The following is a 141,918-nucleotide window of genomic DNA, read 5'->3' as shown; positions in this document are numbered from 1 at the left end:
TTTAAAAAAAGAATGGGGAAGAGGGAAAGGATAGTGATTGGAGGGACAAAAAGGGCTTCTGGGATGCTAGTTTTGTTCTATTTCTTGAGGTAGGAGGTATTTCCTGGGTATGTCAATTTTTTGATGTTTTATCAAGCTATACATTTATAATTTCTGCATTTTGTATCTATGTTATACCTCAATTACAATTTTATTAATGAAAAATATGTATGTACAACAATGTTAATCATTGCATTGTCAATAATGTTATTGGATTAACCAGTTATGGCATTAGTTAAATACATTGTGGTACATCCATGAAATAAAATACTTTGTTGTCATTTAAAATAATTTCTATGGGCGGGGCGCCTGGGTGGCTCAGTCGGTTGAGCATACGACTTCGCTCAGGTCATGATCTCGTGGTTTGTGAGTTTAAGCCCCGCATTGGGCTCTGTGCTGACAGCTCAAAGCCTGGAGCCTGCTTCAGATTCCCTCCCTCTCTCCACCCCACCCCTGCTTGTGCTCTGTCTCTCTCTGTCTTTCAAAAATGAATAAACATAAAAAAAAAAAAAGAAAGAAATTTTAAAAAATAATAATAATTTCTATGGGCGTGCCTGAATGGCTCAGTCAGTTAAGCATCCAACTCTTGATTTTGGCTCAGGTCATGGTCTCATGGTTCGTGCGTTCAAGCCCCGAGTCCTGCTCTGTGCTAACAGTGTAGAGCCTGCTTGGGATTCTCATTCTCTCCTTCTCTCTGCCCCTCCTGCTCTCTCTCTCCCTCAAAAATAAATAAACTTTAAAAAATCTTTAAAAAATTAATAAAATAATGTCTATGGAAAACTTTCAGAACATTTTGCCAAGTGGAAAAAGCAGGTTACAGAAAAAGTATATTAAGTACATATCTATTTATTTATATTTTATTTTTTTATTAAAAAAATTTTTTTTCAACGTTTTTATTTATTTTTGGGACAGAGAGAGACAGAGCATGAACGGGGGAGGGGCAGAGAGAGAGGGAGACACAGAATCGGAAACAGACTCCAGGCTCTGAGCCATCAGCCCAGAGCCTGACGCGGGGCTCGAACTCCTGGACCGCGAGATCGTGACCTGGCTGAAGTCGGACGCTTAACCGACTGTGCCACCCAGGCGCCCCTTTATCTATTTATTTTTTAAAAAAACGTATGTGTATGTGTTTCTGGTGTGTGTGTGTGTGTGTGTGTGTGTGTGTGTGTGTATGCTCTCACATAAACCAGATCCTGGAAGGATTCACTCCAAAATATTAATCAGTTGTTTCTGAGTGGTATTATAGGTTGTTTTTTTTAACTTTCTGAATTCTTTGACTTTTCTACAATAAACATGTTCTACTTATGTTTTAAAAATGCTTTTTTAAAAAAGAAAAAATCTATTCAGAGCTTTGTTTGCATTTCATTAAATATTCTTTTATACATTCCCTGATTCTATCAAAGTAATCTTTTATTCTCCCCATGGTATCTGAATCAGGCAGAATGGCAAAATCAATCTGCTATGTAAAACATTAAACTAAAAATCTGAAACGGCTTTGGTTAGAGCCTTCCTGTTGTGTGGTCCTGTTTCTCCCACCTAATCTTTCTGAACTCGATATTCTCTTCCTCCATGTACTGCTGAAACTTGGATTTAAAATTGTTCTGTTTCTCCATATATTTTCTCGGTGCTTGGATTTTTGCTTTTATTTTTCTGTCTACTAAAGACACAGCCACAAAATCTCCAGACATAAACCAAGGTAGGTGGCCTATTTTTAAAAGGTAACAATAGGGGTGCCTGCATGGCTCAATCAGTTAAGCATCCGACTTCAGCTCAGGTCATGATCTCATGGTTTGTGAGTTCAAGCCCCACCCCAGGCTCTGTGCTGACAGCTCAGAGCCTGGAGCCTGCTTCGGATTCTGTGTCTCCCTCTCTCTCTCTACCCCTCCCCCACTCATGCTCTGTCTCTCTCTCTCAAAGATAAATAAACATTAAAAAAAATTTTTTTAAGGAAACAATAATCATACTAGACCTCATATATGAAGTACCTACTATTTGTCAGACACAGTGCTGAATGCTTAACATTAATGAATCAATGACTCCTCACAACCCTAAGAAGTGGGTGTCTTTATATCTGTTTTACAGACAAAGAAACTGAAGCTCAAAAACGTTAGGTAACTTGGCCAAGGTCACCTGTTTAGCAAGGGGCAAAGCCAAGATCCAAAAGGGTAAGGGGCCATGGAGAAGGGCTGACCTGTAAAACTATCCAGGATAGAGACTCATATAGTGAGGACCTTGGCTGTACAAATCTTTTGCACCTACCTGATAGTCCCTTCCCATGGAAATCCAACATTGGGACAATGAGGCTAAAAATGTCAGGAATGAATCATGGGGAGAATCTGGAATCTCCAGGAGTCTTTGGTTGTCTTTGACACCAGAGGCCTCACTCCACATCAAAGGCCTCTTTTTTTGTAAGTGTGCCCACCTCTTGGTTGGACAGAATGAGACCTTGAAAACTCTGCGTTGAACTACCAGATCTCCCCCTCCCCCCCGCTCTGTGTTGGTCCAGAGGAAGCATTTAGCAGGCAGTGAGGGCTGCCTGAAATAATACGACTATTGAGATGTCAGTTTAAATGACTGCATTGGGCTATCATCCAGAGTAGCAAGGACATTGAAGATCCTGACCAGTAAGTACCAGGAACTTTCCAAGACTTTGCTGAAACATTTAGGCACCATGGCAGAGTCATCCAAATATGAGTTGGAAGTACCCTCAGAGATGTAACCACATATTAACTGGTTACTGTAATTGGAAAGCTAGAAGTCAGAGGCCTAAGGTAATGGTTCTCAAACTCGAGCTTGCACCAGAAGCATCTGGAGAACTTGTTAGAACACAGTTTGCTGAACTCCATCCCCACAGTTTCTGATTCAGTAGGTCTGAGGTGGGACCCAGTGTTGTGCATTTTAAATAAGTTCCCAGCTTATACCAAGGCAGCCAGTCCAGGACCTCGCTCTGAGAACCATTGGCCTAAGGAATTAGTACAATAGTCACAGCTGTATGGATTTCTTAGACTGTACTGGCAGCCCTTTCCTTCATGGCCACAGTGAAGAGGGAGATTTTAGGAGTGCTAAACTGGTTCAGACAGGGCAGAGGAAAGCCAGGACAGTTCCACCAGGAGGTGGACATCATGGGAGCCACCTTACAGTCTGTCCACCACACAGAGTAGGTGATTGCTATTCCGTTCCATCTTCCTGATGTCCAACAGATAACTACTGATCAAACACACACACACACACACACACACACATTTACCAAGGATAAATGCTAATTTCTTAGAAATAGCACAGTCTGAATTTATATTGCAGAAGGAAAAATTTTTCCATACTGCCTCATACATTTAATGACAGCCATTTGCTTGAGAGTACCTGAAATTACACAGAACAGTGTGAGTTTCCCTTATTCATCTTACTCCCTCAATCTTTCCTCACTCCCTGCAAACTGCTGGTGTTCTGGGCCCAGGATTGGGGCCCATTATTAAACTATACGCCTCCTCCTAACCACTGATTAGCTACACAAAGAACTGTCTTTGGACTTGCCCTTTCTCTTAACCTTCAACCAAATCAAATTATTAGCCAAAGCCTATCTTCCCTCTCTCTCTGACAGTGCAAGAGGGTGAGAGAGTGCGTTTTCTCTTCACATTACATAACCAATTTCTTCTTGATTGACGTTTTAAATAATTTTTGTTTCCTTTACTAAATCTGTACCCTGTTCTGTGATAAGTGTTTTGCTATTTCAATCCATCTCAAACTGGTTTTGAAGTAGGTTAACTGTTAGGAAACAATTCAAAATAAATAAACATCTAGATGCATAACTTCCTGTGTCTTACATGCTTATAGACTGGGTAAGAACTACAGTGAGGTCATGAAGGGGATGATCAATAGTAAGAATCACTATATTCAGTCTCAGTGTGGTTAAGAAGTGCTGCAATGGGTTACTAGAGCGGACACACTGAAAGGATAAGAGGCAGTAGTCAAAGAAAGGGGTGCTTGAAATCGAGATATTGGAGGGACACAGAAGCCAACAATAACTGGTATTTAGACATTTGTACTTCAACCTGCCATTGGTTACTGACCTTGATCATTCTTGTAACAAAGGAAGTTTCCCAAGGCCTGCTCAGTTCACGTTTGATTTTACTGATTACCAGTCCTCTTTATGGATACTCTGGTGACTAAAGCAAATGTTCTCTAGGATGGGCGCTTCAAAGGAAAATGTCTTCGAAGAAAGTGTTCCTGGGTGATCTGTAGGTCTCTCCAGCTAACCTTTCCAAGAGGGGAGAATTTGAATGCAAGCCTTATGGTCATGCAGTTACTTTTCTACTATAGCATAATGCAACTCCCAACTTCCCACGCATCGGCTCTGTAGTGGTGCGGGCACTGAAAATGTTTAGAACCATTATCATATTTTCATAGGCACCTCTCCTTGGGTCCATTGGACAATTCAGGAGAAAGTGCCTGGTGGAAAATTAGAGCTCTAATTACGGATTGGCCTGCTGAGATAATGTTTGTAGGCACACTTTTCCATGCTTAAATCAGAGGCACTCTGTGGAAAGGATATATTTCTGTTCTTGCCTCTTTGAAAGTGCCTTTTCTGTCTGTAAATTATCTGTCCCAAGAGATTCTCTGTGAGTTCAGTAAAATTGTATCATGAGGAGTTGTTGTGTTTTTTTTATCTGAAAATTACTCAGCTTAAGAGAACATAAAAGTGAAGTCGTGTTAGTAATTGTAATCACGCTAAGGAAGTTTGCATTTCTTCAGCAAGCGTAGGCACAGCAGGTAAGAGCCACTGGAAACAAGATTTTTCCAAAACTGCTCCTCTTACTGCTGAACGTCCATTAGTTTTGAGATCACTACAGTCTGGATTCATTTATCCCATAATTTCTTTGAAAGCAATGATTTATTTTTATAAAAATGAATTAATGTTCCTTATTTCTAAATCCAATATGTAAAAGCAACAAATCACCCTAAATTGCACACATTTGGTGAACACCATTTGATGCATTTCTATGCATATATGCAGGTTTCATATTTAATTCACAGGCCATACAATTCAATTCACCCTTTCAAAGTGTACACATTGTTATTTTTAGTATTTTGACAGAATTGTGCACTCATCACCGCTATCTAATTTGAGAACATTTTCATCACCCCAAAAAGAAACCTAATACCCATTAGCAGTCACTGCCCATTTCCTTCCACCTCCACCCCCTGGAAACCATAAATCTACTTTCTGTCTCTATGGATTTGCCTCTTCTGGACATATATACATGGAATCAATTGTTAGATTCTTACACCACCACTTACTAGCTATGAGACCTTGGCCAAATTACTTGGTTTATCTGAACCTTAGTTTCTCCATCTGCAAAATGGGATTATACTGCCTACTTTAAAGACTTGTAAGGATTACTTGAAATAACACATATATATTGAGCACTGGGTGAAGTATAGAATTGTTGAACCCCTATATTGTACACCTGGAACTAATATAACACTGTATGTTAAGTGTACTTAAAATAAAAACTTTAAAAAAAAAGGACTTGTATAGGACTTACCTTATGGTATTTGCCCTTTAAACATGATATCCCTTCCCTGAGACTGGAATAGCTAGTAAGTTCAACTCTCGAGCCAAACCTATTTTTAAAGAATTCTCAAGAACAATTTTATTTGCTACAAATGGATTTCAAGGTCTTTAATAGGAGCTTATGTATTTTTAGTCATCAAGTACATCAAAAGCAAACAAGTACAATAAGTTTTAAAAGTAGAATTCAAGAGGGGCACCTGGGTGGCTTAGTCAGTTAAGTGTCCGACTTCAGCTCAGGTCATGATCTCACACTCCATGAGTTCAAGCCCTGCATCAGGCTCTGTGCTGACAGCTCAGAGCCTGGAGTCTGTTTTGGATTCTGTGTCTCCCTCTCTCTGCCCCTCCCCTGCTCGTGCTCTGCCTCAATCTGTCTCAAAAATAAAAAATAAAAATAAAAATAAAGAATTCAAGATTGATGATAAGACTTTATCAAGTCTTTTTTTTCAGATTTATTGAGGTATATTTGACAAAATTTTAACATATTTAAAGTGTGAATCCAAGTTTTAAAATTTGAACATTTTTGTGTCATATTGTTCATTGGGTTATGCGTATTTGGGCAAAATTTTCTTGATTGCAATGTAACACGAGGAGCCATTCAATTAGATCAACTGATTATGTAGTTCTACCCAGATACCATTCCTAGACAAAAAACTAGCTATACCAAAAAATTATCAAAAGATAAATCACAATATTAGAAACTATTTAAACTGTGATGATCCAACTATAATTGCTGAATGGGCAGAGAGTGAAACATCAATGTACTCATAAAGACATGAGTTCCTGTATACACTCTACAGGAACTGGTCTGCAACATCCTGGACCTCAGATGCAGAATTAATCATTTTCATCACTTCATGTCTATTTGCTTGTCCAGACAAGGCTTTTCTCTAGTTTGTTCTTTTTTTTTGTCTTCATTCCCCAAAGCCTATCTATCCCCTACACCCCAGACACACACACATAGAGGCAATTATTCTAATGAATTTGTATTATATCCTTTATATATATATAGGAATATACATACATATCATACATATATGTATTATAGCACATGCATAACATGTTTAATATATACATATATAACATATATATGTCTCGCAAAACATGTATTTTTTTGCGTGTTTTAAAAATTATTACTGGGGCGCCTGGGTGGCGCAGTCGGTTAAGCGTCCGACTTCAGCCAGGTCACGATCTCGCGGTCCGTGAGTTCGAGCCCCGCGTCGGGCTCTGGGCTGATGGCTCAGAGCCTGGAGCCTGTTTCCGATGCTGTGTCTCCCTCTCTCTCTGCCCCTCCCCCGTTCATGCTCTGTCTCTCTCTGTCCCAAAAATAAATAAACGTTGAAAAAAAAATTTAAAAAATAAAAATTATTACTATTATGCTTTAGACCTTGTCCTATTTCTCATGTTTTATCATATTTCTCAATATTACTCAGCATATTGATAACTAATAATAATAATATTTGTATTGCTTGGGCACATCTAGTTTCTTGCTTCTATATGCTACATAGTCTTCCCTGGAATTTATCCAGTGCATTTTACTATATACAATCCCCAGAGATCAACACGTAGATTGCCCCCCTAATCCCTGCAAAGAGCATTGAAATCTTATTCTTGTCAAGGAATTTATTTCATCAGATAGAAAGATTGCTACTCAACTTTCTTTTTGTTCATATCTTTTTCTATTGTTTAATGTTCAACCTATGATTTTACTTTGCTTTCAGTGTGTCTAATGTACTTACACATTGTTGGATCTTGTTTTATTTTGTTTTTTTATCCTAGTTGAGAGCTTCTAGATTTTATCTTTTATTTTTTTTATTTATTTGGGGGGGTAAGAGTGGGGGAGAGGGGCTGAGGGAGAGGGAGAGAGAGAGAGAGAGAGAGAGAGAGAATCCCAAGTAGGCTCCACACTCAGCAGACAGCCAGATGCAGGGCTTGATCCCACAACCCTGGGATCATGACCTGAGCTGACATCAAGAGTCGTGTGTTCAAGTGACTGAGCCACCCAGGTGACCCAAGAGCTTCTAGATTTTAATTGATAAATTTTACTCATTTATATTTATTGAACTTTCTGGGACTTTTCTTATATTTTCTTTTTAAACATTTTTTTCTTTATTTTTTATTTAATTACCTTGTATTTTCTTTGTACTACATTTTTATCCTTTGCTCATTTCTAATGGAGGGATAAAATTTAATGCTTTTTTTTGTTATATGATTACCCTTAAGTTTGATATATTTATTTACCCCTATTTATTTAACTTATTAACATATTATCTTCCAAATAAAACAATGACTTTAACATACTCCTTAAAAAAAAAAAGTTTATTTGTTTTTGAGAGAAAGAGAGCACACAAGTCAAGGAGGGGCAGAGAGAGAGGGAGACAGAGGATCCAAAGCAGGCTCTGCATTGACAGCAGACAGCCCAACGTGGGGCTCAAACTCAGAAACTGTGAGATCATGACCTGAGCCAAAGTCAGACACTTTACCAACTGAGCCACAAGGTGCCCTGGCTTTAACATACTTTTATGTCCCTTAGGACCATGACCAATTTGATATTGTCCAGAAAATTTGTTCCAGGTTGTTATAGATATACTTTTTCTCTTTTTTTCCTTTGGTCATTTAGGTTTCAGACAAAGATAACACTTGCTAAGTTATTTAACTGCCCTTGTATGTCCCATATACCTGGTAGCATTCTCTTGGTTTATTTCTCTTATTTTAAAACTTCTCCTAAGGGGCGCCTGGGTGGCGCAGTCGGTTAAGCGTCCGACTTCAGCCAGGTCACGATCTCGCGGTCCATGAGTTCGAGCCCCACGTCGGGCTCTGGGCTGATGGCTCAGAGCCTGGAGCCTGTTTCCGATTCTGTGTCTCCCTCTCTCTCTGCCCCTCCCCCGTTCATGCTCTGTCTCTCTCTGTCCCAAAAATAAATAATAAATGTTGAAAAAAAATTAAAAAAAAAAAAAAAAACTTCTCCTAAGAGCATTTCCAGTGCTCTTTATGTGTAACCTCTAAGGCCTTTTGTGCCAGAGAATATCTTATTATAGTCTCACACTTAGATTATAACATGGATCCATAAAAAATTCTGGAATTGAAGTTCTTTTTATTTAATACTCTAAAATTATTATCCCATTGACTTGGATCCGCTTTTTCTGTGGGAAAAAATGATGTCAATATTATTCTTCTTCCTTTGTAGCTCATTTACTCTGGAGATTCTTTGTCTTTACTTTTTTATGTTTATTTATTTATGGGGGGGGGCAGGAAGAGAGGGAGAGAGAGAATCCCAACCAGGTTTGGAGCCTGATGCGGGAGGGTTGATCTCACAAACCCTGAGATCATGACCTGAGCTGAAATCATGTGATCATGAACTGAAATCAAGAGTCAGATGCTTAACCGATTGAGCCACCCAGGCACCCCTGGATATCGTTTGTCTTTAATGTTTTGGGGAAGATTTTAGAATTTTGTCTTTTTCTTTGATGTTCTTATATTTCACTATAAAGTGTACAAATGTGATTTTGATTTTCTCACCTACCAGCTTGATATATAATAAAACTTTTCAATCCCAGGAACTTTATCATCATTATTATTTCAAACATAACTTAACAATAATTTTATTCTTCTATGGGGCTCCTGGGCGGGTCAGTTGGTTGGGCGTCCGACTTCGGCCCAGGTCATGATCTCACGGTTCGTGGTTTCGAGCCTCATGTTGGGCTCTGTGCTGAACAGCTCAGAGCCTGGAGCCTGCTTTTTTTTTTTTTTTTTTTTTTTTAATTTTTTTATTTTTTTAAACGTTTATTTATTTTTGGGACAGAGAGAGACAGAGCATGAACGGGGGAGGGGCAGAGAGAGAGGGAGACACAGAATCGGAAACAGGCTCCAGGCTCTGAGCCATCAGCCCAGAGCCTGACGCGGGGCTCGAACTCACGGACCGCGAGATCGTGACCTGGCTGAAGTCGGACGCTTAACCGACTGCGCCACCCAGGCGCCCCGCCTGGAGCCTGCTTTGAATTCTGTGTCTCCCTCTCTCTCTGCCCCTTCCCTACTCACTCTCTGTCTCTCAAAAATAAATAAACATTGAAAAAATTAAAAAAAAAACAATGATTTTATTCTTCTCTTATTCTGGGACTCCCGCTATCTGGATGTTAACATTTCTACTTCAATGCTTCATATCTTTTTAGCTTGCATTTTATGTGTTACATTTTCTGCTACCTCCTGGGAGTTTTTAATGTGATCTTCTGACTCACTAATTTGTTCTTTGGGTGAATCCATCTATTTTAATATATAATATACACATATAAAATCCAACTATAAATTATATACATTATATCCCATCTGTTATATCAACTATGCTTTTATAGTTTTTTCATTGTATTCTTTTTAATGAATCTTCTTTCTTTATTCATATTATTAAATAATCTCTTCTATTTTTCTTAGTCTTTCTTTCCCCATCTCTTCTCCCTCTCTCCTTGAAAATAATAACTTCATTGCCATCAAAAAATAATTACTTCACTGCAACTTTATAAGTGCTCTAGGATACTGAAGAGAGAATCACAAAAACCTCCAGGAAAATAAACGTGACATTTTATTCCAAGCCAAACTGTCACCCAAATCCATAGCCAACAGATAAGCAGCTTTGAACATAAAATATTTCTGAGAGTTCCTGTGAGTTCAAATGGAGGATTCTATTAGAAGATAAATTTAGGTCTACCTGAAGAATTGGCAAGAGAGTATTGGATGTATGTTACTGTGGACCAGGACGGGACACATGCAGCGACTATGGTGGAAGAACAGATTAGAAATGATCTAGAAATGATATAACTGACAAAACTTCAGAGGGGAAGGGGGCACAAAGATAGGATAAGGTATAAACACATTGTGGCATAAATGTGTTTCTTCATCTTTAATAGCTTGGACTACATAGCTGCCAAATCAAGTGAAAGAAGTATACTTAATAATACCAAGGTTAGGGGTGCCCTAGCGGCTCAGTCGGTTAAAAGTCTGACTCTTGGTTTCAGCTCAGGCCATGATCTCACGGTTTGTGAGTTTGAGCCCCTTGTCGAGCTCTGCGTTGACACTGAGGAACAGGCTTAGGATTCTCTCTCTCACTCTCTTTCTGCCCTTCCCTCCCTCTCTCTCTCCTAAAGTAAATAAATAAACCGTTTTCAAAAAAAGTACAAAGTTTAACTCTAAGAAAATGAAAGTATCAATTAAAATTAAGTGGGGGTAAAGGAAAGGGGAAAGAAGTAGAAATATTCCAATTTTACCATTGCTCGTAGTGGAAAATTAATAGACTCTACCTAAAGAAATACAAGATTAAGATAGTTACATAAATATAAAAAAAGACAAGAAATAACAAGTGTTAGTCTGGATATGGAGAAAAAGAAACCCTTTTGTGTTGTCGGTGGCAATGTAAACCGATATAATCATTACGGAAAACAGTATGAGAGACAGAGCGTGAGCAGGGGAGGGCAGAGAGAGAGGGAGACACAGAATCTGAAGCAGGCTCCAAGCTCTCAGTTATCAGCACAGAGCCCAATGCGGGGCTCAAACTCATAAACTGTGAACTGTGAGATCATGACCTGAGCCCAAGTCGGAGGCTTAACCGACTGAGCTACCCAGGTCCCCCAGTGCAAAAATATTTTAAAGCTAAAAAACAGTAAAAAAACAAAATATTACAGGGGCGTTCGTGGGTTTGAGCCCCACATTGGGCTCTGTGCTGACAACTCAGAGCCTGGAGCTTGCTTGGGATTCTGTGTCTCCCTCTCTCTCTGCCCCTCCTTCCCGCCCCTCTCTTTCAAAAATAAATAAACATTAAAAAATTATTAAAAAACAAAAACAAAATATTATAAAAACAGAGCTAAAGCCTCCTATTAATTAATGTAAATGAGCCAGATTTCAATTTTAAGACAAAAAGACTTTCAGATTGGCTCACAAAACAAAAGCCAACTGTGTTATAGTCTCGAGACAAACCTAAAACAAATTAGCACTGTTATACTTCCTCCAATTTCCTGACTTTTTAGTAGATGCTATTTTATTTTCCATTGTGAAGGTTTATAACATAGACATTTCATTCTATAACCTGAGTTTCTTTAGTGTTTATTCCTAGCTCTATGTTTAAATTGGTATTGCAAATAACACTTCCAAACATCATTTCTAGTTCTTTATTTTGATTCTCTTCTTGATTCTATTTCTATCATTAAAATATTTTTTTCAAGAAAGGCTTATATAACAACAGCAACAACAACAACAAAAATGACAGCAGTACAAAACATTTTAACATTGGTTCAGCCCTCACTATGTGCTGAGAACTGTGCCCAGGTACTTTACATTATCTCGTTTAGTCCTCAAAACAACCCTGTCTTGAAACTATTATTATCTCTATTTTATGGTTACTCACTCCTTAAACACAGTAATTTTGCTCTCTTCTAGCTTCTGTATCTAAAATTGCTGATCAGTCACCCCTCCCCCCCGCATTTAAATTTTACCTTCAAGAATGTAGAAGGTTTGGGACACCTGGGGGGCTCAGTCAGTTAAGCGTCTGACTTTGGCTCAGGTCATGATCTCGCGGTTTGTGGAGTCAAGCCCCACGTCAGGCTCCGTGCTGACAGCTCAGAGCCTGGAGCCTGCTTCGAATTCTGTATCTCTCTCTCTCTCTCTCTCTCTCTCTCTCTCTCTCTCTTTCTCTCTCTCTCTCTGCTCCTCCCCTGCTCATGCTCGGTCTGTCTTTCTCTCAAAGAATAAATAATAAGACATTAAAAAAATTTTTAAAAAGAATGTAGAAGGCTATTATACAAAGGGCAATGTCTTCATCTGAACTTAGCCAACAAAAGGTCCCACCATCCTTAGAGGGCAGTGGGAGATTAAAGATAATAGCAATTTTTTTTCATAACAGCAAAATTTTGTTCTAGCACATTTGAGAGTTGCACCAAATAAGCCCTGAAAAATTGACTTTAGAGACCCTCCATTTACTGAAGCATGAAAGAGGGCTGAAAGGAAGGTGTTTTCTTTCATGGGTAGGATATAAGTGTAGCGAAAGGAAGATCATACCAGAACTTTAAAGTACTCGAGTCTGTGTGAGCCATGAACAAGGAATGCTTTATCTGAAGTCACAATTCTGAAGGCAAATGCTGAAAACATATTGCTTTACAAATTATCGGTAATTGGAATCATCCCCCAATCCTGGAGCTTACATACTTCCCGAGTTGTGGTAGTAAAGAAAAAGGCACAAAATTCATTTGTATGGATTATCATATTTTTAACTGTGTCTTTCTCTACTGCTCCCGGGGTATATGAAGAGTGAATCATTACTTCTCCTTTTACTTTTCTTTAAAATACTAGTTACGGCAAAGTTCTTCCTCCTACTCATTCCCGCCTCTCACTATTGTAAGTGGGTGTGGAGGTGGTAGTTAAATTTATCATTCACTCCATAGGTCAAAGAATACTGGAATTATGATAGACTAGATGAGGAATGGCCAATCTCCAAGATTAACGATTCTAAAATGAAAACAGCAGAGAATAAGAACAATGGATTTGGGAGCCACAAGCTCGGGTTCAAATGCCATACAACCTATGCGCCCCTGTGAGGATGAACTGAGTAAATACATCTAAAGTACTCAGAAAAATGCCTGCCACACAGTAGGTGCTAAAGAAAAAACATAATGGTCCCAAGCTTTTATCTCAAGGGGCTGAAGATGACTTTATATTGGTTCCTGGGAAGCATTTCGTGTTTTCCAATTAGTGGCATGGAGCAGACCCTCAAATATAAGCACTCAATATATAAGACTGCCTCCAACATTCACAGGTGTCCTTGAAACATTGGTTTTCTTCTTAGTGATGAGGCACCAGGCGAAACAACTTGCCTTTCATTCTGGATAGAGTATCCCAACATACCCCAGATCTTTTCACACTCCATCCATCCAAGAATTTCTGTAAAATGGCAGACTCCTGTATTTCACAGGACAACCTCTTTGCTTTGCTCCCTTCCCATGAAATTTCACAAAGTACCCTATGTACTTGTGGCTTTTAGTTCTCCAGAGCCTTTGGTATGATGCCACCATTCTTGCAAAGTAGCATGCTGTCCTTTGGAATGGAGATAGAGTCAGGGACACTGCAGAGTTCCGGAGCCCCATTTGGTGGTGGGGGCTCCCAGGCTCTGTTCCTGATTCATCAGTCACCTGACTTACTAGCCTCTGGTTTAGTTTTTTTCTGTTTATGAAGTTGCTCAAGGCTGGTTTGTGGAAGGGGCCAGGAAAAAGGTGGGGAAAAGACCCAGAATGGGATATCCAGTGGTGGCAAAGAATGACAAAAGTCTTGGGTGACAGGTGCAGCACAATCAGGGTCCACGCTGTACATAAAACCCGGCGTTCCCGGAAGACTGGATCTGCTTATATTCAGTTTTAAAAAATGGCAATGGGGGTGGGGGTGGTAAGGAACAAGCAAACAGACTAGAAACAAAACAATCTTATTCCCTTTTTTATGCAGCTTCTGGAACCCACTTAAGTGGTAAGACATCCTATTCCAAGGAAGAGAAATGCTTTTCATTACTTGGCAATAAGCTGGATTGGCGATTTATTAGCATCTATTTCAACATCGCAGGCATCTCATGTAATGAGAGGAGAGGTTGATCAACATTTATGGAAAAACATTTAGGAACTTCCATAAATTTGTATTTCCTGTACAGAGCACTGACAATCCGGAGATGTAATGACGATTTTGAAATCTGGGTTTAGGAATTCCTTTGAAATCGGTCCAGGCTTGTCAGTGCCTTTGAAAAGCATATGGCTAAAGGCAGCAATGATAATAAGAACCCAAGGAGGCACAGCTCAATCACTCGGTTGCTTTTTCCCCCCCAGCTGCCTTTGCAATCCGTCCATTATATGCTCTCCGGGCCATTGGCAGGAAATCTGTAAATGTCAATGTGAGGAGTTTCTGGTGCATTATTATAGCAGGCAACATTATTGTTTTTTTCTCCTTTAAAAAATATTTTGGCAAGATACCTGAGACTCTGGAATGGGCCGCCAAATCACAGTAGGATTCCAGATGGTTGAGATTCCGGCTCCTGATGCCCTGATGTCTCCCCCTCCCTCCCCTCTTAGATATTTTCATTTGTGTTCTCCTCAGAGATAAATATTTTTATGTCAAGCAGCCTCAATAGTGGTCATTATTGAACATTTCTGGGTTAACCTGGAGGTGAATGAGTTCAATCATGTACACTCGTGAGGTTCAGCCTTCATCTCTCCCCTTTCCAGGCTCCTCTTGCCCCTTTCAGCAGCCTCCCCCACTCTCTCTCCCACTGAGGTGTCCTGTGAGGACCTGACCTACTAATGCTCCCTCTTTCTTCCCCCATTTATCTGGCTGGCCCCTAATATGTGCTCAAGCATTGGCAGAGTGATGTGTGAGCTTCTTTGTGATCCTGCCCTGACCTCTACAGTGTGGGTGACTGCCCTTCTCGAGGCTTGTGTGGCAAACCATGCTGTGCTCCATTGCAGGAATAGAATGTAGTGATCACTCATGGAGGCTTCAGTCAGACTTGGTGCAGCTCCGGGCTCTGCCTCTTGCTCTGTGTGACCTTGGGCCAGGCACTTAACCTCTCTAAGCCTCAGTCCCCTCATCTGAAAACTAATAATACTAAAATTATCTTAGATTGGCTGTTGGAAGGACTAAAGATAAAACTTGTAACATGGTTGGGATAACACCTGTACACAGTAATTGTTCTGTGGACATTTAGCCACTGTCATTACTATTCTGACAGAACTTTATTTCAACCATTGGGTGGATGTCTGACTCCCATTCTGGATGGTAAGCTCCTTGAAAGCAGGGACTACAGCTTTGACATCTCTGACTCCCAGTTCCTAACTCAGTAGGTATTAATACATCCTGCTCAAAGGGTATTTGTATGTTTCAGTGAGGCTGTTGGAAGGACTGTGCCCTAAACAAAAGGTATGACTTAAATCAGGGATACCTCAGTTATATGGAAGGCAGGGATATTTCCACTACTTTGCTCCTATGTCCGTTTTTGCCCCCAAGGAAGGAAATACCACATTATTAGTCCTTTCTGAGAGTGTACGAGTTGCTCAAAGCCTAGGACATTCCTGAGCCATGTTTCACTGGTGGACAAAACTTGCAACAGGTGAGAGTTTGAGTTCCATTCTTTTACTCCCTGCCTCCAAGCAGTGAGCAGAGCAGGCTTGGCTGTCCTTCTGGTCAATCCCCCTGTCCTATATTCTCTACCCTGACCTGTGGGAGGGAGGGGTGTGTGTAGACTCTGCAGTGTAGACTCTCAGTTATCCTCACTTCAGAAGAGACAGTATAGGAAGCACCACCCAGGCTTTCAGAACTAAGCCACACACTCCAGCCCAGAGAAGCCCTGCTTTTGGTAGGTGACTTCTACTTGTGCACTATTAATAATGTGATGCTCTATTAACATAGATGCCCACCTCTATGTATAGCTGAGAGAACCCCAAAATAGATAAGGGACACATGGTATAATCCAGACACCAAAATCCCACCCCAAATTGAAATAGGGGATGTGTGGGACAGAACTTGTTACGCTCATGAGAATTTTAAGAGTACATGACCCCTCCCAGGGACTACAGAAAGGATGGCAACACTAATCCAGGTACTTCTGAGACATTCAGAGAAAGTTTTGAGATGGGCCAGAGCAGGGGAGTTTTGCATGTAACTATCCTTCTGTTCCGATTAAATCATTTATGATGAGCCTATGTGGCTTCGACAGTAAAAAGGAGGTGATTGAAAGAAAGGAGGCATTTTCTGGTTGGGCAGCAGTGAATAGGAGCCAGCACAGGGAAATCACCTCTTCTCTCCTTCTGAGTTGTACTTCAAAAGTCCTTCCTTCCACATTCTGCTTCTTTCTTTGAATCACACTACCTTCTCTCCCAAAACCCTCTCCGTTTGTAAATAAATAGCCCTTGACTGGAAGTCAAGTGCCTGGACTCTTGCCCAGCTCTGCTCCTAATTCACCAGCCAGGGGGCCTTGAATCATTAACTTCTTTCAGAGTCAATTTCTCATCTGGAAATCAGATATAAATACTTAGCTCTCTGGGCGCCTGGGTGGCTCAGTCAGTTAAGCATCTGACTTTTGATGATTTCAGCTCAGGTCATGATCTCACGTTTCTCACATTGGGCTCTGTGCTGACAGCATGGAGCCTGCTCGGGATTCTCTCTCACCCTCTCTCTCTACTGCTCCCCTGCTCACTCGCTCTCTCTCTTAAATTAAATAAACATATTTAAAAAAATACTTAGCTCTTAGGAGACTGTCAGGTCATCAGTGTAAGCCTTAATCAATTTGACTGTTGTCCTTATAAAAAGGGAAAATTTGAACAGACACATGTACAGAGGTAAGACAATATGAAGAGACACAGGGAGAACACAGCCACCTACAAGCCAAGGGATGCCTAAGGCTACCAGAAGCGAGGAGAGACACCTGGACAGATTCTTCCCTACTTCCTTCAGAAGGAGCATGGCCCTGCTGACAACTTGTTTTCAGACTCTGGCTTTTGTTATGGCAGCTCTAGGATGCTAATACAGCATTAAATGTCCTCAAGATTTGCCACTGTGGCCGGGTGTTCTGTTACTGCCAAACACATTGCTAATTGATACACACGAGCTACATATACATTAGTGTAATTTACTGCTGTATAAGAAAAAAAAACTCCCAAAACTTGCAACTTAAAACAACAACAAAAAAACATTTATCTCATACAGTTTCTATGGATCAAGAATTCAGGCTCTGGTGAAAATTTCATGAGGTTAAAGTCAAGATGTTGGCCTGAAAGCCTGATTGAGGTTAGAGGATCCACTTCCCTCTAGAACATCATCATTGATTTGACTCCACTCTAGGGACTCCCAGTCCATTGTCTTTTGGTTCCATCTTCTAGATCCTCCTTGAAGACAGGATACAACTGGCCCAACCTGGGCCAGGTCTCCTCCTCTAGACTTAATCAGTCTTAGTTGAAAAGCCCGAAGTCCTTCTTCTTCTGGCCCCCTTCTTCTCATCTTTTCTACTCTTCTGCTCACACTTACCCGGCCCCCCCCCCATCCATGCCCTCACCATACCCCAGGCTTCAGACTCTGGGTTCCATTGTGACAGAGGCCCTGGTGGTCATTATCTTAGAGAATATGTTGTCTTGCCGGCCAGTGGAGCCTTGTTATAGAACCTGAAGTGTAAATAACTTTAGGTCTTGCAGATTCTTCAGAGTAAAATACTTACAAGACAAACAGACCTTTGTTCTACCAATTCCTATCACCTCCTACAAGTCATTTTGATTCTAAGGACCCACTCCCCAACAAGGGTAAAGATGTACTAAGGGGGTTCCACAGCACATATCACTCTTTTTATCCCCAAGTCTGGGCGAGTGTCTTATGACTCCGACTTGCTATCTATAACTGGGAAACACAGGTACAAACTCTTCTGGGAGGAGGGACTAATGGCAGCATGTGTCACTCCATGAAGCAATCTCTAAATTGTGAGCCTAGAAGGAGAATGTCACTCAGCAGCCATTCTGCCCCATGGCAAAGGCTGAGGGAAAAACACTAATCAGTATTGGAGAGGAAGTGGGTCGGGAGTGTGGGGTGGGGATCTCTTAGTCAGCTGCCCTGATCCTATCCTAGAAGAAAGAATTTCTGGAATGTGACAAAGGAAGTTATATCCAAATTGGTGGGTGATGGCTTCAAGATGAATAATATCTCAGCTATATTTGAGCTCCTCTCAAACATAGAAAATTATGCTGCAAGAAATAGCATTTAATCTGAGCTTTAGTCCCTGCCAAGTGAGGCCATTTAAGGATTTTTTAAAAAATGTTAAGCCCGCCAGAGCAGATTTGTCCTATCAGTGACAATGAGGGCAGAGGAGAAAGTGAAATAACACGATGGGCTTCTAACGCCAAACCTGATTTGGGGACAGCATGGAAAGCCACCTTGGGTGTGGCAAGATGAGGAGGTGAGGCAGAGGACCACATAATTAGATTTGGGTTATTGCCAAGGGCCTCGTTTTATTTGAGTTCTGAGTTTGTGGGTGTTTATGACACTACTAAAAGCAACTAAATAAAAGTAAGTTATAAATGAGGATGAGGAATGGGATGGAAGAGTCACTAAGCCCTCAGCAACTCCGTGTCCCTATCTTTCAAATGGGATTGTCTTTCATGCCTAGAAAATACTAGACTTACAAAAGAGTAAATATCTCCATAATGCCATCATGTGTTGGGCATGGAGATTATAAATGTCTCCCTGCTATCCCTGCAAATCCGGGAGGTCTCAGTTTGGGACAGGCACTTCCTCAATTATAAAATAGCAATATAACAGAGAAACCTTCAGCTTCCTCAACTCTATTGATCCAATTCGTACAAATATCCCTTTAAAATCTTTTTTGTTTTTAAGATTTTATTTTTTAAGTAATCCCTGTACCCAACGTGGGGCTCAAACCCTCAACCCTGAGATCAAGAGTTGCACGCTCCACTGACTGAGCCAGCCAGGTGCCCTCCCTTTAAAGTCTTCAAAAATGTTTACACATATGTAGTTGCCACGGTATGAGTTTAAGTGATGATCAAAGTGAGGTGAATCTGGAACTCCCATGAGCTTGCAATTTAGGAATGATTGGGAAAGACTGGACCCCAGTTATCAAATAAATACACAAAGAAGTTCACTTTCATTTGGTTCAAGCAAAAAACAAAACAAAACACAAACAGGTAAAGGACATTTAATGGGTGGTGAGTAAACTGTGGAGCCAGACATAATCTGTACCCCACTGGCAGGTCATCCGGACAGACGTGGATTGTGTCTGATGTGCACCGAGCCCCAGACTGGGTGCTGAAATGGCTGCAAAGTGAATAAGTGTCAGTGCCTGCCCTCAAGGAGATTGAGTCTCATAGGGGAGACAGATGTCTACGCCAATAGCTATTTTATGCAAAAACACAAAATCTGACTTAGACATCAAAAAAGGCAGGGGAAAGGGGTGGGCCAAGAACATAGATTAGAAACGGAGGATTTGAATACTTTGAGAATTTGTATCACCTTGTGCTGGGGCCTTGAGGAAGAGCCAGGCAGAGTGTCACTGGAGAAGTCGCTGAGTGACCCGCTTAGAGAAGACACAGGGACCCTGTAGGCTTGAAGGCTTAGGAAGGGTGGGTGAGAAGGAGCAAGGACAAGGGGCATGAGGAAGGGCAGACTCTACATCTGAGTCACACTCCTGGACTTTCCAGAAAGATGAAGCTCACGTGGCCAAAGTGATAGAAAGACCGGGCATGGACGCTCAGTCAGATGCTCCTAAGGAGAAAAGGAAAGGCTGCAGCAGCCCTGGGACCCGCCACCTGGGGAGGCTGTGTCTGGAGAGGCAGGTCTGGTGTAGGCAGGAGATTCTCTGGTTTGAGAACCAAATCGGGGGCTGGGTCGGGAAACCGTAGGAAGGCGCTGCACGGGATGTGAGAAAGTATAGACAGTAGCGTGCGGTGCTTAGGGACAAAGATCTGGAACCCAACTTTTGCATTCACGTCCCAGATTTCCCACTTCCTATCTCTCTGATCTTGGATGAAAATGCAAACTCTGTTCCTCAGATTGCTCATCTTTAAAGTGTGCAGAGTAAAATCACCCACCGCTTAGAACTGTGATGGGCAGGAAATGAGCTGACAAGTATAAAAGAATAGCACACAGCTGGTAGTCATCGGTGTTAGCTAGGATTATTCCCTAGTCATTTGATGTGAGTGCCCAGCCTATCTTCTCTATCCCCACTGATATTTTCAAAAATCCATTCCATTTTTTTTAAAGTGTTTTTGTTTGTTTTATTTTGAGAGAGCACATGAGGAGGGAAGGGGCAGAGAGAGGGGGTGGAGAGAGAATCCCAAGCAGGCTCCACGCTGACAGTGTGGAGCCCCATGTGGGGCTAGAACTCACGAAACTGTGAGATCATGACCTGAGCCGGAACCAAGAGTCAGACACTTAACTGAGTGAGCCATCTGGGCGCCTCCAAAAATCCATTCCATTTTAATTCAGGGTCAAGTCATTCGATTGTCAATATGCGGACTCCTGGGATGCCATGGTGGCTCAGTTAAGTGTCTGACTATTGATTTTGGCTCAGGTCATGATCTCACAGTCATGGGATCAAGCTCTGCATTGGGCCCCATGTTGACAGTGTGAAACTTGCTTGGGATTCTCTCTCTCAACCTCTCTCTCTGCCCCTCCTCCAATTGTGTGTGCATGCTCTCTCTCTCTCAAAATAAATAAATAAACATCAAAAAAGAGTGGACTCCTGAGGCCAGTGGACTGGGGCTCAGGCTCTCCATGGATCCATTACTGCTTCTTCGTTCTACATCAAAGATGAAGCACACCGCAGGACAGACCCATGGTGGGGGGGGCGGTCAGCTATTGGAAAGCAGGTGCTACGTTGGTCACGAGAGGTCCTGTAGGAAAAGCAGGAGTGGGCAGGGACCTTATCGCCCCATTGAACAATCACTTTGGACCCCACCACTCCCACCATTCTTAAATTCTCTAAAATAGGAAGAGTCATGAAATACGTTCAATCACAGGTTTGAGTCCCTCTTCTTTCCACCCACCTTCCCATCTCCTCTAGCCCCTCCCTCAAAGCTGACATTCCAAAGAAGAGAGTCTTGACACTCCTACTGCTCTGGAGAAGGCTTGGCCTCTGATAACACAAGAGACACGTGGCTCTTCTTGAAGGCAGCAGACCCACCAGGCAGCTCGGGAGCTCCGAGGCGAAGGGGCTGGCAGCAGGCAGTGCACAGCCTATATATGGAGCTGCCAGGGAAGTGACTGTTTCCAGGGTGAACTGACACAGCCGTTCAGGAAACGAGCAACTCAGAACTTAGCAACGTAATTGAAGCCTGCCAGGCTCACCTCTCACACCTCCACCCCCAGCTCCTGCTCTGCGTGGTGCTGCTTTGGAGGATTTGCTGCCGGCACCCAATAGCTGGGTGAATTCTGCTCACATGTGTTTCCCAAACAGCCCTGGGGGAAGCCTGGGTCTTGCACAGGGGTGGGACTTGGGGGCTCAACAAGAGGGCGTCCATGGTGGAAGTAAAAGCCGCCAAGCGAAGACAGGGACATAAGAGCAGAAGGAGACAGCACAAAGGCACTGTCCAGGGAAGGGAATCGACCCAGATTGTCCCATTTAGAAATGGAAAATGTGTGCTTGGGGTGATGACTGGTTCTTCTCTTAATCACTGTCATTAAAACAAAGCAACCATAAGAGAAATGGCAGATTCGACAAGAGAAATGAAGGAAGAGAAATGAACTAACAGGATACATTTATGAAGATACAGTGGACTCCTGGGTCCTCATGAAAACTTGCCCACATCAATTCCCAGAATACTTTCTACCTTAATCTGCCTGATGGCAAAATGGCCCCCACATGAGGTAGCTCAATGGGGCTCTGTTCTCTTCTCTCCAGGATGATGACCCAGTGGCGATGGCCACAAGAACCAGGAAAGATCTGGATATAGGCAGCCAAGTCGAAAAAGATTTGCTTGGACAGAAGTCTAAAATTAGCATGGAGAAGAAATGGTCAAGAGAGGCCTATCCAGAGAGAGAGAGAGAGAGAGAGAGAGAGAGAGATTGGCCAAAGAGATGGGACCTCCAAAGCCAGGATGTATGGCAGAGTTCCCAGCACCAGCCCTGAAAGCCAATCCTGGCCACTCAGGGCCTTTGAAGAGAGACTCCTTCTGTCTAGGGCCAGAAGCCACATTGAACTGACCTCTAGTCCACCCCTTTCTTTTCTCCTCGTTGTAACAAAGAAATATTTGATTTAGTAGACTTTTGTGTCAGTGCTATTTAAACATTTCGTTGTCTTGATGTGGCCTATTTTAATTCTTCTTTTTCTATCCTTATCCTTAGTTTATTGCTTCTTTTTCTAATTTTCAGTCTTCTCATTCTACCTTCTATTATTTTCCCTCAACTTCACACCTTAGGTATTAATTTTTTTTAATGTTTATTTATTTTTGAGACAGAGAGAGACAGAGCATGAACAGGGGAGGGGCAGAGAGAGAGGGAGACACAGAATCTGAAACAGGCTCCAGGCTCTGAGCTGTCAGCACAGAGCCCGATGCGGGGCTCGAACTCACGGACCGTGAGATCATGACCTGAGTCAAAGTCAGACGCTTAACTGACTGAGCCACCCAGGCGCCCCAAGTATTAAACTTTATTCTTTAGAAAACTATTTGCTTCTATATGGTAGCCTTTCTATTTACTCTTTTAAATCTTTTAAAAATCTGCCTTTTCTTTAATTTTCCTGTACATTCCTTTAAAAGATTACTTGTTTAGATATTTACAGATTTAATTTCTATTGCATTTAGTTTTAGCTCAATGTTTTATTCTTAAAGGGTTTTTTTTTTTACAAAAAGTTATTATTAACTGTATCAATTATGTTTCAGAGCAGGAATGTGGCAGATTGTACTTCCTAAAAAAGGCCACAATATTTTCATCCCACATGCTCTTCCAGAACTTTGCTGCTCCTCCATCAAGAGGAGGCATCTAAGTCCCCTTGCCTTGAACCTGGGTGAGTCTTTGTGACTGTCTCAACTACTACAGTATGGTAGAAGTAATGCTATGGCACTCCTGAAGGTAAATGATAAAGATGATCACACACACACACACACACACACACACACACACTCCACCTTGGATCGCAGCCACTATGCAGTGAGGAGAGGCCCACGTGACTAGGAAGCAAGCAACTCAGCTGACAGCCAGCACCACTTTGCCCTCCTGGAAGTAGATGGTCCAGCCTTCAGGAGAGCCCCTTCAATTTACAAGGTATGGAACAGAGCTGAGCTTTCCCCGACAAGCAAGCCCTGCCCAAGTCACAGGTTTGTGAGCAAAAGAAATAATTGTGGCCGTTAAAAAAATTTTTTTAATGTTTATTTATTTTTGAGACACAGAGATAGAGCACGAGTAGGGAGGGAGACACAGAATCCAAAGCAGGCTCCAGGCTCTGGGATGTCAGCACAGAGCCCAGTGCAGGGCTCAAACTCACAAACCTCAAGATCATGACCTGAGCCAAAGTCTAACGCTTAACCAACTGAGCCACTCAGGGGCCTCACTTGTTGCCGTTTTAAACCACTAAGTGTTGGGTGCTGTATTATGTAGCAATAAAATAACCAAAACAAAGAAATAGAAACTACCTTAGGTATTTTAAAGAGGAAGAGGTTTACTAGAGGAGATTGGGTACTTACAAAATGTTTGGAAGGGCTAGAATGAACCCCAGAATGTAAATCATTGAGCTCAAAAACACTACAGAAGATATAATCTAGGAGTGAACTAGAAAGTTCCTACTGGCCAACACAACCACCTTTCAATGACTAAGAAGCCAGGGATTGGACACTGGACACTGTTGTGGGAAAACCTTGTGTCTCCTTGACGTGACTTGGCAGCAGAAAAACAACCCAAAGAGGCACGAAGATGCCTTCGGCCCCACGCCCGCCTTCCGAATCTCACAACACTACTTGGCATTACCTAATTTGCATTCTGAATTCTAGCTGCAAAGGAGTCTGAGACCCATCAATTTCGGCTTCCTGGCCTCTGCCATACAGGGAAGCCCTTAAAGGCAGGGTGAAATAGAGATTGAGCGATCAGCCGAAAGTAGCCACAAACATAAAAACTATGCTTTTATTTCATTTTACATCTCCTTTTCTTCTCTTCTCCATCTCTATTACTTTGCTCTTCATGATTTGTTTTTATACGGGGCAGCAGCATTAATGGATGTAATCACGATCGCGCTGAGGAGAGTGAATCCTCCACACGGGCGATCAGAGTCTTCTGCACCCAGGAGCACCTGCAGGACCCATCTGGTCTCTCCTAATTAATAACATCAATATTTTTATACTCACAAAAATTTAATAGGCTGGACATCCATACTGTTCTGCAATTTTGTTATGATGTATCAAAACACCTTTCTAACAGTATGAGATACGTATTACATGTAACAGTATATATATGAGATATACTATCTCATTTTTAACACCTACAAGTTTCTCAATGCCAAGAATTACTGTAATTATGTAATCTTCTGGTTGATATATAGCTTGCTTCAAATGTTTTTCTGCTACAATCAATGCTATCAGGAATCTTCATTCACATCTACATTGCGGGAAGTTTGGTTTGGAATAGATTCTGGAAGTGTAGCTATGTTTTTCTTTATGTTTAAATGCCCTCTTATTGTTTAAAAATTCTAACAAGGAGTTACATAAAGTGAAATACAGAAATCCCTCCATATATACTTCCCCAGAATTATACACTCAACAGTTTAATGTATGTCCTTCAAGATCTTGGTCTGTACATAGACAAACACACACTCCAGAAACATGTAAATATAATTGTTTGTTTTTCAAAAAATGGGATCATTTTATATTTATTTCTAGGTTGCCTTTAAACCTAACAATATAATAAAATTAAATGTATAATAATAAATATTATCATAAATAACTTTCTGTTTAGATACACCTCACTCTTTTAATGCCAAATGCTGATTATTATTAACCTTTTCAACTCTTGCTTATCTGAAGGGTAAAAATCTTTATCTTGTATATCTTGTTGTTTGATTTGCATTTATTTTATTAGTAATGAGGTTGAACATCATTTTATCTCTTTATTATTTGTATTTTTCCTTCTTTAAGTTGCCTATCATAACTTCTGGCTATCTCTCTATGATTTGCCTTTTTAAGTTATTTGTAAGCACTCTTTCAATATTAAGCCATGTCAACTATATGCAGAGAGATTTTTTTTCCTCCAAAAGTGTACTTTGTTTTAGATTTTATTATGGCTTTTGTCAAAAAACATTAAAAATTTTCACATAGACAAAGTTGCCAATCTTTCTAATGTGGCTTCTGAGTCTTATGCTTGCTAAGACCTTCCTCATGCCAAGATTATAAAAATATTCTCCTATACATGTTTTGCTATTTTATAGCTTTAGCTTCATTATTACATTTTTATTCTTATTTTATTTTTATTTTTTAAAATGTTTATTTTTGTGGGAGAGAAAGCGAGAGAGCGTGTGCACACACAAGCTGGAAAGGGGCAGAGAGAGGGACAGAGGATCCAAAGCGGGCTTCGTGCTGACAGCAGAGAGCCCGATATGGAGCTTGAACTCATGAACCGGGAGATCATGACCTGAACCGAAGTTGGATGCTTAACCAACTGACCCACCCAGGTGCCCTTATTTTTATTTTTTTAATGTTTATTATTTATTTTTGAGATAGAGAGAGGTGGGGAGGGAGGGGCAGAAAGAGAGGGAGACAGAGAATCTGAAGCAGGCTTGGAGCAGTCAGCACAGAGCCCAACACAGGGCATGAACCCACAAACCATGAGATCATGACCTCAGCCAAAGTCAGACAGTCAACCCACCAAGCCACCCAAGTGCACCTGTTGTTACATTTTTTAATACATCTTGAATTTACTTTTGAATATCTTACAAAATATGTACTCTACTTTTTCTTACAGGTCTACCCATTCTCTCAATGCCACTCATTCAATAATCAAAATTTTGCCATTCATGTGAAATTCTACTTTTATCACACTAAATTCCTTATATACGTGGGTTGGTTTCTTGACTATTCCATTAATCCATCTGAGTATCCCTCGCTCTAGCACTACATTATTTTAATAGATTTTTATGTTTAAAAAGCATTTGTCATAATAATAAAAATTATCTTATTATTCTTTCGTGTTCTTCCAAACATACTTCAGAACTAATTTGTCAAATTGCACCCCAATTCCTAAAAAATCCCACACCTTATTGGCTTTTTTCTTACATTCATGGGTACACTTTCAGACTCCCTGTTCTATTTCTCTAATACTTGTGATAATACACTATTTACCCTACATTTATAAGTTGTCTTGGTATTTAACAGCATGATTCCCTCCCCAACCTTATTCTTTTCAAAAAGCATATTAACTGCTCTTTGTTCTTTGCACTTTCATAAATATCTCATAATCAACTTGTCAAGAACCACCATTAATTTGTTTACACTACCAATAAATTTGCGTGGGTCAGTTCTCACAATTTCTTAATTTTCAGTACATGAAAATGATAGATCTCTCCATTTAATTAAAGCTTCATATAGTATCTTTCAATAAAATGTTATCAATTTATTTTTTAAAAATATTTTTTTTTATTTGAGAGAGAGAGAGAGAGAGAGTGCTAGTAGAGGAGGGGGCGGAAGGAGAAAGAGAGAAATTCTCAAGCAGACTCCATGCTCAGCACGGAGCCCCATAATGGGGCTTCGATCCCACGACCCAGGGATCATGACCTGAGCCAGAACCAAGAGTTGGATACTCAACCGACTGAGCCACCCAGGAGCCCCAGATATCAATTTCTTTATACAGATATTAATTTTTTGTTATGTTATGTGTCAGTATTTCATATTTTTGTTGTTCTTATGATAGAATTTTTAAAATTCTGCTTCATTTTCTTTTCCTTTTACATTTCAATTTCTGGTTCATTGCTGCTGATATATAGAAAGAATAGATCTAAAAAAAATTTTTGTTTTAATGTTTATATTTGAAAGAGAGACAGACAGAGCATGAACCGGGGAGGGGTAGAGAGAGAGGGAGACACAGAATCTGAAGCAGGCTCTGGGCTCTGAGCTATCAGCACAGAGCCTGACTTGGGGCTCAAACCCACAAACTGTGAGATCATGACCTGAGCCAAAGTCAGATGCTTCACCTACTGAGCCACCCAGATGCCCCAGAAAGAATAGATTTTTGCATGTTGACTTCGCACCAAGAGACTTATAAACTCTCATATGATTTCTCATAATTCATCTGTTTGTTCCTTTAGATTGTTTGCTGTATATAATCATATCATATGTGTGTTGTTACTGAAGTTGCAGTAAATGTACAGATTACTCTGGAGAGACCTGACTAGCAGCTGTGGAGTCCCCCTTCAGGAAAGGACATGGGACCCAGCCGCAAGGAGCAGAGGTGTAGCTGAGCTCCCAGCTGTTAGCACCTTTCAGGTTCACCTCAGCTTTCAAGCCAAGGCCATGCTTTTTCCAGAAAGGCCCTCCCCACTGACTGAGTACAGAGGGCGAACTACGGGAACAGGCCGATTCTTCTCAGTGCGAGGTTTTACTAACGGGCAAGTTTTGCTCTGAAATTCATCACTGGGTTTCCTGAGACTTTGTCAGATATGCAGTGCGGGCTGAGGCTCTCCTCCCTGTGTATCACTCCCAAATAAGCCCCTTGTACTCCTGACTCCATCTCATTGTCTGCTTCACAGAGAACCCACTGACTTTGACACATTGACATATTTATAATGAGTCTTTCCATCCAAGAAAATATATCTCCCCACTTATTCTATTCTTAAATGCCCTTCAGGAAGATTTTATAGTTTTCTTCTTATTCATCTTGCACATTCTTCAGTTCATTACTAAATTTTTAAGTTTTTTTTTTTTTTTGCTTAAGTAAATGCTATCTCTCATTCATACCTTTTATTTACGTATTTTACTTTATTTGAAGTTTATTTATTATGAAAGAGCATGCACACATGTGTGAGTGGGGGGAGGAGCAGAGAGAAAGGGAGAGAGAATCCCAAGCAGGCTAGTGTGGGGCTCAACCCCACAAATCATGGGACTATGACCCAAGCCAAAATCAAGAGTCGATTGCTTAACTGACTGAGCCACCCAGGCATCCCTTATTTATATATTTTAAAGCTACATTGTAGGTCATAAGGGTTTAAAACTGTTATATCTTTTCATTATCATTCATTTCTAAATCATTTTTCTTTTGGTTTCTTCAAACAAACAAACAAACAAACAAACAAACATAAAGGCCAACAACAACAACAACAAAAACCTGCCTCCATCGGTAGGAGAATGGATAAGCAAACTGTGATATATTCAAACAATAGAATATTAGTCTGTGATTTAAAAACGAAAACAAAAACAAAGCACAAACTACTGATACACGCAAAACATGGAATGGATAAACTCACAGACTTTGTGTTGAGCAAAAGAAGCCAGATGCAAAACAACACATACTAAATTATTCCATGTATATGAAGTTCAAAAACAGGCAAAACTAATCAATAGGGATAGCATGGAAGAAAGCAGTTACCTCAGAGAGGGATGTCTGTTAACTTGAAAAGGGCACAAGGGAACTTTCTGGGGTAAGTCACTGTTCTGTATCTTGATTTGGGTAAAAAGTCCTCAAACTGTACACTTAAGATTTGCTCCTTTCGCTGTATGTAAGTTATAATTCCATAAATAAAACCCAGTGCGTTTGGTTGGAGGAGTCTGCTTTTCCTGTTGGTTCTCCACCTAAATAAATGACTACCCCACTGTCAATTCCAGAACCTGAGATTCCCTCCTCTCCCTTCTGCCCCATGGAGTGGCTAATCACCCATGTATGTCCATTATATTCTAGCTCCTAAATGACCATTGACGCTTCTCCTTTCCTGTTACTATCACCATGGCTCAGGCCTCAAGACCTCTGTCACCTGATTTGCTGCAGTGTCCTCCTAAGTGATTTCCCCTCCAGATCACCTTCCATACAGTAGGCAGACTGGTCTTTCTAAAATAAAAACTACATGTCCTACACAGCTTAACCCCCTTCAAAGGCATCTTATTGCCCCAAGGATACAGTCTTGATGCATAAATATGCTTTAAAAGATCCTCCGCGACCCTGAGCTTGCCCCGTCTCCCACCTGGCCCCACTTCTCCTTTCTGGCTTTTTTTACTCCTTGTGGTCCAGCCATTACAGACTTCCTTCAGTTCCCTGAATCCTCTCTCTCTGTCCTTCAATCCTCTCTCTCTCTCTCTCTCTCTCTCTCTCTCTCTCACTCACTTTTTGATCTTTTGCTTGGAACATTCTCCCCACTCAACCTGTCCTTTTCCCATGGCTAACTTTTACTCAACCTTCTGGTCTCAAATGAAATGTTGCTTCCTCAAGGGAAGCCTCCCCTGAAAGTCTTAACTAGATTATTATCTCCTGCCTCATGGTATGATCCCAAACCACCCTGTCACATGCATCACACCTTTCTGTAATAATTTGTTAAAGCAGCTGATACAGTAACTCCTCAATAAGTATTTAGATGAATAAGTGAATGAATGAGAGCAAGGATTGGGTTGGGGGGAAGCTAGTCACAAAATCCTGGTCATGGTGACCAATCCCACCCCCATATGAGATGGTACCCAGGAAACTGGAAGCGCATTTGGGGTGAGCAGGGTTATCTACTGTTTCTTAACTGGATATATTGCATCTCATCGCCTTTCAATTTTATAGCATGTGCTTGTCCTTCAACTGCCTGATTGGTTGATTCTTGATCGTCAGACTGTAGGTGAGCAAATAATGCATATTCCCATTACACAGGTGAGAAAAATGCAAGCGCAGAAAGCACTGGTAATTTGTTCAAAGCCACAGAACAAGTTAACAGTAGAGCTGGTTTGGAATGAGTTCCCTAGGCTCCCAGGCTGGGGGTCACTACTCCATAATGGTGTTCTCTGTGACCCTGTATGCCATGTGTCCCTAGACTGGCCTTTATGGGAACTGGTGTTTAGAAATCCTGTTGAAGCTCCTTTCATTCCCTACGTACCCTGTACCAGAAACCCGCTGTACATCATTGACAAAGCCAGTTCTGTTCTGGGCCCCTGCTTGCTACTGCCCGGGCAGGGGACCCCGGCAGCCCTGCCCCTCATACCCTCACTGAGTATAAGCCTCTGCTGGAGTCTTCACATGGCACCCCGCATGAATGTGTGGGACCCACTGGTTGCCAAGCTGAATATGGCTCCAGATTATTCTAGGAAATAAATACATTGTTTTGCTCTGGATTGCAGGAATTGCTAATTAGGGATTTTTATTTTGGGCAGTGTTCCTTGGAGCTGGCAGACAGAAGGAGTAGGCGACTTGCTCCAGGGGCACTGTTAAAGCAAAAGGAACTATCCATTTCTGCCCCTGTTATGAGAACATGCCAGAGCCATTGCTGCCTAGCTCCTGCCCGCAGAGCCCAAGGCAGAGGCCTCTTGGAAGTTTTCCTGGCTCCCAGTGGTTTCCTTTTCTTTGGGAAGGCCCTTGAAACACAAGCACAAGCCCCTTGTGGTCTCATCAGCTGTATATTACCCTCCCCCTAGCCAGATAATTGTCCTCAGGAGGATAGCACAGGTCTTTCTTGGTATTTCCTACCTGGAACTGAGAATGAGAATCCATTTATCACAGCAGGCTGATATGGAGAGCATCAGCCAGGTTTTCAGTCATCAGTGAGAGAAAAAGAGGAAGAGCTGAGAGCATTTGAAAAACTCTTAGCCCCTGGTTCCACTAGCTCATGACACGCAGCTGTGTCCCTCCCCTCCCCTGTAGGTTGGTTGGTTGGTTGACACGCCTTTGGATTCTGTGAGCTGATAAATTCCGTTTTGGGTGGTGGGGTGTGGGGGGAGGTGTAATTAATTTGGCCTAAACTAGTTCAGGCTGCATTTCTGCCACTTTCAACCAGAAACCTGACCTTCTGATGGTTGTCAGGGTTTGAGGACACACAGAGGACTCAGGCTATGGCTCAGTGGCCCATCTGTGGATAAACTGCCTGGGTATTTTGGAGTTACGCTGTCTGGTTCTAGTACATTGGCCAATCTACTTTAAAGCAGTAGGGCACCTGGATGGCTTGCACTGACTCCTCTGTCTCCCCCTCTCACTGCCCCTCCCCTGCTAGTGCTCTCTCCCTCTCTCAAAAATAAATAAACATTTAAAGCAGTTTAAAGAGAACTATTGTGAGACAGGGCGGGGGAGGATAGAGGATAGAAGACAGTGAGATGAAGTCAGGTCAGTGGAAGCGGGAGAGGCCAGGGGGGAGAGAAATACACCGGGGAGGAGAGGCGTAGCAGGCTTGTTTCTGATTCTAATTCTGTTCCAAAGCTAAAGCCTCTCAGGCCACTCTGTCAGCCTCTTTTTCACCTTCTCAACTCAAGAACTGAAACGCAATGCTCTGAACACCATTACCTAATCAAATAAAAATGTATATCAAGGTTCAAGTCCATTATTGCCCACAAAGGAGGAACCAGACTTGGACACAAAGGGGTGGAAGAAGGCTGATTCCAAATCCCAAGGTGGGTAGCAGTGTGGAGAAGTCACTAAGTCAATCCCCCCGACACTGCCTCTGACCCTTCTGGAGCCCATCCCAGTCACAGCTCTCCTGTGATCATCTACCTCTCAGTTCTGTCCAGTGTTGACTTTGCCCACGGGAGTTGAATGGAAGACGGGAGAAGGAATAACCTCCCTCTGTCCTGTGACAGAACAACTAGAAGCTGCCTTGGAAGAGTCTAGGAAGCTTTTCCTAAATGGTTCACAGCCACCTTGTTCTCTTCTCTGCCTCCCCCATGACCCGGAACTAAAAATCACAAAAGGAAGAAGGGTACAGAAGCCCCCCACACCCCACAACCCACTCCAGTCAATGTCAGAACAGCCTGATCTCCAGTGCCCCTTGTGGGAATGTGAAGAGCATTAGGAAGGTTCCCCTGGATCACAGAAAAGGAAATACTAAGGCCCTGTGGAGAGATTCCTATAATGTTTACAATGCAAATTAAATTTACAATGCAAATTAAAATATCACCAGGATACCTCTTGGTGCTTACCAGTTGACTCTCGTATGCTGCTGTCTGGCTCCAAAATTGAAACAATTTTCTTGGGGCGCCTGGGTGGCGCAGTCGGTTAAGCGTCCGACTTCAGCCAGGTCACGATCTCGCGGTCCGTGAGTTCGAGCCCCTCGTCGGGCTCCGGGCTGATGGCTCAGAGCCTGGAGCCTGTTTCCGATTCTGTGTCTCCCTCTCTCTCTGCCCCTCCCCCGTTCATGCTCTGTCTCTCTCTGTCCCAAAAATAAATAAACGTTCAAAAAAAGAAAATTAAAAAAAAAGAAACAATTTTCTTAGGGGAACATTTGACATTATATATTATAATTCTGAATGTTTGCACCTTTGACCTAGGAATTCTACTCTTTGGAATCTAGCCTATAGTTTTACTGTAGGTTCAGATGCTGGCACCATCGTTTACTAACCCCGTAAGCTTGGGCAAGCTTCTTAACCTCCCCATGCCTCGATTTCCCCTTCTATGAAATAGAGATAATAATAGTACTCAACACATTGTGAGAATTAAATGGTGAGTGTATGTAAAACTCTCAATACCTGGTGAATAGTGCCCATAGTAAGTGGTATACAAATGTTAACTAGCATACTTAGTATTATTACCTCCATCAGTGAACCAAGTACACAAAAAAGACTATGCACAGCCAGATTCATTATATAATACTGAAAAACAGAAAACAATTGAGTTAAAAACTTATGTACATCTACATGATGGAATACGCTGGAGCGGTTGTTAACAGCACTATCGATTAATCTGTATCATGATGGGGAAAAGAAAAACCGTTTAAGGTACAATGTCTTGTAACTAACAAGAGTATGTATAGTGTGACACCACTGGTATAAATAATGATGATGATGGTAGTGTTACAGTTGGATAGAGGAATGTTGAATGAATATGCATGAAGAAAAGGCTATAGGAATCAACTTGAAACTATTTAAATGTATTTATCTGAGTATAGAATTGGGGAAGATATTTTCATTTTAACATGTTTATCTTGGGGCGCCTGGGCGGCTCAGTTGGTTAAGAGTCTGACTCTTGGTTTTGGCTCAGGTCACAATCTCACGGTTTGTGAGTTCGAGTCCCACATCGGCTCCGTGCTGACAATGCAGAGCCTGCTTGGGATTCTCTCTCTCCTTCTCTCTTCCCCTCCCCCACTCACTCCCTCTGTCTCTTTCTTTAAAATAAATAAACTTAAACATAAAAAATATTTAAAAAAACATGTTTATCATTTTCCAATGAGCATTAAAAATGGTAAAGACAGAAATTATAAACCAATGACTGGCCATGGCCAGGGGAGGGGACAGAGAAGGACCCTGGCAGTGGGTCCCTTGCCTCAGGACAGATGATCAGACTGCATCCATCACAGTGGTCAGTGCAGCCTAAGGGGCGCTGCAGGGGTCTCCGGGATGGGACTTGTGTTCTGCAGAGGTGGCAGTTGGAGACATACTTCATCCCTGCTGTAGTCTCACTGGCCTTGTTCCTTGTTAGGCTGATGGCTGGATCCTGCCTCTGTCCCTGCTTTTAACTAAATCTTTTAAGAAGGGAAAAAGAGAGGAAGTGGAGAGGGAAGGTGGGGAGAGAAGAAAGGAGAGGAAGGAGGGAGAGAGGAGGGGCAGAGAGGAAAGAGAAGGGTGAGAGATGCTGTGTCCCTGCATCTCCATGGCCCCAGGAAGTGGGCCGAGAAGCTGCTCCTCAGCTCTGTCAGGAGTCGCCATGGAGACTGAGTGCTGGCCTCTTCATGATTAATACTCTGAGGCAGCTGTCTTCTTGGAGTCTTTTTAAATATATACACTATTATTTGAACACAATGATATTTAGAGCAGAAAGATCAAGGTGGGGGGTGGAGGAGGGGGCAGTAGCATTACCAGAATGATGACAGGGGCTGGGCCCTTCTTAGAAGAGAGAAGAGGGAGGCTCACTCCTCCCCATTCTCCTCCTCCTCCCTCCTCCCACCCTGGATCCAGAGCTTCCAGTCTTATCCACCGCAGCATCAGTAACAGTGTCCCAGGAGCCTGCGCAGTGCCTGGCACAAGGCTGTACTCAATGAACATTTGATGAATGAATTTTTTCATTCATTAATTCATTCAGTAATTGTCTGTTCCATGCTTGTCCAGAAGGTAAACTCTGCTTCCCCAACCTTTTCCCATGGAAATCCCATGGAAATTTCCTCTCACCCTCCCCAAGGCCACACACACACACACACACACACACACACTACCACCAATGACAACTTCCACACTGGTTCCCAAGGACCTTGCGTTGCTTCTCCTCAGCACATGTCTGAGGTGACCCACAGTGCTCCTATCCATCCTATCCATGGCAGTCACTCCATGGAATCTTTGCAGGGATGGACACCAGCCAGATCAAGTTTGTACATCATACCCTACTTGAAAAGCTAGAGGGATGTCATCCATCTAGGCAATCCTAGAGTGAATCCTTTTGTAAAATGAATAATCTTTTCCTAAATTATCTTGTGGAGTAGGCTAGCTAGTCCATCCTATCACTGAATAGAAGTGTGGTCTTGAGCAAGTTATTTAACCTTATCTAGTCTGTTCCTTTTTTTAAAAAAATGTTTATTTATTTATTTTGAGAGAGAGAGAGAGAAAGAGAAAGCACACCCAGGAGAGAGTGGGGGAGGGGCAGAAAGAGAGAGAGAGAGAGAGAGAGAGAGAGAGAGAATCTCAAGCAGGTTCTGGACTGTCAGTGCAGAGCCCACACAGGGCTCGATCTCATGAACCATGAGATCATGACCTGAGCTGAAATCAAGAGTCAGATGCTTAACCAACTGAGCCATCCAGGCACGCCTAGTCTGTTTCTTCATCTGTGAAATAGGTCTCCAATTCCTTATTCCATAGAGCTTTGGGATGATTAAATGATATGTTTATAAGATGCTCAAAGTGTGTGATTTCCCTTTTTCCCTTCCAGTTTGTGTTTTTATATTTAAAGTGGTGAATTAAAGTAGAACTCATAGGTCTAAGCTCCTCTTTCTTCCCCTCTCAGAGACTTTATTCTATCTAGGCCCAGAATCTCTTTTAGAGCTGTTAAAATTTAGAGGTAAGAGGGGCTGAGCTGGGAAGGGCTATAAAATGCCCATTCTCTTTATAGTCCCCCCTTCTTCTCCTCAAGGAACCAAATGCAGATGCAATTACCCTCCAGAGGTAACCATCCCATATGTGAGAGTGTGTGTATGCGTGTCCACTGAAGGTGAGTGGGTCAGAGATGGGTGTGTGGGCCAGCCCACACCCAGAGTGCAAGCTGTGTTCCTCATTTCCTCTCCTATTCAGTCTTCCCTCCACAGCTCTACTCCCAGGCCTGACCTGTAACAAGAAGTTGGGGTGACTTGGACCCTTATCAACACAGACCTAGCCCAACAGCCCTTGGCAGAGAGCAGCAAAGGTCTGGAAACTTGCCAAAGGAGTAGGGGAATTATCCATGACTAAGAAGGAGGAGGAATGCTGTGGCAGAGGGAAGAACAACAGAAGGGACGGGGAACCTGGGGCTGGCCAATCTGGCCCGACGGGGCAGCCTGGGGAGCCCTGGACACCGGCCTAGCCAAACCCCTCCATTCCTCCTCCCTCCCAGGCAGTAAGATGCCAGAATGGATTTGAGACATGTGTGCCCTGTGTGTCTGGTGTGGGCTCACCTGGCCTTGGCAATGCATTTGGATTACAATCAATCCCCCGGTCTGAAATAGTGTATAATGGAAGTAGTGATCTGTGTGTTTCATCCTTACAGATCTGTGCTGGGTTTCTGCATTTCCGACATGCAAACATGTGTGTAGCTAACATAGAATTATATCTGTGGCATTTGTTAGGACATGCTGCTCATACATGACTCTTGAAAACCTTTGTATGATTTCCAGACATGGGGAGAAGGTGAGTGCAAGTGTGTCAGCATAGATTTTGCAAGTGATTATGTGATGGCATATTCTGTGACCATACTTGTGGGGTCATAGTAGAGTGGGGTTGGGGCAGTTAGGACTGGAGAAGGGTCTCAGGGTCCTGGTGGACTCAAAACCAAAATCTACCTCTGGCCCTTAGTAAGCACTTAAGGAAGGAATACTGTGTGAATGAACATTGAGAAAATGAACGCATGAATGAATGTTTGGATGATGGACATAGGGTGAAAGGCCTGAGAATTTGGTGAGGTTGGGGCATTTTTGGCATTCTCTCAAAAATGAGAACATCAGTGGGCGAGAGAGGCTGGGAGATACACTGCAAATCATTCTGTAGCCCATCACCCCTGAATGGCTTTGTTCCTATTCCTAGGAAAGCAGAGAAAGAAGAGGGAACCCCAGCCCTGCCCTCCCCACTTCCAACTCCTAGAGTCCCAAGAACAGATGCTCTTTGTAAAGAAAAACATGCTATCCTGTGTATTGATTTAATCTCCTAATTTGGTTCCAGAAAGGAGTTAAGTGAACTATACAACAAAATAAAACCACAACTATTTAAAGAAAATAAGACAGAGGGAAAACCACAGCGGAAGATAGAAGAGATCAGGAGAGTAGGCAGGCTTCTTTGCTGGAACTGACTGACCTTCTGCAGCCAAGATTCACAGCCACCTTAAGATAAGGGTTTTTTTTTTTTTTTCCCAGAAGAAAAAAATTCTTCTGGAAACAAAATTTTCCAATTAGTCCAGGTGCTGATTTCAGGGAAATATATCCTGTGGATTATCGGTGTGTTGCTGGGAACAGCATCCTTAGAGTAAAAGTCAAGGCAGAAAAAAAGTCTACAAAAGCATTTCATACCCTGTAGGTGAAGGAGGAGGGAGCAGGAATAGGCCCTACTTCTTTGGAGGACAATTTGCCAATTGTCTATCAAAATTCCACATACCCTTGACCCAGAATTACATTCATTGGAATTTATCCCACAGATATATTCTCATTTATATAGTCAAGAACGTTTAGTACAACAAGGTTGGTAAAAACCAAAGGTTGTAAGCTTCTACGTGCTCATGGATAGGGGACAAACTGACTTCCCTCATAATGGAGTACTAAGCAGCCTTAGAAAAGAATGACAAAGCTCTTTATGTTCAGACATGGAGCAATCTCTCAACTATTATAAATGGAAAAAAATTATATTGCAAGACAGTGAGTATGCCAGCATATGCATATTTTTTTCTGAAAGAATACACAAGACACTTAGATGTTGCTACCTCAGGAGGTATATGGGGAGGGAAGAGACTTTTACTTTTCAACTTAGAATATACCCTTTTGTACTAATTGATTTTTCCTCTCATCGGTAGCAAGCGTTATGGTCCTTTTTAATTGAATTGTTATTTTTCCTAGAACAAACTAAAGGAAAAAAAACTATTACGAAAATGAAAAAACACACAGGTGGAAGCAAATAATGAATAATGGCAAACATCTCTGTAGTTTACTGTGTGCCCATGCGTAGCATTTAATATGCTCTAACCCAATTACTGTTTACAGTAAATTTATGAAGTAGGTACACATAGCTCCATTTCACAGGTGAGGAAACTGACATTCAGGGAGATTAAGTGACACAGGTTGTACAGAGTGGATTCAAATCCCCAACTGTGGAATCCAAAGCCCAGGCAGCTTTTCCTCGCCGACCCCCGACCTCTGCCTGCAGGCGGGAAGTGCACTAACTGAACGCCGGGCCCCACGTGGCGCAGCGCCCCAGTCAGGCGCACCCGCGGCCCCGGCGCGCACGGGGCTCCACGCTCGGGGAGCGCGCGCGCACGCAGCGGCGCGGGCTCGGCGGCGGCGGCGGCGGCGACGTCACAGCCCGAGCTTTCCTTTTCGGGAGTCCCCGGCACACATCCTGTGTCCATGTTTGGGCATTTACGTCACGGCGGCAGGGCCGGGGCCTCCCGAAATGGCAGTGGCCCGGGGAGTCGGAAGCCCGGAGCCAGCGCGGCCGCTGCTATATAAGTGGGGGGGCCGCGGATCGGGGGAGCCCGGCTGCGCTTTGGAGAGGCGAGGAGCCGCCGCCCGAGGCGGGTCCCGGCGAGCAAGGGAGCCTCGACCCCGGGACCTCTTTCCCAGAGGTGAGCGCCTGGAGCCAGGAGCCCGGCCGCCTGGGTCTGTGAGGCGCAGGGCACCCCAACTACTGGCCTCCCCGTCACCCGCGCGCCAAGCCCAGCGGGCGAGGCCCCCGGCGCCCCGCAGCCGCTGCCGCGCCATGCTCCACCTTAGCGAGTTTTCCGGCCCCGACGCGCTCCTGGTCAAGTCCACCGAGGGCTGTTGCGCGGAACCCAGTACCGACTTGTCCCGGTTGCCCGGCAGAGACGCGCCGGCGGCAGCCGGCTACCCCGGAGGTAAGGAGAACAGCCGAGGGTGCTCAGACGGCGGCGCAGCGCGGGGGCGCATGGTGCCTGAAAACGGGCAGGGACGGAAACGCTAGAGCTGTGGGGGTAGGGGTGCTAGGAGGCTCGGGGGTCCTGGGGTGCTCACCCCCATTCCCTGCCCCACTGTGCCTCCAGCGCCTCCGCAGGAACCTGTGGGTGTATCAAGGCGTCCTTTTGCCCGTGCACGTGTGTTTTGCGTGTGCATGTTTGTGTGTGCGTCTTGGGGCGTATGCGGGCTCAGGCTGGATCAGAATGTGGAAAAGGCACCTTTTATGTGTCCGTGCGCCCCAAGGGCCTAGTGGGTGGGGGCTTGCAGACTCCGGAGGCGCACCCTTTGATGTGCCCGGAGCTGATTCCTGCTCCCTCCTCAGCAGGCGACTTCTTGAGCTGGGCTTTGAGCAGCTGCGGCGCCGGGGGGGACTTAGCCGATTCCTGCTTCCTGGAGGGGCCTGCACCCACGCCCCCTCCTGGCCTCAGCTACAGCGGTAGCTTCTTCATCCAAGCAGTACCCGAACACCCGCACGACCCGGAGGCACTCTTCAACCTCATGTCGGGCATCCTAGGTCTGGCACCTTTCCCCGGCCCTGAGGCGGCAGCATCTCGGTCTCCGCTGGACGCCTCTTTTCCCGCAGGCCCCGACGCCTTGCTGCCGGGTCCAGCGGACCTTTACTCCCCTGATCTGGGCGCTGCCACCTTCCCAGAGGCGTTCTGGGAGGTCTCTCCCTCAGCAGGCGCCCCCTCACAGTGCCTGTATGAGCCTCAGCTCTCCCCACCCGACGTCAAGCCAGGCCTTCGGGCGCCTCCGGCCTCTCCAGCGCTGGACACTGCCTCGGCCTTCAAAGGCCCCTATGCTCCCTGGGAGCTACTTTCAGCTGGAGCCCCAGGGAGCTGTGGGTCACAAGGAGGTTACCAGGCGGCCCCCGACGCCCGCTTCCCCTCGATGGGAGCCAAGATTGAAGACCTGCTATCGATCAGCTGCCCGGCGGAGCTGCCAGCCGGCCCCGGCAACAGACTCTACCCCACGGGGGCTTACGACGCTTTCCCGCTGGCCCCGGGTGACTTAGGGGAGGTGGCCGAAGGCCTCCCAGGTCTCCTGACCCCTCCTAGCGGGGAGGGAGGGAGTAGCGGTGACAGTGGAGAGTTTCTGACCGCTACTCAGCCTCAGGTTTCCCCCCTAGGCCTCCGCAGCGCCGCGGCGGACTTCCCGAAACCTCTGGTGGCAGACATCCCTGGGAGCACTGGGGTGCCTGAGCCTCCTGGGCCACCGCCGTCGGTCCCATTCCCCCCTACCAAGGCGCGGCGTAAGGGGCGCAGGGGCGGCAAGTGCAGCGCGCGCTGCTTCTGCCCGCGGCCGCATGCCAAGGCCTTTGCTTGCCCAGTGGAGAGCTGTGTGCGCAGCTTTGCGCGCTCCGACGAGCTCAACCGCCACCTGCGCATTCACACGGGCCACAAGCCCTTCCAGTGCCGCATCTGCCTACGCAACTTCAGCAGAAGCGACCACCTTACCACACACGTGCGCACTCACACGGGTGAGAAGCCTTTCGCCTGCGACGTGTGCGGCCGCCGCTTCGCGCGCAGTGATGAGAAGAAACGGCACAGCAAGGTGCACCTCAAGCAGAAGGCGCGCGCCGAGGAACGGCTCAAGGGCCTTGGCTTTTACTCTTTGGGCCTCTCTTTCGCCGCCCTGTGAGGGAGAAATGGGTTTGTAGATTGGGGCGCCGCCTCCTGGCACGAAAGAGGCGACCTGGTCTGCCCCCCTCCCCTCTCCTCTTTCCGGCACGTCCCGGGGCCGGCCTCTGGTCCCCCTTCCAGTTCCCTTGAAGCGCCCGTCGTTCACGCCTCGTTCAGCACCAGCTCCGTGGACAGCTCCCGCGGTCCGGGCTCCAACTCCCGCGTTAGCCGCGCTATGAGGGAAGCCCTCTCATGCACTGAGCGGGCACTTCCTTGGGACTTAAGACAGTGTTTTGTAACTGGCTTGGCGCACGCCCCACGCCCCCCATTAGACACCCCCCCCCAGAGGTAGGCTGGGGCAGCGCCGAGCCGGTCTCGCGCGGGATTTTGTACAGCAATGTCGTTTCCAGCAGCCATTGGATGTAACGTTTTGCTTTGGGGTTATTTCCTTTTGTTGTTGTTAATTTTTGTAAAGCAGACGCTACTCTCGAGCAGTTGACAAAACTGTTTATTTTTGCAATTAAAATTATTGTGCTAAAAGCTTACCGAATCTGCCATCCAAGCTTCTGACCCATTCCCCAACCACTCCCCCAGGAGAATATGTGCCAGAAGAGAAGGGAGATATGACGCCAATGGAATCATTATGCAGCTTCTGTCAGGCACTGTGGAACACAGTAGGCATTCAATAAATATGTACTGAATTAACAGATGCATTTAATCACAACTGACCTAAGGGCTCAAGGTGTTTCTGAAACTTGAGAGTGATTGAGAGGCTTAGGTGTTAAACATTGATCATATATTATTCTTAATCCTCACAATCCTGAAATTCCATTTCAAAGATGAGGCAGGAAAGTAGGTAACTTGCTGGGTAACCCAGCTAGGAACAAACAAGGTCAAACTCAGATCTATCTGGCTCCAGAGCCAGTGCTTTTTTACCAACCCCAGAATGGTGGCACCTCAGCTTAAGAGCACTGTTTGGAAAGGCTTCCTGCCAAGAAGTGAAATAGGTTCTGCAACTAGAGGGAGCCCCAAGCAGTAGCGACAGCAACAGAAGACTGCAATATGTCAGTGCTGTTTGTGAACACCCAGAGTCTTGGGTATCACAGAGGCTCCAGCCAGTGCCTGTGCATCTGTATGAGAAGCACATGCTGTCATGGCCAAAAGGGATTCAGCGTTCAGCTAGACCATGGATGGGCAGAGCCAAGCCCAGCAAGGAGAGGGTGCTTTCCAGATTCTCACAGGCTAGTTGCTCACAAAGGATCTTTTCCAGGTGGCAGCAGCCCATTTACCATCCAGCCATGCACCTGCCACAGTCCCTTTTCCCTAGCTCTTCTTCCAGGCGAATCCTTCATGGCTTGAGGAGGGGGTTTGGAGCAAGAAGAGAGGAAGACATGATTTTGTGATGGAGAAGATGGGGAATGGATGCAACTTGCTCCCCCTTTACTCCCTGAGCTTACAACTCAAAAGCTTTTATACTCTTTCTGGGCACCTTGGGCACAACCTGGAACATTAAAAGCCTGCTCTGCCACCCTATCTCTCCTCCCCAGTAACTCCTCTCTGCTAAGGAAAGGATAGGGCCTGTCTTCAGGCTTTATTCTTTTCTCTTTTGCACTGAGCTATTCCTGAGTTAAGAATGCCTTACAGCCCTCTGATGCCAGATCAAGCCGGCTTCTGATCCTTTGGCTTCTTTGTCTCTTCACTGTCAGACATGCTCACCCTCCACCCCACAGTCAAGTGGACCAGAGACAAAATGATCAAGTCCGAGAATTCCACCCATTTGTTTCCCCAGGTACTAAGTACTTCCACATGGTTGAATATCTTGTATCTAATAGACCAATTTGTGGTAAAGGACTCCACTCCACATTACCTCTTCTAGAAGAGTTAGCATTTTTAAAAGTAGCCTGCAGAGGGCAATGTTTAACCCTGTAGAGAGACTCAAATGGTGGACCATCAGGTATTGTAATAGGTAAGTGGCAGATTCGCAAAGACGTAAGATGATGATTTTCATTAGCTTACTATTGAAGTGACCATACCTTTCACTTATAGGTATGGACCACCTGACTTCATTTCCCATGCAATGTAAGGAAGAGCACAGAGGCTCAGATTTCAAGTAACTGATTGCAAACCATACAACCTAAGCAAAGAGAGAAGGGCAGACAGACTGTGGGTGGGTAGTGTCTAACCACCCCACCCTTACCCCCTTCATAGCATTCTGTCAGGTACCGTCAGCTCTATCGTGCCCCTCTCTTGTCCTCACGCACACCTAGGCCTAAATATCACGGATGAGAAAATTGAACCCCCACAGAAGTGACTTGGTAGTGGTGCTGGTATCAGAGCCCTGCCTGACTCTAGAACTCCCAGCTGAAAAGCCCCTCCTGTCACTCCCAAGAGAAATTGTTCCATTTACTGGACCTTCCTCTAGGGATTCTGAGGGAAGAGAATATTAGGCCAGGCCCACACAGAACTAGGGACTAACAGAGAGCTCTTTCCTTACTTGAGCCTCTTTTTCATCTGGCCCTCAAAATATGGGTGTTTTTCCAGACTTGGTTCCTAGCTCTCACCTTCCCTATTTCAACAGTGTTTTTGGAAAGCACATTCACTTCAAGGCCTTTAGCTATCAATGCTGCATAAATGACTTCTAAGCCAGCCAGCCCTGGTCTCTACCCCAGCTGTAGCCACTTGGTTGGACTAATGAACACCTCCATATGGGTGTCCCACTGCCATTTCAAATACTATCTGTCTAAAACCAAATCATTCTTCCATATACCCAATTTCTGCTAATGGTGACTATCATTTGTTTGGGTCCCTGGTCTCATCCAAATAACTTAACAGTTCTGTGGGATTCACCTTTGATCCCTCCTCCTGTATCCAGGCTGTCACTCAGACCTGTTGGACCTTCCTGGAGTTCTTCAGGGTCTTATCTACTCTCATTTATGGTACATATTTCCTTTTGTCTATTGTAATTTTTAGCTTGTGAGTTCATCTTCAGTGGGGATTTACCTGGGCAAAAATACTCCGTGGCCTGGCTTGAGGGTATGTTTTTCCTGAGCAGTTTTGTGTGTGCTTGTGCCATGCATCCTAAGAGTACCAACTGGTGGACATCAGTCTTTATGTTAATTTTCAGCCCACGGTTCCTATATCACACAGGAGTTGTGAGTTCAAACTCTAACCCATATTGTTATACATTCTCATAGGCAACTCCCCCAGTCAGAGCCCAGGTCAGAGCACATAAGCAATAAGCCTCCCTCCCCATATCTCCTGGGGTTAGTCATAGCACATCCCTTGCTTACATTTCTTGGTCTCATTTCTCTTCCCAGTTTTGGCCCATATAGATTTTCTTTCCTTTACTGCAATCTTGGTTAAGCGTTTCAGAGGTCTGTTATGTTTTGTGAATCAGTCCACATATTCTGTAGCAGGAGGGTCTTTGGCTTATCCATTCGACAATATTGATTAACACTGAAGCCAGAACATATTGGTTCCTCTATTAAAATGTTTCCCATGTTTATCTTCTCTTTGACTGTTGCCAGTACCTCAGTCCATGCCACTCCCTGCACATACACAAATACTGTGGCTATGACAAGCACATAGAAGCACATGATAATAACATGTAGTTGGACGGAACTTAGAAGAACAGAATTTCTGACCTCTCAACGTGTAGAGAAAGAAACTGAGGCCCAAGAGATTTAGGGATTTTCTTCAGGGCACACAGATGTTGGGAGACTGAAATGGGCCTTGAACCTGGGCCATCCAGTTCCAAGACCAGTGTATATCCCTGTATCTACTCGTTCCACAAGTATTATTGAGTGCCTACCATAGGCCAGGCCAGTGGCCCCTAACTTGTTTCCTTTCCAGTATACTTGAAGAACTCAACACAGACATTAGTAACAGTGGTCACTCTAATCCCCATTTTCACCGTGGAGAGACAGGGAAGAGTAATGAGAATCTTGATGAGGTGGGATATGGGGGAAGAGAGTGACAAAGCAACCAAGAATGCCTGCTATTTCTTCCCTCATCCCCCCACCCCCTGTGCCCTGTTTGAGACAAGCCTGCACTGTACCAAACTGCTCCCTGTGGTCCCTCTTCCTCCATTCCACATTGCACATCACTACTGATGTAATTTCCCTAAACCATTGTTCATGGTGTTTTATCCCAACTGACCACAACTTCCCCCTTCCTACAAAAAATACACTGCAGTTAAAGCCTTACATGTCTGATCCAAATTCATCTTCCACCCTCCTCTGTCATCCCTACTTTTGCTCTTTCCTCCCCCCCCCCACCATGAATTATCCAAATCCTCCCACCCTGAGCTCCTTCAAGAGCAGAGACCATGTCTGATCCACATGTGTGGGCTCCATATCACCATGCCTACTGCCCAGCACATTCAAGGGCCTAATTATTGTGTGGATTCGTTGGCCAAAAAAAGGCCTAAAGTGCTAAAAGGGGAAAGGAAAAGAGAAGGGGGAAAGAGCAAGGAAGGAAGGTGGTTGGAGAGCATGAAGCTGAGAAAAGATCAGGAGGGAGAGTTGGGCAGAAGCAGGACTGAGGTCCTGATCCAAGTCATGGGGGTCTTATGAGTGGGACCACACTTTTGGCTGCTCTGTGCCTGTCCAGGTCTTGGCTAAGCCCGTGATTCTCTACCTTAGCTCTGGGCCCCCAGATATGTCTGTCACTCAGCTCTTTCTCTTTTGGTTTTTCTGGCCCACATGGAGTGGGATTCAGTTTAACATTTTTAGAACTGTGGTTCCCATAACAACCAAGCAGGAATTGTTGTCTGTGAAATGTAGCACGAGCACACATGCGCACATGCACACATGCATACACACATATGCGCATGTGCACATACACGTGCACAGCCCCCCCATATATTCAAATGCATGCACACCCACATACATCCACATGAGCATTCACTAATAGACATTCACAACATGCAATGTACACCCACATGTATGCACATGCATACACTCACTTGTGCACGTACACACATGCACACATGTGCATATGCACAGATATATACCTGCATGCATACATATATGCACAAAAGCGCATGCATACATACACAAGCATGTCCTGTATTATTTTTGCATATTCATAAGAAACATAGAATGAGGACGAACAAACATTACGAGAACAAAGATAGAACCAGACAATATATGGACATTTTTGGTTCTCTGCAAAAGCAGGTGGATTTAGGGAATCTGTACTTTAGAAGAGGAGGGTTCAGTAAGCCTAATACAGCAAAAGGGTTGCAGGAGGGCACTGTGTTTAAGCACAGACATTGGAGTTTATTGACTTGAGTTCAAATCCTGACTGTGCCATTCGTTGGGCTCTGAATTTTAGCTCCCCTGTCTGTAAAGTAGGAATAATAATATGCACTTGATAGATTTGTTAGGACAATTGAATGATATGCATAAAAATGCTTAGTATGATGCTTGGCACTTGGCCAAGAGGAGCTGTTATCATTTAGGTCTTAGAGGAAGTGATTTCCCACTCGCACTAAGAAGACTTTCTGAAGGAGGAAAAAAATTCAGCTAGGGGAAGGAAGAGAAAAGTGGGGAGGGGTGGGGGGGGTGGTAGTTTGACCTGATTGGCCACTATTCAGCCTGTCTTTCTTAAATTTGCCTATCCCCAAAAGCCACCAGGCAAGTTTACAAATTATCTTTCCTGATACTAAATGCCCAATGCCTTTGCCAGAGCAGGAGTAGAAGGGGGTCAAGGAAAGTCCCCATCAGCCTCTATTGGAGAATCCTGGGGCTATGCTGGATTCCTAGGCTGTTGCAGCCAGACTGCCCCTCTTAGCCCTGGTGCTCAACCCTGCCCAAGCTCGGCTCTGTGTCTTTGCCCAAGTACTGCCCCTAGCCTGAAATTCCATCTGTCCTTCTCCTCTTCTAAAGCCCAAAGGGCGCCTGGGTGGCGCAGTCGGTTAAGCGTCCGACTTCAGCCAGGTCACGATCTCGCGGTCCGTGAGTTCGAGCCCCGCGTCAGGCTCTGGGCTGATGGCTCGGAGCCTGGAGCCTGTTTCCGATTCTGTGTCTCCCTCTCTCTTTGCCCCTCCCCCGTTCATGCTCTGTCTCTCTCTGTCCCAAAAATAAATAAACGTTGAAAAAAAAAAATTAAAAAAAAAAAAAATAAAGCCCAGCTCGCCCTGGGCTCGATAGCCCAACACCATGTCTGATTTCTCAGGCCCCACTGCAGCCCTGTGGACTTCCTCCAAGCCTGGAACAGCCAGATTGTTTCTACTTCGGCTGGATAGGCCTTAAGCCAAGGGCCAGGCCCTCCAGATGCTCCAGGCCTAGGGAGTTGGGCTTCTCTCCTAACCAAGTTCGAAGCGGGGGTGGGAGGTGGGGGGGGGGGGGTAGGGAGGTGGGGGGGGGTAGGGAGATGGGGTGGAGTGGGTGGGAAGGAACCAGGGCTACAGACCACCGCCTCTTTTTTCCTCCTCTAGGTCCGGGATGGGATTTGTGATGGGGACAGGTGCTCCTCGATGGCATCCTCAAGGGCAAAATTGGGTCCTGGGAAAGCAGCCACTCGAAGCTTTCCTGGTTCCCTAGGGATGCCCAGAGGAGATTGACTCAAGCAATCGCCGCCGAGACCACGCATCTGGCCGGAGGTCGCCGGGTGCACAACCTAGGGCGCGGCCCACGAGGCTGCTTAGTGACCGTGGCGCATATCCTAGGAGCATTGCAGCGCACCCGCCCTCTTCCTGACCCACAGAACCGCCCCCCTACGCCCGGGATCTGCTCCGGGTGGGAGCAGGCCCAAGCCGGAGTGGTAGGGCTAGGGCGGAGCGGTTTGAATTAAAGGTGGGCAGAAGAGGTGCCTGGGGCAGGGAGAGTGCACTGGGCGGTGCCGGGAGCCTGGAAGACCGGGACCAAGGAAGGGCTCGGCCAAGCGGTCCCTGCACCCCCAGGGAGGCGCCGCGGACCCCTCCCCCATCGAAGCCACCTTCAGCGGAAAACGTGGGGTCCCGGCGCAGCCGCTTCTGGCGGCATCTGCCGCTCCCCATCTCGCAGGAGAGCCCGCCCCGAAGGAGGGGCCGACTCCGCCCCACCTCCTCGCTGCCTCCCTCCCCCTTCTGTTCCTTTCCTCCGGCCGCGAGCCCCCTCCTCCTCCCACCTCCTCCTCCATCCTTCCCCCACCCGGTTTGTGTGCCCCTCCCGCTGCGACTGGCTGGGAGGCTCGGCCGCCCCCGCCCCGGGAGGGAGGCGGGGGCGCAAGCCGCGGCGGCCACCCGAGGCTGCGGAGGGGAACGAGATCCGAGGCCCCAGGGCGGCCCTGCATCTGGACACGGCACGCGGGGGCTGCCTGTGCACCCCCAGCCGAGGGCCGCGGGGCCTGGCCTCGCCGCGGGGTGGAGGAGGTAAGGGCGAGTCATGGGCGCGCTGCGGGACCGCTCCTGGAGAGAGAAGGCAGGGAGGACCCCAGCCGCTGCCTCCTCCTCCTCTTCCTTCTCCCCCACAGCCCTCAGGAGGCCCCCGAGGCTGCCGGACAGGGAGGGATTCTGGGCAGGCCAGGCCAGAGGCAAGGAAAGGGTTAATTTAAGGAATTAAAATCAGAACGTTTTGAGACCAGGCTTCCCATCCCCCCGGCTTCTCTCCAGTTGCTCCCCGCGCCAGGTTGGGGGGCGGGGGCGGGCTCCAGACCCCTCTGGGACTCTGGACCTTGGAGAGCAGGGCCAGAGGGAGGGAGGAAGGGGAGCGCCCTCAAACCCAGCCCTCTTCACCTGCTTCTGAAAAAGGGTGGGGGAGGGGCTTGGTGTTGAGGCCTGGCTGGGCACCTGTGCGGGTGTCTGAGGGTGGGAGGCTTTGGGTGTCTGTGTGCGTGCCGGCGTGCACGTGTGATAGTTAGGATGATCTGGAGGTGTGCATGTGTGTGCACGCATGTTTCTGTCTCCTCATATCCCAGTGCCTCCGCTGGTGACTACCCACAGTGATCTGGATGTGCGCGCCCCACTGCATTGCTTTGCATGTGAGTGTGTGGCACGGCGCCTGTGTGCACTTGCCATGGTGTGCCTGGGAGCGGGAGTGGGGCCTGCTCTCCTTAGGTCGAGTGTGCTGTGAGGGGCCCCGATGGTTTTCCGGGTGTGGGATCCAGGTGCTGGAGCCATGTGTGTGTGACCTTGGGAGGTGTGTGCATGTTTGCAGGAGCACAAGAGGGAAGGGGAGCTTAGAACAGAAAAGGCAGTGTCAGGGCTGCCGGGAAGCAGGGGACTGGATGCATTGACCCCTGTGGGTCTTCACTAGACTATAGTGATTGCCCTGGGAGGTACACAAGTGGGGACCACAGCCCCAGGTGTGGAGAGCCACAACCCCCTCCTTCTTGGGGATTTGGAGGGATTTGGAGGGGGGGGGCATTCCTTTATTCTCCATCCACAGGGACACTTCCAGCTGCCTCCCCATCCTTAGAACACCTCCTCCACCTGCTGGCAGATGTCTCCTGAAAGCACTGAACTTAGGGCTTCATTTCTTTGGCCTGTAAAGCCATCTATTAACATCCAAATCCTCTTCCCCTCCTCTGCATGTGGATTTTAGATGGAAAGAGGGAGAAAGAGCTCTTGGGCCTAGAGGGCCAAGTGAGAGGGTAGAGGAGGTGCCAGAGACATGTTGGGGGAGTCGAGGGCAGGGTGGGTGACCATCAAAAACCAAACTCTGCTAACTTCTCGATTTTGCCTGATCTGAATTTAACAGAAAAAGAGACAGAGAGGAAGTTTGGTGATGTCCACACAAATGTTTCTAGATTTAGGGATGCCTAGTATATTTTTGTTTTTGGAATATTTGTAGCTGGAAGGGGGTGGTAGTTGTTGAAAGGTAATTGCCATCCTGCCTTTGAATTCCCTGGACTTTCCTGCCTCTATGGAAGTGCCCCCACTCCATTCAATCAACAAATATTTACTGTGAATATTGTAGAGTTGGTGCCACATTCCCCTCCCAATTAGAAGTAACATACGTTGATATACTCTTAGTATGGGTTTTGAAATCAGGTAGTACTTGATCAGGTAGACTTACAAGTCAAATCCTGACTTGTAACTGTTTCAATTATTCAGTGGTGCAACAAACCACCTCAGAATGTAGGGGCTTAAAACAATAATGCTTTATTATTTTTCATGGTCTGTGTGTTGGCCATGACTATGGCCGTGGCTGTGGGTTCACTTGGCACCTCTCAGCAGCATTCAGTTGAGGGACTGGCTGGAAAGGAACATCAAGGTGGTCTTTCATCCTTCAGGGTCTCTCTACATACAATATCTAATCATTCAGTAATTCAGCCGGAGGTTTTTTTTTGTTTTTTTTTGTTTTGTTTTTTTTTTATGGCAGCTGTATCCCTAGAGAAATACTGTAAGAGGTTATAAGCTCTAAGGTACAATTGCTTATCAAACCTCTGCTACTACATGGCCAACTTTTGAGTCAGTGTGGGAGGGCACAACATAAGGGCAAAAATCCTGGAAGCATGGTTCCAGGGAGGCCATCAGAGCAAAGTCTATTACAGTCACTTCCCGGCCTTGGGCAAGTGATTTGGCCACTCTGAGCCTCATTTTCCTCCTAAAATAGAGACAATACCACCTATGTGGCAGCACTGTCATGAAGACTAAATGAGAAGCATGGTATCTGATCAGAATAATTAGTAGGTAAATGTTCACTGTTTAGATTATTAGACTGTAAGCGTCTTGAGGGCTTGACTGTCTTATTCATCCCTGTGTCTCCCAGTGGCTGGCATGGCCCTTGTGTTTGATATCTTTTTGTCGGGTGGATAAAACAGAATGAAGCACAGAAGCCCTAAGCCTTGGAGCTCTGTTAGAGTGTCAGAGGCAAGAAGACACAGCAAGTTCTTACTTCCCAGTGGGTGGGACGTAAGCCGAACCAGGGAAGCACTTGCAATGCCAGGTGATTCTTAGATGGACTTAATTATAACCAGATTCATCCAGTTCCATGATAATGAGTGATAGAAATCACTTTGGTTACATGAAATCAATCAGTTCATCCATTATTCAGTGTGATTCCTCCAAGAATGATATACTGATGTCTGCTGTGGGTGAGAAAGGTGTGAGGGTGAATCATTTGCATTGTCCTTGCCTTCCAGTGTACGAATAGGGTGGGATCTGATGTGCAAACAAGTCCATGACCATCCAGCATGTGACACCTGTTACCGTATGTGGAGAGCTGTGGTAAGGAGTGATTCGCGCTGTGATGTGATTTGAGCTGAAGGAGGGGGTCAAGGAAGGCTTCATGGAAAGGGTAGCATTTGAGGTGGCCCTGCAGAATTCACCATTTGGTGCAGGGAGTCCCAGGAAGAGGGACCAGCATGAGCCAAGATTTGAGGGTGTGACAGCACATGGCACTTCTCAGTGAAGCTGAGCCCTGCAGGGCTCATTAAGGATGCACATGGGAAGCAGGACACAAAAGCTAGACTGGCAAGGCTGTCTGGTGGTCTGGTCCTGGCCAGGCTTGAGGGCAGTCAAAGCAGGGTGGACTTTACCTCCCAGAAAATGGCCTGCCCTCAGAGATTTATTTTGGAAGAAGAGTGACATGACTGGATTGGTATTTTCAGAAAAAGCAGGAGGAGTTAGAGACTTCAGTTAGAAACAGTATCAACAGACCAGATAGAAGTGGATAATTATGGTCTGGGGGAGGGACTAGAGGAAATAAGAATCAAATATCTAGAAGGCAGTAGAACAAAAACCGGTGATTGATGAGGTCTGAAGAGGACTTTGAGAATGCAGAGGTGCCTTGGGGGTTGCATCCAGGGTGCTGAGTAGATAATGAAGATGTTGGTCAAGATGGGAAACAAGAGAAAGATGCAGGCTTGAAGGAATCATGTATTGTGAGTACAATATTAGCCACATTAAGCTCTGAGCCACCTACATTAAAATACCACCCTTTCATCATCTCCCTCTCTACAGGCTGCTTCTAAGGAGCACTTAAAAAAAAAAAAAGATTGCTATAAATGTCAGGTCTAAGGCATGGGTTATGTATGCCTCATGCTAGTGGAAGTGATAGTAGAGATTAGAATTAGGTTATCTCTAAGAAGCATTTAAATATGTTCTGATGTCTCTCACCTTAAAAATTCCTTCTGGAATCTCCCATGCTGCCTCTTCCCCTTCATAGTTGAGCTTCCTGTATGTACTCACTGTCTCCACCTCACTCTCCCCTCAGCCCCCATCAGCTGGGCTCATCAAAGAGGTCTTCCCTGAAGTCTCCAGTGGACCCTTGCCACCTCTGCTCTGACTTGTGTCATCAACTCCTGTTGTTTACACTGTCATTTACACTACTGCCCACTTCTTCCCTCCTTGACATCCTCTCTTCCAAAAGGTTTGCTACCAGAATTCCCATTGCTGCTTCTGGTTCTTAGAAACTTCTTGGTTCTTCTCCCTCCCCTGCTTTTCTGAGGGTCCACCTTTATTACTCTGCTCTCCTCTCTCTGCACCCTCTCCCTGGTCCTACTCATCCACTTTTATGCTTAAGTTGCCAGACCTATATTTTTGGCTCCATATTGCAAACTATGTATCAACGACTATCTCTATTTCCAAGGCCCTCTGGAACCTCAAACTCATGGAATTTACAACCAGGCTCGTCTCTCCCCCAAACCTGCTTTCCTTCACTTTCCCTCCTACCTTAACCACAGCCCCATTTATCTACATGCTCAAAACCAAACCTGAGCTTGATCTTCAACTCCTTCCCTTCAGTATGAGCCACAATCATTCTGTCACCAAGCCTTCTTGACTCTCCTTCCTATGTTGCTCCCGTATCCATCCTTGTTCTCATTGCACTCCTGCTACCTTGGCTAACAATTTCTGCCTCCAACAGCCTTCTGCTTGACCTTGGCCCTCAGTAGTCCATTTTCTAAATTGTATATCTGTTTAAGTCCTTGCCCTTCCTTCATTCCACAAACACTTACCCAAGCACCTGCCCCATGCCAGGCAGTGTTGGAAGGGCTGGGGAAGTAGCAGTGGTTGAGACAGAGCTTAGGGTTTAGTTCCCAGAGAGAGATGTTTTTTTTTTGCCTTTGCGCATCCTGTTTCCACTACTCAGAATGCCTTCCTTCTCCTCCCCCAATCTCATAATTACACTTCCTCACCTGACTCGACTCTTCCAGTCATTTAGATGCTACTGCCTCTGGAGGTTCCCCAATTCCTCAAGCTAAGTTGAGTGTAGAATCCCATGCTAGCCTCTTGCCCAGCATTTATTTTATTGCTGTATCATCTAATACCTTACTTAGTCTGTCCCAGGGAACCCCAAGCTGTTTGAAGGCAAGATCTCAAGATGTCCTCAGCATACCTAGCACAGCACCTGATAAAATTCATGGCCCAGAGCAGGTATTCAGTAAACATACACTGAATGAATTCATGTTTTAATAGAGCTCAGGAGAGAATGCTAGGCTAGAAATACAGATTTGCGAGATTATTAGGACTTTTGATTACAAGTGACAGAAATCCCACTCAAATTATTTTTTTGCAAAAAGGGATATGTACCAACTCATGTAACTGGAAAGAAGGGGGATGGGTGTGTTTGGGGTATGACTGTACCTGGGTTCTCAAAAATGTGGTGAGGACTCTTTCTAGCTTTTAGCTCAGCTGCGCTCTGAGTGTGGCCATATTTTTCCCCCGCCATGCATGGGCTTTCTCCATGTAGTAGGTGGGGGTTACACAAGGCCATAGATAGCTTTAGCATCCTAATATGTAATTCCAGAGGAATAAGAGACTCCTCAGTCTTTCATTTATGTTCCCAGTGAATGGCTCTGTTGGCTCAGCTTGAGGAATGTGTCCATTCCTGGGTCGTTCATTGTGGCCAAGGAGATGGGGGCACCATGGTTGACATGATTGGCTAGGCCTGGGTCATGCAGCCCTGTCAGAACCACATGGAATGGGGAGGGCCAGCTTACCAAAGAAAGAATGAGATGTATTACCGGAAGGTGAAGAAGACTTGCTGAGCAGATAAAAATACTAATATCCACTGCAGGAATTCTCAATGATTACATGGTAGTGGAAGCCATGAAAATGCAAGATAATCTGTGTTTCTGTCAGAGTCAGTGAGAATGTGACAGTAGACAGGAGCCAGAGAAGACACACATCTTGAAATGGTTGGTCTTGTTTGAGGAGATGAGATTCACACACCTGAAAGCCTTAAAAAAAAAAAAAAAAGATCCTGTGGTTCATCCTGTAGAATCCTTCTACCTAATGCAAACCTTCAGCTGGATTTGAAAGAAAGTAGACTTGAGATAGGCATTTCAGAAAGATGGCAGGAGCATAACAGGTCCTGGGGATGGGGGCAAGGGGCAGGGCCAGGCTGAAAAAGGAGGCAGGACTTAGGAACGCAGAGGTTGCTGATTTGAAGAGACTAGAATGCAAAGGAAAATCTCCAACTGTTCTGTCATGATACTCCTAATACAGGACTGTGATAGAATTTGAACAGGCAACACTTCTATTTTTCTTTTTCTTCCTCTTCTACCTCCCCCTGCCTCCATCACCTTCTTGCCTGCATCCAGGCAAAGCTTATGCTCATGCTGAGGGAGTACATACATCTAGGCAAAAATATTCCTAAGAATGATTCATAGTCCTTCCTCAGCTCCAGCATATGGAGGGAAACTGTGGGGCAGGCTGGCCTCAGGGGAAGAGCCACCTGGAACCAAGAAGTCCCTTCCTACTTCTACCTTGCACGTCCACACATAGGCCTGCACCCCCAGACTTTCCCCTTTGTCAGAGCCTGGCTAGCAGGGTGCTGTGTAGGAAAAGGATGCTTCAAAAGTATATGGGGAGGGGATGGAACAGGTTGGCCAGTTCTGATCCCTGAAAGTGCCCCCACTGGAGGGCTCAGCACTTAGTTGGGATGGGCAGGTACCCACGGGTGCCCTGATACCAAGCTGACCATACATCACAGAATAACCCTGTTCCTGAACAGTTGTGTGTGTGTGTGTGAACTGAATTCTATTTATAACATCTCTGGTCACTTTGCCAACTTCTTCAATTTTATCTATACTTATTAATCCATTCAGGTTTTCTACTTCTTCTTGAGTCAATTTTGATAATTTATATTTTCCTAGAAAAATATTCAGTTCATCCAGATTTTCAACAATTTGGGCCAAGAATTGTACCTGGTGGCATTTTAGTAATTAAAAAAAAAAAATCTCTGTGTCAGTGGTTATATCCCTTTTCTCATTCACAGTGTTATGTATTTGTTTTCTTTCTTTCTTTTTTGCACTTTGAATAGATTTGCCACAAGACTATTTATTTTGTTGGTCTGTTCAGAGAACTCTCTTCTGGATTTCCCTCCCAAGGCTACTTTTTTGGTGTTAATATACCTAATGATAATGGTGATGGATGATAATGATTTTGATGTTAATATACCTAAACGATGGTGATGTTAGAACAGTGACTAAGTATTTAAAAAAATTTTTTTAATGTTTGTTTATTTTTAAGAGAGAGAGAGAGAGAGAGACAGAGCGTGAGTGGGGGAGGGGCAGAGAGAGAGAGGGAGACACAGAATCTGAAGCAGGCTCCAGGCTTTGAGCTGTCAGCACAGAACCTGATGCAGGGCTCGAACCTGTGAACCATAAGATCATGACCTGAGCCGAAGTAGGATGCTTAACTGACTGAGCCACCCAGACACCTGCTAAGTTTTTTTTTTTTTTTTAATTTAAGTCCTTGGCTTATAGATAACTAAGTTGTTTTTGGGTAAAATAAAACTTGGATTTGCTCAAAATTATCTAGTGGTGGGGGTGGGGGAAGTACAAAGCAGGGGAGCAGGTATACAGATAAAACAGAAGCGTCATGAGTTGGTAACTGTTGAAGTTGGTTGATGGGTATATAACATAGTTTATCTTCATATTGTATTTTTGAATATATGTGAAGATGTCCATAACAAAAAGTTGTGTCTTTTTAAAATTTTTTAATGTTTTATTGATTTTTTGAGAGAAAGACAGAGTACAAGCTGGGGAGGGGCAGAGAGAGAGGGAGTGCTTTGTTTTGTTTTGTTTTAATCCTTGTCTCACCATGCATACCAAAAATTTTTAGATGGATTTAAAACTCCATTGTATAAAAGGAAACCATACAGCCTGAAGTATGTGTATGCTACCAAGTCATTGTCAGTTTATGGATGATTATTTGTTTAAGGCCCTTAATTAAAAACATTTTTTTTTTAACATTTTTTATTTATTTTTGAGAGAGACAGAGACAGAGTGTGAGCGGGGGAGGGGCAGAGAGTGAGGGAGTCACAGAATCTGAAGCAGGCTCCAGGTTCCAAGCTGTCAGCACAGAGCCCGATGTGGGGCTCGAACTGACGAGCCGTGAGATCGTGACCTGAGCTGAAGTCGGACGCTTAACCGACAGAGCCACCCAGGTGCCCCTAAGGCCCTTAATTTTAAAAAATTGTTCTAGACTTAAAAAAAAAAAGGTAATTACACAAAGTATGAAAGGAAAACATATATAACTGTTTATAAAATCTTCAGTAAGGCTGGACTTCCTAAGCATGATAACAAAATCAGAAATGCTAAAGATTTTTACTGAAGCCAACTATAAGCTTTATTATATCAGTAAAGACTGTAAACGAGCCAATTGACAGACTTGAGTAAAACATTCGTAGTATATAAATGACAAGGGATCAACATTATAAAAAGCCTTTGCAAATCAGTAAGAAAATATGAACGTTCAGTATAAAAATGAGCAAAGAATAGTACATAAGCAAGTCACCAAAGAAATATAAATGACTGCTCAATATGTGGGAAAAAAAATATCCAGCCATAATAATCAGAGAAATGCAGGCAAAACAGCCAGGCCACTTTTCGCTCTCAAATTGGCAAGAGTAAAGTGAGGCCAGGGGGCGCCTGGGTGGCTCAGTAGGTTAAACCTCTGACTCTTGATTTCTGCTCAGGTCACGATCTCGTGGTTCGTGAGTTCGAACCCCATATCGGGCTCCGCAGTGCGGAGCCTGCTTTGGATTCTCTCTCTCCCCCTCTCTCCCTCAAAATGAATAAATAAACTTAAAAAAGAGAGAGTACAGCGAGGCCAAAGGTGAAGCTGAATTTGGCTGCAGTTGGTAGATGCTGGGAGCCATTGAAGGAGCATGAGTTCTCGGTAGACAGAGGAATCTGGTGCCTAATACGGGACGAGATAGAGCTCTGAGCTGAAGCCTGGGCCAGCAGTCTGAGTGTGAGGAAGAGCACAGAACAGAAGAGAACTGATGGAGAAATGAGCAGGTCTTGATGGTTAGCAGAGAGCAAAGCCAAGATGGCCAGTGGTGTGGTATGACAGTGGGAGGACAGTGGCACTGTTGAAGAGAACAGGGATGGACGCTGGGGAGTGGGTGAGGGGAAGTCCAAGGTTTGCTTTTTACACTGTGGGTCACTGTGTTAGTCTAGAGCTTCATTACTAGTGACTGGCCACTAACTCAGATGATTTAGGCTACAAAAAAATTTGTTGCCTCACACAATTGACAAGTCCTGGATTAAAGTTTTAGGCAGATCTGGATGTGGATGCTCAAGGGAGGTCATCAGGAGCCTTATTGTTCTTCTTGCCCAAGGAGGATAGAAGTGGCCACAAGCAGGGGCACCTGGGTGGCTCAGTCAGTTAAGCATCCAAGTTCGGCTCAGGTCATGATCTCACAGTGTGTGGGTTTGAGCCTCGTGTCAGGCCCTGTGCTGACAACTCAGCACAGCTTTGAATTCTGTGTGTGTCTCTCTCTCTGCCCCTTCCCCCGCTCACACTCTGTCTCTCTCTAAAAATAAATAAACATTAAAAAATTAAAAAAAAAAAAAAAAAAGAAGTGGCCACAAGCAGCTCCAGGCTCACATTCTACCAGCTGAGCACAGGTCCTGGAGTGGCTATATTGGCCTGGAGTTTGGCGCTGTGACTGATGAACAGGCTAAGGTCATATGTGCTCCCCCAGAGCCCCACCCAAAGTGGGGGCAATGGTTCTCAAGGGAAAACTGGGGGTCCATCCACAAAGCAGGGCTGGAGCTGAACAGCAAAAACAATAAATGTCCTCTACGTTCCATGTCTGAACAAGATCTACACAGACCCCACCCCCAATTGTACAATTTTTTAAAATGTTTCTGTTTATGATAATGCAACTATCCCTCACAAAACGTCAAACACACTTGTTCCATCTCCAGAAGGAGATGTTCCAAGTTCTCATCCACTTACCACATCTAGACCCAATTCAAGATCTTGGTGATGGGCTGTTTGGCAAGGTACTGAGCTAGCCACTCATGGTCTTTCAATTTACGGCCAGACTATGATGGAGGAAAGATCGGATAGCTGAAAGAACAAAACCCTCCCAGCTCAAGAGGGGAGATGAGGAAAAATGCTCAGTGGTCACAGACCCATAGCATGGTCCACATGCTTGACCAGTTGGCAAGGATGAGGTTCCCTGGCTCATCTATTTGGCTGCTATGGTTCTGCCATCTCGAGGAGCCTTCGTTGTTCTTCATGCTCTGTGCCACACACAAAAAGGGGCATTGCGGCGGGGCGGGGTGGGGGAGAGTCACCTCCCACTGACGGCAAGTTTAAGGGGTGAGGAACATTAGTAGCTGAGTAATCCCTGGCCTTTGTTTTCCAGGTTTGTGGGTTTTTCTGGCAATACAATCCCCTTAATCATTAGGAAGCTTTCAGTCAGTTTGCATTCAGTTGTCCCCAGAGCCATTAACCAAACTAGAGACCTCATTGGAAGTTGTAATTCGTGAATCAAGTCCCTGGTGATAGTGTTGGGGGAGGAGCAGGAGTTGTCTCTTAGCAACAGTTCTTGGTGCTCTGCCCTTCCCAGGAGCCATGGCTCTGTTGCCTCTAGCTAGGCCTCTGCAAAGGGCAATGCAAACCCCTAGTCTAGAGTTCATTTGTCCTCTCTCACTCAAGCTGTATCCCAGTGGAAGGCTCTTTTGATGAAAGCAACGATAACCTCTGTCGAGCTGGGAGGGCACAGCAGGAGGGGTTCTTGGAGAGCCTGAGGAGTCAAGAGCCTGTGAGGGTCCAGGTTTGTCTCTGTCTGTGTTTCCAGCCTCCCTGTCTTTGCTTGAGTTGACTTTAGCTAGAAGCAGAGAACTGGCTCTTAATTATCTGACTCTCAGCCATATTGGATTACTGGCCTCAGGCAGAAAGGGCCTCTCTAGGCAAAGCAGCATTTTCTTCCTGTCTGCTTTCAGATGTGCCCCTTTCAGCCAGAGTGTGTCTCTTTCTTGTCGGACCTTACTGAGGCCATGGGAAAGGCCACACCCCATATGGTGACATTTTTTCTACAGGTCCCCTAAAGTTCCAGGTAGGAACATCAGCTGAGCTCGGGAGATAGTGCAAGAGTTTAATTAGCTGCTTTGCTGCTATGTAGTAGGGTTCACCAGCTTCTGAGGAGGGATCTGGTACTATCTTACTTCCCCACTTAATTCAGCTAATTCTTCCTTAGGGCCTATTCCTTTAAAACATTCAATTTCTCACTCTAATTTCTGGCTTCGGACTTCTTTCTAGTGCAAGTGCCACAGACCCAACTCCAAATGGTCAAGAAAAAAGGGGAACTGATTGGCTCACCCAACTGAACAGACCAGAATCTCAAACAGTATCTGTGAGAAATCTGTCCATCTCAGCTCTGCTTCTCTGTATTGGCTTCATTCCCGGGAGGTTCCTCCCCAAAGAGACAAAGATAGCCCTTGCAGCTCTAGCCTTCCCCATCAGCTTAGAAACCTGAATGCAAAGAGGATGCTTTTCCCCAGTAGTTCCAGAAAAGTCCTGGAGGAATGACTCATTGACTCAACTTGGGCGATCTCTGCCCATCCCAGGACTCTGTTTGGCCAGGTCTATATTACTTTCTTACCCCTGGAGTCGGGGGTGGACCATCAACCCCCACTCAGACCACAGGGACTGAGAAAGTGGGGAAGGAAGGATGGTTCCCCAAGGGCAAAGCAGAATGATTCTACCAGGAGGACTGGGTTCTGGGCTGATAAAGGGAACAGATGTTCACCCATATATCCATGTGGAAATGCCTGAAGGCAAAGGGAAGTCAAGAGCAAGTCAGGATAGAGAGGCAGAGCTGAGAGTTAGTGGCTTAAAGCTGGGAGTGAATGGGAGCAAACCAGACTGCTGAGGAGAGGGTAGGTATGAAAGTGGACCTCCCATCAGGAGACAGGAAGATTCAGAAGGCAGTGAGAAGAGGAGGTCAGAGAACCCAAATGGGGCAGCTTCGTGGCAGTCTGTAAAGACAGACTGGTCATTAGTATGAGCAGTGGGACCAGTGGGGGAAGATCCTTGATGACAACTGGATTGATAAGCAGTGGTCTGTGACCCGGAGGAGCACAGGGACAGCAGAGGGTGGTTGAAGGCAGTTAGGAAGAGGAGAGCAGTGACGAATAGGGTAGAGATTCCACAAGGCAGGAGTGGTGTGACCAGAAGCCAGAGATGAGGGAGGATGGGCAGCAGGAGTTGAGAGTGAGCAGGGTTAGGATGCCAGGAAGGGTGGTGTCTTGTGCTAGAAGCCTGAAGAGGACAAATACGGTGGCCCTTGGAGTAAAGGGCAGGGCAGGGGCACTTACTGGAGACCAACCTAGCAAAGACATTTGAAAAAGGAGCTATGTGCCTAGCATGGCAGGGATGGGAGTATGTGGTACAGAAACAGGACAGGAACAAACAGGGACACACACACAGGTATCATCAGGTGAGGTGACAATTTGGTCACTGCAACATGGTACCAATAGTTTGTCTTGATGGGTATTTCCATCAAGGTGGAAATAACACCTTCTTTTAAGGATTTCTTAAAGTATATTTATTTATTTGGAGAGACAGAGAGCGAGAGAGCAGTGTGTGTGCGTGAGCAGGGGAGGAACAGAGAGAGAGAGGGAAAGGAGAGAGAGAATCCCAAGCAGGCTGTGTGCTGTCAGCACTGAGCCCGATGTGGGGTTTGATCTCAAGAACCAGGAGATCATGACCTGAGCTGAAATCAAGAGTTGGGATGCTCAACCAACTGAGCCACCCAGAAGCCCCAAAGATTTGTTTTCAGAGGTAACATACATACAGCCAAATACATATAGTACACTAACCTTATGTATACAGCTTGATTGTTTACGTATACACGTACTCACATGTAAAACCACCACTCATATCAAGATCTAGAGCATTTTCAGCATCACATGTGGTTCCCTCCTGTCCCTTCTCAGTTTATCGTCCCCAGGAGTAACTTCTATTCTGACTTCTGTCATGATCAATTTAGTCTGTTCTTGAATTCCATATGTATGGAATCCTCCAGTATGCACGCCCTCTGGCTCCTTTCATGCAACATAATATTGAATGGATTCATCCACGTTGTTGAATGTACCAGTGCTTCCTTTTCTTATTGCTGGATAAAATTCCATTATGAATATATTACAATTTATCCATTCTACCGGTGTTGGGCATTTGGGTTGTTTAAGTTGGAATATAGCTTGGAAGTGTTATACATAATATTAATGCCTTTCTCTCCCCCCTCTCCCCCCTTAAAGAATCCTCATTCTTTCTCACTCTCATACATGTACAGGCCCTCCCACCAGTACCAGAGCAGGCCAGCCTCCTCCAGGAGGTCAAGCCATTGGTATCCCCTCGCCCCTCTATTACGGGCATGGGTTTCCTGGGGAAGTACATTTCCTCACGGGTGGGGATACCACCCTCCTAAGTCTTACTCCCTCTCTTCTAGCCTCCTCGCCCCTGGCCGTGAGCGCCCTGGGCCTTCCTGACCCCGCAGGGGGGCTCGCCCGCAGCCCCCCATGAGCGCGCCCGGCTGACCGGCGGGCCGGCCGCGGTGGAGCCCAGGCGCCGCGGGGGCGGCGGGGCCATGGCCTCGCTGGACCTGCCCTACCGCTGCCCCCGCTGCGGGGAGCACAAGCGCTTCCGGAGCCTGTCGTCGCTGCGCGCGCACCTGGAGTACAGCCACACGTACGAGACGCTCTACATCCTCTCCAAGACCAACAGCATCTGCGACGGCGCCGCGGCCGCTGCAGCCGCCGCTGCCGCCGCCTCGGGCTTCCCGCTGACGCCCGAGCCCGCCGCCCTGCTGGCGGTGCCCGGCGCCCGGCGCGAGGTCTTCGAGAGCACGTCCTTCCAGGGCAAGGAGCAGGCGGCCGGGCCGTCGCCCGCTACACCGCACCTGCTGCACCACCATCACCACCACGCGCCCCTCGCCCACTTCGCCGGCGACCTGGTTCCCGCCAGCCTGCCCTGCGAGGAGCTGGCTGAGCCCGGCCTCGTGCCCGCAGCCGCCGCGCGCTACGCGCTGAGAGAGATCGAAATCCCGCTGGGGGAGCTGTTCGCCCGCAAGTCCGTGGCCTCCTCGGCTTGCTCGACGCCGCCGCCCGGGCCGGGACCCGGGCCCGCCTCCGCCTCCCCCGCGTCCCCCTCACCCGCTGATGTGGCTTACGAGGAGGGCCTGGCGCGCCTCAAGATCCGTGCGCTGGAGAAGCTGGAGGTCGACCGGCGGCTGGAGCGGCTGAGCGAAGAGGTGGAGCAGAAGATCGCAGGCCAGGTGGGTCGGCTGCAAGCCGAGCTGGAACGCAAGGCGGCAGAGCTGGAGACGGCGCGACAGGAGAGTGCGCGGCTGGGGCGCGAGAAGGAGGAGCTGGAGGAGCGTGCTTCCGAGCTCTCGCGCCAGGTGGACGTGAGTGTGGAGCTGCTCGCCTCACTCAAGCAGGACCTGGTGCACAAGGAACAGGAGCTGAGCCGCAAGCAGCAGTGAGTGGCCCGCAGGGCCCTGTGGGCGGGTGTGCCCGTGTGTGTCACTGCCGCTGCCACCACTGTGACTGGGCCTGAGTGTGTCTGTTTGTGTCTGTGTGGCCATGGCTTTGTAATATGGCATCAATAGCCACAAGCCTGTAATGACGGTGTGGGTGGGGCCAAGAGTGTCATGAAGGTATGTGTTTGGGACTGTGAGTACATGTAAGTGTGACCACGGGCCTGCTGTGAAAATTGTTTCTCTCCCTTTCTGTCTCTCTAGCGAAGGCCAGCTCCTACATTGTGGCACCAGACCCTCTTCCTACTTTTGCCTACTCAAAGACATAGCGCAGTTCTGCTCTCCCTCTTTGCCATCACCAGACTTTCCTCGTCAACTGTATCATTCCTAAAAGCATCCAGACATAAGATCATTACTCCCATCTGCCCTAACCCCACTGCCCCCCTTAAGCTACAGCCCCTTTTCTCTCCTTCCAGAACAACTCCTTGAAAGTATTGTTTATATTCCTTGTCTCCAGTTTCCTTCCCCACTTTCCGTCTTCAATGCACTCTGATCAGATGTCTACCTCCACCACTGTCCTCTGTGTCACCAACGACCTTCACGTTGCCAAGGCCACTAGTCATCATCTCAGCGTCTCAGCCGCGTTGACACAGTGATAACCTTGAAACCCCTTTTTCACTTGGCATCCAGGACACTCTCCTGGAATGTCCTTCTTTTTTCCTGTCTGCTCCTCCTCGGTTTTCTTTGCTGGCTTCTTCTTATTTCCCTGGTCTTTAAATGTAGAATTTCGAAGTAGATGGATGTTATTTATCTGTCCCCATTGTGACGTAAGCTCCACAGGAGCAGGGATTTTTCTCAGGCTTGTCCACTGCTGTGTCCCTAATACAGTGCCAGACACCTAGAAGGTGCCCAGTAAATGTTGAGTGGATGCATGACCAACTGTGAATCTTGAAGTCACTCTGAAGCATGCTGTGTGTACATGCACTTCCCGGAGGCTTCTGCGTCTGAGAATGGTTCTGAAAATGTGTGTGTGTGTGTGTGTGTGTGTGTGTGTGTGTGTGTTGGAATGTGTCGTTGGGACTGTGCCTGCCTCAGACTGCGTGTGTGCCTGCAAGTGAACTTGACACGAGCATGACACGAACTTGACACGTACATGAGTGTGCCTGGCTGTGTGCCCGTGAGCATTGCTGGAGGGAGGGGGTGGCTCTGAGTGTCACTGAGTATGACTGTTTCGGTGGGGAGGAGGGGTGTCTGGCAGGAGTGTTGGGGCTGGGTCAGCGGGGTGTGAGTGTGTGACTCGGGGTGGATGTTCGCATTTCTGTGTGTGCTGTCCTATGGGGCATTGTGCCTGGGCCTGTTCCGCGTGCACCCACGTGACCACAGGCAGCTGTGCCCGTGTCTCTCCCCACTGCTCGGGGTCCCCTCCGGAGGGTGGGTGGGCGGCCAGGCCGAGGCATGGGGGTAAGAGACTGCTCCGGGCCCAGGGAGGTGGTACAGATCGACCAGTTCCTGAAGGAGACGGCGGCGCGGGAGGCCAGCGCCAAGCTGCGGCTGCAGCAGTTCATCGAGGAGCTGCTCGAGCGGGCTGACCGGGCCGAGCGGCAGCTGCAGGTCATCAGCAGCAGCTGTGGCAGCACGCCCAGCGCCAGCCTGGGCCGCGGAGCGGGGGGAAGCGGTGCCGGGCCCGGCCCCCGGGGTCCAGGCAGAATGGTGAGTGCCTGCCTGCCTTCCCCCCTCCGCTTGCGCCCCTGCCCCGTGCAGCCTCACCTCACACACTGCCTGGCATCCCCCCCTCCCCCCCCCCCCCCCCCCCCCGGTCATGCTCCATGCTTCCCTTCTTTGGCTCTTCCCCACGAGCAGACTCGAGGCCTGAAGTAGGGGCCCCTCTGATTGGGCAGAAGTGCCTGCCCCTGAGGCTGCGATCCAGTGAGGTGTGATCCAGCCGCTCCGGTTCTCAGGGGCCCGTCTCCACTCAAATGAGAGCCCGGGAGCCACAAGTCGGGGTCTGGGGTGCTGGGTGGGTGTGGGGAGGGGGCCGGGAGCCTGCCTCTCTGGGCTGTCTGTCTGTCTATTTGTCCATCTTTCCCAACTTTTTTCCTTCTCTCTCCTCTCCCTCCTCTCTTCTCTCCATCTTGTGCCCTGTTTCTCCCGTTCCTTCTCACCCTTTTGCCTCCTCTGCCCTGCCTCTCCCTCCCGCTCTGGGGGCCCACAGCGAGAACACCACGCGGGCCCGGCCATGCCTAGCACATACGCCGTGTCAAGGCATGGCTCCTCTCCCAGCACAGGGTAAGCCTCGGGCCTGGCCCGCCCCACAGCCCACCCTCACCCTGGAAAGATCCACTGGCCCACTGGATGGCTGGCCCATCTGAGGCCTTGGCTCCTTGTCCTTTCCCCATATTCCTTGGGTCACCTATGTCTCCCTTTCCACACTGTTGGAAGGGGGCTCTTGGAAAGTAGGGGGAGTGGGTTGCCCTTGGCCGGTGGTAGGGGTGGCATGGGGAGTTCGGGCAGTCCTGGTGCCCCTCGCTCCTCACCGTCTGGTCCACCCCACCCCAGGGCCTCCAGCCGTGTCCCTGCTGCATCCCAGAGCTCAGGCTGCTATGACAGTGACAGTCTGGAGCTACCCCGGCCAGAAGAGGGGGCCCCCGAGGACAGTGGCCCTGGGGGCTTGAGCACACGGGCCCAGGCTGCCAACGGCGGCTCGGAGCGTACCCAGCCCCCTCGCAGCTCAGGCCTGCGGCGCCAGGCCATCCAGAACTGGCAGCGCAGACCCCGCCGACACAGCACGGAGGGGGAGGAGGGTGATGTCTCGGACGTGGGCTCCCGAACCACGGAGTCAGAGGCTGAGGGCCCCTCAGATGCCCCCCGCTCTGGGCCTGCTATGGCCGGGCCACTGAGCAGCTGCCGGCTCTCAGGTGAGTCCTGGGGAGGGTAGTCCAGAGAGGCCAGTCTTTCCTTGGTGTTGGGCCCTCTCAGGGGACACAGGGCTGAGGCGGTAAATCCCTTGGGCTCCCACACCTGTTTTCCCCCCTGTCCCAGACTCCCCACAGTGAGAATGACAAACTGTCCTACAAGTGCCCTGTGAGCTTGGGCAAGGAACTCACATGACAGAGCAGGGCTGCAGCACAGGGGCGCTCAGGTTGGGTATTGCACAAGGATGCCACATCTCAGGGGTCCATTCACGTGGTGGGCTCGTTGACATTTACAGGAGAGTAGTTGAGTGTTAACTGCAGGCTGAAGTCCCGGAGCAGCAGAGAGAGCCCCCTTCTGTATACGGACAAGGCCATGTGCATATGTGGGTGGGTCAGGGTCAGGAGGTTAGAGGGCTGGTGTGACTGCTGTAGAGTGAGTGCTCTGGGCAGCCTCACCCTGGCCTTCTGTTCACAGAGGCTGGGTTTCTAACCATCTGTACCCTCACCCTCCAAACCCTTCCCCACTCTTGACTCAGTTGATTCATCTAAGGGGTGAGTTTGGACTCTGTGATGATATATGATCTTAAAAAGACAGTTTGCTTGAGGAAGGGTCACCTTTTTCTAATTTGTATAGAGATAGGGTGTGGCAGAGGAGGGGGAAGCAGAGGCCCCTTGTCCTTCCTCCCAAGTCACTGGCCCTCCAGCATGAGTCTTTTGTGACTATTCCTTCAGCAGCTCCTAGCCCCCCCCCCCATCTCCCCACCCGCACCTCCACACTGGCCTTTGACTCTCCACACTGACTTTTGACCCTCTGGTACTGTGCAGCCCGCCCCGAGGGAGGCAGTGGGCGGGGTCGGCGAGCTGAGAGGGGCAGCCCCTCACGCTCCAACGAGGTCATCAGCCCAGAGATCCTCAAGATGCGAGCCGCCCTGTTCTGCATCTTCACCTATCTGGACACACGCACGCTGCTGCACGCTGCCGAGGTCTGCCGGGACTGGCGCTTTGTGGCTCGTCACCCCCGCGGTCTGGACACGGGTGCTGCTGGAGAATGCCCGCGTCTGTTCCAAGGTGCCTGTCCCTGTCCACTGCCCCTGCTGTGAACCCACCTTTCTCCCAGCAGAATCTAGCCCCTCAAGGTCAGGTCCTTGAAATGCTTACAATACCCCAGCTTCAGCCTGACTCCCCACAATGCTCTCATGGGGCCTCCTGTCTAGGGGCTGGTCTGCCTCTAGGCAGGCAAGCACAGACCCCTTCATCCCCAGGTAACCCTTGTCTCCCTGCAGTTCCTGGCGATGCTGGCTCAGTGGTGCACCCAGGCCCACTCGCTGACGCTGCAGAACCTGAAGCCCCGGCAGCGGGGCAAGAAGGAGAGCAAGGAAGAATATGCCCGGAGCACCCGGTGAGCCCATGGCGGGTGGGCGGGTGGGTGTTGCAGGCTGCAGACCCAGAATTCCATTGGGGGTTGCTTCCCAGAGGGGGAGGTGGCCACAGGCAGTGCCCTGACCTCTTGGCCATCCCCAGAGGCTGCCTGGAAGCAGGGCTGGAGTCCCTGTTGAAGGCCGCTGGGGGGAACCTGCTGATCCTGCGCATCTCCCACTGTCCCAACATCCTCACTGACCGCTCACTCTGGCTGGCCAGCTGCTACTGCCGTGCCCTGCAGGCCGTCACCTACAGGTAGGTGCACACCACTAGACTCAAGGTCCACACCCTCTTGGCCTCGGGCCAAAGGGATCCCTGGGGTCTGCATACTCTTTCCCCAGGGGTCTTAGGCAAAGGGACTCAAGAGTTCTATGGTCCAAGGGAAGGGAGCAAAGGCCACTAGGGTGGGTGGTCTCACCTTTGTCTTTTCAACAGGAGTGCCACAGACCCCGTGGGCCACGAGGTCATTTGGGCTCTGGGTGCAGGCTGCAGAGAGATTGTCTCCCTCCAGGTGGCGCCACTTCACCCTTGGTGAGCCCTGGCAGGGGTCAGGTGGGGACAGGGTGGGGCTGGGGCTGGGGCTGAGAACTGAGCAGATCTGAGTCATTCCAAAAGCTGACTGGGGAGACAGATTCGCATTCATTAGTCGGTGTAAGTAAGTGTTGGGAGCAGGGCTTCCAAATCAGACAGGGGGTGATGCCCTGGCTTACTGGCAGTGAGACTTTGGGCAATCCAGTCATGTCTTAGTTTCTCAAGTGCAGAGTGAAGATGGTATTAGAGATCTTTCAGTTTTGGGAGGACTGTAGCTGGCTCCAGTGAGATGTGTACATAAAGCCTGCAGGGGCCACAGTAGGTGTTCAGGCAACGCTAGCTAGAAATAGCCACATTTGTTTGAGCTGGTTTTTAGAGAATCCAGATCATTCACCGCTCTACTTGGAGTTCCTCAGACCAGGCGTTTTTGTCCCTGCGCTTTGTCCCCCAAGCCCTCTCTCCACAGAACAACTCCTCCCAGGGCATCCAGTGTCCTTCGTGAACACCTGGCAGAACTTGGCACTGCTCCCCGCCTCCAGTCCTACTGCACCCTGTCCCAACCCCTGTTGTCATTTGTTTTGCAATAATTTCTCTATGTTTCAGTCCACGGTGTACTCGCAGTTCTCAGAGTAGGGGCTATGAATGCCCATTTCCATATCTCTGGTTCCAAGTGCAAGCAGACGCCAGAGAACCTGCTGCCAGGGCGAATATTGAGGGATGAAGTGTTCAGGGAAATAGAGAGTTTGATGTGGGTGGTGGGCAGAGGGGAGCAATGAGTGTGGAAAGGAAGGTTGGGGCAAGGTTAGGCAGGTCTGGTCTAAGGGGTTTAGATTTTTGCATTTCATCTAGAGAGTGCTTGGGAAGCCACTGGGGTATCTTAGATCTTAAAAACAGGATTATATCAGATTGGTTACCTTCTGTGTCCCTCCCTTCCCCAACTCCTTGAGGGAAGGGACCATGTTTATATTGTCACTGATGCATCCCCAGGGGCTAGTTCAGTTGTTGGCTGTAGTGGACACTTGAGGCCCATTTGTTGAATGACTGAGAGAATGTAGGAATGAATGACTCACTGTCAGCAGTGTGTAGGATTCTTCTAGATGAATCCAGATGAATATGGATGGTGGCCTGAATTGAGAGGTCGAAGAGTTATCCAGGAATCAAAATCTGTAGGTCTTGGCAGGAGGTGAGGGAAGAAGAGTCAGGGATGATTCCAGGTTTCTAACTGGAGCAGCTGGGTGGTTGGCGGGGGCCCCAGCCTAAGGCAGGGCATGAAAGAGGAGCCGGCTTGGGGTGTCATGCAACCAGAAACTTCCTTGACAGCCTTCTCTCCGCCCCATTCTCCAGCCAGCAGCCCACGCGCTTCAGTAACCGCTGCCTGCAGATGATCGGCCGCTGTTGGCCCCACCTTCGGGCCCTGGGGGTTGGGGGCGCTGGCTGTGGGGTGCAGGGCCTGGCATCACTTGGTGAGTCCTTCCTCGGGACTGGGGTGGAGGGTGGTGGGAAGCAGGTGTGGGTGCAACACTGAAATCCCAGGGGGTTTGGGGCTGCAGCCTGGGTGGTGGCAGGAGCACCAAGGCACTGGGCGGGAGGCAGCCTGGGGAGTTTGTCAGCAGGACCTCCCCTCTTCCTCCCCCTTCCTAGCAAGAAACTGCATGCGGCTGCAGGTCCTGGAGCTGGACCATGTGTCGGAGATCACCCAGGAGGTGGCAGCTGAGGTCTGCCGGGAAGGCCTGAAGGGACTGGAGATGTTGGTGCTCACAGCCACCCCCGTCACCCCCAAGGCCCTGCTGCATTTCAACAGTGAGCGATGGGAATGCAGGAGGGGGGCTACCACTGTCACCACTTACTGTGCCACGTCAGCAAGTAGCATAGCCAGCTCCCTGTCTGTCGCTCCTAGTCAGCAAGCCAGCACTGGGGGCAGACCAACCGGGACGCTAATCCTGACTTTGCCACAAGTGTCTTCTGCGGGCAGTGTGGCGTTCAAGTCTTGCCAGCATCTGGTCCAAACGGTTCGGTTCAACATTTATTGCCCTATGCTCTACGTACGTTGGAGACACGAGCTGTACAATGCCATCTGCCCCACATGAGCCTCTGGCCAAGGGCAGAGGCAGAACAGATAGGTTAGGAGCACAGGTTCTGGAGCTGGACTGACCTAGGTCTCAATTTTGGCTCTACTGCTTATTAGCTGTGTGACTGGGCAAGTTACTGTACTTCTCTGGATTCTGTATCCCCTTCTTCTAAGCTGACCCTCTGGAGTGGGTGGGAGGGTGAGGACCATTCTCAGGGTGAAGACTCCTTTCTCCATGGTGTAGACTCCATGCCTCCTCTGAGCCCACCTCCCTCTAGCCACCTACTTCACTCCTGGCCACTCCTCCACCTTCACTGAGGACATGGGTGTCCAGCTCAGGCTGCTCACACTCCTTCAGGGCAATGTCTTGGACAGGAGCTGCCCTCCGACCCCCCCCCCCCCGACAACTGGAGCAGCCTTCTGGGCACAGCCAGCACAGTTGAGTCACCACCGGCACCCAGTGTCATCGCCCCGAGGATCTGCAGTAACCACCGAGTGGTTCCTCAGCTCCTCAGGCTGCTGGGGCAGGCCTCCCCTTCCTGAGGCCCTGGTCACACCTACATCGTCAGCACTGAAGGCTCCCTGACTTTCTTATTATTTCTAGGATCCTCTTCTTCCTTCCCCATCAGCCTCATGGCCTGGCCCTGGACTGACTACCAGAACTGCTCAACCTCTAAAATCATGACCTCCAGAACCTTCTCAGCCACCTGATTTTCTTCTTCCTCCTCCACTGACTTCATGGCAACATCTAGTCCCTTAAGCCCTCTGCTCCCAACTTGTTTGCTGCCTGTCCCCTCCTCCATGCTCCAGAGAAGAGCCATCAGCCTCACCTCAGCCACTCTGTCCTTTTAATTCATTTCCAGATGCCCAGGCCATGGCACAGCTGTCCCCTCTGCCAGGGAAGTTCCTAGAGCCCCTGCACAATTGGCTGCTTCCCACTCATCCTCCCAGAGTTCACTGCAGCCTCTGCTCTATGACCTTGCCCTCCTCCTCCCCTGCATTCCCGTGTGGTTGATCCCCTGGGTGCCACCAGTGTGCTCTCCTCTAGGTGGTTCCCAATGCCTGGCACGTGACCATCTCCGTAGGGTTCTGATTTCATGAATTAGCGATAGAAGAGCAGCCCCATTGTCCAAGCCAAACATGAGCCATCACCTTATTACCCACCTTTTCCCAGGCATTTGCCGGAACCTCAAGTCCATCGTGGTCCAGATTGGGATTGCTGATTATTTCAAAGAGCCCAGCAGTCCTGAGGCCCAGAAGCTGTTTGAGGACATGGTGACAAAACTCCAGGTAAGGAGTTGGCTCTTAGGCCAACCAAAACCCCAGGTGGCATCCCTGGGCTGGGGTTGGTGACCTGGGTGTGTGATGGGAGGGCCCCACTTGCCTTGACCTGAAGGGAACTAACCAGGGTTCGGTCTACAGGCCCTACGACGGAGGCCCGGCTTCTCTAAGATCCTGCACATCAAGGTGGACGGCGGCTGCTAACCCGGGGTGGGGGGCGGCAGGGCCCCTGCCGGCCCCACACCAGGGCACTCTCTTTGGACCTCCAGAGGGACCCTGATTTGGACTAGACCTTCGGAGGCCTTGTGTTATCCCTAGCTTCCAGGGAGGGGTTGACAGTTTCCTGTCCTCCTCTTGGGACAGCGGAGCAACGGGCCTGACGTCGGGCACTGGCTCTTCAGGGCAGGGGCTTGGACAGAAGCTGCCCTCCGACCCCCACTCCACCCCCAACTGGAGCAGCCTTCTGGGCACAGCCAGGAAGGAGCTGAGTCACCACCAGCACCCGGTGTCATCGCCCCGAGGACGTGCCATAATCACTGAGTGGCTCCTCGGCTGCTTGGGTTGCTGGGGCAGGCCTCCCCTTGTCAGGGGCCTCTGCTAGTCCCCAGGCCAGACGGGGCTCCCCAAAGCAGCTCAGACTTGGCAAGAAGGGCTCTTTTCCTCCCCCTGCCCTGTTCCAGCCCTCTGTGGGGCACCCCCATCAGACAGCCTGCCGAGGCTCTGGGTCCACATTCTCCAGGGATAACACAGACAGGCCTTGGGGGTCTGGGAATGTGGTCAGCCAAAAGTGGGGGGTAGGGGGCAGTGAGGTAGTGGAATGGGCTTGGAATGGCAAAACATTCATCTAGAACTTTTCCCCAGGATACTGAAACTACCACTCCCAAAGTGGGGAAATTGCCAAGTAGAGAAAACTTAGTTTTTATTGCTGTAGAAACAAGACCCCTCCTCCCAACAACCACATACCCCCATGGCACACCAGAGCTAAATTCAGAGCTAAAAGGTGCATGTTTCTATACCTTCCACCAATCCTGAGCCTCTGGCGAGGCAAGGAACCAGCTCTGGAAATTTTATCAGCAGTGAGAAGCAGTTCCTGTCCTCAAGAAACAACTTCTATTCCAGGTGCTTGGGCAGCAATGTAATGGCCTCTGGATCTCCAGTGCTGTGGTGGGAGGGAGTCACTGGGCTGCCTTCTGTGCTGGGGTCTGGAGGAGGCCAGGAGGGTGGTTTGGGCTGCTTCCTTGTCTGGCTAGCTTGCTTGAAGATGTAGCCTTGGTAGGGAACCAGACGCATGAGGCCAAGAATGAGGAAGAGCACCTTCATCAGACTTGCCTCCCTCCCCAGTCTCCACTGGCCCTATGGACTGGGGGCTATGCTGGAGTTCTTTAGCCTAGGGGCAGTGCTGGGGCCTGAGCCACAGCCATTTGGCTTAAAAGTCACAGAACGCAAGCAGGTTTTCACAGACTTGCACGGTTCCAGCAAGACCAGGTTCTGGCACTAAGGCTCCAAAGACTCAGGTCTCCCCAGTTCCCACTCTCAGAACCCTCACGGTGGTGTAGAGGCCACAGGTCCTGCCAACATTCATTTGGAAAGTTCTTTCAAACATTAGCCTCAATCCGTCTTAGGGTTTCCTTCTCTCCTATACAGGACCAGCTTTGCCCTAACCATTAGGTTGCTGGTCCTGGCTGGGGCTGGACTCCTCTAGTTTCTCAGCCCTTTGCAGTGACCCAACTTTCTGCCACAGCCTGGCTTAGACATCAAGACCCAGCCTGGGTTACCCTGTAATGAGTCCTCCAGAGCGGGGACCCCACAGGCTCAGCATCCAGCTCCCCTGGCTCCACACCCAGCTCTGTCCCAGCTCTTGTTGATGACTTTTCCTCCCGTGGCTTATTCTGGCCTTGCCCTTTGAAGACCCCAAATACCAAGGGTGTCATGTTGGCAATTCCCTGTCCAGTCGTGCACAAAGCCTTGGCTGTGTGGCATCCCCCACTCCAGAGCGGCTGGCTCCACTGGCTCCCACCTCCCCGGCCTTGTCCCCCGGAGTCACAGGAAGAAGCACAACTTTTCTCTGTCCTCCAGGGACCTGGAAAAGATATGAGGGTACCCTGGGTGCATCTGTCCTGCCTTGCCAACTGCACCCTTTACAGCTCCCGCTTGAGACCTTAGGACCGGAGGTGCTGCCCACCCATGCCCCCGTCCCCCCCCCCCCCCCAATCTCCTGGACAAAGCACAAAGGGATGCCCTGCTTGGCCTGAGCCTGCCTTACTGAGGGATTTTTCTGCCCCAGGAAGCTTCCATCCCTGAATAGAAGGCTTTGGGTAATTTCTCCCGGGGTGGGCAGCCACTGGAATGTCAGGAAAGGAGGTCAGGGTGCATGGGCAGTGAGCTAGAGTGGGAGAAAGTGCTGAAAGAACTGATTCCAGGAGTAGGTTCATTCACCCACTCCACCCACCCATCCACACATCCTTGCAACAGCCCTGACCACCACCAGCACTGGGGGCAGAAGAGTGAACAGGGCCTCCCCTCTCCTGGCTGGCAGGAAGTTTGGCCAGCAAGTCCCCACCTTGTATTTGCCAGCTTAGTGTGTGTGTAAAGGATGTGCGGGAGTACGTATTGCACAGGCTCCTGCCGACGGGAACGATGGGTCACAGCGTGTTCCGCACAGCTGCCCCTGGGGCTGACAGACTCCTGCACCCTGGACTTCACGTGTGCTGAGAACCGGAAAGTTGCAGGCCCCCTGTCCCCCAACTCAAAGCTATTTTTTGACTCTCAGCGGTATGAGCCCTGCTGCTGTGCGGGGAGCTCGTCTGCAGGCCTGTTCCATTTGTTCACTTCTTTGGCAACCACGCAGCAGGCTGAGGATGGAAAACAGGGACGGAGGGCCTGGCCATCCCTGAGGCACCTTATCCCTCACTCACTCAAAGGAGAATCCTCCTCCATCTCACACCTAGTAAGATGCAAGGGAGAGGAGTACCTGAGAGACCCAATCAAGGCAGGCTCTGCTCGGGGGTCCCGGGCACATGCAGAGGTCCCATGGGCCCCAGCACTTGGTGTCCCTACCACCTCTCCCTGTTATATAGCCTGCAATGGTAGGCTGACTCATCAGGCTTTGCTTGGGTTGTCTCCCCATGGCACCAGCAGGGAACAAAGGAGATGCTGTGTATGTCTGACCCCCCCGGGGAGAGGAAATGTGCTGCCCAGAACCATGGCTTTTCACTGGCCGAGAAACACCTAAGGAGCAAGGCAGTCCAGGATTTCCTGGTCCTGTGAGTGGTTTGAGCCGGCCTCTCATGGGAAGTCCTTCAACAACGAAAAAGCCACCTCCTTCCCAACGCCTGCTGCTCCAAGGTTTGGCTCCATCCTTTCCCTTTGGGTTCTGCTTGTTCCCCTGGTCCTTTGGGCCATGGGTGGGAAGCTGCCCAGTCCCTAAGTCCCTCTAAGGCACTAAGCTGAAGACCTTTCCAGAGTGACTATTGGTGCCAAACACCCGATTCCTGGTGGACTTGGGTTGAAGATGGGAGATGGTGAGCGGGTGCAGGGCCCACGTGCCCAGAGGAGTTAACTCAAACTGATGAGATCTGTCTAGCCCATCAGTCCTTGAGGAGTAGAATTCCCTCCCCCAGGGGCCTGGCAGCACTTCTCCTTAACCCTGGTGGTCATGCTTTCTCACCCAGCCTTGTTCCAGGCCCGCATTTCTGTATATACTGCTGTGTATCGTGTGTATGTATTTATTCCTGGACAAGTGTATTCATCTGCAGCCTTTGCCTGAGGATAAGGTTTAGGACTGGGTGAAGACCAGAATACCAGGGCCGACTAAGGCAACCAGCTCCTATTTCTTCCCCAACCCCCCGGGACCCTGGCCAGTCCCAAGACTGCCCGGACAATCAGGCAGGCTTCCCCACCATGAGCCCAAGCCTTGTCTGCCATTGCTGGCATGGCTCCAGGAGGCTTGGCCTTGGGCTCCCTGGCCTCAGCCCTGCCCTAGCTGGGTTCCTGCTTTTAGGTGCAGAGGCCTGAGGTGACCTAGGCTTGCCTCATGACTGGCACCGGTAGGCCTGGCTCTAGTGGGCACCGCTAGCGGGGACCTCCACAAGTGGCCCCCGGGCCTGCCTTCCCCGCACAGCCAGGCTGCAATGCGCCTGAGCCGTGAGAGGGTAGCTCCCCCCACCCCCAGCAAATGAGGTGGAGGGGTGGAGAGCATTTTTTGGTTTTGTTTCTGAAGTGGTGCCTGTACCTCCAGCCCCCAGGGGGCCTTCCCTGGCCCCACTTCTCTGCCCCACCCAGGCATCACCATCCCAGCACTTTGCTCCACATTATCCACAGATGCCCTGTGCCGAATGTACCTGAGTGTATGTATTTAAAAGGACTCACATGGGCATCAGAGAATTTATGACTTTGTATCCAATAAAAAAGGTGGTGAAACTGGAATATCTGCCAGGGAAGTAAATGGTAGGTGGCCGTATTTGTCCATCTGCGTCACCAAGCCTTTCTGCAGCAAAACTGCACTGAGGCAGGAAGTGGCTGGATGACCTGAATGGCATCAACAGAGTGAATAAAGACCTGTCAGGACTGCAGACGTCGCTGAAAGCCATGCAGGTCACTATCCCTGTCCCAGTTCACTCAGCGTCTGCATGCAGACAAAAAACCTTGGGGTGTCGTTTCTGATTCAGCTGGGAGACGCCATCTTTAAGGACAACCCCTGCACAAGGACGAAAGGAGCAGCGGGCACTGTCCAGTCTCTCAATGGCTTGGCCACCTCTGCCGGAAGTTCTAGCCAGCCAACAGGCTTTAGCCTGGGAGAGACCAAACTGCCCGTCACTGGCCTCGACTACCCCAGTTTGCAAAATGAAGTTGCGCCACTGATTATTACTCAGGTCTTGAAAGATTTAAAGCCAGTAAAAAGACCAGGTGCTTAGGCTTAAACTGTGAGTGGCTCTAGCATCAAACAGGTAGATGAGCATAACTCTGAGCCAGCTACTTTTATGTTCATAACAAAGGTAGAGCAGCTGAGGCTCAGAAAAATTAGTTTACCCAGAGACTATCAAGTTAGAAGGAAGTCAGACTCCACAGTCGGGACCTGATCACCACCCCATCCCTGCTTTTGAGTCCATCTAACCAAGAGGGGATCAGACTCAAGAGACTTTCTTTCTAATCAACTTCCAGTTGCAGGCAGCAAAAGCTTCCATGGCTCAGAGTGACATAGTTACTCACCTCTACCTTCAACAGTTACTAACTACAGCTAGCTGCAGGCCAGCTCTGAGGACTAGTATAAACGAGAACGCAGTCAAACCCTGCTGGTTTCTAGTTGATCTGTGGTGGCCACTGCAAACTTCCATTGGTCAGAAGAAAGCAAAAGGAACCCCCAAGACCACTGGTGGTCAAACAGAGAAGACCACGTGGGTGCTCCTTCAGCCACCTCTCCTCAATGGACTTTTAAGATAATCACTACAGAATTTAAAGGGAATGTGGCCTCTTTATACATTCCTCTGAGAGATCTCGAGTAAGAGAGACCAGGACACTGAGCCAAAAAGAATATACAAGTGGAAGGAGCAAGTAAGGTAATAGAATACATTGATTCAAACCCACAGAAGTCCTCGGAGCACTGCCTGGCAAGGCCAGGGCTAAACAAGATGACGTCAGAAGAAAAGGAAGGGACTCCACATCTCCTAACTACTTCTGGGACTAAGAGAGCTCTCAGAGTGAAACTTCTGGACGGAGGCCCCTCAGGTGGAGCTCTGCTGGCAGAGTGGACCCTCTGCCTTAAAAACCAGACGCTGTTGAGGACTCAGTCCGATAGGAGAGAAGAAAACCTTTCCATCTGTCAGGTGAGTACATACGAAAGTAAAATCCTGAGCTGGAGTCAAGACATTTAGCAGTAAAAGTCCGGTGCCCAAATAATTTGCAAAGTGAATTCTAAGTCTTAAGCTTTATTTAAATAACCTCAGTGAGAACAGAGTGGGCCAATTACGACCCCTTCCTTGTAATACCAACTAACCAAGACGGGGAGAGTAAGCATACCCTGCAGCCAGCCCGCCGGCCACTCATGAGGGACCGGGTGCCTCTCAGTGGGGGCGGCCCCGGCCCCGGCCCCGGCCCGCAGCTGGGGGAGCGTCCACCGTTGAGCGAGGGTTTTTGATGGTTTCATCTACCGACACGATAAGGCAGGCAGCCTCAGAGGCTGCGGTCAGGGCATTGATGCGCACCATAGCTGGCTCCCACACGAAGGCCTCAAAGTTGTCAGCAATGTCCTCGTTGTTGATGTCCACTCCATACCACATGCCCCCCTGAAAGAGCAGGAGAGGAGGGGAGGTTAATACTCTCAAGTTTCTTCTTGCAAATCCTCCCAAAGACAAGGTCGTTAGGAAACCTCATACTCTGAACTTGCCAGCATTTCCCTAAGAAAGACGGCATCTGTCTGGCATCACACAAAGAACCTGAAAGTGCAGGTCTTCTCTTCCCACTCATGCCCCCAACGACCACCCCCTTCAAACCCTAGACATGCCGCTCACACAAGAGCTCTGGGCCCTCCTCTAGGCAACGTGCCGTGTTTTGGGGAGGTCCAGTCCTCAGGTCACCCGAGGACCGTGTATATCACACCACAGTTCTCAAGAGGAACACTTTCCAATCCCTTATCTCGCTGCTTCCATCAGTCCCCACTTCGGATGAGGGAATGGAGATGCAAAGAAGTGAAGGGACTCTCTTAAAATCCTTAACAAAGGCAGAAGCAAGGTCACGGAGCGCTGCTGTCACAGTACTGAGCACTTAAAAAATATCTCTAAACAAATGTTTGCTAAATAGCAATTAAATAGAACACATTTAAGTTCTCACAGAGATCACAACTTAAGAGATGGTAGCACCGTGGCTGGATCGCCCAGCAGCAGGGCTCTGGCATGCCTCGCCACCACTGGGAAACCCAGTAACGTGCTCAGCGTGTGCTTCCAGGGAGGAGGCTGCAGGGTCCCCCTGGTTCCTTTGATGGCACCACAAGGAGCTATGATTATACTCTTGGTAGAAGCACTGAAGAAACCCTGGAGGCTCCAGTCCTGGCACTGTGGCTTTCCCTCTGCCCTCAGAGGAGACACAGTTGAGTCGGTACTAGGTTTAGTTCCAGCCCTGTCATGGGCCTGAACACTCTATGGAGCCTGAGTAAGCATAGCACACACTCAAAATTTAGCCCCATGCACCCAATCCCTGGACTCAAGGAGAAGGACCCACCTGAGCATGCCGAGCTCGCAGCTTGTTGAGTATGTTCGTGGCATCAAAGCCAGCATTGTCACACAGCTGGCGTGGGATAATTTCCAAGGCCTTGGCATATGCCCCAATTAACAGCTGCTGTTTTCCTGGAACGGTCCTTGAGTAATCCCGCAGGTACTTGGAGAGCTCCATCTCAATGGCCCCGCCACCAGCCACCACTGAATCGTTCTGCAGAGACCAGACCCACCTCTTAATGCTAACAGGCCCCTGGCTCAAGGTCCAGCCACAGCAGAGTTGGACCAGCCAGTCAAAAGGTCCTCCCAGCACAGAAAGGGAGTAGTTCCTCATTCCTCCCTCATCCCAAACCCCAGGAAGCCTAGATGTGGCTCTTGTCTAGCACATTCCAACCTCCATCTGGTGGACCTTATGGTTTCTGACTATCTCCAAGGTCACCTTGGACCTCAAGGTCATTGGTACAATCACTGGGATGGTTAAGGACAGTAGCTCCACTGTTTGTTCACGAGAACAAGTCTTAGCCTTTAAGGCAGCATGACCTATTTTGAGAGACTGAGGCTGTCTGTCTATGATTTGTGAGGCAATCAGGGCTAACAGGCCACCCAGGGAAGGATAAGTTATATATGGCAGAAATCACCACAAAGATCCAGGAAACCCCCTGTCTACTACCTTGATGGCCCTCCTGACAATCATGATGGCGTCGTGCAGGGACCGCTCCGTCTCCTCCATGAACTGCTCAGCACCACCACGGAGGATGATAGTACAAGTCTTGGCCTTGGGGCAGCCAGTGAAGAAATTATACCTACACCCAGGATCAAATCACACATGTAAACTTCTTTCTGCTGCCAACCTGTTGTGTATGACCTCACCACATTCGCCCATCACTCAACAGCTGCTCTTTTGTTCCTCACTAGGGTTTCCAATCCTACTCTTGAAGAGTTTTGGGGAAGGTCTGGGGCTGTAACCCTAGGGCAGAAGATACTGTAGAGTCAGACTTTAGACCCAACTTGATCTTCTGCTCTCCTGAAATACTTTATATCTGAGTTCTTTATGTCCCAAAAGGTGAGACCTTAAAAAAGAGCGGCACATGTTGTATACCACACCCAAAAGATGGCAGAAGGCCAGACCCAGGCAGGTCTCATGAGCTCTGCCAGCAGGCAGCCCAGGCCTATGGCTTGCTTACCTCTCGCCCCCAATCTGGGTCTCTTCAAAGACCTGGCAGCGGCCCAGCACATCTGCTGACAGAGCATTCACACTGGTCTGGATGGAGCCTCCACAGGCCTGAGGAGCACAAGAAGATCAGATCACCTTCACGTGAAGCCAGAAGAGAGCTTCCTGCCACCTAGTCTCAAAAGCCAATTCCCATGCTAGACCCTGCCACAGTGCCCCAGGACTCCCTGCACTGGACAACCTCCCATTTACCTCCAGAAAACAAAACAGAACAAAGACCTACGAAGGGCAAGCAGGCCTGGTCAAAAGGAGATAGAGACCTTTTACTTCACCCAACACCCACGCCCCCAAACTAGTGTGCCTTGGGCCCAACAACTAAAGTTAGGATCAGTGCTTTAGACCTAACATATCTTGTGGAGATGCTCAAAAAGAAAAAGGAGAAATGTGGCCAAAAACATCAGTACTTGAACTGATCTAGCTGATCAGAGCATCACTGCTAGGTTCCCTCACCAATCAGATTTCCTGACTTGCTCTGGTTACAACGAGCACATGCACATGGGATTGGAGTGCTTCACAGCAAAAAAAAAAAAAAAAAAAAGAAAAGAAAAGAAAAGAAAAAAGTTTAGACAGACCTAGTCACAGGCCAACCTGACAGTGCACTCCAGTATACCCGTAGTAAATTAAAACCCCTCCAGGGCCGCAAAAGCCAAGCAGCAGCCTGTGAATGTTTAGTTACCATCATTGTCCTCTTCAGATCCTCCTCTGGCACTCGGCCAGCACAGAACATGTCCCTGTCGGCAAAGTACTGGGTGGCCACATCCCCGATGGGGAGTTTGGACAAGACGACTTTGGCTCCGGAGTGATGGATCCTCTCTAACTTGTCATAGAGAATGTTCCACTCAGCATCAACAATTGCCTGATAATCCTGAAGAGAGACCCAGAAAAGGATAAGGATGCTTGGAGAGGGGAGGGGCGTGAAGGGCAGGGGGGGAGATTAGCATATATGGTAGGCTAAAATATACTCCCCAAAATAAAACGTGCTGATGTATTTGGGAATTAAAAAGGGTAAACAAAATAGCCTCTCCTCAGTCCAAGTAACAAGAACCCTACATGAGAACTCAGGAATCACCTAAAACTTTCAGACACCAAAGTAGAAAGAAACCCCAGGACTGGGAGTTACTCCACAGCTGGTATGCCAAGGTGTGAGAAATAGTTTAGCTTGGCAGAGTTGTAGATTCCTCTAAGATGCTGTACCCATGGAGTTCCCAATAACAAGATCCATTCCCTCCAGAGGCCACTGTGTTTTGGCGACACATTACCCAACAGCACCTACTTATAGCTGGATGACACTGCTACTCGAGATAGCCTTGGTATTATCAGTGATGGGAGCACACCTATCCCTACAGTGTGGGACCCAGTGTAGGAGGAGAGGGGCCCTCAACTGCCCAGGTAAGAGGAATCAAAACACTGGGCTCAGTGTATGGGTGGGGGGCAGCTGCCAGCCCCTTCCCTGGGGCCAGAGAATATTTCAGCAGGTCTCCCCTATCCAAGTCTCCTCAGGTCCCTATCCAAGTCTCTTCACTCACAGAGAGAAGAGTGAGAAAAGAAGTGGGCCTAGTATTTGGACATCAACATATTCAGGGGGACAGGAGGAGAATGGGGCTCATAAGGGGCCTGAGAAACAGCTGGGCCCAAGAGAGCCACAAAGACCCAAGACTTTGGCCCAGAACGCTGACCAACTCCATGCCTCTAGCCAGCTGGTGGGGCCTACCTCAACTGTGTGGACTCTGATTTCAGCATTATCTTTCTCAGCTTTCAGCTCAAGCTCAACATTTAAAAGGGCAATCATTGGATTATTGTACTTTTTGGGTTGCATTTCAAACCCAGCGTAAGAGAAAGTCTTCTTGAATGCGACGCCAGCTACTAGCTGGGACTCCTGTTTAAAAAAACAAACAGTTAACAGTTCAGTCACTACTGGCATGAAATGAAATCAAGCTAGTGCTGTGCTAGACTAACATGTGTCCATTTCTGCAAACATGAAAGAGTTAACCACGTCTTTATTTCACTGTTACAACAAAGCCTTTCCACTTTCATAAAAGCTAGGAAAAATACAAAACATATTTTGGTTATCCCTTCAGTATAAAGAAAATCAATCATTCAGCTTACAGGGACTAAGCATGGGAAAGGCCTGTTTGGGCTATTTTCTAAGACTGGCCTTCAAAGCAGGAGCCAAGGGCTAACACTGAATGTATTTACCGACAGTGCCAGGCAAGGAACCAGGCATTTATGAATAAGGCACAGGCCTCTTCAATCCCAACTCACCCCCCAGTCTTCTACTGGACACACCTACACACGCTCCTACTGCACGCACACACACAGACAGTCCTGTGTGCAGCATCCTAGGTCCTTCCTCTTCCCAGGAGATGAAGCCAAAAGATCTTAAGAGTCAGAAATTCCCTGTACAGTTCCCAAGCCACCACTGTGGCTTCCCGTGGGTTGGATTTAACAGCAGGGCATACACAGTAAGAAAGCATGTTGCACTTGGGACTGACTTTAGGACTATCTAAAGACCTGGGTTCAAATCTCAGATCTCTTTCTTGCTAAATGACCAAGTCATTTCCCACACGATAAAAAAGGGTATTTCCGTTCAATAACTCTATGTTCTCTGCCAGTGCTAATCTAGAATACTGTTGTCTATCAGTGAACACATACGTGCATCATTCAAATTCACAGCCTCCTACAGGGGGTGATGCCTGAGACAAATCAAGAGGAGCAGAAATCAGTCAAATAGAAAATGGAAAGGATGTTCCCAAGAGGCAGAGGCAGTGTGGTGGCATCAAAGAGTGCATTTGCCGTTGTGGGAATGTAAGGTAGAAGGCAGAGGCCAGTTTAGGAGAATCTTACAGGCTCTGCTAAGGCCTACCTCTTATCCTGTACGCAATGTGGAATCCCAAAAGGCTTTACACAGGACAGAGTAAATTGTGGAGCTTCGCCTTTCAACAGAAAATAGGATTGATTTAGGGGACATAAGACTGGAGGAAGGGTGACCACTGCCAGGACAATGGTCTTGGGAGTAAGTAAAAAGACAGCTTGAAGAAATAAAGAGTAAATTGGTAGACAAAATAAGACAATGGTGACTGAAAGGTTGTGGGAGTTGGGAAAGATTTTCAAAGATAATCCTGGATTTCTGGTGAGTGACTGAGTCAATGGTGGCGATACCAACTCATCAAGAAACACAGAAAACGGTTTCAGGTTTGGAGAATGAAATAATGACTTCAGTAGCAGATACAAGAGCATGAGGTTCAAGGGAAAGTTAAGGGCTGAAGATACACATCAGGAAGTTCTATTAATCCTGAGAATAAGTCAATAATCACTACTACCATTTATCGAATTCTGTGTGTCAGGTTTGGTGTTAAAGGTTTTACATGCATTTAAGGAATGGGGAATAGTCTGAGGAAAGTGGGTTGGAGCCCCTGGCCTTCTCACTAGATAAATTAGTTTTATTTGTTTATTTTATGAGAGAAAGTGAGAGGGAAGGGGGTGGGAGACAGAGACAGCGCACGCGAGCCCAGGCGTGAATGAGAGGGGCAGAGTGCAAGAGAATGTTAAAAAGCCTCCATGCTCAGTGCAGAGCATGACACGGGATTTGATCCAATGACCCTGGGATCATGACCTGACTGAAATCAAGAGTCAGATGCTCTACTGACTGAGCCACCCAGATGCCCCAAATTACTGTTTAAAAAAAAAAAAAAAATTTTATTCATTTTTGAGAAAGAGAGAGCGCAAGTGGGAGAGGGGCAGAGAGAGACACAGAGAGAGACAGAGAAAGAGAGAGAGAGAGAGAGAGAGAGAGAGAGAGAGAGAGAGAGAGAGAATCTGAAGCCAGGCTCCAGGCTCTGAGCGGTCAGCACAGAGCCCGATGCAGGGCTTGAACTCATGAACCTCAAGATTATGACCTGAGCCGAAGTCGGATGCTTAACCAACTCAGCCACCCAGGCGCCCCCACCAAATTATTATTTTTGATCCCTAGTTGAGTGAACTGGCCAATCTAATCTCAAGAGTCCAGGGAAATAGGAAGGCCCAGGAGAAGATGGGTGACTGCTACCAAAGTAGTGGGTAAAGACAAAGTCAGTAAGCCATGATGGGCCAAGAAAGCACTGGTACCTGGGGCCAAAGACAGGGGAGTAACTCAGATGACCTCCAAATTCCTCACAAGTTTTATTGCAGAAAGAGAACCTCAGTCCACTGACATGTGCCATGACAGGAGGAAGGACAACAGAGTGGGAATGCAACTCAGAAGGGTAAAAGTCAAAGAACAGAAAAGTGAAGGGCCAGGCCAGGCTATAATATTTGAAGCAGGTCTTGCCCCTTCCAAATCCCTTCAAGCTGGGTCACCAAGATAGAGAAAATTAAGAAGTAGGGCAGGCCAGAGTGGAGAAAGGCCAAAGCAGCATAGAGATACCAACAGAATGCTTCCAGACAGATACTACCGTGTTAAAAAAGAACAAGTTACAGTTAGGTTGTGCAATGCAGTAGCCATGAACCACATGTTGCTATTTAAATTTAAATAAATAAAAATTAAAAATTTAGTTCTTCAGTTGTACTAACTGCATTTCAAGTGCTTGGTAGCCACACATGGCCAGTGGCTACCATAAAATGGACAGCACAGACATGTAACAGTTCTACCGTGACAGGAAGTTCTATTGGACAGCAATGAATTAAAAGCCCCACATGCTGATATGGATCAAATTCTAAAATAAGTTGTTAATGGCGCCTGGGTGGCTCTGTCAGTTGAGTGTCCAATATTGGCTAAGGTCATGATCTCATGGTTCACGAGTTTGAGCCCCATGTGGGCTCTGTGCTGTCAGCTCAGAGCCTGGAGCCTGTTTCAGATTTTGTGTGTGTCTCTCTCTCTGGCCCTCCACTGCTTATCCTCTGTCTAAAATAAACAAACATTAAAAAAATTAAGTTGTTAAACGGACAAAAGTGAGTTACAGAACACTATGTATTATAAATAAGCACTTGTTTTTAGGAAAGCAGTATTTACATATGTATTTACAGATGCGTAAAACAATTCTGGAAGCACCTGCTCATACACACACACACACACACACACACACACACACACACTCTCTCTCTCTCTCTCTCTCACTCACTCACTCACTTATTAGTGGTTGTATCTGGGGCAGGAGTGGTGAATGGGATGTTTATTTTTTTCCTTTAGGATTCTTTTTACATTTAGAACTATGTATCATCTATCCAAAATAAATGAATAAAAGAAGGGAGAGCTTGGGCATGTCACTTGGAGAATGGACTCAGAAGTACTTCTCAGGCTTATTAACTGAGAGGGTCATAGATAATTTATCAGATGGAGCTAGTCCCATCCCCTCCCACATTACACTAAGATTCTAACAATCAACTAGTTCAATCTGCTGTTCTGCTGACAAGTAAATATAGGTCCACAGAAATTACAAAATATATCTACAGTCACAGCCTGCAGTGACAGTATGGGGAATACAACTCCAGTCTGACTTCCAGCTCAACACACATTCTCTCTATTCCTGTAACATGTGTTCATCTCCTATACCAACCTATGTGAAGGGTCAATATGAAAGCAGAAGCCTCCTAGGGAGGCTGCAGCAGGCTTACCTCTAGGGCACCACCCTGCACCTTTTTGATTCCAATCATTTTAAGCTGCAACAGATCATCGAGCATCATCACCGCATCCACCACCATCTTAGCGAAGAAGGCTTTCTGCTGGGAAATCAGCTTGGAGCTCAGAGCGGTCATGGCACATTTCTCCAGCAGCTTCCTCTGCTCCCTGGGACACAAGGATAGGTGGGACTTGTGTCAGGTCTGGAAAGCCCCTTGTCTGAGTCTATTGCAATGTGTAGGGGGCTTCTGTTCTAGCCTCTAAACTCAGCCCACATTGGGGCGCCTGGGTGGCGCAGTCGGTTAAGCGTCCGACTTCAGCCAGGTCACGATCTCACGGTCCGTGAGTTCGAGCCCCGCGTCGGGCTCTGGGCTGACAGCTCAGAGCCTGGAGCCTGTTTCGGATTCTGTGTCTCCCTCTCTCTCTGCCCCTCCCCCGTTCATGCTCTGTCTCTCTCTGTCCCAAAAATAAATAAACGTTGAAAAAAAAAAAAATTTTAAACTCAGCCCACATCAACTTCATTTTCTACAATCTTTAGGGCAAATTATCACTGACAGATGGTGACTGCAGTCAAAGACCTTGTATATGACAGCTTTAAAATTACAGTCTACAGCCTCTTTTGTGCTGTGAGCTGGGGCACAGCCAAGGGTCTAGCAAGAGCCAAATAGCTCCAGGCCCATATAGGGTGGCAACACGCTTCTACATCCAATTTGGCCACAAAAAGTCAAGGCTCTGACAAAGCCCGCTGCAAACTTACACTTTGTCTTCCTTCTTCACGGTCACAGCAATCTCTTTGATCTTGTTAACTGCCTGCCAAGAACAGAAGCCGAGTGAGTCCCTGGTGCCAAAGGCAAACTGGAGAGGTGGGTCCCAGTCTCTCTTGCCACTCTCCAATCTGTTTACTCCCAAATTGTAAGCATTTCCACTCTGCAGCTGAAACACACTTCTGAGTCTTGTTGCTGCCCAGAAACACACAGCTCTATGGTTTAGAAAACTCCCAGTGACAAATATACAGTAGGTATAGTTCTAAAGAATCATCAGGATATTTCCAGGACTGAATTCTGAATATGCAAGGAACACTAAAACAGATGAGTGCAAACAAGCTAGGACACTTGATTGGGCCAAACCTTCTGGCTTAAGAAAAACACTCATGACAACTGCTAGCACTATATATTATTAGACACGTTATGTATGGCATACATATCTGTACGTTAAACTTAGTATCTTTTCAAAAGCAGTTCTCATATGTGATCTCATGTTACCATCCTGAACCAGAGATATTTAAGGGAGAAAGTAAAGCCTAGAGGGACCGACTTGCCTAAGATCACACAATGAAGGTCAAAGGTCAACAAAAGCAGGGTCTCAAGATATGTGTCATGAGGAACTTTAGATAAAACAAAAAACCTCTCACTTACTGAGTCAGGAAACCTGAGGCTTAAAGAGATTAAGGAAATATCTAGTCAAATAGCTACCGAATGGCAGAACAGAGATTCATAGGGAGAATTGAGAAAATGTCCAGGGAACCCTGTTACCTCTCTCTATACTCCGCTAAAGGTATTATCCTGAGAAACACAAGGCTAAGGTAGCCAGTATTCCCATACCAACTGGGTGGCAGTGCGGAAAGCTCGGATGATGATCTGTGGGTGCAAACCTTCCTCCACATAGGGTTTCACCTGCTTCAGAAATTCTGCAGCCAGCAGGGTCACTGAGGTGGTGCCGTCACCGACCTGGAAAAGGATGACAGGAAATTCACATTTCTCACAGTGAGGAATAAGGCCTGAGACTCCATTTTTAGGCAACCTACCCATTTAAACTAGGGACCGTTTAAATGGGTGTGAAATGTTTTTTCTGGAAGCGTAGGTGATTGCAATGAGTACAAGGAAGGTGACGATAGTTAGGTATCCATCCCATCAAATGGCTCTGGGCTACAAAATGAATTCCTCAGCCAGGCCCATTCTCCAAAGAGGGCTGATTTTGACAAAGTTCTTCAGGATATGAAATCATATATACAGACTAACCAACAATTTATTTATTACATACAGGCACTATGATGATTAAGACAATCCCAGTCATGCTTATAATACAATACTTATGTGTCTGGTAACAAGAGGCATGAGACAAATATTCTTCAAGGAGCACAAAGTACTATAGGAGTTTACATAAAGATAATTTACAGCCAAATCCTACTAAAACAAACCTTCCAGGACCAGCCAAAGTCCTTTATATTTTAAATACTGTTTGGAATTGACAGATCACTAGTCTGCTAACCTTTCTAATGTAGTAATATTCCACAATGGGATCTAAACCCTTTATTTATTTATTTAAGCATTTTATTTATTTCTGAGAAAGGGAGACAGAATGCGAACTGGGGAGGGGCAGAGAGAGAGAGGCACAGAATCCAAAGGAGGCTTCAGGCTCCGAGCTGTTAGCATAGAGCCGGATGTGGGGCTCGAACTCACAAACTGTGAGATCAGGACCTGAGCCAGAGTCCGACACTTAACCGACTAAACCAATCAGGCGCCCCTCTAAACCCTATTTTTAATGAGGGAGAAGAAGAACTAAAACTAGCTTACCTCTGATTTGGCAGAAATTTATGTTCAGCTCACTTATGTCCATTGTGTAATGTGAGGGACTCTCAAAGGGGGAAAAAGTGTTACTGTGGTAAAGGGTATAAGCTGCCAAATTCCTGGCCAGAAAGGTTTTAGTCAGTAACAGGTCAAATTCAGACTCTTCCCACTTTAATTTCATATAAGCCATACTGTTTTGTAGGCTACTGGGTCCCAATACACCTTTTTATATAACTTCAGAACCTATCTGTAATACTGTAAAATGCAAATCCGTTTCTGTCAACATTTAGTATCAAGACTCCAGTGTTAGAAATGTTTTAAAAGATAGACTGGTCAATGCCACAGTATTGTACACTTAAAAATGGCTAAAGTGAGGGACGCCTGGGTGGCTCAGAAGGTTAAGCAGCCGACTCTTGATCTCAGCTCAGGTCTTGGTATCAGGGTTGTGAGTTCAAGCCCTGCACTGGGTTCCACACTGGATGTGAAGCCTACTAAAAAAAAAAAAACAAAAAACAAAAAAAAAAAAACCTGAAGTGGTAAATTGTATGTTATCTATATTTTACCAATATTAAAAAAAAAAAAAGATAAACTGGAAACCTTAAAGTTTCCAGCCCCATCTTAAAAGGTGACTAACACATGAGAGCTTAAACTATTTACCAGGTAACTGAAAGGAGCCTGGTCCTAAGATCTCAGCTACATGTAGTGAAAGAGTATGAATTAAAAGAAAATTTTTTTTAACATTTATTTATTTTTGAGAGACAGAGTATGAGCAGGGGAGGGGCAGAGAGAGAGGGAGACACAGAATTCAAAGCAGGCTGCAGGCCCCGAGCTGTCAGCACAGAGCCCAACGTGGGGCCCGAACTCACAAACCGCGAGATCGTGACCTGAGCCACAGTCGGATGCTTAACCAACTGAGCCACCCAGGCGCCCCAAGAGTATGAATTTAGAAGATTAACTTCATCTAAATACTTTACAATTTATAAGCACGTACTACTTATGACATCATAACTTTAGATATATAATCAAAAAACGTTTAAGACAGAAGAGCAAAGGAGCAAGCAGGCATGTGTTTCAACCTTCACTTAAACACATATGCTTGATCTTCCCACCTCAGCATCTTGGGACTTGGCAATGTCCACTAACGTCTTTGCTGCAGGATGGACAACATCAAGGAGTTTCAGAATTGTGGCCCCATCATTAGAAATCGTTGCTTTGCCTTAAAAGGAACAAACACAAAGTAAAAATTTAAAGACCTTTTCTCCAGTTGGACTTGGAGCCCAAGCACACTTTACTGGGATGGGGTAGAGGAGATCATGGCATAAATAAACTGATCTTTTTATAGATTTAGCTCTGTGCACAAAGGGCCACCTAAAATCACAAACTTCTGAAGACCATGAGCTACCGATTTTCTCTGAACAGCATTTAGCATACATTGAACTGGATGTAGAAAATACTAAATGAGAATGAGAAACCATTTAGATATTCTTGACATAGCTGATACCTACTATTGTCTCACATGTCAGTTAATATACTAAAACACGAGGGGGAATTCTGTCTTGGTAATATGATACAATGGGAATGACCAAAGTTAACTCAGATAGTTCTCTTTCATGTTTCCAGGCTGCATCTCTCTATGAGGCAACATGTTCCTGAGCCCAAGTTCTTCCGTATATCCCTGTAGGGTTCAGCATTCAGGACAATGTATGAAATGGAACCATCTCCTAGCGAGCAATCCCTCAGAGACCTTAAAAGCAGTGGAATTTCTGATACCAACTTCTGCTAGCCCCAGCACTCCCCAGGAGTCTCCTCTTCTGCACACTGGCCTGAGGAACCCTGCAGACTTACCTCGGCCATCTACGATCAGCTTGTCCATGCCACGAGGGCCCAGGGTGGTTCTTACAGCTTCTGCAATCACCTGGCAGGCACTGATGTTACTTACAAGCTGGGGGATGCCTTGGGAGCTATCAGTCCCCTCTTTCAACAGGATAACTGGTGTGGGCTACAGAAGAAAGCAATTGACTGCTTTTAATAATCATCTACTACAATGAAATTCAAGGAGGGAGGGGAAAAGAAAAATGTTCTCATCTCTCTCATAACAGAAATACCTGGAGGCCTTTTGTTATTTTTTTATTTGAGAGAGAAAGCACATGCACGCACAAGTGCAGGAGCAGGCTCCACGCTCAGCGCAGAGCCTGACTCAGGATTTGATCCCACAGCCCTGGGACCATGACCTGAGCCGAAATCGAGAGTCGGACGCTCAACCAACTGAGCCACCCAGGCACCCCTCTGGAGGCCTTTAAAACCATATTCCCACTGTCCACCACATAGATTTCTTAACCAGCCTCTACATCCAGAGATACCGCCAGGACTACAACATACCCTACAGGCGTGCTAGAAAATGGTCATGAGAAGCACGATTTAGTCTAAAAGAACAAATCAAATACTGTGTTCTCCAGCGCTCGGCTGGACGAGCATAGCCTTTTCAACTTCTGACACTATTCCCTGTGTTGAAGAATTAGGTCAGAGCACAGGAGGAAGAAGCCCAATGTTCACCCTCTGGCAAAGCAACCACTTATCTGCATTACAGCTTAATCCTAGGGAAGTTGATGGGGCACTGATGCAAAACACGAGGCGCCAGCAGCTTCAGGGGGTGTCCTGGAGATGCCCAGGCAGGCAGCTTTACCACAACGCTCAGCTGGAGAGCAGGGAAGCAGCATGTTGTCCCGCCTCACAAAACAAGTCTAATTCATACAGCAGTGTTTCCATTCTCGTGCTGGTTCCACAGAGCTTCCTTGTGACCAATCTCCAACCAAATGTCCCACAGAAGTTTTTCTCTATTTTGCATGCCAGTCTTTTTTTGTTTTGTTTTGTTTATTTATTTTTGAGACAGACAGAGACAGAACATGAACGGGGGAGGGTCAGAGAGAGGGAGGGAGACACAGAATCTGAAACAGGTTCCAGGCTCTGAGCTGTCAGCACAGAGCCCGACGCGGGGCTTGAACTCACGAACTGCAAGATCATGATCTGAGCCGAAGTCGGACGCTTAACCGACTGAGCCACCCAGGCGCCCCTGCATGCCAGTCTTGAGAACAATCACTATCCCCAAAGGGGCTTAATTGGCAGACCTGCAGAAACTCTGGGAAGACAAGGATACCCGCGTAAAGGCCTGCTTAGCTGCCTCTGCTCCAGTGACCATTAGCCTGACAGTAATTCCTCAGCTTAGCAAACTAGAGTCTGTATCAAAACCTGTGCCTTCAGAGATGAGCTCATAAACCAGACTCAGTCTTCCCTGTGTTTGTGACTAATTTTGTATGTGTGAAACAAAACAGTAAAGACAAAAACTGTTTTAAAACTTGTTATGCTATGTGTGTGCTATTAGGTTGCAACTTAAAATTTACTTCTTACCACAAATTGCAGTAACAAGTTGGAAAGCCACTGCCCAGGCCCACCCCTGTGGGTGCTTCAGGTATCTGAGCAGGAAAGGAAAGCACAAGGTTGTGTCAACTCAACAGTAAGGAGTCAGGGATTCACACACCAGAAAGTCTAGTGACCCATGAGGCTGACTCCATGTTCACTGGCCAATTCCTGAAAAAGTTCAACTCCTCTGGCTAGTGTAGCAGGAGGGCAGTGGGTAGACAGAAGACTGGAAAAGGGCTGAAGAGGCAGGTGAGAACCAGATGGCATACTCAATTGTAGATCATGGTAAGGAGTGCAGATTTTATTCCTACAAAAGGAAGGCCTGGAAAACCTTTTAGCAGAGGAATGGCATGTTCTTTTTTTAATGTTAATTTTGAGACAGAAGAGAAAGCGGAAGCACATGCGCCTGAGTGAGCAGGGTAGGGGCAGAGAAAGAGAGAGAGAGATTCCCAAGCAGGCTCAGCTCTGTTAGCGAAGAGCCCCTGTGCTGATGCGGGGATTCACCTCACATACAGAGAGATCATGACCTGAGCCAAAACCAAGAATTGGACACTTAAACCAACCAAGCCACCCAAGGTGCCCCACGAATGGCATGTTCTGATTTACATTTATCTACATAAAATACAAAGAGAGAGAAAGCAGGAGGCAAGATGTAATATGTAAGTGCATAAAAGGGGGCTGGAAAGATGTGCATCGAATGCTAACGAGTAAGAGTGGAGGTAAAGAGGGTTCTGACACTTTGTATTATATGTTTTGTTTTAATTTTTTTCTAATGAACAAACTTTTTTTTTTTTAAGGAACGCCTGAGACAGGATGCCTAGGTGGCTTGGTTGGTTAAGTGTCCAACGCTAGATTTTGGCTCACTCAGGTCATGATCTCACAGTTTGTGAGATAAAGCCCCACATCAGGCTCTGCTCTGACAGCACAGAGCCTGCCTGCTTGGGATTCTCTCTCTCTGCCCCTCCCCTGCTAACGGGCGCATTCTCTCTCTCAAAATACTAAACTTTAAAAAAAAAAAAAAAAAAAAAAAAAGCAACTTTAGTAAGAATGCCTGTCAGATAATCCCCTAAATCTGGGGTCAGGCATGGGCTGGAGGGAAAATTCCTTCCCTTTCACCAGTGTCCCAGGTCTGGAGGCAAGAAATGGCTTCTTTGGCCAAACTTCTTTCAAGCCTCTTCCACCTTTTGTAAGGAAAAAGGTGTCCCCACCTTCTCCTAGTCCTGCTAAATTATTCCTCATGGCAGCCCCAAGCTTCCTTGCTTCATCCTTGCCCCAGATAGTCTTACATTTCAAAACAAAAACTAACTTGGGTCTCAAGTTCATCTTATTGCCTTCAACAAATTTTCACCTCTCCAACAGGCTAACATCAATGCATGTAAAGATTTTTTTCTCACCCCCCCCAAACTGTACCCCTATTTATAAGAGCTACCTTGGCACCTTCTGCCAAAACCACTTTCTTGGGGCACCTGGCTGGCTTGGTTGGTAGAGCATGTGACTCTTGATCTCGAGGTCATGAGTTTGAGCCCCATGTTGGCTGTAGAGTTTACTTAAAAAAAAAAAAAAATATATATATGTATATATATACGCACACGTATATATACACGTATATATACATATGTGTGTATACATACATATACGTGTGTATATATATATGTACGTATATATATATGAAAACATTTTAAAAAACAAAAGTTTCTTATCAACAGGCCAGCGATTCACCAGAGCCCCAATTCTTCTAACATATTTTCTCAACAGCAGCCAATAGGGGCACCCCGAACAGAGGATCCCGTAATTCCCTCTTTGCTTCCTCTTGGCGTAATTTTTATATCACCATCAATCTTAAAGCATGACCTTCCCAAAGGTAAGGACTATAGGAATCTCAATTTGTGGAGCGCCTAGATTTGGCCACATAGAAAGCAATATACAGCAGCTTATGGTGTTAAAAATTCAACTTTACGTATACTTGCACATGTTTCATTCAAACCATGAACTAAGATAGCACCAGCTTCTAATTTTTGGAAAAGCACTGGCAGTGTGGTGACACCAAATCCACAGAGAGTTCTTAAATACAAAGCAAGGAGCAGCTGCCCACAGTCCCTTTGTTCCCTATGCTTTGTAGGCCCTACAGAAGTCTCACATTCCAAAAGGAGAGATATAAACAGCTAATACCACAAGGAAAAAGAGCAGGGGTCAGTTCAGGAAAAACCCAAGTGTGGTGGAGCATCCCAGTAAAGGGTTTTATCACCAGACAGAAGAACCTTGGTCCTGATCCTCAGTTCTTTCAATGCCAACCAAAACTCTTATGGTAGCCTTGTCAGCAGGATAGATTACAGGGAGGAAAGGAAGCAAATCACTACCTAGCAGAATAGCTAACATTTGCCAATTGCTTATTGATGCTGGGCACTTCATATGTATTAGCTCAATGAATCCCTTCTAACACACTGAAGGCCACAAATTTAACATGCTCATAGTCACACACATAGTAGGTGGCCCAGCTTAAGTTACAAAACTAGGCATTCAGTGCGGCTCCAGAGCCCTTACTCTCAAGGGCTCTGCTGACTCTGCACAGAAGATGAAGCCGACTTCAAGAAAAGGTAATGCTGAAGAGGGACTGAAAAAGGGCAGTACTGGAGGTATAAAGGGGAGAAAGTACAGATAAATCCTAGGTTCCTTCTCTGTGGGTACAACTGGATTCACAGGACATTCCCTAACAGAACGCTTCATATGTATCAGCTTGACATCTACCAGGACAGGAAAAAGCAGCAGAAGCCCAGAAAAGAACAGAGAACTTCCTCTGACTGATAGAAATGAGTTAATTGTCAAGTGCACTACAGGGAGCAGTAAGTATCCCAGTCAGCGTTTTGCCTCAAACACCTTCTTAAACGCTGGCCCTGTTCAACAGCAACTCAAGAGATAGCAGGAGGCTTGGGAATCCAATGGAAGTTATCTACAACTGAGATGGCACAAAAAGATGATGCAGAAGTGGGGCGGGGGGCGGCCCTGCAGGATTCATCAAGACCCCCAATTCAAGAAAACGAAACCCAGAGTTAGATGGCCAACTAAGAAAAGCCTGGCCCGAGGCCAAATCCGGAAGGGCAAGACAGGGTTGGAGTCAGAGCCCGGGTCCTTCCACCTCTGATGTGCTGTCCCCATCTGCCCTCTCCATTCTCCCGGCTGAGGAGCTGCACCCGCAACAACCAGCTGGGTACGGTATATTCAGCAGGCGCTCAATACGCGTTTACTTAAGCAATGAACGAGTGTTAAAGTACAAACCAAGTCTGTTTCCATTTATGTGGCAGCAGGCGGGCTGACCGACCGGCAAGCAACCCTAGTTGAGCCCTTCCGCTCAGCCCAACACAAGGTCCCCACGCTGCCTCTGCCCTGTTCTAGGAAGCACACGTTTTTACATCCTACATTTCCCCAGGCACCAGTGCTTCCCAGTCGGCCCGCCGACCGCGTATGCACGCTCAAGTCGGGACTCATTTAACACGGGTTACAATTGCGGGGGGCTCCAAAAACTGGGTCCCCTCAGCCGGCTTGCGGCCCCGAAGCAGCTTGGGACTTGTAGTCCCCAGTCGGCCACACCAGAACCTTCCCTCCAGCCCCAAGAAGTCCTCGCCCAGGGCCCATGCTCCGTGCTCCGGCCGAAACAGGCCGCAGAGAGCCGGGGTCGCCCACAGACAAGGGGTGGGGGCAAAGACAGAGTTAGTAGGCAGCGGAGGGCTCTATGGAACTGACCCCGGCCGGGCGGTGCCACCCAGGGGCCAGATGGCAGCGGATGGCGACAGATAGGGGAAACGCCACTCACCATCATTTTGGAAGTTCGTTTAGTGGCCCGCTACACCTTCTCTCTTCTCCGCGTCGGGGCCGCCCAGCAACCCCACAATCCCCCGCGCCAGAGAAATCCCCAGAAGCTTCGCCGAGCCGTTGGCTCGGGAGAGGAAGGGGACGGGCCACTTCCGCCACTCTATGGTTTGCTACCACAGAGTCAGTACGGCTAGAAAGGCCAGAGGCCTGGGCCTCGGAGGGAGAGGCGTTGGTTACCGAAGGGTCGCAGGATTGTGGTTATGCATTTCTCTTTGAGTATGTAGACTCCTTGCTCGGCTCGCATTACCCACTAAACCCTCATTCCTTCCCCCACCTCCGAAAGCCAGACCAAGGAACACAGTAAGCACATTTATTGAACGCTATGGGACAGGCTTACGGTAAATAAGCAAATAAGCACCTGGTGAGAGATCTCATAAGCCCTTCCAATCCTATGACGTTGGTACTGTTATGTCTATTTTGTAGATGAAGGAACTGAAGCTGAGAGGTTATGAAAGGTGTCCACGGTCACAGTTGTACACTAAATGGTAGAGAAGCAGGCGTGGGCACCAGGCACCTGGCCCCAAATCCCGTTTTCTGGCTCTTCACTGACCAGAGCCTCCTCGAGGGTGGGGATCATCAAGCCGCGACCCCAGCGCGCAAGCGCTGGTGGAACTTCTCAGAGGACGAGCGGAGGGGAGGTCGCGGGAGACCACCTGGGCGCTAGACGAATGCCTTCCCAAGGAGGGAGGTAAGGAGGAGGAAAGCACAGCTGGGAGAAGCAAATCGTCATCTTGCGAGGCGGCCGCAGGGAGGATCCAGCCAAGACCGCAAAGCTGACGGCCACGACTTTCCTGGGCTGAAGTGAGTCCAGCGGGGCGCCCACCTCCAGTGCTCTTTCCTCCCCGCCCGCCCGCCAGCCAGCCCACCAGCCCGCGCAATCCTGCAGTCGAATCCAAACTAAGAAACGCTGGGGCGCGGGTTGGGAGGGGTGGCAGTTGCTGTTAAGAGTTTAGGCCAATCAGTCCTAGGCCCCACTTCTCTCGACCAATAGGAAGTGGGCTAAGGCGCAGAGGCGGAAAGTGTAGCTACAGGAACAGGCATCAGAGCCAATCAGCCGTCGGCCTCGTTCCTGTCCGCCAACCAGCAGCAAGAGCGGGTCTGGGGGCGGGAGGCCGGAGCAGCTGTCAGGCTGAAGTCCAGCGAGCTAGCACGGTGGGGCGGCTGGAAGAAGCGCGGCGCCGGGCCGGGCCCTGGAGATGGTCCCCGGCGCCGCGGGCTGGTGTTGTCTCGTGCTCTGGCTCCCCGCATACGTCGCGGCCCACGGTGAGCGGAACGGGCGGGGCTGCGGGGCGGGGCTGGCCGTCTAGCTTGCTCGCGTCTCGGGCCGGGAGTCACGGGTCACCTTGGGACCCCGCGAGTTCGAGGCAGGGCAGATCTAGGGACGGGCGACTGGAGTGGTGGGTGCTGGCCCCCAGGGACGTGAGCAGGGCGCGGCCTGAGGCTGGGCTCTGAGTCCTCAGCTCCCCACGTCGAAGCAAGACTCCTCTCCACGCCCCCAGTAGTGCCGGCCCAGATGGCTGAAGGGGCGACCAGGAGAAGGAACAAGGGACAGTTAGAGATATTCCAAGCTGGAGATAGTATGTGAGCCCTCACATACATATACAGGAACACACATTCTTACACGTGGGCCCCCGCGTACAAGCACACACGTACACACACAACCTGTTTGCACCTAAAGGAGCACATAAGTATATACACCCATACACATACGTGAGCACATACATATACCACACTTGATTTACACAGATCAGCAGATGCAAAGGCCAGGCAAGATGTGTGTGGTAAGGAGGAGGGGTTTAGTGTTAAAGGCGGCTCATTGGAAATATATCTGTGTCTCATGGGAAGTCCCCACTCTCAGGATGAAAGGCTGTAAAGCCCAATGCCAAGCCAATGGAACTCTATCTGGTCTCTGTGATTTGGGCAGTAGAGGACAGCTAAAGCCACAATCAGTCCTAACCCCCTGACACACAGTAGTGGCTTCATAGTTTGTTGACTATTTGACCAGCTTCCACACTTCCACATTCCTCTCTCTCTCTGGGCTAAGGCAACCAAGGATTCAAGTCCAGGCAAAACATCAAACTTTAGTGCTGTAGAGAGGATCCCACACCCCAGAAAAATCTGGTTGTTCTGGAAATTCTCTCCCTCAGTGCGACTGAGCTGAAAATAGTTGTTCACTCCTTCAACAACCTTTATTGAGCACCCACATATCCTAGCCACTGTTACATAATGTGGATACAGCATTGAACTAAGCTACAAAACTGTGGGTTTTGCCTTAGTGGAAGAGACAGACATTAAACAATTCTGAATAGTGTATAATTACAAATTATGTTGAAAGTGTCAATGGAGAAAAAGTACATTTTGAATGGGCATAGGGAAAGGGCAGTGATAGGGCAGAGGGGTTTCTCTAGAAAGTGACATTTAAGCTATGACCTAACCAAAGAGCAGAAGTGAGCCAGGTGAAGAGGTAGAGCTGGGTTGGGGGCAAGGGTAGGAAGGCTCCAGATAGAGGGAACAGTTGCAAGGAGATGCAGAGGTGAAGAAATTGAAAGGAGGCCAGAAAGGAGTAGATAAGGTTGTAGTAGTAGCCAAGGGCAGATGGAACAGGACCCTGCAAAGGGTAGTCGTTGAAGGGTACTGAAGCCATAAGAGTGGTGACTTGATCGTATTTGCTTTAAAATATTTCAAGAAGACCCCTGGCTGTTGTTTGGGGAATGGATGGTAGAGAGCAAGAATGGAGGCAGATAAACCAATTAAGAAGCTGGACCAGTCAGGACAAGAAATGATAGTGGCTGGACTAAGAGGATGGCAATGGAACCAGAGTCAACTTTTAAGTTTTAGTACAAATTGTTTTATACCTAGGCTACCACATCGCCACCTTGAAACTCTCAGGTCCACTTCAGAACAAAGAGGGATGGATCCTCGGAACACAAGAGCTCTCACTCTTCCTGGCTCATCAGTGCAGCAGCAGCAGCTGTTATCTCTGGGGTTACTAACACTATCTGCATCAGTTCTATCCTCCCCAGGACAGAGATCATCTATCTCACCCACCTGGAGGACTCACTTGGCTGAAGCTGGGTCCCTGAGCCCAGATTATAGCCAGCCCAGTTGTACACAAGTGGTCCATGACCTGAACCTGAACCAGCTTGTTCCCTGGAAGTTTCTTACCTGTACTCTATCTTTCAGGCTTACGCATCCATGATTATTTGTACTTCCAAGTGCTGAGTCCTGGAGACATTCGATACATCTTCACGGCCACACCTGCCAAGGACTTTGGTGGTATCTTTGTAAGTTCAGGGAGACCCTTTTGTCTCTGCTCCTGTCTCCACCCCACTAAGTCAAGGTGACCGTCTCATCCCTTCAACCAATACCTGACTGCTAGGATAGGGAAGGGTGCACAATCCAGGCCTGCCCTCCAGGGGCTGCTGTGCAGGAGGGAAGGGCTTCCAGCTAGCTATTCCCCGGGGTGTAATACAGACTTGGGCACCAGACAGGGAGAAGCTGTCTTCTCTGGGGACATGAAATCGTAAAAAACCAAGGGCTCTGCTAGCTGTCTCTGCACTATGTGGCTTACGGCAAATTACTTCCCCTTTCTGGATCCTACCAACTCCCCTACATATCTCATGAAAAGGCACCGTGGAGTAGGACAACTAGATAAGCCTTTGTGAGAATTTAGTAAAAATACTCTAGTGCCCAGCACACAGAAACCACTCTATGTTTCCTTCAACTTTGTGAGGAACCGGTAGAATGGGATGGTCAGCCTGGTCCTACAACAGGTATGTCTCCTCACGCTCTGACCTAAATGTCTTTCAGCACACAAGGTATGAGCAGATTCATCTTGTCCCTGCGGAACCTTCAGAGGCCTGTGGAGAACTCAGCAACGGTTTCTTCATCCAGGACCAGATCGCTCTGGTGGAGAGAGGGTAAGGAGCGGACAGACACAGGCACAAGAGGAGGGCAGGTGTAGGTTAGATTCTGAGATCAGTGTTGGGAGTGGTGCTTTGAAGTAGCGGTTCTTAAATAATTCATGTTTTTAATGGTCTTTAAGAGATGTCTTAAGATTACCCATGCCTTTTGGCCATTTACGTATGAGCCTTTACAAAAAATTCTCCACGGTCCTTCTCTCATCCTTCTGGTGTGACAGTCTGGAGGAGGGGTAGCTAGGACCCTGCCTTTCCTTTGGTCTCATCACCACCTCTTCCAGGGGCTGCTCCTTCCTCTCCAAGACACGGGTGGTGCAGGAGCACGGCGGGCGGGCAGTGATCATCTCTGACAACGCGGTTGATAATGACAGCTTCTACGTGGAGATGATCCAGGACAGTACCCAGCGCACAGCTGACATCCCTGCCCTCTTCCTGCTCGGCCGAGATGGGTGAGGGCTCCTTGTCTCTGGCTGTATCAGCACCAGGCTGGGTGCCATGACTTGGGGAGGTCAAGGGCAATCACCAGTCCCTTCCCACAAGCCTCTGTTGGAGGGCCGAGTCCTTGGGCCAAAAATGTTGGAGGGCCCCAGTTGAAGGGCCAAGTCCTTGGGCTCTGGAACTCCCAGAGTGATGGGGACAATGGGGCATGATGGGGTGCTGAGAAAGTGACCATCGCCACCTTTCTTCATGCCCTCCCAGCTACATGATCCGCCGTTCCCTGGAACAGCATGGGCTGCCATGGGCCATCATTTCCATCCCAGTCAATGTCACCAGCATCCCCACCTTTGAGCTGCTGCAACCGCCCTGGACCTTCTGGTAGAAGAGTTGGTCCCACACACCAGCCATAAACAACTCTGGGCTGGGAAGGGGAAATCCAGGAATTCTGCTATTTGGGATTTGGGGATAGCATTTGAGGACAGGTGGAGCCGGGTAGGGGAAAAAGGCTTTGGCCTTGGCTATGCTAAGAAAAGCTGTGCCACTGGCCTTCCCTTCCTCGGGGTCCCCAAATGTCTCATGCTATGGGAATAGACAAGAGCCAGGCCCCAGAGCTTCTGGACTAGAATCTGGAACACAGGGGCTAAGGGCAGGTGGCCTGAGAGCCATCTGTGACCTGTCACATCCCACCTGGTTCTCGCCTCCCCTTCCCAGGGTCTCTTCAGTGTACTTCACAGCAGCTGCTGGAGTGGTGTTTGAGGAATTAATAAACCCTCACTGACTTTTTAGCAATAAAGCCTCTCATCAGGGTTGCAACTGTGTCCTAGAATAAGAGCATACAGGGGTGGGAGGGGCCTTCGCTCTCTCATCTGGTCCCATGCCCCTGCTTTGAAGGGAGGAAACTGAGGCCCACAGAGGGTAAATGACTTGCTCAAGGTCCTTTAGAACCAGTGCTTAGGCTGCTGGTTCTTGGATCCCAGCACACTCTACCTCCTACTCAAGAACTCAGGAAGCTGTAGTTCAGTTCCCTGAGAAGACTCCTCTGATAGCCTGGTCCTGGGGATCCACGCTGGGCCTCAGAGGAGGTCCTTGCTCTTGGCATTTAGAAATCTTTGCACAGCATTGTAGATGTGACCAGGGAGGAGCCTGCTGGGGGGCTGCAGCTCCCATCTCCTGCCATTGCCTGGTTTAAAACTATGTGCCTCTGTGCCACCTATGTGATTGCTGCATGCCTCAGACAGCTTGTCAAGTCATTCTACACAAAGGATTCCTGCAGAGGCCTGTCACCACTCACACTTTATTGAGAACAGTGGGCAGGCGGGGGCATGAGGGGTGCTGGCTGCTGTGAAGAACCCAATAGGCCAGACAGGTGAGCTCCACCTGGCTCATGATCTAGGATAGAGCCTATGGGGTGGGCACCTGCCCTCTCAGAGATCCCTCAGCAGGGGGTTGTGGCAGCCCCGCCCAGGGAAAGTAGGCAAAGAAATCGCAAGTGATAGGCTATAGTTCCCACAGCATCCAACCCGAGTGAGGGGTAGTACTAATCTGGGGGTGGAGGGGCAGGTGACACAGACAGGGCTTATCTCAGAATATCTAGCCTAGCTCCTCTAGGTTTCTGGAAGACTTCAGTGTTCTTCTGTGGAGACCCTAACGATGGAGATTGAGGCCGGGAGAGCTCCTCACTGACCCATGTTAAACTGATCCCAGGGAAGCCTCTTGAGCATCTGAAATTAAGGAGCACAGGCCTGTCATCACTCAGTCTCAGCCATGCTGCTAGAGTCCTCAGTGGGAAAGGAGTGTGAGGAAGGAGTCATCTCCCCACATGCCCCTCTTGAGAGAGGCAGAGGCCTCTTACACACCCCACGTGGCCAGCTACTGTGCCAGGGCCTGAGAGGCAAGGCACAAGGTACAGAGATTTTGGAATCTGGGGAAGGGGTTATACTCTCCACTCCCCTGGATGTCCAAATAGTGGGGGTGGGGAGAGGAAGGTATCCCCCTGGTTCAGTGTCCCCAGCACAGAGCCTTAGGGAAGGTGCTCTGGAGGCCCAGTTGCTCCTTCCTGCCTCTCCTAGCTGTGCCAGCAGGAGGCAGTTGCCTTAGCAGCCACAAAGGTGGGAGTGGGGAAGAAGGTGAAGGCATCTCACCCCTCCCCTTTTTTCTTCAGTGCCGTCAGGCCGATCTCTCGTTACCCCCGTCTGTAGTAGGTAGAAAGCGGTGAAGCCTCAGGTGGACAGGGAAGCATGGCCATGGGGCCAAGTGGAAGAAACACTGTTTCTGACCTCTGTTGGAGTTGCTCGCCGACTGGAGTGGATACCTCAGTGTGTGTGTGTTTTGAGGGGGCAGCACTGAGAGGCTCAGTGACCACGCAGAGCCTGAGCCACTCAGCAGCAGTGTCCAGGGCGTGAGGTCTAGTGGGGGGTGGCGTGCCTAAGGTCCAGCTTCTGTACTACTCTCTGACAGAAACAGAGCTGGAATGGAGGGGGGGAAGCAGGCAACGGGAGTGGGGGAGTTCCTTCCAAGCCTCCTCTCTGGGGGAAGTCCCCCTTTTCCTGCAGGGTCTGGGGCAGGCCCCTTCCAGGCAGGGTGACATCACACATCGGTCATCTCATCCCCCAGCTCTGCATCCTCTGGCTCTCCTTCCTCCTCTTCATCCTCCTCCTCCTCCGAGGTCACGTTGGGTTCATCGGCCTCTGCCAGGCATTTGGGGCAGGAACAGACAAACAGATAGTTCTCCCTGCAGGAGATGGGGGGTGGTGGTGAGGGTGAAGTCAGGCAGTAACCAGGATGGAGCCTCCCAGAGCCCAGCCACCCACCACATCCCAGCTGGCACCTGAGGATCTTGTGGCGGCTGTGGCGGCTGCGCTCCCGCTGACAGCAGTCTAAGTAGCTGATACAGATTTCCTGGAGGGCAGAGAAGAGGTAGAGTCTGACAGTCTGTGCTGTCTCTTAGATGGGATCAGGGCCTCCCCAACCACTGTCCCATCTCCCAGGAGCTAGGCCCTCATTCATTTCCCTGTGCTTTCAGAAGGCCACCAAGAGGCTCAAACAACCTGTGTCTGAGACAGAGAGGGGACAGTGGTTAGCCTCAGGCCACGACTATAGGCAGCCAATGGCTAAGGTCTGTGGCCATTGTCAGAGGTTATCTTGACATGGTGCTACTAGCTCTGGAAGAAGATTCAACCAGGCTCTGCGCACTGTGCTAACAGCCAGGACTCCAAACCCCAAACCCACACGTGCACCCATAGCCCACGCTACGAAGAGCCATCTCTTGTTTTCTTGGAAGCTGTGGATTTGTTGATCAAAAGGTGGCTGGGGACAAGAACCTGGGCATGCACTTGTCTCTGAATCACTGCTCTGAGGTTTTCTGGTTATTTTTTTGAAGAATTGGGGGTACTGTGGGTTTGAGCATAACCATGGGTAAAAAGACTCCTGCCCTGGGTCATGTGGGGATCAGCTGAACAGCCTGAACTTGGGGCTCTAGCCACTGTTGCTTCCAATCCCTGGAGAGAACTTGCAAGGCCCACCCCCCACAGCTCCTAGCCCTCTCACCTCTCCTGGCTCGATATCCTCCAAGGCCGTGACATGCAAAAGGAAGTTGTTTTCTGGGAAGGAGGTCTCTGCATTGGGGACACAGCTGTGGTTACCTGAGTCACAAGAGGCAAGAAATAAGGACTGCTGACTAATAAAAATAACAGCCTCAACTTGCAAAGAACTGGGTCCCATCCTTCCTTGTTTTCTGATCCCTGCTAGGGCTACATAGGTCCTGGAACCCAAATTTCCTGACTCCCTCCGTCCAGTGCTCTTTCCTAAAGACCACAGAGCACAGGCACAAATGCACTTCCTCTTGCCACCCCCTCCCACCTGCCATCACTGCCCTTGCTGTCCTCAGCACTGGGCAACTTGTTCTCAATTGTGTTCCTAGTGTCCCACAAAGGGAAGGACAGGGCCGTGAGAGGGACCCCATGCCAGACACTTAACTCAGTTGGCAACTGGATGTCTGGTAACAGCTGAGCCAGTCCCCCTGCGAGCCTAGTTTGGGAGGGGTAGCATGCCCCAGACCTTGGGAGGGCTGACAATGAGGAAACCAGAGGGGGAAGGCTGAGATCTGGAAAAGACAGTTGCGTGATTGGCTCTGCTCCTCCCTGTTAGGTGCTGATGAGACCAGCCTTCTAGACTAAACTCCCTCCTCCCAGGAGCCTGAGGGCAGTGGTTGTGCAAGGCCAATGCTTCTCTTTGCAAGGAACAGAGCTCTGTGTCCTGCCTTAGCACAGGGCCTGGCCCACTGGAAGGTTTTATATATAAACATATATTAAGGCACAAGCAATCCAATGAATGAATGAATGAATGAATGAATGAATGAATGAATGAAAAACTGATGCAACAAAAAGTCCCAGGAGAACCCCCAAGGAAGCCCAGACCTAATCCTGCTCCCAGACTCCTCCCCACCAGCCTAAAAGGGGCTGAGAGAGATGTACCCCTCCTCAATGCCGGGACTCACAGCAGCTCTGAAGCACAAAGAGGCCAGATCCTTCACAGTTAAGAAACTCTCCAGTTGCTGTAAGACAGTAACATTGTAGATGTTATTCTATCCATTTTACAGGTGGAAAAAGAAAACTAGACTTACAAGGATAGGCACTGGTTCCACTGTCTTGCCACCCAGTCACTACCATTTCATCTAAACTTGCTTCCAGGAGGCATAAACCTTGCTTTTCTATAAATGACATCACCTTACTTGTCCAGCACCCCCCTCCCCCAGCATCCAGACTCTATATGGACCTCAGGGTCATGTCTTATCTTATTTGTCCTGTGGATAGATGTGAAGCTTCCTATAGGCACATAGGGATTACCTTCCCCAACCATTAGCTCAGAACCCCCTCGGGGAAAGACTGTGTGTCTGGCTAGGGGGTCATTCAAGGTTGGGTGAGACCAAGGCTCCATCTCACCAACCTGCCTCGATGTCCTTGTACAGCTGGTCAATGAAGGCGTCCAGCTGCTCTCGGTCCTGAGGCTTCAACTCCAGAGCGTCACAGGCATGGACCCACTGGCTCAGGGAGCTGGGGGTCCCAGGCATCCATGGTTGGAGAGAAGGAGGCCCAGCTCCCAGGGCTCTCCACCTCCAGACAGGTTAAGCCCATTTCTTTCTCCAGGGCAGGGGCCCATCTTCCCCAAAAGACCAAGGCTCCCAGGAGCAAACTACCACCTCAGTCTTTCTGACTCCCACCACTGCATCCAGTCCAGCTCTCCTGCCACAGAATCAAACCCTAATCTTGAAAGGAAGTGTGGCTACCTTCCTCTGTCAATCTCCCGCCCAAGCCCTGACAGACAAGTGCAATAGCTTTGGAACATTCTCTCCTAACCTGGTCCCAATTCCTTGGCCATTGGTCCCAACAAGAGCAAAGAGAGACCGGAATCCATCTGGTGTGAACCACTGTGGGGAGAAAGAAAAATGAGTGCTCAGATTACAGCCACTCGCTTTTCCTCCTGAAACAACTCTCTGTTCAGGAAGTCTTCTGTGAGTCAATCCCATCCCAACTTCACACCAAGTCAGTCTTGGCTTAACTCTCTGAGTAGGAGATGCTGACCCGGTTGCTCCTGGAGAGCTGGAATGACCAGGAGGTCACTGGTCCCACCTTCCCCATGCTCACCTGGCTGAGCGCCTCCTCATAAAGGGCCTCTGTGAAGAGTCTCCGCAGAAGTTCCAGCTGGCCCTGGTTTAGGGGAAGCAGGGAGAGACCTGTATCCTGGGGATTTCCCACTAGCACCCAGGCAAGGCCCAGAAGACCAGGTAAGGAAAAGAAAAGGGGCCAGCTCTGTAGAATGAACTTTCCCTGAAGGCAAAAGGAAGGCCACAGAGTTCTTACTTCCAAAGAACCTTGGCAGTCTGTTGGCCTGTTCCAAGCCAGAGTGGGGAACCCCAAATTCCTATTTTCCAGGAGGGCTGAGGCAACCTGGCTTCAGATGACTGTCCTCGCGACCACCTTCCAGGCTCCCTGACCTGGCCTCCAGACAAGCTTGACGACCCCCTCCCTCTCCTCAGAATAAATGCAGGAAGGCCCACCCCAGCTGCCCTTGAAACCCTGCCTGCACCTTCAGGCAGCTCCTGCGTGGAAGTCTGCTGTCCTCAGTGAGAATGTGTAATCTTTGGGTGGGAGTGGGCACTCAGCACATTGGCAGCTAAAATGCTATTTCACGCCTGCTCCCTGACCCTCCACTTTCCATTATACTGACTTACCCGCCACTATCCTATCATGAGATTCTGCCTTACCATGTCAGGGCACCCGACCCCTCCTTCCTGTTCACCCCACTTCTCAACTTTCGGTCCCTGTTAGGTCACAAAGTTAAATAGTGGCAAGAAGATAGGTTCTCTGAATAGATTTTTGGCTCCAGGCTCTGTGGCTGGCAAAGGACCAAATGTGGAGCTCCCCTCAGGTAGCCATAGAACATCCAAGGCTATTGGGATGAGGGGGTCATGGGGGAAGACTGACCTTGAATTTGTCCCCCAGGAGTTTGTGGACAATCTCCTCCTCCTCATTGGCTGTTTTATTACAGAACTGGGAAAAGAGCCTGATCCAACGATCTTTATCCTTAGCCTGCAGGGAACAAATATACTTCAGGATCACATTCACATATGCCTGGGCGTGCAAGTGTGTGCACGCACGGACTCAGGGACACCCATCTCCTTGCTGTCCCTCATACCCAGGCGGGAGAGTAGCCTGTGATTCTAAAGCCTCTGCCATCAGCGAAACACCATCACACATGAGATTCTAGGTAGACCCTTCCTTGGCCTGGGGACTTCCTTCCCATCCTGCCCACACCCAACCATCTCCCCAACTGGGCCAGGCTGGCCAGTTCAACAACACTTGGAAAAAGAGGAGAATGGGGTTGTGGAGCTCCAATACTAACAGAATGGGTTGAAGTGGCTTCTCTCACTTTACATAAGAGGCAATCCTGAGAAAGTGGCACCTGTAAATTGAATGTGTGAACTGTTGCTGCACGGGAGGTCCTCTCCTAGATCAGAGGCTGCAGGAAAGATGAGTCTCCTGCCAGATTTATGGTTAGCTGCTCCTGAGTTTACACAGCAAGCAGCTCTCCTTTGGAAAGCGCAGAGGGAACTCTGCATCCAAGCCAGGGACTTGACGTGAGGAGGAGACTGAGGCCAAGGGGCACATGAGGCCAGAAGGGGCTTCCGTGGGAGGTCTGGGTGGGCTTACCTGCTTCACTGTGGCCACCATCCGTGCCATCAACATGATGCTTGCAGTCTCGGGGGGGTAGTGAACACTCCTGGGGAGAAAGAAAAAGATTTGGTCTGGAAATCCCCTCCCTAGTAGCTGTGTTCAGGGAAGCCCAGTCTGATCACTACAGAGAATCCTTCCTATCAACTCTATTTATAACCAAAGAGAGATGTCATTGGCAAGGATGAGGGCAGGCCTTTACCGCCCCATGGGCTTAATGGGGCTCTTCCTGGGAGTGTGTAAAATGCTGAGGGTAGTGGGACTGGCGGCTCACACTGAAGGCAGGGGGTTGGGTGATGTGACTTCTGTTTAACCCTAAGACTGGAGGAAAGATCTGGGGATGGCAGTTTAAGAAAGATGACTGCATCTGCTGATCTCAGGCGGGCAGGCAGGTCGAGAGGGAGGATAAAGGGAAGAAGAGATGAAATGCTACCCACCTCCAGGCCTCCTGTAGCTTATTGAGAGGATGCAGGGGGTCGTCCTGGGAGGGCCCTGGGCACAGGACCTGATGGTACTGCTCGGCGGCCGCCAGCCGACACTCCGCACTGCAGTACATCACCTGGTGGAGTGGGTGGAGGTCAACACCCTAGGATCTGGCCATGGGGTGAGGCACAGACCTTCCTTAGTGGTACTCACCTCCTCTGACTGCACTCCTACAAACAGCCCCTGAGCAGTAGCTCAGTGACATCGTAAGATGAGAAAGCACATACCGCCCGGGGGCATGTGAGAGGGGCACCCAGGCTTGTCGAACTATGGGAAGGAGAGAGCTTTCAAGTAGAGGGAAGAGCCCCTGCCAGGCTCCTGGGAAAAGGGCAAGTTCCCACTGAACCAATTTTCTAGATAGCGGGACCGGGACAGGGAGAACACAACTGGAATAGTTACAGCCTTTTGAATGCCTTACCCTACATTATGGCTCTCAGGGGCCACGAGCAGGTCTGTTGTCATTCCTGTCTCCCCAAAGAGGACTTCGGCTAAGGCTTCTCCCACCAGCTCCCTTTCAGGTGCACTCCCCAGGGATGCTCACCTGGCAATGGGGACAGTGCTGGTGGAGGTCCTTGCGCACGGCACACAGCTCAGGGTGAGGCAGAACCTGGCCCGGTTTCCCAGTCAGCCTCTGGGCATTCTCCTCTGCCTTCTCCAGTGCCCGAAGGCAGTGGTCACAGGCTGAGGGAGAGAGCCCCATGTGACAATGTAAGTGTCTTTAGAGCAGGGGCCACATTTTGTCTTTTTCACAGAAGCATCCCTAGGGCTAAAGATAGTGCCTGACACTTGGTAGGTGCTCAACAAATGTTTGGGAAGTAAGTGAATGAACAACTGTGTTAAAGAACAGAATGGGTGCACGATTTCACATGCATTCAAAAGCAGATTGGGATTTAGTCTATAGGGCTCCCCTCCTAACCCCCAGACTGAGCTTTCCCCACATTCTGGAGCCAACTGACCCTCCTTTCATGTTTGTCTCTAGCCTAAGAAAAGTGTGAAAAAAGCACGTGTCTGGAAAAGCTAAGGGCATCCTACTTGCTTCTGACCCCTAACTCAGCCTGTTTTGACCAAGGGGCGAGTGGCCTCCTCTTGGTGGAGAGCTGCCCTTTGGCACAGAGCCCTTCCACATGATATCCAGTCCCTGATACTGCAGGTCACACTGAGTTCTGCCTGCCTGACAGTCCTCCCCCAGGAAGCAGGCTGGAAGAGCCCATCCCTCGCTCACTCCCAGCCCCAAATGGCCTAAGACTAGAGACAAGCATGATTCTCAGGCACGGTTCTCCAAGAAGAGCTTTTCTCCCAACACCTGAATTCCCAGAGACATCAGCTATTGGGAATGTATGTAGCTCTCTTCCATGCATACAGGCAGCTGGCCCAGCAGCCATGAGGAGTGGACGAGATGTGCTCACCTCGGTAGCGATAAAGTGCATTCCAGAGAAACTGTGCAGCCACCAGGGGCTGTTCTACAAAGATGGTCTCCCCTTTCCGGATCAGCTGTGTGGCAAATAGGCCCTTTCCCTAACAGGGAGAGAAGGAATAGGATGGCCATAAGGAGAGAAAGAGGACATAGCTCCCAGAGGGCTTCCCAGCATCACCCCCCGCCACGCCTCCCTCTCAGGAGAGGCCTCTGCCTTGGGAGGGTTCATGGAACATGGTCACCTCCCCACCCCCACCCCCACCCCCTGCCGACCAACTGCCTCCTCTGGAAATGTAGCTCTGACCTACTTTCAGTCACACCTCTTTCAGCCTGCTCAGAGCAGAGGGCCTGGGATGGGGAGGGAGCCACACTGTCAGCCAGAGGAGAATTTTTGGAATGGCCAGAGCAGGGCCAAGTCTCACGGCAGGCTGGAGCCTCCTGTACTAGCAGCCGGTAACGACAGGACAATTTTCTTCGAGTCACCCATGTGTCCCTCCAGGATCCTGGCGGTGACACCGCTGCTCAGGGTTGCAAAGGACTCCTATGCCACAGGAGAGAGGGAGGCCTCGCCTGGGGGAGAATGTGCCCTATTTCCCTGGTCGATGGGGAACTCACCAAGTTCTCAGAGTTATGCTGAAAGGAAGGGTGAATCCTAGCACCAACCCTAACACTACTTGCTGTGAACCTTGGAGCCAACTGCTTCACTTCTTTTTCTTTTTCTTTTTTTAAGTTCATTTATTTAAGTAACCTCTACACCCAACGTGGAGCTCAAACCCATGACCCCGAGACCATGAGCCACACACTCCACTGACTGAGCCAGCCAGGAACCCCAGTTGCTTCACTTCTTGGCAACGGTTTCACATATGAAAAGCATCATAATGATACCTCCCAGGTAGTTTCCAGGATGCCATGATATAGCACAGGTGAATGTACCTTATGAGCTTTAGCTCCTTACTACTCTAAGTGAGATGATAAGTGGGCAGCATGGGCATCATTTGGACACCTGTTAGAAATGCAGAATCTCAGGCCATGCCCTAGACCTGCTGCATGAGAATGTGCATTTTAACAAGATGCCCAGGTGATTCAAATGCACGTTAAAGTCTGAGGAACTCTGGTCTAAAGCACTGTAAACATCATGTAAGGCATGAAGGATGAGAAAACAACTGCTGAATTGCTATTTCTCAGATGTGCAAAGGGACTCAGGAGACAGCTTCAGAACCCTGGCAGTTGCTGGCTCTGCCGGGCACTTGTTCCCACTATTCACTTAGAGAAGAGGGGTGGTGCCCCTGCCAGCACTGAACTGTCACAAGAAGAGAAAGAAATTAAAAAAAAGATCTGACATAGCAGTAAAATGTCCTGTCATGTGGCCTCTCAGGTAGCTCCCTGTTTCCTTCTAGCATTGACACTGTGGCTAGATAGCAGCACCTCCCAAAGTCAGAGAGGCAGGGATGTGTAGACCAGGAGAGCCCTGAGCAGAGGGGGACAGCTGGAACAAAACCTCTGGCCAAAGCCGTTGATGCACCCTTGGTTGTCTTCTTAGAACCCCACCTCCATGCCTTTTAGCCCTGGACCCAATCTGGCAAAATGAAAACATGGCCTTATTTTATGGGACAAAGGAGTATGAACATGGACCCACATTATCGCTGACAATCTCAAATCTCAACATTGGGCAAATATCAATGTCTTTCCCTCTCTTTCTGGAGGATCAAATGCAGAAAATATTTGGTAATCAAAATAAAGGGAACAGAATCAGAGCTGTTCCTTTATGAAACCACTCATCCCCCAAACATAAGGCAGGGTTCCAAGAAAGCCACTCTCATTAAATATTAATTACCAAGAGGCTTGGAGAAAGCTTATGCCTTGAGTGGAAAGGGCATAAACTTGCAAAGATATTTCCAATTGGAAAAATAAATTTTAGAAAAAAGATTGTGTAAAACTCTAAGACCATGTAGTAAACTTTAAGAGCTTTACTAAATGGATAATTTTCTAGAAAAATACAAATTACCAGAACTGAATTCAAAAGGAAGGAAAGCTAGGGAAAGAAGCAGTGCTGGTATCTGGCTGACCCACACCAGTATGGCATTCTGGTTGGCATCCACTGTCTTTGGTCAGACAGTATCATGTTCTGTCCCTGGCAGAGTAGTTGGTAAATCTTTGAAAGATCATTCCTGCCAATATCGATAGAAGCAATACAGAAAATAGTCAAAAACAACCCCCATGTGAGGCCCCTAGTCCATATGGTTCATGAGCCAGCTCCCTCAAACCAAAGAATAAGTAACTCTCATGCTACTTAAAAACTATTTAGTAACAGAGAAAAAATGGAAAGCTTCTCCATTTTACCAAAAAACAAGCATAACTGTGATGCAGTAACCTGAGGAAGATAGCACAAAGAAAAAAACGTCACAAACCAATCTCGCTTGATGAACATAGATGCAAAAAGCCTGGAGTAAACCACCTTGTCAGCATGTCTGGGTGTGTATGTGATTTTCTCCAGCAGAAGATTGTGTGTGGGAATACAGAGAGCAGCCAGCTCATTCTTCCAGAGGTGGGGTTTGACAGAAGGCTGGGACAGGACAGCTGGGCAAGCAGAGTGGCTGAAGTGATGAGGTCAGAGGAAGAAATAAAGAAGAGAGGGGCTGAGAGATAGGGGACTTAGTGAAGGGAAAGGTCAGTGTCTCTGCCTGCAAGGAGTGATGGAACTGGGATACCATCAAACTGAGCCAATCAAGAACAGAGGTGGAGACAGAGATGTGAGCAGCTGAAGAGGCCAAGGATATTGGGGAGCTGCTTTACCACAGAAGGAAAGGAATGCTCCAGATGCACTGGAGAGGAAAGAAGGCAATGGAAGGTTGGGGTGGGGAGAGCAGGAGGCAGATGACTAGAAGGCTGACATCTTGGGCAGGGACCAGGTATATGCACTGCTGGTATACATGATAAATTATTCAACCTCATCAGTAAACACAGACTTGTAAATTAAAACAAAGTGATACCATTTTGCACGTATCAACTGGCAAAGTTAACTAGTAAAGAAAATACTCCGATGAAGAGAACAAAAGGATGTGTGCACAGAAACTGAGCTCCAGGACCTTTGCCCTCAGGGATGAAAAATAAAATACAACGCAAAAGTGCATAAATAAGTAGGTGGCTGAATGAACTGTGGCAATCCCTTGAAACAGACTATTACTCAGCTCTTAAAAATATGTATAAATAGGTTTATTGATATTGATTTACTGCTGCATCAGAGGTTCCTAAAATTGTGACTTTAGTATCCACATATTTGCACAAGTATAGAATTACGAGTGATTTTTATCTTCTCTTTCCTTACATGCATTTAGAGTATTTTTCTACAATTAACTTTTAAAACACGATAATATAACCACAAAACCATATTGCTTTCCTGTTTCAATGCTTCAAATGCTCCCACGGGCTTCGAGCTCTAGTCCAAATTCCTTAGCATCCCAAGGCCTTTGTGAAGGGTCCTGGCCCCTCTCCCCACCCCATTCCCAAATCTCACTCAGAAAGTTCCCCGAGGGCCCACTCTTTTTCATACCTCAGTACCCTCTGCTCAGCCAGTCCCCGCCCACCACCCCCACGGCCCAGCAGCAGAGTACTCCAGCCTGGACCAAAAGGCCCGTCGCCCACCCGGCCCCGCCTGGAGCAGCAGGAGCAGGGCAGCCGGAGGGCGCACCGGGTCCCGTAGGGAGGGGGCGCGCACGGAGACTACAGAGACTTCGGGGCCTCCCGATTCACCGCCTGACCGCCCCGGAAGCCTGCGCGCGGGGACAGACGGGGAGCCCCCGGGCCACGAGGAGGGGCTGAGCCGCAAAGTCGGAACGGCTCAGGAGCTTCTAGGCTCCGGGCCTAGGGTCCCGCGGGGCTCTCTCCAAGGCCGGACACGGTAGGTGCCCCTGGCGGGTCTGCCTCGGCCTCACCTTAGCGCTGCTTACGAATCGGACTTCCACGGCGACCGGAGCCCGACCCGACACGCCCACGCAGAAGGAGAACACGTCGCACATGGAGGCCGCCATCTTGGGCGCGCCTCCGCCTTCTGACCCTTGACCTCGCCTCGACCCGGGGGGCCCCGCCCCTCTCTGGCCCCGCCCCCGGCGAGTGTGTCTCCAGGCTGCTAGGGTTTGCTCGCTAGCAAGTCCGAATCGGGAAATTGGGATCCCTCTAATCTGTGTTTAGGTCGATTGGTTCGATGGCTGGATGTCGCTGGGTCCGCGTTTTTTACATCTGTGCAGTTTTGCGTCTGTGTCTTCGTACGTACCTATGTATCATAGCCGGTGGGTGTGTGTATAGTTTTGATGTATCTGTGTCCAGTTGGTGTTTTGGTGTCTGTTGTCTCTGTCCACCCAGTGCCCCGTCTAGAGTCAGGCACTCTGGATCCAGCCATGGCGTGGGACAGCGGCCGGCCAACTTATACCCTCTCTGACCTTCTACCTGAAAGGAAGGACTAGCTTGCCCTACCTCCCCATCTACAAAGTCGGGCGCAAGAATTCCCTTCTCCTTGGGCCTTCTGGCAGCGGGCAGACAGCCCTTCGACAGATCAAGCTGGACTTGTGCTTCTCTCAGACCCTTCAGGGGCTTAAGGGACTTTGCAGCCTAGGGGTGGTAGAAGGGGGTAGATGGTGGAGCTCAGGTCTGAGGACCCTGAAATTGTGTGCAGAAGTGAGTGTACATATACATATTGTCCTGGGAACAGCAGAAGGCCCTGTTCTCATTCAGGACCCCAAAAAGCTGGAACCACTGACTTACAGCATCTGTCCCCACAGCCAAGTCTGACAACCATGCGTCGTTTCCTTGTCCTCCAATTGATTCTGTGCTCCTTGAAAAAGGATGTGTCTGCTTCTGTTATGGTCTCATGGTCATACTGGGGGATTGGGTAGGCCCTAGTAACTGTTGAATAGGTTAACTGTTGATTTTTTTTTTTAATTATTTTTAAAAGGTGAGTCAATTGAGGAGGCAGGTGCTGGAAGTGGTAGATGCAGGTAGATTCCTTTGATTAACAGAGTGGACTTTGGGTCCAGCATTAGGAAGGATTTCCCTGAAGACAGGGGGAGAGAAGAGTTCTTGAAGCTGGACCCTGGCCTCAAGCCTGTGGCCTAGTGTCTAGGAGAAGATGGTCTACCACCACTTGGAGGCATGTGGTTTTTCACCTCTGCTCCCTGCCCTTCCTGTCTCCCTCAGAACGCTGCAGACAGCAGTGGGGACCATGCCTTCTGTCACCGGCAGGTGGCAGGGCAGGCCTCCTTTCACCAGCTCCCCTCTACCCAGAAGCCATTGGAGATTCTAAATCAATACTCTGAACAGAGGCCTGCCCAGGAATGTAGAGCACTAGAGAAATGAGCTCTGGAATTGCTGGTGACTGGCCTCACAGGGGTAGGCTATCAGCAGGCTTCTTAGAAACGGAGCAGATTCCTGGGAAGGAAAGGGAACCATGAGTTAGGGGCTTGAAGGGGAAAAATTATAACTGTCTCATGGAAATACAGCAGAGTTTGTGAAAAAATGCCTGCTTTGGCAAAGGCAGAGCCAAATTTCTCTGTACAATGATGGAGAGGGGTCAAAGTGGGTAGCTAGAGGGAAAAAGATGGGGTCAGGGAAGCATGTCTGTGCCTAAGCAGACAATTGGGGCTGAGCTCCTAAAAGTGGTAGCAGTTCAGACAAAACAAGAAAACTTTGGGAAACTCTGAAGTAGGCTAAATGGTTTACCTTTCCCTCCTCTTTACTCTCATATCCACCATCTCTGGTGGGGAAGAGGCTTCTAGGCCCAAATACTGATTCAAGGAAGCCCCTTCTCCACAGGCAAGCCAGGAAAAGATTAATCCCTGGAGGGGCCAGTTCAGTTGCAAGCACCACACCCCCAGGTGAAGGGAACTTATAAACCTTAACACTTGCTGAACACTTAGCACTGGGCCTGGCACCCCGTAACAGCTTTACAGACATCCTGTCAGCTCTGGGAAGAGTAAATTGTCAATGCACCCATTATACAGATGAAGAAAAAAGGCTCAGAAGTTCCCGTGGGTGTCCCCAGGAAGAACTAGCCCAGACAGCCTGGGTTGAGCCTTTGTCCCAGTCCTCAGCTGTCCACTCCTGACTCAGTGTCTTCTCTCTGGATGCTGCTGTCAGAGCTGCTGGAGGGCTCATCCTGGGAGGCAGCCATGGCAGACACAGCTGGTAGCTTCAGCCTTTGCTGCTTCTGATACTTGACCCTGCGGTTTTGGAACCAGACCCTCACCTATAATTGGAGGCAATGGTCAGAAATTAGAATGTGACCAGCAGTTCCCACTGCTTCCCCCATTCCCACAGTGGCCCCTGATCTCTGGTCCACATTTGATCTTCCTTCTAAAGGAAGCATCTCCTTCAAAACACCCTTCCCTATAATTTTAGACACATTCATTCATCCAACAAGTATTTATGGAGCTCCTACTATGTACTAGGCACCATCCTAGGTGATGGTGATACAGTGGTGAGCAAGAGAGGTATGGTCCTTGACCTCATGGAACTCACAGTCCAGAGAGAGAGAGAGAGAGAGAGACAGAGAGATAAATATGGAAACAAAGAAATCCATAAACACAAATGCGAGTATGAACAGGGGTCTGGCCCTTCCTGAGGAAGCAGCACTTAAGCTAAGGTTCACCAGATCAGAGGCCAGTTTAATGGGAACAGAAAAAGCAGGCTGGGGCAGGGGACAACCTGTAGGAAGGCTCTGTGGTAGAACCAAGCTTGGTGTGTTGGAGGACCAAAAAGAAAGAGAGTGTGGCTGAAATAGCTGAGAGTGAGATAGGGAAGTGAAGGAAGGGAGAATGGAGAGGTCAGCAGAGCCCAGATCACCTAGGACTATGGAGGCTATGGGTAAGGAGTGTCAGCTTTCAGGCTACTAAATGGGATGTGACATAGTCCTGTTTGCATCTCAAGTGAATTGCACATCTGGCTGCTCTGTGAAGAAAGGATGAAAGGAGATGCAGGGAGACAGCTGGGGGCTATTGCAATGATCCAGAAAGAGCTAGGACTGGTGTGAACTACGGGCAATGGAAAAAAATGAAGCGATTCCAGCTGTACTTTGGGGGTAGAGGTGACAAGGCTTGCCGATGCAATGGAAGTGGGAGAGAAGTAAGAATGTAGGATGACTTGGTATTTTGAGCAACTGGATGGATGGTGGGACCATGAGTAGGGAAAGGAACAGATCTGGAGAGGAAAAGGTCACAAACTGAAGTTTAGACTTAAGTTGAAATGCATACCCAGGAAACATCCAAGTGGAGACCTCAAGAGGGTAGATAGAGGGATGCCTGGGTGGCTCAGTTGGTTAAGTGTCTGACTCTTGATCTCACCTCGGGTCATGATCTCACGGTTGGTGGGATCAAACCTGCGTATGCTGTATACTGACAGTGTGGAGCCTGCTTGGGAGTCTCTGTCTCCGCCCCTCCCCCACAAACGTGTATGTGTGCTCTCTCAAAATAAACAAACTTAAAAAAAAAAGAAGGTAGGGGTGCCTGGCTGACTCAGTCAGAAGAGCATGCAACTCATGATCTTGGGGTTGTGAGTTTGAGCCCCATGTTGGGTGTAGAGATTACTTAAATAAAACAAAATTAAAAAAAAGAAGGTAGATAAATGTACAAGTTAGGAAAAAAAGGAGTGAGCTAAGAGACAAATCTGGGAGTTGTTGGCTTATAGATGGTATTTAAAAGCATGGGAATAAATGATGGGGCACCTGGGTGGCTCAGTTGGTTGAGCATCCAACTTCAGCTCAGGTCATGATCTCACCGTTGGTGAGTTCGAGCCCCACGTCTGGCTCAGCCTGGAGTCTGCTTTGGATTCTGTGTCTCCCTCTCTCTGCCCCTCCCCTGCTCATGCTCAGTTTCTGTCTCTCTCTCTCTCTCAAAAATGAATAAACATTAAAAAAATAATAAAATAAAATAAAATAAAATAAAATAAAATAAAATCATGGGAATAAATGAGATCAGCTACAGAGACAATTTGAGGTCACAAAGAGTACCCTACAAAGTTGACACAGAGGAAGTGGCCAGAGAGCTGGAAAACCAAGAATGTGGTGTCCAAAAGCCAAGAGAAGAATGTGTTTACATAAGAGGAGAGGTCAACTGTACTAAGTGGGGAGTAAGACGAGGAAAGCATCTGTTGACTTTGGCAACATGGAGGTCATTAAGAGACCTGGAGGAGAAGCTTTGATGGAATGGTAGGGAAAGAATTCATATCAGAATGAGTTAAGTAGATGGGAAGTGAGGACATGGAGTGACTATAACAAATTCATGGGAAGTTTGCCTATGAAAAGAGCAGAAAAGTGGTATAGTAGCTCAAGTGAAGTATAGGGTTCTAGTGAATATTTATTATTATTTTTAATATTTAGTCCCTTGAACACACTGAACTTCATGGTCAGCTCCCTTTTTAACATGGAAACATAAGTTCTAGGTTAATATCTAGATTAACATAGTTGTTCCCATCATGTGATTTCAAACGGGACTACTTTCCTCATTCATGTAGGAAGTGTGCCAGTGATTAGGACCTGTCTCCCTCAGTGACCTGGCACAGAGGAAGAAGGCCCATGTCTTCCCCTCAACCTCACCCAGGGCCTTCTGGAGAGCAGTGTCTGCCCCCAGGCACAGCCCTGACCCCACAGGGGTCCCTGCTCCCACCTGGTTCTCCGTAAGGTTGAGCTGGGCTGCCAGCTGGGCTCTCTTCTTCCCCACTAGATTGTGCTGTTTTGTAAACACTTTCTCCAACTCTTCCAGCTGCTTCAAGTTAAACATGGTCCGAACCCTCTTTTGAGGTCTCTCAGTGTCCTGAAGTTCCTCGGCTGGAGCCCAGTCTGGAGTGCCCCAGAGGCCTGAGCAGTGAGCCAGCTCTAAGCCTAAAAAGCAGATACACACACACACACACGTATTTAGGTATTAAATATGCATAAAATACCCCTGGAAGAATAAAGAGACTGGTGTCATTGGCTGCTTGTGGGGTGGAGTTAACCAGGTGACTGGGGGACAGGAATATAAGGGGAAACTCTTCTCCATCTGTCTTAGGAAACATTGTGGAGTTTGAACTGTAGGAATGGATTACCTATGCAAAAACTAACTTGAAAATGAGGGGCACCTGGGTGGCTCAGTCAGTTGAGCATCCAACTCTTGGTTTTGGCTCAGGTCACGATCTCACGGTTTGTGGGATTTGTGCAGAGTCAGGCTCTGTGCTGACAGCCTGGAACCTGCTTGGGATTCTCTCCTTCCCTCCCTCCCTCTCTCTCTCTCTCTGCCCCATACCTGCTCAAGCACACACTCTCAAACAAACAAACATACATTAAAAAAAAAAACTAATTTGAAAATGAGATTAACTGTAATACAAAGCAGTAAGCTGCAATTCAGACCTCAGCTGTGTGAGGCAGTTAGGGAAAGTTGTTTGGGAAACTTGGGCATGTCGCTCAGATGCAGTGGCACGAATCTGGATGGGGTTGAGAGCCTAGGCTTTCTCTGAAGGGAAGGGTGAAAGGGGTGGAAATGCAGAATGGAGAGAACCCAGGAAGTAGGCACCAGGTAAGATTATGTTACTTGGATCTTGGTATGGGTTGACAAGGCTTGTGTTAATCTTGCTCCTGTTTTCCTCAAGGGGAGGTGGGGAACCGGGAATCAGATTGCCAAAAATGGCAAAAGCTCCTGTGGGTGGATGTAAATGCTAGAGGAGAACGTTAGGTACACAGTTAAATTCTCCTTGGGGTTTAAGTGCCTGAGCCCCAGAGCCCGAGGTTCCTCTTTTAAGAGCGCGTTACGCAAGCAGGCTCAGAGAGCAGTTAAGTGTCGGGCTTTAGGCTCACCCGGACTGGGCGTGAGCGGTGGAGGCGGTACTGGGGTCCCGGCATTTGCCAGCTAACAGCTCGTCGATGAACCTCACCACCGCAGCAGCCGCTTCTCCCAGCTAACTGGGCCGCGCGTTCCAGAAGAGAGCTACTTTGGGGAAGAGTCTAAGTTAACAGTCGTTATTCAAAGGGGCTGTAGAAGGAGCGAGAGACTAATTCTCCAGAAGGGGCACTCTGCAGCCCCAGGGCTGGTCTTGTCCCAGTCTTCCGAGGCCCCCTCTGACCTTCCCCGCACCTTCTGCTCTGCACCCGTGCGCTCACACACATCTCCCCCCACCTCAGCAGCGTGCGTGCGGGGGAAGCCTCGTGCAGTGGTCTGTTCTCGGCCAGTCCCTCTCTTGGGCTTCGGGTTCAACGGCAAGGTGAAGGGTCATTGGGCCCCTTCCCACCGACCGTGCGTGGTTCTCAAAACTCAGGGACGTCTCTATCCTGTGCCCGCTGTCGCGGCTGCCAAGCTTCGGCCGCCCGCCCGGTTCCCGGGCGCCCGAGCAGCTCGTACCTGTGACGCCGAGGCCCTGGAGGCCGTAGAGGTGAGCCACGCGGAGCCCCGTCCGGGGCAGCTGGGGGCACGGCTGGTAGAGACTCACGCTCAGGTAGGCCGGCAGCCACGTCGCGGGAAACCGGGAGGGAGCCGAGCCGAGGTCCGCGGCGACGCCGGACATTGGGGCGGCGGCGGGGGGCGCGCGGCGGGCAGGCCTGGCCAGGATGGCCTCGACGGAGAAGGAAGACTCGAGGCGCCCGGGAGAGCGGGGCCTGCCTGGACCCGCGGGGCGGCGCTGGAGCTCCGAGGTCTCGTCTCCTGCGCCCGGGGGAGCGGGCGGCCGGCTGCCTCGCGGCACTGGGCTGGGCATGGCGCGGCCCCTGCCCTGTCGGGCACAGGGAGTGAAGCCACGACCTGTGGGCAGCCGTGCAGGGAGCGCGAGGGACGAGGGGGAGCACCACGCAAAAGGGAGAGAGACTTGTTGGCCAGGAGCATTCCCGGCGGTGGACAAGGGCTCTTAAATTTGGCGAGGCGGGGCGGGGCCGGGGTCGGCCTTTTCTTCCAGCCGCCTAGGCGGGGCCACCAGCGCGCTGCGAAGCCCCCACCCTCCAAAGCCGGTCAAGCCGCCAAGTCAAGATGGGCACTCCCTCCCTCACTCGGTATTTAAAAATGCCCTCCTTGGTGCGGTCGGAAAAGGACCCTAGCTCGCTGCAGCTTCACCTGGGGCTAAGCAGACTTTAAATACATACATACATACATACATACATACATACATACATACATAAAATCTAATTTAAATATATTGATAAATACAGTGAAAAGTAAATTTCCCATCCTGTCCCCCAGCCACTCAGTTTCCTTGAGTGGAGACACCTCCATGGTTACCAGTTTCTTTTGGATTTTTCCAGGAACTTTCCTCTGTCTAAAAAGGTGGAAGGGGAAAAAACTGTAACAGTTCCAGGTTAAGAAATACTCTTTATTACCAATACATAGGAGTTACTACAAAACTCCTTGAGTTCTGTAGGTGTAGGGCCGGCATTTGTATCCCTGGTTTACAGATGAATAATGAGTACTTCTAGCTGTTGTCCTTGGGCAAATTACAAGTTACTGTTTGTGTTTCCTTACCTGTAATGTGGATGGTAATAGTAGCTATCTCACGGAGTTGCTGTGCGGATTACCTGAGCTAATGCATGTAAAGCATTTAGAACTGGCCTGGTGCTTGGTGATCGTTGTGCTGGGATTGGGGAGCTCAGAGGGCTTCTTGCTTCCCAGGCTCCTACTGCATTCTGCCTCCTCAAATCAATGCCTAACATTGAAACTACTCAATCGAAGGCAGTTCCATGTCATTGTCAACAGGCATCAGCTATTTACGACACAAATATGCCTCTGTCTGCTCTGCCAAGTGGGGGACCAGGGGAACCTTGCTGGAGTGAGCAGCCACCTGTCCTCTGTCGTTCCCACTCAGCAAATACCGGCCCCACCTTCTGGACAGTACCCCAAGCAGCCTGGAAGCTGAGATTGTGGGTGAAATCATCAGTGGGTGGTCCAGATAGTCCCAGTGTAGCCTTACTGTGGAGGGTGGTGGTGGGGGGGGCTAAGTCAGAGATGAAGGAACACAGTGACAGCTCTGGGGAAGGATGGGTGAGATGCAAACTCAGAAGACAGGGTCTCACTTACCTGAGGTCAGACTTACTGGGGCAATCAAGTGAAAGTTCTGGGGGACCCCTTCCCCCCATAACTCCCAAATCCTACACACACCACTCCATTTCTCAACATAGTTGCTTTTAAGGAGATTTTTCTCTAAGAGGGAGGGGCTATGTCACCCCCCCCACAGGACTCCCCCCCCCACGCCAATGGCAGTATCAAGGTGCCAACAGCATGCCTATGAGGAGGGACATGGGCACCCACTTCTTCAGACCCATAAAGACAATAACACCTCATGCTGTTAGGGGTCATTGGAGCACAGGGATAGAAAATGTGGATTTGGGGCTTCTTTCTCTCCTGTGTGTGCGCACTCTCTCTCTCTCTCTCTTAAATAGATAAACTTTAAAAAAAAATGTGGATTTTGGGGTTGGATAAACCTATATTTACATCTCCATCATTTCTATTATTGGCATAGTGGAGACTGGTTTCTAGCAAATCTTTGTTTTGATCCATACTCTCAAGTCACCTCCTAAATTTCCTCACCTGGGAGACTAGAGTGATGATTTAGGGCAGTGCTTCTCATGCATCAGGATCACCTACAACATTCATAACACAGATTACTGGGCACCATCCTGAGAGTTTCTGATTCAGTAATGTAGGTGCTGCTTAAAAATATTAATTTTAAACAGTTTCTTAGGTGATGCTGATGCTGTTGATCTCGGAACTGTACATTGAGAACCAATGACCAAGGTGATGGTATTTATGAAGTCTTATCTTGGTATCTTTGGTAGCTGGCATAGTGACTAAAAAATAATAAGTGAAAAATTGCGTTTTTTTTAAATATTAAAAAAATCTATCTAATGTTCAGTAAATCTTAGCTTTTCTCTAGGTCTAGATTACAATTATAAATTCCATTCTTCATCCTAATTAAAAATTTACTGTTGTCTACATCCCCTGATTGTGTATATACTAAAAAATAATGTAACATTAATTTTTTTAAAAATCTGTCATTTCTGTGACTTTGGATAAGTGGATTATTCACTCCAAGCCTCTAATTTCTTGTAAAATGGGAATGATTTATTAAGTGAGAAAATAATACTCACCTGATGGGATTGGTACATGAATTAAATGAGATGGTGTTTTTAGTTAAATGGTAACTATTATGGGGAGGAGAGAGGCCATTTACATTGGTAGATGTGTTGGGCTAAACTTCTTAAAAGTGTTCAGTGAGAGATAGGATGAGGACAGATTTATAGGGCCAAGGGTCTGGTTTGTGTCACTTTATGCACTGAGACTCTCAATGGGCTAATCTGCAGCAGCAGGCATCCTGGAATTAGGGGGAGTTGACAAAGAACAAGAAAAAACTTGTTGGAAGAAGATGGAAGGCTTAAGAACATTTTAAGTCTATTTGTGCTGATTTTTTGGTAAAGAATGTACTCACTGTGTCTCTAGCTCTGGAGTTAGTACACAATTCACTGTTCGGTACATAGTTATCTGTTTTCTGTTATTTCACTTAGGCTATAAATTCCTCTAAGGACAGGTATTAATATTCTCAATTTAAATATTACTAAAAAGAGCAAGAGAGGTTAACAGACTGTCTACATTTAAATCTCTTAGCTATGTGTCATTTAGCAAAATGTGGTTTTAATTTGCAGTTATTTCCCTGAAGATGTTTATGTTCAGCATCTTTTCATAAGTTTATCAACCACTTGGATATCCTTTTTTGTGTGAAGTGCCTGTTAAGTGCTTTGCTTATTTTTACATTGGGTTACTATCTTTTCTTTTTTCATTTGTAGGATGCTTTACATATAGATAGATATTTTGGGATCAAGTTCTTTGTTGCACTGTAAAGAGAAGAAAATATCTTCTCCCATTCTGGGGTCTGCCTTTTCATTCTTTTATTGTTGGTCTTTTTATGAACAAAAATTACCAATTTTAATAAAGTTTAATTATCTGCTTTTGTGTCCTTTAAAAGAAACCTTTCCCTGCCCCTAGTCATGAAGATACTCTCCTGTTATTTTTTCTTTCCTTGTTATTTTAGCTTTTACATTTAGGTCTGGAATTGATTTTTGTGTAGCTGTTAGGGAAAAGATTTTTAAAGGATGAGTCAAAGGGTGCCTGGGTGGCTCAGTCAGTTGAGCGTCCAACTCTTGGTTTCGGCTCAGAAACCATATTCGATCTCACATTTTGTGGGTTCGAGCCCTGCATCGGGCTCTACACTGACAGTGCTGAGTCTGCTTGGGATTCTCCTCTCTCTCACTCTGCCCCCCACCCCACTCTCTCTCTGTCTCTCTCAAAGTGAATAAATAAACTTAAAAAAAATTAAAGGATGAGTCAAAATCTGAAGCTATAAATGAAAGTATTGATTGATTCAAATACACAAAAATTTAAAAATTAATTGTAATGATGGCTTGTAACTGTACTTTTTGTTTTCTACATGATAAGAGATTAATACATTTATTTTTTTTTTCAACGTTTATTTATTTTTGGGACAGAGAGAGACAGAGTATGAACGGGGGAGGGGCAGAGAGAGAGGGAGACACAGAATCGGAAGCAGGCTCCAGGCTCTGAGCCATCAGCCCAGAGCCTGACGCGGGGCTCGAACTCACGGACCGCGAGATCGTGACCTGGCTGAAGTCGGACGCTTAACCGACTGCGCCACCCAGGCGCCCCAAGAGATTAATACATTTAAAGAAAAAACAATTTCTATGTAAAAGCTAGTATTATTCTAACTTTGGTTTGTAACTGCAAATCTTGCTTTCTACATAATTTAAGAAACTAGCACATTTAAAATATTTATTTATGTTTTTTGGCATACTATATATAAAGATGTAATTTTGTGGCAAAAACAACTGAAAAGAGATGGAGACAAAGCTGTAAAGGAGCAGAGTTTTTGTAATATTATTGAAGTTAAGCTGGTATAAATTCAAATTAGAGTGTTATAACTTTAGGATGTTTAATGTAATCCTGATGGTAACCATAAAGAAAATAGTTATAGAGTATACAGAAAAGGAAATGAGAAATGAATTTAAACAATTCACTACAAAAAAAAATCAACCAGACACAAAATAAGACAGTAATGCTGGAAATGAGGGACAAAATAGCTATTATAAGGCATATAGAAAATGAATAGCACAATGACAGATGTAAGGTCCCCCTTATTGGTAATTACTTTAAATGTAAATGGATTAAACTTCCCAATCAAAAAACAGAGATTATATCCCATCCAATGAGAAAAGAACTTCTTTGATTTTTCCTAAGGGTCGTCAGACATACTCCACTAAATATGGTCTACCATGTCCAACTGGACAAAAGCAGTGCTTTTTTTTTTTTTTTTAAGGGGGTGGGTACTGCATAGGGAGAAAAGCTCTACATGTGCATTTCTTCTTGTTTGAGATTCACAAATTCCCTTTATATAATGGTCTATCAATGTGCTGTACTTCGTGTATGAACATAAAAATATCAAAGGTGAACTTTGGAATTAATCTAGTTATGTCCTCCAGAGAGAACAGAAATAGGTTAAAGAGAGATAATTACATAGAAGTGGTTTAATAAACAGTTTAGTATCATACCTGATTCACTCTTACTCAGGTCATGGAAGTGACTTTCTGAAGATGGGGCTGAATGAAATATGGCCAATCAATTTATTCACAGACCTTGACCTTGGTTTAGTTGAAGTCATATGCATATGCCCATCCATATTGTATACCAATGGAGTTGAATCTTAGTTTTAACATGACTTAAATGTAAGCCTTGAAACAGTGCAGCCTTGGAAAGGGCAGTACATCAACCAATAGTCAAGACACCTGGGTTCCAGTACCAGCTCTGCCAACAGGTTTCGTGACTTTGGGTAAGATCATAATAATTATTGAGCAGTTGTTAGGCTTTGAGAAACTGAACTAGGTATTTTATCATATTAAATCTTAATAGCCACTTTGTAAATCAAATAATACCTTTACTTTGTACAGGTGAGGAAATTAAAACTCTGAGAAGCTGATTAACAATAGCCAAGATCACTCAGCTGGTAAATGACAAAACTAGGGTTTGACACAAGCTTTTCTCTACACTAAAGTATTTCCATCATTTAATCTTTCGAGTCTTAGTTTATTTCTTTGTAGATGTGAAGCTCTGTATCCTTTGTAAATTTGATGTTTTTTTGATTTCAGTGTAAATATTTAAATGTAATATTCTGTTCTTTTTTTATTAGTAGTATCCATTTTATGACTTGGTAGATATTTTTCTTAGTTTGTATTATCTCTATTGAAAATTTACTTCAGTCAGATTTATCAAATTATGAAATCCTTATTTGGGTTGGCTTAACATTCCGTAGCATCATGGTTTAATTTTACATTTGTTATATTTGTAAAAGAAAGTTAAATATTACAGAATTTGACTCCTGCAGTCAAAAACTACAAGTACCTTTTGCTGAAAGTAGAGATGAAAGCAACTTCTATCCCCTCCAGCAGGAGATACCTAGTTATGTCCTCCAGAGAGGATGTTCCTCAGAAGGATGTTCCTCATATTTGTTCGCCCAAAGGTTAGGGGAATAGAAGCACCTACAATCATTTGCCAAACTCCTCCTCACTTTCGCTATCACTTTGGTCTGGTGCCTAAAGATAAAGTTGTTATTGTGTATATGGGGACAAAAAGGGCATATTTATAGATAGATAAAAACAAATGATCCAAATCTATTATATCAACACTATATCTCACTGGAGATCCAAAGACACAAGGAAATTGAAAGTGGGACAATAGAATAAGATATTACATGCAAATAGTAACCAAAAAAGAGCAGGTGTGGATATACTAATATCAGGCAAAATAGATTATAAACCAAAAAAGGTTATAAGAGACAAATAAGGACATTATATATTACACAAAGTTCAACATAGTAAGAAGTTTAATGCAAATAGTTACGTACTTTGTGACAGACCAAAATATATGAAGCAAAAACTGATAGAATTGAAGGGAGAAATGCACAGTTTTACAGTAAAAGCTGGAGGCTTCTATAACCTACTCACAATAACGTATAGAACAACCAGACAGAAGATAAGTAGGGAAATAGAAGACTTAACACAATAAAACTATTAAATCTAACAGACATATATAGACCACTCTACCTAACAACAGAATTCACATTTTTTTTCTCAAGTGCACATGGAACATTTTCTAGTATAGACTATATATTAGGTCACAAATTAAGTCTCAATAGATTTTAAAATATAGATTTTAAAAGTATCTCCTCCAACAGCAATGAGATGAAGTTAGAAGTGAATAAAAAAAGGAAAGCTGGAAAATTCACAAAAAAACTAAGCCACACACTTTTAAACAAACAATAAATAAAAACAAAAATCATGAGGGATATGAGAAAATCTTAGAGATGAACAAAAATGAAACATAACATACCAAAACTCATAGGGTTCAATGGAAGTGCTACCAAGGGGGGAATTTATAATTATAAATGCTTACCTTCAAAAGAGAGATCTCAGATCAACAACATAATTTTCAACTTAAGGAAATAGAAAAAGAAGAATAAACTAAAACCAAAGATAACAGAAGGAAGGAAATAATAAAGATTAAAACAGAGATAAATGAAATAGAGGATAGAAAAGCAATAGAGAAGATTAATGAAACCAAAAGTTGGTTCTTCAAAATATCAACAAAATTGCCAAACCTTTAGCTAGATGGACTAAGAAGAAAAGTCAAGACTCAAATTACTAAATGAGAAATGAAGATGGGACATTATTACCAATTTTATAGAAATAAAATGATTATGAGACAATACTATGAACAATTGTATGCCAAAGTTGGATAACCTATATGAAATTGATAAGTTCCTAGAAACACACAACCTACCAAGACTAAATCACAAAGAAATAGAAAATTGGAATAGACCTATAAATAGTAAGAAGATTGAATCAGTATTCAGAGATCTTCAAACAAAGAAAACCTCTGGACCTGATGGCTTCACAGGGGAATTCTACCAAGAAGTACTAATACAATCCTTCTCAAACTTTTCTAAAAAAATGAAGAGGAGGGAACACTTCCTCATTTTTGTGATGTCAGCATTACCTGATACAGGATAGCCAAACAAAGACACTACAAGAAAACTACAGTCTAATATCCCTGATGAACATAGGTGCAAAAACCTCAACAAAATATTAGCAGATAGAATTCTGTAGCATATTAAAAGGTTATACACCATGACTAAGTGGGATTTATTACTGGAATGCAAGGATGGTTCAACACATGAAAATTGATGAATATAATTCACCACATCAACATACAGGGGGTAAAACACATTATCATCTCAACTGATGCAGAAAAAGTATTTGATAAAATTTAGCACATTTCACACTTTCATGATAAACACTCAACAAACTAGGGATAGAAGGAAACTATCTCAACCTAGTAAGAATCATAGAATAAAAATGCATAGTAAACATTATATTCAATGATGAAAGACTTTTCCTCTAAAATCAGGATCAAGGCTTTCACCACTTGTATTCAGAACACGACTGGAAGGGGCGCCTGGGTGGCTCTGTCAGTTAAGTGTTGGACTTGGGCTCAGGTTATGATCTCACGGTATATGGGTTCAAGCCCTGTGTCCAGCTCTGTGCTGACAACATGGAGGCCGCTTGGGATTCTCTCTCTTTGCTTCTCTCTCTCTGCCATTCCCCTATTCACGCTGTCTCTTTCTCTCTCAAAATAAATAAATAAACTTAAAAAATTTAAAAACAAAAACAGAATACAACTGTTGGGGCACCTGGATGGTTCAGTTGGAAGAACATATAGCTCTTGATCTCAGAGTCATGAGTTTGAGCCCCCATTGGTGTAGAGATTACTAAAAAATTTCCAACAAGAAATAAGGGGTGCCTGGGTGGCTCAGTTGGTTAAGCATCCAACTCTTAGTTTTGGCTACAGTCATGATCTCATGGTTCATGTGATCAAGCCCCACATCAGGCTGCTGCATGCTGACAGCACAGAACCTGCTTGGGATTCTCTCCCTCTCTCTTTGCCCTTCCCGTGCTTGTGTTATCTCTCTCTCTCAAAAATAAATAAACTTAAAAAAAAAAAAAGAAATAAAAGGCATCCAAAGTGAAAAAGAAGTAAAATATCTCTGTTTGCAGATAATATGACTTTATATGTAGAAAACTCTAAAGATTCCACACAAAAAAAACCTGTTAGAATAAATCATGAATTCAACAAAGTAGCAGAATCAAAGTCAACACATGAAAATAATTTGCATTTCTATACACAAACAATGAACAATCTGAAAACAAATTATAAAAACAATTCCATTTACAGTAGCATCAAAATGAATAAAATACTTAGGAATTAACTTAACCAAGGAGGTGAAAGACTTGTACAATGAAAACTAGAAAGCATTGCTGAAAGAATTGGAGAAGACACAAATGGAAATAGATTCTATGTTCATGGATTGGAAGGCAATATTGTTAAAATGTCAATGCTACCCAAAGTGATCTGTAGATTCAATGCCTATTAAAATCCCAATGATGTTTTTCACAGAAATAGGAAAACCCATCTTAAAATTTGTATGGAATTTCAAGTGACCCTGTATAGCCAAATTGATACTGAAAAAGAAGAAAAACACTGGAGGACTTCTACTTCCTGATTTCAAAACTTAGTTCAAAGATACATTAATAAAAACAGAGTGGTATTGGCATAAAGCAGACATATAGACCCATAGAATAGAATAGAGAGCCCAGAATTAAACCCTTATGTATATGGCCAAATGATTCTTGACAAGGACTCCAAGACCATTAAATGGGTAAAAAACAGTCTTTTCAACAAATGGTACTGGGAAAACTGTATATCCACATGCAAAATAATGAAGGTGGACCCTTACCCAACACCACATACAAAAATTAACTAAAAATTGCTCAAAGACCTAAATGTAAGACCTAAAACAATAAAACTCTTAGAAGAAAACATAAGACAAAAGCTTCACAACATTGTATTTGGCAATGATTTCCTGACTATAACACAAAAGGAAAAATAGACAAATTGGACTTCGTGAAAATTTTTAGTAATTTGTGCATCAAAACACAACTATCAACATGCCCTTGTTGTGATGAGTACTGGGTGTTGGACGAAAGTGTTGAATCACTATATTGTACACCTGAAACTAATATTACACTGTATGTTAACTGGAATTTAAATAAAAACTTAAAAAAAAGACACTATCAACACAGTAAAAAGACAACCCACAGAATGGGAGAAAATATTGGTAAATCATATATCTGATAAGACAATTATAGCTAAGATATATAAAGAACTATTACAATTCAATAATAAAAAAGCAATCCAATTAAAAAATAGGCAAAGGATCTGAATAGATGTTTCACCAACGATGTGCAAATGGCCAATGACCATGTGAAAAGATGTTCGACATCGCTAAACATTAGGGAAATGCAAATCAAAACTGCAGTGAGATACCACCTCATACCCAGTAGGATGGCCACTACCCAAAAGACGGGAAACAATAAGTGTTGGTGAGGATGTAGAGACATTGGAAACCTCGTGCACTGTTGATGGGAATGTAAAAGGTAAAGCTGCTATGGAAAACAGTATGACAGTTCCTCAAAAAATTAAAAATAGAATTACCATATGGCCCAGCAATTCCACTTCTTGGTTTTTACCCAAAAGAATTGACAGCAGGGTCTGGAAGAGATATTTGTACACCCATGTTCACAGAAGCATTCTTCACAATAGCTAAAACATGGAAGCAACCTGTGTCCATCAGTGGTTGAATGGATTAGCAAAATGTGGTATACACACACAATGGAATATTATTCAGCCTTAAAAAGGAAAGAAATTCTGCCATACACTATAACGTGGGTGAAACTTGAGGACAATATACTCAGTAAAGTAAGCACAGAATGACAAATACTATATGATTCCGTTTATATGAAGTACATGTTCAAAATCATAAAGACAATGTATAATGGTGGTTTCCAGGAGAGGGTGAAGGGGAGTACAGGGAGTTACCATCTAATGGGTAAAGAGTTTCAGTTATACAAGATGAAGAGTCATGGGGATTGATAGGGATGATGGTTCTACAACCATGTGAATGAATTTAATACCTCTGGACTTCACACTTAAACTTAAAGATGGTAATACAACAACAGAAAAAAGTGGGAAAAAAGACAATGGAGACGTCTCTTCAATGTATTGAGAGAGATTATCCATCTAGAAGTTTATATCCTATAATTTGGATAACTATAATTATATATCATAATACTAAACATAAACATAAAGTGACAATTTTATGTCATTTAACATATTAAACTATTATTCAAGAGAGAGGTAAAAATGGAAGCATTTTCAGACATACAAAGACCAAGAGAGTTTGCTACCCAAAGACCCTTCTTTATAAGAGACATGTTAAAGAGTAGATTAGCAAGAAAAAACAAAACTCAAAAGGCACACACAAAAAAGCATAGAGGTTTTTTAATCTGTCAATAAATTTTCATGAACTATTAATTAAGAATAATGTTTTTAAATTACAAAATTAAAATTTCAACAGCAATAATAAAATTGGGCATATTAAACAATGGGCCTGTTAAAAGGTTATTGTCATGATCAGGAGAAGAATTAAAAATATTGACTAATTTTATTTGTTAGTAGCAAAAATAATAGTTAAGATTGTATATTAAAAATTCATGGACAAAGACTAAAAGAACAGAAATACAATACATGCTTTGAAACCAGCAAAGGGTTTATTTTATTTTTTAAAGATTAGAAATTGATTTTTATTTTTTTTAAAGTTCATTTATTTATTTTGAGAGAGAGAGAGAGAGAAGGGGAGGGGCAGAGAGAGAGGAAGAGAGAATCCCAAGCACTGTCAGTGCAGAGCCCCAAGCAGGACTCGAACTCACAAACTGTGAGATCATGACCTGAGCGGAGATCAAGAGTCAGACGTTTAACTGACTGAGCCACCCAGGTGCCCCCAAAACAGCAAAGGGTCTTAAAAGGGGAGCAGTGTGGATGTGGAAATTTTTATCATTTTTCTAGAAGGTATTAAAGGAGACAAATTTTTTAAAAAAGAACCGTAAACAGAAAATACAAAGAAATTGGAGAAAAAAAGTCCAAATCAAATAGCATTCACACAACATGAAAGAGAACCTTACCCTATGTTTAACTGAGATGAGTGTTTCTAAACCAGAAAGAGATGGTAGGTCAGGATAGCTTTCCTAACTCATGGTTCTTGAATTTGCTCTTTAAAATGTTTTAGTGAAGGGCTATACATATATGAAAATACTATTCTCACAATCTCTGCCTGAAGAATATACTGGAAAAAAAAACTTCAGACAACCAAAAATGACAGGACAGAAAACAGCACAAAGGATAGTGGCAATGATCATCAGTGGTCCCTATTATCACAAACCTGAATCTGATCAAGTCTTTAGATCTAACTGCCAAGTCACAGGAAATACAGTGACCAGAGCAACATGTTTAAACACCACAGGGATGCAATCACAAAATCCAGAGTACAGAGAGAGAGAGGGAGAGGGAGGGGGCATAGCGAGAGGGAGAGAGAGAATCCCACACCTAACAGTGCAGAGCCTGACGTGTGGCTCGATCCCTCAAACCATGAGATCATGACCTGAGCTGACCCAAGAGTCAGATGCTTAACCGACTGAGCCACCTAGGCGCCCCACTATCTATCTTCATCAATAAATAAATCGTAAGAAAAAAAAAAGATGAAGAGAGAACATATAAGTTAACAGTCATAAGAGACATATTAACCAATTGCAATTATTAGACCTTATTAGGAGTCAAAGAAACTGTATAAATATTTATGAGGTAATTGAGGAAATTTGAATACTGGAAATTGAATGACATGAAAGATTATTGTTTTATTTTTTTAGGGATTGTAATGGTATATTTAAAAAAATTTTTTTAATGTTTATTTAAAGAGACAGAAAGAGACAAAGCATGAGCATGGGAGGGGCAGAGAGAGGGGGAGACACAGAATCTGAAGCAGCTCCAGGCTCTGAGCTGTCAGCACAGAGCTGGATGTGGGGCTGGAACTCATAAACCGCGAGATCATGACCGGAACCAAAGTTGGACACTTAACCCACTGAGCCACCCAGGCGCCCCTGTAACGGTATATTTTTAAGGTATGTTAGTGATAATTCTTTAGGTTGTATATAATAAGTCCTTATGTTTTAGAAAAACCTGCTGCACTATTTACACATGAAAATATATGGCATCAGAATTTGCTTCAAAGCAATCTGGGATGGGTGATTGGCCAACACATGGTTGGCAATGAGTTGAAAATTGTTGAAACTGGCTGATGAGTGTATGGAGTTTCGTTATAGTAGTTTTTCTGCTTTTGTTTATATTTAAAAATTTCTGTAACAAAAAGCTACAATAAAAATAAAGACTAGCAATAAATGAATTGTGTTCAACATAAGTATGTAGGAAAAAACCAATAGGGGAAAAAGCTAAAGAAAATAGAGGGAAAATTCAGATAAGAACAAAAAGTAATGAAATAGAAAAAAAAGATACAGTTAATAGAAAAAGATGGTACAGTTGAGAAGATCAACAAAATCCAAAATGGTTCTTTGGAAGAGATAATAAAATAAACAAACCACTATGAAGATTTATCAAGAGTAAAAACAGAAAAGGTATAATAGAAATTATTTGGAATGATGACAGAGTAGGCTGGAAATAAAATAGAGATTATTCCATTCAAGACAAAAGTCATAAACCAATTATCCTATGATGCTAAAGTGCTAAGATGTTAAGTCAAATCTTAGCAATTTGAATTTGGTCATTTATATAAAAATAATCATAATCAAGTAGGGTTTGTCCTGAAAAGGTAAGGAATTTCAACATCATAAAATCTTTTAAGGAATATACCATATTAACAGGCTTTCGGGTTGCGCTGCCAGGTGTCCAAGAGGTTCTCTGAGTTCCCACTCAAGTACATCTGCAATTCAAAATGCCGCACCCATCCCCCCAAACTCAGCCCTCCAACCCTAGTAACTCCCAAGTCTTTTCTGAGGTGGACGTTGGAGGGCAACAAGTTGGTTGAATTGTCTTAGAATTGCTTGCAGATATTGTACCCAAAACTGCAGAAAAATTTTGTGCATGTGTACAGGAGACAAAGGTATTGGACCCACCACTGGGAAACCTCTCCATTTTGAAGGATGCCCTTTCCATCAGATTATTAAGAAATTTATGATTCAGGGTGGAGACTTCTCAAATCAAAATGTGACAGGTTGAGAAAGTATTTACGGTGAAAAATTTGAGGCTGAAAATTTTTATTATAAGCATGATCAGGAAGATTTATCAAGCATGGCAAATGCAGGTTGCAAATACAAATGGTTCTCAGTTCTTTATCACAAGTTTCCCTCTCCTCATTTGGATGGGAAACATGTGATACTTGGCCAAGTAATTAAAGGAATGGGTGTGGCAAGGATACTGGAAAATGTAGAAGTGAAAGGTGTAAAACCTGCCAAATTGTGTGTTATTGCAGAATGCAAAGAATTGAAGGAAGGGGATGATTGGAGCATATCTCCAAAAGATGGTTCTAATGACAGTCATCCAGGTTTCCCTGAGGTTGCAGATATAGATTTAAAAGATGTAGATAAAATGTTACTAATAACAGAAGACTTAAAAATATTGGAAATACTTTCCTTCAAATCCCAGAACTGGGAGATGGCCATTAAAAAAATATATGAAAGTTTTAAGATATGTGGAAGGTTCAAAGACTTATTGAGAAAGCAGATAGATTGAAGCTGCACCGACAGCTTTAAGCTGCGAGCTGAATATTGGTGCTTGTAAACTGAAGATGTCAAGTTGGCAGGGAGCAATTGGCAGTTGTTTGGAGGCTCTTGAAATAGACCCATCAAATACCAAATCATGGTACTATAGAGCTCAGGGATGGCAAGGATTAAAAGAATAGATCAAGCATTGGCTGATCTTTTTGTTTTTAACATTTATTTATTTTTGAGAGAGGGAGAGAGACAGACCACGAGCAAGGTAGGGGCAGAGAGAGAGAGAGATACAGAACCCATCTGAAGCAGGCTCCAGGTTCTGAGCTATCAGCACAGTGCCTGATGTGGGGCTTGAACTCATGGACCATGAGATTTTACCTGAGCTGAAGTTGGATGCTTAATCGACTGAGCCACCCAGGTGCCCCAAGTGTTGACTGATCTTAAGAAAGCTCAGGAGATAGCACTGGAAAATAAAGCTATCCAGGCAGAACTGTTGAAAGCCAAAGAAAAGACAAAGGCACATAAAGATAGGGAGAAGGCAGCATATGCAAAAATGCCTAATAAGGAATTCAGCTTTACTTAAATATTATGCATTGATTGTATAAAGACAATAAGAAGTTTTAAGATTTTTCCCTGTTACAGATGACCCTTGATGTGTTTCCTTTGATACTTCAGTTTCCCAATGTTTACAGCTTAGGAATACTGAAAAGGGTTCAATCTTATTAAAACAGAGTTTCACACACACATACATACAAAAGGAATACACCATATTAACAGATTAAAGAAAAATATATAACATTCTTAATAGATGCAGAAGGAGCATTTGATCACTTTTCTACAATCATTTAAAAATGTAAAGTTTTAGTAAACTTAAGGGTAAAAGGTTGTCATCAAAGTGGTATTGCATATAAACAGGTTGAAGAAAAAACTATAATGATCTTATAGGTCTAGAAAAATTTTTTTATAAAATTCAACATAAATTCATTTAAAAATTATACCTTTTACCAAACTAAAGGGTAAAAACCTACTGCAAAGATCATATTTAGAAATGAGACTGCAGAAGCAGTGCCAATTAAAGTCAGGAATAAGACATATATATCCACTACCATAGAGTCTATTTACATTGTACTGGCAATCTTAGCCAATGCAATAAGACGCAAAAAGAAAGATATAAGAATTAGAAAGGGAGAGACCAAACTACTCTTATTTGTAGACAATATGATTATCTACAGAGAAAGTTGATGCAAATCCACAGAGAAAGTTTTCTGGAAACATGATCAGTATATAAGAATTGGTAAAGGTAAATATTATTAGCGAATGTAGCTGAAAATATATCTCACTTGTAACTGCCTCATAAACTATAAGATACATAGGAATAAACTTAAGAGATGTGCAAAATGTTTAAAGAGAAAGTTAGTATTGAGGGACATGAAATAAGACTTGAATATATGGAGAGGAAGACTCAAAGTCAAAAGATGACAATTCTTCTCCAAATTATCTTAAAATGAAATGAAATGAGAATTTTTAAAATTTATGGAATTGTACAACTTGACAAATTGATTCAAAAAACTGTATAAGGGGGGCGCCTGGGTGGCGCAGTCGGTTGAGCGTCTGACTTCGGCCAGGTCACGATCTCACGGTCCATGGGTTCGAGCCCCGCGTCGGGCTCTGGGCTGATGGCTCAGAGCCTGGAGCCTGCTTCCGATTCTGTGTCTCCCTCTCTCTCTGCCCCTCCCCCGTTCATGCTCTGTCTCTCTCTGTCCCAAAAATAAATAAATGTTGAAAAAAAAAATTAAAAAAAAAACTGTATAAGGAAGCACCAAGAATATCTAAGACAGTATGAATAAAATGAAGAAGATGAAAGAACTCGCCTTACCCAATAGCAACACTTCTTATAAAGCTGGAGTGATAAACACGGTGTGATATTGGTATAGGGATAGATGAATGGGCCAGTGGAACAGAATGGAGAGCCCTGACCCTGTAACAACCTTCCAAGTATAAACATGGCTGCTTCACTTATACTTTTCACATCTCATGCAAATTTCTCCTATGGCCAACTCCAGCCCAGTACCATACAGGAAAGGGAATTCTAGGAAGTAGGATTCCAACTTAGCTAAGTTGGCACAGTACAAAGCCACCACAGCCCACCCTTTGTCAACTTGGCATCCATAAATACCCGTTTTCACTACACTTAACTTTGAAATGAAGTTTAAAAGCCAACGATAGCCAAATTGTGCCTCTACTTAACATGATGCATCTATCCCTTGCACAATGAAAGCCTATCAGATAATTGGTTAACCATATGGAGAAATAAAAAGTACATTCTTAATGCTCCCCGCCAAAAGAGGATATAAAGTCTCTTTATTCATAGTTCAGTGTTGTTCATTTCTCTTATAGCTGAGTCACATTTCTCCTGTGATATCCTGTAAATTAATTACTGACAAATAATGTTAAAAACTTATTCAGACAGTAGAGGAGTGGGGAGGGAGGGGAAAGAAATTTTTTTATTAAAACACAAAAATATTTACATTGAAATAAGAAGAAACGTTTCATCCTCATTTCTGCAGCTGATTGTGTTGTTTTAGCTGGTATTTATAAATCCTCTTCCATTTCCCATTTCATATTCTCTTCTCGGTGAGGTGACCTCTGTTTCTGGTCTGGACTATTAACACTTCTTCCTGTATTGGGTTGTAGCAGTTTTTCCATTGACATTAATCACAGGAAATGGGAATGCCAAGAGGCTCCCCATTCTCCCCTTTGGAAGTCAAGACTAGTCACCCCAGACAATACAATAAACTTTTTTGCCTGTTGATTCACTGGCAAGAGAAGTTCAAAGTAGCCGGGGCCAGACTCAACATCCAGTTTAGTGCAACCACTGCTGTGTTCTCTGTGGGAATATTTCTCTTTTGGGAACTAATACTTTTATTTTTTTTAATTTTTTTTTAATGTTTATTTTTGAGACAGAGAGAGACAGAGCATGAATGGGGGAGGGTCAGAGAGGGAGACACGGAATCTGAAGCAGGCTCCAGGCTCCGAGCTGTCAGCACAAAGCCCAACGCGGGGCTTGAACTCACAGACCGTGAGATCATGACCTGAGGCGGAGTCGGAAGCTCAACCGACTGAGCCACTCAGGGGCCCCGGGAACTAATACTTTTAGATCAGCAGAACTCAATGTTTCAGAGACAGAAAGCAACATTTTTGCTAGAGAAGCACTGCGTGTTTTATTGAGGGAAGCTGTTCTCATTTCTAACCTCTGCTTCTTGATCCACGAACCACTGCTTTGGGAGAAACAGCAGTATACATCAGTTGCTGATTTAGAGAACATCTTGCATCCTGAAGGACATTACCTAAGCCCTGCAAGGTGTTGCCACACAGGTAGTTCTGTAACTGAGTCTTGAAAAGGCCATTCTATTGTTCTCTCAGGCCAGCTGCTTCAGGATACATGGTAAGACCAATAGATTCCATAAGCTTGAGCCTGTTGCCACTCTTCTTGAATGTAAAAGAAATTCTTCCGTCAGCCGTAGAAAATTTCAGGTCCCTTACATTGACCTTGAGATGGGAATTTAGAGCCCCAACTCATCATATTCTTTCCCCAAGTTCTTCAGGGCATTTTAACAATCCACCAATCTTATTCTAATTATATTCAAGCAACTACTTGGTCAATCAAAGCACTGACTTCTATAGGCACCAAATTACAATTGTCTACAGGTGATCATTTTTCTCCCATTCTGTGACATGGAGTACTAGTGATCCCTATACCCCTGGTAGCCCTTGGTAATCCTTGGCAAGGGTCATCTATGCCTTTAAATCTAATTAGATCACAGAATCAATGGATAATCTGGCAGGCAGTGGGGAAGGAAAGATGGATGTGAAATGGGGGAGCAAGGACAAATTGGAACCCAGGAAGAAGAGCAAGAATGAGCTAGAAACTGCTTCAGTCTCACACCGCCTCTAAGCCTCTAACTTTGTTAATTCAGGTGACCTGCAGAAGAATCTGGTCCTTTGTTTTAGAACTAAATCCACAACTAGCCCAGGAGTTGGGGGAAACTGTAGAGGCTCTGATGGGAAATAAAGGAGCTTTGTGCCCATCTGCTTTCTCCCATTTCCCCCACCAGCAAGGTGAGCCAGCAAATCTGTCATAATGCATGAGCCACCACAGGGCCTGCCTTCCACAGTGTAAACATGACAGCTGCTACTTCACTTCTGTTGCCAATCTGTAGCATGCAGATTTCTCCTGTGGCCAGCCCTAGCCCAGAACCATTCAGGGAAGGAAATTCTGGGAAGCATAGTCCTAGCTTAGCCAAGTTGACACAATATAAAGCCACTACACTATTTATAAAAAGGTTTAAAACATGTATAACTTAAGCCATAAATATGTGGTATGAGTATAAAGACATTCTTGAGCATGAAAAATATGATAACTAAGGGTGAGCTCTGGGGAGGAGGAAGGGAACAGGAGTAGGGAGGGCACACAGGCCATCAATTTTCTGTAATCTTTTCTCTCTTAAAACGGAACGACTGTAGTAAAAATATTTGATACAGTACATGGTGGTGGACATAATGATATTCTTTTTTTAAATCTATACTTGCCGATAGGTGTGAAACGTAGAGAGGAGGAAAAGGAGGGGGGGAAATGGTAATAATAATAATTGCTGATATTTACTGATCACTTAGGCTTTGCACTTGGGTTATGCCACTTACGTAGAGAATGGGTTTCTTTCTCTGGATTGCGGGAAGAAGCACAGCTGTAGACACAAACATTTTGACCCCTTGTCAGGATCCCAGAGCTCCTGGGGACCTGGAAAGATGCAGATGTGTTATGGGGGAGCCCCTCTGCTGCCCTTACTCCCAACATCCTTGAGAATTCTTGTCCCTTTTCTCCTTTTGCCCTCTCTTGTGCAGGGTCTCTCCATCTCTCTTGCTCTCTCAACTTTCCAAAGTTTTTGCGTCCAGAAGAAAGGTGCTAAGTGGGGGCAAGTGCAGGTCTTGGGAGCTACAATGCAGGGCACACACACATCAGGCCTTAAGTCAAGCCCAGCCCACAGGATGAGAGGGCCTGAGGCTACTGTGGGGAAGCCACACACCTCCTCCCCCCTGCCCGGCTGTCTCAGCTCCAACCCACACCTGTTCCTCCCCTCATCTACTCCTCCCGCCTCCCCTTGCACCTGACAGGCCAAGAGCAAACAAGGTTGTTGTTTGTTCCTCTCTTCGTGCAATGCACAGTCACACAGGGAGGCACCATATATGCTGGCAACACACATTGCACTTTGCAGTTACCTACTGTTTCCTAACTTTTTTGTGTGTACGCTGCTTTTAAGACTTTCTCTGAAATCCTATGCTCTTCAATTAGACTGAAGTCAACAAACATCTGTTTGTTTGAGGCCTGTTTTATGTGCGGGGTTAATGAGGGGTACAAAGGAATGAAGAACACAGTTTCTTCCCATTGGGAACTCACAATCTCATGACGGGGGAGATTCTATGGGAGTATGAAGTGCAGAGAGTATGACTTCAGAGAATCAGGAAGGCTCCTTAGAGGAAGCTCTCCTCTGCAGACGACCTTCAAAGAGAGGAAAGCCTATGAAGGGAAGGAGTGGGTGAGATTAGGCAGAAAGAAAATGCTGTGAGAGAAGAGAGAGGGGCTAGTTAGTATGGGCCCCTTGGGGGACTGTCAGCTGTAAGGATGGGCAAGGACAGAGGGAAGAAGGGGGAATGATCAGAGAAGAACAACCCTCGTGCAATGACGGTAGCTTGTGTTCTACCCACTTAGAGTACTTTAGAGCTGATTGGGCCGTTGGCAAACTAGCCAAAGCCCGTTCTTATACTAAAAAGGAAGGACATTGAGGCCCAACTAAATGGGGAGTGATTTGCACAAAAGGCAAAACTGGGTCCAGGATTCAGCTTCCAGATCACTCTATCAGCTTCCAGATAAAATTAGCACTTTATTTGTCTTTTTATCCATCAGCCGTGCCTGCCACAGTGCCTAGCACGTAGTAGGCACAAACCTATTTGCTGAAGTGAATTCTGTTTCTCTAGTTTCAGAATTCTGTTTCTGCAGAAACTTATTCCTTCAGTTTCTGAAGAAATGGACAAGAAAGAGGGATGGTCCTCCACCCAACCCTGTTATACCACAGGCACCGTGCAGGGTGCATGTTGATGCCATCTTCTTGATCCCCACAGTCTTGCTGTTATTCCCACTTCACAGACAAGGAAACTGGATCTGGAGAGCTAGGTGGTTTGTTTACAGGTAGTCAAGTATCTGAATTCAAATCCAAGTCCATCTGACTCTAAATTCCATGACGAGGGTGTCAGAGGAAATGGTTGGAATTGAGTTTCATTGAATTGATTTCTACTCCATGCCCACAGCTCTTGGGGCAGGATTTTTTTCCTTTGGGGTAAATGGGGGAATAGCATTGTAGTAGAAGAGTATGTGTGAGAGAGCGTGAACCCTTTTAGGGACTACCTTGCTTTAACTGCTCATAACTGACAACACCAAACAAAGGTGTTGGTTCTTTTTTTAAGGTCACTGCCCTGCAGTCTTTAGTTCCTCTCTGCCTCAGGGGCATTCAAACCCCATCTGAGGATCCAGAAACTCAGAGATATTGACAAAATGGAAAGACATAAAAAGAATTGGATTATGGCATATGTGACCTCTCCAAGTGTCTTATAATCAGATGGGGTTGGAGAGGGCAGAGGATGGGAGAACCATCTAGAAAGAGGTTTCTGTGTTTAGAAGAAAGGAAAATAGAGATAGTGGTGGTGATGATGTGTGTGTGTGTCTTGCAGGTAAGTGTTGGGTGGTGTTGGGCAGGGGGAGAACAGATCTGTCACAGGCTCTGGGTACCAGCCCAGACCTCTCCTTATCCCCCAGGCAGGTTTCTGGGGTTCTCACCGAGCCTTTGCCACTCCCTACTAAAGCTAGGGATGTTGAGTCAAGGGTTGGGGAAAGGTTGGAAGAGAACTGAGTGGGAAGGAGCACTGAAAGGCTCAGGGAAGCTCATTTTCCAGGCCAGGTGCAGAGGCTGGGCCTTGCTGCCAGCTGGAGGTCTAGGAGTGGGGCGGGGGCTCTGGCTGCCTGTTTGTTCAGCACTGAACTGAGATTCCTGTTAGGAAATGCCCTTGTTTGTGCCCAGACTGATTTGTTTGCTGTTCACACTTACATGGAGAGCTGCTCCTTGGAGTCCTGGCTTCAAACATAGAGGTAGGCGTGGGAAGGGGGAACATGGTTGGAACCCAGAGCCTACAGGGTCGAGAGAATAACCTGGAAAACGAATGTCTACGGCTTCTGGTGAGGAGAGGGAGGGCTGGACCTCACTGGAAGCTCAGTCCTGACTTCTTTCTTTCCAGAGAAGAGCCATGTGGGGCTTGCCCAAAGAGGAGTCCCGACTCAGGAATCATTTGGAGTTTGGCTTCCTCACTCCCCGTGGGAACTGTCTGGTGGGGAGCAAAACATCTTAATGCAAGTTCCACCTTGGGATGCTGATTTAGTTGGTCTGGGGTGTGGCCAGGGCATCAGGACTTATAAAACCTTCCCAGGTGATTCCAACTGTGCAGCCAAGGTGAGAACCACTGTTCCAGAGTCTACAAGCTTCTCAAACCTTCACATGCATGTGAATCACCGTGGGATCTTGTTAAATTGTAGATCTGCATCAGTAGGCCTGGGTTGGCTCCTTAGCATCTGCGTTTCTAACAGACTCCAGGGTGATGCTAGTGCTGCTGGCCTAGGGACCATACTTTGAATGGCAAGGCTCTCTACCCGCTTTGGACTTCTCATTCCAACTGCCCTCATTGCTCAGAAGGAAGGAGATAGAACCATGAACCCCAAAGCTTCCTGCACCTGTTCACCTGGCCCACTCTTTTCCCACTACCTTACTTGGTAAGTAAGCAACAGACCTCACAGACACTGGCCAAGGCCAGTCATTCTCAGAGTCTCCGTGGACCAAACAGATCCCTGACCCTACCTGAGACAAACCAATTCAACTAGCTCCAGTTGGGAGTATAGCAGAGGGCAGGAGGAAAAGCAACAGGCACAGCCTTCTCTGTCCTCTTGGGAAAGTAGGCCTGATGGGCATACAGGACACAAACATTCTGTGGTAGGGTATGGTTCTAAGGATGGCCGTAATAATATTTTCCTCCCATATAATCTGTTACAAAGAGGCCTTGTCACTTCCCCAGCCACTCTTCTCAGATCTAGGCTAGACCTATGACTTGTTTTAGTCTGTAGAATGTAGAGAAAGTGACACTGTGTAACTTCTAAGGCTGGGCCTAATGATCTGAAGTTTTCCCTTTGCCATTCAGGATGTTCACTCTCAGGATCCAGTTTCCACTTAAGAAGCCCAAGCTAGTCACGTGGAGAGTTTGAGAGAGGTCCCAGCCTTCCAGCCAACCCTCCACCAGAAGATGCTGACCTGGGGGAAGGCAGAGGAGGCAAGGATAGGGCGCTGTTTGCTTTCCCTTTTCCCTGGGAAGGCAGTGTGGTGGGGCAAAGGAAGAATGGTCTCAGAAGTCAGACAGACCTAGGCTTACATTAGGCATGTGCACAGTCACATAGTGAGAGTTTGGGGAGACTCACACCTCCTCATCTGTCCCCATCCTGCTCCCCTTGCAGCTTTTCCCATCCCAGAAAATGGCAACTTCATCCCTTTAGCTGTTCAGGCCAAAAAACTCAGGCTTCCTTGGATCCAGCCTTTCTCTCATCCTCATATCCAGTCCATCAGCATAATTCTTATAAAGCCTTACCTTCCAAATATAAACGGAATCAGACTTCATCCAGCCACTTCCACTGCTACCACAGGGGGGCTGAGCCTCTTGTCTTTTGTTGGGATCACTACAAGAGCTACCTATCTGTGTCTTTGCTCCCATCCTTGCCCCTTTCCAGTCTCCAGCCCAGCAGCCAGGGTAGTTTTGGTAAATGGGTTTAGAGCAGGTCACTTCTTTGCTAAATATCCTCCAATGACTTCCCAAGTCATCCCAGGTAGAGACTGACAAGGCCCTCGAGAGCTCTTCTCTCTCTAATCTCATCCACTACTATTCAGCACCCCTCACCCCATATGTACGCACACACTCTGCTCTAGCCACACTGGCCTTCTGGCTTTCCCTTGACCAAATCAATACTTCTTTACAAATAAGGAACACAAGACTCAGAAAGGAGGGTAAGCCACCTATCAAGGTGGTACAGCTAGTACATGGCTGAAGAGAGGGACACTCCTTCCTGCCTCCAAGCTCCTCTGGCTCTGACCTTACATTGTCCACCCTTCCTCAGGGAACTTATAGCCTCAGCCTGGGGGGTGGGGATGCTTCTGGAGCTTTTCTGGGCTGGTGTTTCTCTGCTGGCTGGGATGACATTTGAACTTGATGCTGAGGAGGATCCTGTGTGCTCACTGCCTGGGTAGGCTCTGCCCAGAAACAGAACAGGTGGGCTCATGATGCTGGCCACTGGCCTGTGTGTGCAGAACCCAGAATCAGGCCTGCACCTGCTCTGGGGCTCAAGGTTCCTGGGAGGCAGGACCCGGTTTTCTCAAGTCTCTGGAAAGCTCCTCGTACAATGCCCTGGAGAATTTAAGCCCTCTGTTTCAGCAGTGGTTTGTAGAGTTCTCGACTTGCTGTCAGGAAACCTAGGCTCTGGTCTGGCCCTGTATCTAACTTGCTGTGTGACAAGATGCAGGAAAGTCACTTAGGCCCCTTGCAAAGTGAGGTGATAGCCTCAAGGGGGTGCGGATTCCATTTATGGAGGCACTATTTTGCTTTTTAAATGCCTATGCCTTCTGGGCACGGTCCCAGCGAGGGCAC

General features: G+C 46.8%; 6 protein-coding genes and 1 pseudogene across 7 annotated transcripts; 4 read left to right on the top strand and 3 right to left on the bottom strand.

Annotated features, from left to right (window-relative positions):
* The first annotated feature begins 38,025 nt into the window (after positions 1-38,025).
* Positions 38,026-40,187, top strand: EGR4 (early growth response 4). Its single transcript, XM_047067772.1, has 2 exons — positions 38,026-38,467; positions 38,869-40,187. Exons 1-2 carry the CDS (start codon positions 38,026-38,028, stop codon positions 40,185-40,187), a joined length of 1,761 nt encoding a protein of 586 aa, XP_046923728.1.
* Positions 40,188-60,933: 20,746 nt separating this feature from the next.
* FBXO41 (F-box protein 41) lies at positions 60,934-70,239 on the top strand. The gene is given in 13 exon segments (XM_047067622.1): positions 60,934-61,826; positions 63,309-63,534; positions 64,037-64,110; positions 64,381-64,739; positions 65,562-65,752; positions 65,754-65,804; positions 66,020-66,135; positions 66,258-66,410; positions 66,591-66,686; positions 68,031-68,149; positions 68,328-68,486; positions 69,929-70,044; positions 70,177-70,239. Coding segments are annotated over 13 exon segments (2,616 nt in total).
* Positions 70,240-75,943: 5,704 nt separating this feature from the next.
* Positions 75,944-94,713, bottom strand: CCT7 (chaperonin containing TCP1 subunit 7). 2 transcript variants are annotated; one of them, XM_047068768.1, is made up of 12 exons: positions 94,274-94,713; positions 88,477-88,630; positions 87,741-87,847; positions 85,666-85,791; positions 84,822-84,874; positions 84,061-84,232; positions 80,183-80,347; positions 79,148-79,336; positions 78,425-78,522; positions 77,911-78,043; positions 77,248-77,454; positions 75,944-76,316 (listed from the first exon to the last, which is right to left on the bottom strand). In XM_047068768.1, exons 2-12 carry the CDS (start codon positions 88,502-88,504, stop codon positions 76,095-76,097), a joined length of 1,500 nt encoding a protein of 499 aa, XP_046924724.1. In that variant the 5' UTR covers positions 88,505-88,630; positions 94,274-94,713; the 3' UTR covers positions 75,944-76,094. The 2 variants fall into 2 exon arrangements, with proteins under 2 accessions (XP_046924724.1, XP_046924723.1); XM_047068767.1 differs by lacking the exon at positions 94,274-94,713 and adding an exon at positions 93,857-93,983.
* A 350-nt stretch (positions 94,714-95,063) lies between these two features.
* PRADC1 (protease associated domain containing 1) lies at positions 95,064-99,284 on the top strand. Its single transcript, XM_047069480.1, has 5 exons — positions 95,064-95,178; positions 97,099-97,199; positions 97,726-97,835; positions 98,117-98,284; positions 98,535-99,284. Exons 1-5 carry the CDS (start codon positions 95,112-95,114, stop codon positions 98,653-98,655), a joined length of 567 nt encoding a protein of 188 aa, XP_046925436.1. The 5' UTR covers positions 95,064-95,111; the 3' UTR covers positions 98,656-99,284.
* A 269-nt stretch (positions 99,285-99,553) lies between these two features.
* On the bottom strand, positions 99,554-111,427 carry SMYD5 (SMYD family member 5). The gene is made up of 13 exons (XM_047069479.1): positions 111,332-111,427; positions 107,392-107,500; positions 106,527-106,666; positions 105,940-106,061; positions 105,482-105,551; positions 104,756-104,860; positions 103,916-103,978; positions 103,628-103,698; positions 103,218-103,324; positions 102,769-102,825; positions 101,820-101,914; positions 101,101-101,171; positions 99,554-101,004 (listed from the first exon to the last, which is right to left on the bottom strand). Exons 1-13 carry the CDS (start codon positions 111,425-111,427, stop codon positions 100,860-100,862), a joined length of 1,251 nt encoding a protein of 416 aa, XP_046925435.1. The 3' UTR covers positions 99,554-100,859.
* Positions 111,428-113,478: 2,051 nt separating this feature from the next.
* NOTO (notochord homeobox) lies at positions 113,479-118,106 on the bottom strand. The gene is made up of 3 exons (XM_047068047.1): positions 117,755-118,106; positions 116,051-116,265; positions 113,479-113,637 (listed from the first exon to the last, which is right to left on the bottom strand). The coding sequence occupies exons 1-3, from the start codon at positions 118,104-118,106 to the stop codon at positions 113,479-113,481; spliced, it is 726 nt and encodes a 241-aa protein (XP_046924003.1).
* A 13,248-nt stretch (positions 118,107-131,354) lies between these two features.
* LOC124503931 (peptidyl-prolyl cis-trans isomerase D-like) lies at positions 131,355-132,715 on the top strand (annotated as a pseudogene).
* The last annotated feature ends 9,203 nt before the right edge of the window (positions 132,716-141,918 follow it).

This window comes from Lynx rufus, unplaced genomic scaffold (assembly GCF_022079265.1).
Source record: "Lynx rufus isolate CCGP_SWC_20201006 ecotype Redwood Valley unplaced genomic scaffold, mLynRuf1.p SCAF_8, whole genome shotgun sequence".
Lineage (NCBI taxonomy): Eukaryota > Metazoa > Chordata > Mammalia > Carnivora > Felidae > Lynx > Lynx rufus.
This window is presented reverse-complemented; position numbering and strand designations above follow the sequence as displayed.

Coding starts and splice junctions, on each gene's coding strand:
- EGR4 (XM_047067772.1), top strand. CDS start 38,026: ATGGCAGTGGCCCGGGGAGTCGGAAGCCCGGAGCCAGCGCGGCCGCTG. Junction 38,468..38,868: donor GGCAGCCGGCTACCCCGGAG/GTAAGGAGAACA, acceptor CTCCCTCCTCAG/CAGGCGACTTCTTGAGCTGG.
- CCT7 (XM_047068767.1), bottom strand. Junction 84,875..85,665: donor TCCGCACTGCCACCCAGTTG/GTATGGGAATAC, acceptor TGTTCTTGGCAG/GCAGTTAACAAGATCAAAGA. Junction 78,044..78,424: donor ACCCAGATTGGGGGCGAGAG/GTAAGCAAGCCA, acceptor TCCTGGGTGTAG/GTATAATTTCTTCACTGGCT.
- SMYD5 (XM_047069479.1), bottom strand. CDS start 111,427: ATGGCGGCCTCCATGTGCGACGTGTTCTCCTTCTGCGTGGGCGTGTCG. Junction 104,861..105,481: donor TGGTGGCCACAGTGAAGCAG/GTAAGCCCACCC, acceptor TGTTCCCTGCAG/GCTAAGGATAAAGATCGTTG. Junction 102,826..103,217: donor GTACAAGGACATCGAGGCAG/GTTGGTGAGATG, acceptor ACTGTCTTACAG/CAACTGGAGAGTTTCTTAAC.
- NOTO (XM_047068047.1), bottom strand. CDS start 118,106: ATGCCCAGCCCAGTGCCGCGAGGCAGCCGGCCGCCCGCTCCCCCGGGC. Junction 116,266..117,754: donor CCAGGGCCTCGGCGTCACAG/GTACGAGCTGCT, acceptor TCTGCTTTTTAG/GCTTAGAGCTGGCTCACTGC. Junction 113,638..116,050: donor TCAACCTTACGGAGAACCAG/GTGGGAGCAGGG, acceptor CTCCAATTATAG/GTGAGGGTCTGGTTCCAAAA.
- PRADC1 (XM_047069480.1), top strand. CDS start 95,112: ATGGTCCCCGGCGCCGCGGGCTGGTGTTGTCTCGTGCTCTGGCTCCCC. Junction 97,200..97,725: donor AGGACTTTGGTGGTATCTTT/GTAAGTTCAGGG, acceptor AATGTCTTTCAG/CACACAAGGTATGAGCAGAT. Junction 98,285..98,534: donor TTCCTGCTCGGCCGAGATGG/GTGAGGGCTCCT, acceptor ATGCCCTCCCAG/CTACATGATCCGCCGTTCCC.